At 57.2% G+C, this 142,007-nt stretch overlaps 1 protein-coding gene and 1 long non-coding RNA gene across 11 annotated transcripts; one reads left to right on the top strand and one right to left on the bottom strand.

The window, feature by feature from the left end:
- Positions 1-20,840: 20,840 nt before the first annotated feature.
- Positions 20,841-134,466, bottom strand: Tsnare1 (t-SNARE domain containing 1). 10 transcript variants are annotated; one of them, XM_078016606.1, is made up of 14 exons: positions 134,319-134,340; positions 119,340-119,466; positions 91,299-91,442; positions 82,834-83,340; positions 66,525-66,602; positions 65,849-65,918; positions 52,625-52,715; positions 50,298-50,372; positions 49,900-49,956; positions 42,094-42,255; positions 36,434-36,541; positions 30,841-30,913; positions 28,342-28,791; positions 20,841-21,949 (listed from the first exon to the last, which is right to left on the bottom strand). In XM_078016606.1, the coding sequence occupies exons 3-14, from the start codon at positions 91,384-91,386 to the stop codon at positions 21,330-21,332; spliced, it is 2,379 nt and encodes a 792-aa protein (XP_077872732.1). In that variant the 5' UTR covers positions 91,387-91,442; positions 119,340-119,466; positions 134,319-134,340; the 3' UTR covers positions 20,841-21,329. The 10 variants fall into 10 exon arrangements, with proteins under 10 accessions (XP_077872732.1, XP_077872733.1, XP_077872731.1 ...); XM_078016607.1 differs by having other exon boundaries at positions 119,348-119,466; XM_078016605.1 differs by lacking the exon at positions 119,340-119,466 and having other exon boundaries at positions 134,319-134,466.
- Positions 134,467-134,498: 32 nt separating this feature from the next.
- Positions 134,499-135,363, top strand: LOC144365379 (uncharacterized). Its single transcript, XR_013423729.1, has 2 exons — positions 134,499-134,585; positions 135,011-135,363. It is a non-coding gene; the product is annotated as an uncharacterized LOC144365379 (long non-coding RNA).
- Positions 135,364-142,007: the final 6,644 nt, after the last annotated feature.

Here is a 142,007-nt window from a genome sequence, read left to right as displayed (position 1 = left end):
AAACAACTCAAACGGATTAAAGGCTTAAGTGTAAGACCCAAAATTATAAAACTGCTAGAGGAAAACAGGGGAGACGCTTCAAGAAATTGGTCTGGGCAAAGAGTCTGGATGAGACTTCAAAAGGCAACAGACGCAAAAATAGACAGATGGGATTCTATCAGACCAAAAAGTTTCTCACAGCAAGGGAAACAATCCACAGAGTGGAAGACGCCCTGCAGAATGGGAGGAAATATTTGCACCCTACCACCCAGCGAGGGGTCCGTCTCCAGGATATATAGGGAACTAAATCTCAACAGCAAAACAAGGAGTCTGATTTTAAAATGGGCAAGTGATCTAGACATTTCCCCAAAAAAGATGTACAAATGGCCAATAGGTTCATGAAAACATTCTCAGCATCATCAGCAAAATGCAAATCCAGCCTGGGTGCAGCTCCGCAGCGGAGCACGTGGGCCCAGCACGCACGAGGCCCTGGATTCTGGCCCAGCCCTGAGACAGGAGTGCAAGTCAGAAGCACCGTGAGACGTCATCCCCGTTAGATGGCTATTACCCAAAACGCAGAAGCAGCAAGCGCCCTGGGAGGGTACAGAGGGACGCTCCTGCTGGGTGGGCAGGCAGGTTGTCAAGGTCACCTGAGAAGACAGCACAGAGGTTCCTAGAACACTGAGCAGTGCTGCCGGGGGTGGGTGTGGCCCCCCACAATAGGATGCAGCCCACGGGAAGAAGAGCAGGATGCCCACGAGGCTCCCGCACCCACTCCCACTGCAGCTCTGTCCACAGCAGCCCAAAACAGCCACGTGTCCATCAGAGATGAGACAAAGAGCTAGCAGGCATCCATGGAGCAACCCTGCCTGCGGAGGGAAGGAGGCCTGTCACCTGCAGGACAAGCACATGCCCTCAGGGAGATGAGCCAGCACAGAAGGACAAGGGCCCTGGGTCCCCAGGTGGGATCTCAAGAACCCCACATCACAGGAGCACTGAGGGGAACAGTGGTGACTAGGGACCTAGGTGGCTGGGGACAGGGACAGGGTGGGGGATCAGAGGGTACCGGGTTTCAGCTGGGCAGGTGGAGGGGAGCCTGTGGCATTGAACCACAGGGAATGCACAAGACACTTGAGAACTGCTAAAAGTGCACGTTCTGCATGTTCTCCTCACAAACCAAAAGCAGGCAAGGCCAGGTGTCCATCCACAACGTCACAGCACTCTGCTCACTATGAGTATGCACAACGTGGCATCTGTCACTTAAAATGCCTGGCATGTGTGAGGCACTGGGTTCGAGTCACATGTCCTAAAAGTAAACAAATACAGGTCCATTGACAACTAAGAACTATTAAAATAAAAAGAGAAAACCAAGAGTCAAGTGTTTCTTCTCACAGAAGCTACAGCAAGATGGGGGACCCACATAAATAGAAGAAAGGGCAGTGGGCAGAGGAAGGGGAGGGGGACAAGGGGATGGCACAGGGAAAAAGGGAGGATAAGGACGGGACAGGGAGGAGGGGAGGAAAGGGAGGAGACAGGGAGGAGGGGAGGACAAGGAGGGGATAGGGAGGAGGGGAGGACAAGGAGGGGACAGGGAGGAGGGGAGGACAAGGGAGGGGACAGGGAGGAGGGGAGGAAAGGGAGGGGACAGGGAGGAGGGGAGGAAAGGGAGGGGACAGGGAGGAGGGGAGGAAAGGGAGGGGACAGGGAGGAGGGGAGGAAAGGGAGGGGACAGGGAGGAGGGGAGGAAAGGGAGGGGACAGGGAGGAGGGGAGGACAGGGAGGAGACAGGGAGGAGGGGAGGACAAGGAGGGGACAGGGAGGAGGGGAGGACAAGGGAGGGGACAGGGAGGAGGGGAGGAAAGGGAGGAGACAGGGAGGAGGGGAGGACAAGGAGGGGATAGGGAGGAGGGGAGGACAAGGAGGGGACAGGGAGGAGGGGAGGACAAGGGAGGGGACAGGGAGGAGAGGAGGACAAGGAGGGGACAGGGAGGAGGGGAGGAAAGGGAGGAGACAGGGAGGAGGGGAGGACAAGGAGGGGATAGGGAGGAGGGGAGGACAAGGAGGGGACAGGGAGGAGGGGAGGACAAGGGAGGGGACAGGGAGGAGGGGAGGACAAGGAGGGGACAGGGAGGAGGGGAGGAAAGGGAGGGGACAGGGAGGAGGGGAGGAAAGGGAGGGGACAGGGAGGAGGGGAGGAAAGGGAGGGGACAGGGAGGAGGGGAGGACAGGGAGGAGACAGGGAGGAGGGGAGGACAAGGAGGGGACAGGGAGGAGGGGAGGACAAGGGAGGGGACAGGGAGGAGGGGAGGACAAGGAGGGGACAGGGAGGAGGGGAGGACAAGGAGGGGAACAGGGAGGAGGGGAGGACAAGGAGGGGACAGGGAGGAGGGGAGGACAAGGAGGGGACAGGGAGGAGGGGAGGACAAGGAGGGGACAGGGAGGACGGGAGGACAATTGGGGTAGGGGGGAGAAGGGAGGACCAGAGAGGGGATGAGGGATGGAAGACAAGGGAGGAAAGGGGGGGAGGAGGGAGGGCAAGGGAGGGGACGGAGGAGGGAAGACAAGGGAGGGACCGGGGTGGGGGGGGAGGAAGGAGGGGACGGGGACTGAAAGTGGATCCACCCGCGCTCCACACATGTGAGATCACGTCACAGTGAACCCCCGTCTCGTGTGTGAATGAAAACACTGAGAAATGGAAAACAGTGACCCTTCCTGACCCTGCTCTGGGACACGCGGATGACCTTGTTGTGGAAATCTGACACAGAAGGTCAGGAATCACAGGGCCTCCCTAGAAGCACGTCCTTTTGAGCCATGGCCCTGGAACCCATCAGGACGGCAACCGAGAGCCACCAGGACTGCCCAGGTCACGGTGCCCCAGAGGGCAGTCCACACCTGGGGTCACTCACAGCACCAGGGGACGAGCAGGCGACGAGGACTCCTGAAACCGAGCCCCTGCTGTGGGTGGGACCCCATGGTCGGACTGGGTCCCCAAGGCCTGCTCAGCTGCTCTCACTGTAGCAACAGGGCGGCGGAGCCTGTGGGGGTCTCACGTCCCGAAGTGTCTCCTTGCCTGAGTTGTCCTGGGCGCCCCCTCAGGGCCTGGCCCTGGTCTGCTCTTGGCGTCCAGGCTGTGAGGCCCTCGTGCCTCAGACACTCACTTTAGCCTGAGTGCTGCCAGCCAACAGGCCTGCACCGGAGTCCAGGTCCACGGGGACACCTGATCTTAGACTTTCAGGCTCCAAACTGTGAGCAGAATGACCCTCTTTTCTTTATAAAACTACCCAGCCTAAGGGATTTTGATACAGTAATAAAACTAGACTCAGAAAAAGCCCATCCATGATTTTTTTTTAACTTTTAGTAAACTTCCTTGGTCTGATAAGGAGTATCTATAATAATCTAGAATAAATATTCTTAATGGAACCTTGCCTTTTAAAATTAGAAGCACAAGGATGTGCACCAACACTCCTAAGTGACACTAACGTGAAGCCACATGGCAGCAAAGGCGTCCCCATCAGGAGGGAAGAAATAAGAGTGTTACTGCTGATAACGACAGGATTATCTTCAAAGGAAACCCAGAGGATTCTTGGGCAAATTATCAGAAATAATGAGGAATGAGTGTGTGGCTGATGATATGCTCAGTTTAAGAGTGACCATGTGTCCACTCACCAGTGAGAAATGTGATTTTTAAGAGACATCAGTTATAGAAACAAACAAAAAGTACATGTTTAGGAATAAGTCTAAGAAAATAGGAAAGCTCTCTGGGGAGAAAATCACTGTTTAAATGTGTTTACAAACGTCACTGACGAGGAGCCCACTGCTCACAGATAGAAGACTCCATGCTAGGAAGGTCCCGGTTTTACCAAAGGGATTCAATGAGCCGATGCAATTTCGATAGAAGTGCTGTTTCCTGGACGCAGCAAGGTCCTGTGGATGTGTGGGACAGCGAGGGACCCGAGTACCAAGGGACGGTGGAGTCGGCCCTCCAGGCCTCCCCTCTCGGCAGGCACTCCGCTGAGCAGGGTGGCCGTGGCCAAGGAGGCCGCGCAGGCCAGTGGGAGAGGCTCCCCAGGCATAAAACGCCCTCCAAGGGCTGAATGTTCAACCTGTAGAAAAAAATAACAGAGAACATCTTCCCGGCTTCCGACCTGGGAAGACTCCAAACCCACAGGGACCCCCAGACCCACGGGGCAAACAGAAAGGAAGGAGCCCAGGCTCAGGCCTCGGTGGGCCACACGCCACACTGTGGGGGTGCAAAGGCCCAATTCTGAAGACGGGCGAAAGGCACGAACAGACTTCACAGCAAAGGAAACACAAACATAAACATATGGAAAATTCCAGCCTCCTTCGTAATCAGGAAAATGCAAATCAAGACACAAATAGATACTCTTTTACACCCAGCACATTGGCAGAGATTAGGGAGACTGACAATATGGAATATTGAGACAGCAGCAAATCGAAGCCAGCCCATGGGCTGCTGCTGTGCCTTCCAACACTTTGGAAAACATCGGGCCTCTTCTGAGAAAGGCCACCTGAGACCCCTCCTCACCTGGAGGTGCCCTGACCCCCGACCTCTCACGAGCAAGGTTCCCGCAGCAGGACCATTCGTATCACCAAACCCCAGGAAAACTCGGCACGTCGAGTCAGGACCCATTTAATGAGCAGAGACAGGAAGCTCAGCTACACACAGGCACACGGAAGAGTCCCAGAAACAAAGCTGGATTTTAAAAAGTGAGTCTCAGAAGAACACAAATATTATGGCACAAGTTTTGTGAGCTAAAAAATAAGCAAAACTAAACAGTATATTGTTTAGCAGTAAACACAGTCACCAACACATTGTCGGTATGGAACAGACAGGGCTATTTAAAGCTGCATGACAGTGAGAGGATGACAGACGTCGGACTTAGGGACAAGGTTATGCGGAGGGAAAGCAAGGTGTGGGCTGAGTGAGTGTGGACATGCTCCTCCTGGGATCAGGATGCGGAGACAGCACTCCAGGTCATGACGCCCCCATCCTAAATATGGGTGACAAGCACAGGTGTTGGACAGGCACAGAGAGAACTATCCCTGCTGAGGTCCTGCAAGGACTTTACCTTTGACCCCTGCAGTGGCCTTCACACTGTCTGACGCAGTGGCCAGCTTCTCCCTGATTCTCACATACCCAGGGGGGCCACATGAGGCTGTGGAGTAAGGATTCTGAGCTCCAACAGGAGGTTTTGCCCTCTCAGGTTCCAAAGCTTCTGTCCCAGAGGGTCCCAGAATGGTGTGTCCACCTGGTCTCCCCTGGCCAGCCCTAGGATGGTTGGTCACACCTGGCTTCCTGCTAAGCTGGGCCCCCGGAGGGCAGCAGTGCTGGGCTTCTCTGGATAAGGGCCTGGCCAGGGCTTCAGCTGCGCTGATGGCCCAGGCCCCTCTGCCAAGTTACACGAGGTTCTACCTCGTGGGCCAGGCCACACAATCCCAGCCTCGGGCCCCCTGCCCCCCAGCCCAGGCGCTGTCTGGGGAGTCGGGAGGCAACCCCCACCCAGCACCTGCTCTCCTCGTTCATGCACCCTTCCTCAGAGGAGCCCTGGCTCTTCACAAGATGGGGCCGTGGACTTGGGGTCAGGCACGCTGGGTGCAAGCTTGCTTCTGCCTCTCGTGAGCATCGCTACTAGGAGCCCCTTAGCCTCGGGCCGAGTCTGAGCTGAACCCCACAGTCCCCACTTTCCAGCAGCCAAACCCGCTCCTCTTTCCACGCATTTCCAGGCCTGAGAGCGCCTGCTTGCATCCACGTGGCCCTGGGAGTGTGGGGCGGTGGCAAGTACAGGTCCCCGGGAAGTGGCACCAGAAGTGCCCTGAGGTGCTGTCTAGGTGCCCTCCTCACATGACACTTCCTCCGAGTCCTGTGCTTCCAGGACCCGTGCAGACAGCGCCCGTGTGTGGCCGTCTCCTCCTCGGGGTGGCGGAAGGGGGCTGGCCGCTCTAAGGCCAGAGCCCAGTCCCACACCACAGGGAGCGAGCTGGGCGGTGGGAGGGCTGGTCCTCAGGACGCCAGGAAGACCAGGACCCAGAACCTCCCGCAGCCCAGGAGCAGGCCCAGGAGGAGGCAGCTGGCGGGGGCGCAGGCAGGACACCCCGGCGGCCAGCTCCTGGTGCTCTCGTCCACTCTCTCAGTCTGTCTCTGTCTCTGAGAATCTGCCCCTGGACCACCCATCTCTGTCCAGGACGAAGTGCCAACACTGCCCCAGACGCAAGGCTCCCTGCACGTGAGCACAGACACCGGCTCAGGGCGGGCCGCGGAGGCTCGTCAGTCCAGGGAGCAGCAGGGAGGGCCTCCCCGTCCTCGCTGCCCAGAGCCAGGGGTGTCAGAGAGGGCTGCTGCTCTGACCCAGAGGAAGAGGGCAGGGCAGACCACTCCACCCCGCTGTCTGCAACCCACACCTGCCCCAGGACGGCCAGCCGACGCTCGGCAGGACGTGGGAGGCTCCCGGGACCAAGGGATTCTGAGTCCTGCCATCAGCTCCGTGTGACCCCAGGCAGCCCCGAAGCCCTTTCCAGGCTCCTCACTCCCTCACCACGGCCTGCACGGCTCTGGGTGGCCATGGCCTGAGGGGACTGTGGCCCTGAGTCTCGCAGCTCTGTGGGGTGTGCCAAAGTCAGCAGTGCAGGGGGCCCGAGCCACACTCAGCCTCTCAGCCACCCAGTGTGCCCCTGTGTGACCCCACGCCCCTTTCCAAACACATGCTCTGCCTTGGGCAGTGAGACGGGGACAGCCACCAGAGCTGTGGCCTTGTTGGGTGGCAGATGCCGCGTTCCTGGGCAAAACTTCTGCAGCAGGCAAACCCCTGCTGCAGACACCCGCCTCACTCCTCGCTTCCTGCAGAACCTCTTTGATTTGTCGTGTTGTCAGGAGCGTGAATAACCCTCCCTGTACTACCCAAGGCGGGCGCAGGTGCCGGGGGCTGGAGGCGCGGCCCAGAAACATACAGGCTGAGAGGGAGGCCATGCTGACTGAGTGGGCCCCCAGAAGGCCTGGGGAGGTGGCTACAGGGCGCCTGGTCCAGGAGGCTCCGGAGGCTGGCGTGGCTCCCTGCTGAGCATCTCACACACTGGAGACGGTCGGGGAGCGACTGCCCTGCCCTCCAGGGCCTCTGGGGTAGTGGGGGTGAAGCACTGCTCTCTAGGCCTGAGGTGTAACTGGCACCAGGGGCATCAAGGGTCTGAGGACATGCCAGCCCCAAGCACAGCCGACTGTGGCGGGAGCTGTCCATGGTGCTGACACCCAGGCCTCAGACACCCGGCACTGAGGAGAGTGCTGCCCAGGTCCCCTCGCTGCCCCAGGAGAATGCCCAGGCCCTGAGCCCACAGCCCTCACCCTCCTCTGCCAGGCCTCTGGCATCCAACCTGACCCACACTCCCACACCCCCTACCAGGGACTTCTCCCCCCGCTGTGACGCACTGAGCCAGAGCCGGGGCAAAGGAGGGTGGCTCTTGCTGGCATGGAGGTACAAGAAGGCCAAGAGGGAGGCCCCTACTCCCTGCCCCCTGTGGGCCTGCAGGGCCCCGCAGAGGCCCAGGACAGAGACAATGCCTCTGTCCCTAAGGGCATTGCCAAGCCCCCTGCCGTGAGAGCTCTTCGGGAGCCCCCACCCTCCAGGCTGGGCAGGACGCGGTGAGGGGGTTGTCTGATGTCTGGCGCGGGTTCGGTCTGTTTGTTGCTTCCCCTTCTGCTGTCAAGAGGTAACAGACACAGCCAAGTCACCTTCCTAAGCAGGCTCCATTGATACCGTGCTGGCAGTGGTGGGAGGCGGAAGGCCAGCCTGGACACCAGGGCACCCAGGCTCCGTCCTGGCCATGCCACGGCCTGGATGTGTGGCCAGGCCCAGCTGCTGAACTTCTCTGGGCCTCTGCTTCTCACCTGGGGGTAGGGTGGTGCTACTGGGGACAGTACCCAGTGAGGGAAGTGCTGGGAACCTGGCCGCTTCCTGCTGATGGCTTCTTGCTCCCAAACACAGTGAGGGGATGTTTTCCAGATGAAGACAGAGGGCCGGCAGGTGGCCACATGTCACCCAGCAGGACTCTGGCCAGGGCACTCCAGGCCTGGCTTCCTCCTGGAAGCCCTGCAGGACCAGCTGTTCACCTGCTGCCCTCACTGCTGGGCGCATTCCCCTGGGCAGCAGTGCCTTGGGCATGGCCGAGTCCCCTGAATCCCCACCTCTTCCACTCTAAGCAGCAGTGACAGTGGCCTGCCCCGGGACTCTCCTGAAGGTCAGGGGTAGCGTGCCCTCCTGTTGCCTGGGGCCTTTCCCTGCCCTGCACAGGCGGGGGCAGCCACATCACCTCTGTCGTGGATGGCAGAGCGCAGGGCAGTGGGCAAGGCGGGTGCTCAGCTTCCCCGGCTGCTCTGCCCGCGCTCACCTCCAGACCCTCCAGGCCCAGGCGGGATGGGACGGTGGGGTCTGGGGGAGATGCCCCACCCTGTCCAGGAGGCAGGGGTCAATTCTGGGCAGAGAGATTCTCTTCATTCAGGGAGCTGTGAAACTGCACTTCCCCTTCACCTTCTCTCTTGGCAGAAAGCAGCAGAGAGCCACCGGCTCTGGCCCAGGGAGCCACCAGCCGGAAGTCTGGCAGGTAACAAGGCTTTTTAATGAGACGATCCTTATCTGTTTGTGGCAGGGGGACCTTGGCCAGCTAAGCTCCGCTGTGTTTTCCAGGCACCAGAGGCTGCTGCAGACTCCTCAGCACCCGGGGGGCTATGCTTCCCGCAGGGCGTCCCCTACCCCCACCCCCCACCCCACCACCTCCTTGCAGCCTGAAGCAGCCACCCATGCACCCGCCCTGGTTGCCCCCACCCGACCAGCAGGCTTCACACACCAGAGCCCCACGCAGAGCCTCGGCCCTCTAGCCCCCTCTGTGCAGCGGGCCAGGGCAGAAGCTGCCTGTTGGACAGCTTGTTTTGTCCTGGATGTCCTCACCTGGGCTGCCCCTTCTCTGCCTCTCCCCTCCCCCCTGCCCTCTTTTTTGGTTTCCTGACTTTGTCAGAAGTGCTGAGGTCTCTGGGGAAGGTGTAGCCATCAGCAAGTCCTGGATTCAAATCCTGACCACGCCACTAGCCAGCGGGGGGATGGGGGCATCCCAAGCCTCTCGGCTTTCACCCTCACATCCACAGAATGGGTGCCAGGCACACCACTGCACACTGCTGGCTGGAACACGGAAGGAACAAGGGAAGAGAGACCCTGGCAGGGCTGTGCCACACCCTGGGGAGTCTTGGTGCTGAAACTGCACCCAGTCCTAATCCAGGGGAAGCCCTGAGAAGGCCAGGAGAGATGGCCCCTCCAGTGGGTCCTGGACACTCCCCCTGAGCTCAGCCCTGTGCTGACTGCCAGGATGGCAGGGACAGGCAGACCTGTGCCCAGCCCTGAGCAGCTCGAAGCCACACTGGGGAGGGAGACTTAACTGAACACAGGATGAGCAATGGGACTCCTGGAGAGGCCTCCGGGCCTGGAGGGTAATGGACAGGCTGGGACACTGCCCCATCTTGGGAGTCCTTTGAATAACACAAGAGCACCTAAAAAAACAGACTTAACATATTATTCCCCATTCACTGGGGGTCTTGCACAGGGCCTAGTATAGAAGGCTAGCTTCCCTCCCCATAATCACTACCACTAACAGCACTTACCACCACTATCACCATCACATCACCAGACCACCACCACCACCATCTACCGCACCTACCACCAACCACCACCACCACCATCTACCAGCACTTACCACCACCACCACCACCACCATCACAACCAGCATCACCACCATCATCACCATCACCACCATCATCACCACCATCATCATCACCATCATCATCATAACCATCACCATCACCACCACCACCACCACCACCATCCTACCACCATCATCACCATCACCATTATAACCATCACCATCACTACCACCACCATCACAACCACCACCACCATCCTACCACCATCATCATCATCATCAGTATAACCATCACCATCACTACCACCACCATCACAACCACCATCATCACCACCACCACCATCACAACCACCATCACCACCATCATCACCACCACCACCACCATCACCACCATCATAATCATTACCATCACCATCACCGCCACCATAAGCAGCACTATCATCATCATTACTATCACCACAACCTAACCCTAACTACTACCATCATTATAACCAATACTACCACTACCAGGACCACCTTCACTGTCAACAGGTCAACACTACCTGTTTCACCACCATTGCTACCACAAGCAGCAGAAGTCACTGTGTTCAGTACATTTCATGAAAGGTTGAAAGGTATTATATTTTACAGAAGAGGAAAATGAGATGCAGAGAGATTCAGCAATGTGCTCGAAGTCATTCACAGCTAGTCCTTGGCAGAGCTGGGATTCGGACCAGGAACAGTCTTCATTTGCTAAATAAACAGCAGCAGTAGCCCCTCCTCAGCAGTTTCTGAAAAGGGCTGTCCCCGGTAAGGAGGACAAGATGCTGAGGCTGCCCCATGGTCCTCTCTGTTGCTCTGGGCCACAGGTACTAGAGGGAAAACAGGCTCATTTGCATGCAATTTGCATACAGCTGCTGAAAATGAGCATGATTCCCCATCACTTCAAAACTGCATTGTTTCTGCCTTGAAAGGGACCTTCCCACGCAGCACACCCATCCCCCAGTTGCCCTGACACAGACAGGCTGACTCGGGCGGTATCCCCATGTCACCTCTCTGCAGGAGGCAGTCTCCTTCCCAGCTCAGCGCCACATCCGGGGTGACCTTGGACAGGGAGCCTCCTCCCCTGGCTGCAGCCTCCTGGCCTGGAGCAGCCCTTGGCTGGAGCACACCAAGATGGGTGGCAGCGTGGGCAGGAGTCTTCCTGCAGGAGTGACACTCAGGAGCCACCACGGTGGATGGGGCTATCTACAGGCAGGGTTTCCAGAACAGCTGGCCCTGGAGGGCCTGAGCACCTGGGCTGGGCAGGTGGCCAGGAGCTTCCTTGCCCAGGCACGGACCCTGGCGAGCCCTCTCCTCTCCAGGTCCCCATCCTGCAGCAGGTTCCTCCAGCCCCACTCCCACCATCTGCCTGCCCCTTCACCCTTCTCACGACACTGGACGGGACCCTGCAGCTTCAGCAGTCAGACTGTCAGCCCAGAAAGCCGGGCTGGGAAGGCATCGGAGGCTAGCCCCCATACTAGAAAAGCCCATGGCCCCTCAGGAGGCCCTGACCCTGGAGGGGCCTATCTGGTGAGCTCCCAAGTTGTTCGGGGCTGGAGGCCTGGCCCAGGAGAATGCCGCCCTTCCTCTGCCCACCAAGCCCCTGTCCACCCTTTTATCCACTCTCCACTTCCTAAAGACCCAGCCACCTCCTAGGGAAGCTGCCCTCTTATTGTGGCCCCAGCCACTGCCCCACAGGCAAGAGCAAGGATTCACACACATGTGCGCACAGGCGCACGTTCGCCGTGCCTTGAGTGCAGGGCCAGGCCTGCCCCCTGCAGATGGTGACAGGAAGCTTAGTGTGCTCACTGTCCTCCGGCCTCAGGCTCCTCTGCAAATAGGCTGCTGGGAGGACAGCGGCAGGGTGGATAGGCTGCTGGGAGGACAGCGGCAGGGTGGATAGGCTGCTGGGAGGACAGCGGCAGGGTGGATAGGCTGCTGGGAGGACTGCGGCAGGGTGGATAGGCTGCTGGGAGGACTGCGGCAGGGTGGATAGGCTGCTGGGAGGACTGCGGCAGGGTGGATAGGCTGCTGGGAGGACTGCGGCAGGGTGGTGGCTGCCCACTCTGGCGAAGGGCACAGCTCTTCCTGCTCTGAGGGATGATCTGATCCTACTGGTCCCCTGAGTCTGCCTCTGGCTAGGAGGCCCTCCCAAGCCACCTGGGCCACCCTGACGGTCCCCCTCTGGCTCACAGTGCTGGCACTCGTTAGCCATTCTCTGTGGCAGCTTCCAGTGGGCCTCAAGGAATCCCAGGCCCAGTCCACAAAGCAGAGCTGTGGGTCAGGCCCCAGACCCCTCACCGGCCTGGGCTGGGAGTGGCCATTTGTCTGCAGGCCCAGCAGGTCGAGCCCAGGGCCAACAGGCAGGCCCGCCCAGCTGCCTCGCAAGAGCCTGCACTCCCTCGGGGCTCAGGAACCGCGGTGGCCTCTGCCTGGGCAGACTGAGGGCCTGGGCATTTTCTCCCCCTTTCCCTCCCTCAGCCGTGGGCCACCCCATGCACTACCCTTGCTCAGGTCCTAGAAGGGCCCGGACCCAGCACAGGGCCGGTGTCTCACAGTGGCTGCAGGCCCAGCACATTCGGACCAAGGCCCAGGGAACGGCCAGGCCACCCACAGCACCCCAGGACAGTGGTACAGCCTGCTCGGGGAGTGCTCTGACGCTCTGGCCCAGGGAAGCGGAGCCACAGCACAGGCAGCTGGAAGCCAGGTCTGCCTGAGTCTGAAGGGCTCCGGTAACCAAGGACGCACTGGGGTGACGTGGGCGGGACTGAGCTCAGGTGCAGGGCCTCCTTCCGCCATCTGAATTTAGGGCCCCTGGGGCAGTGGAGGCACAGCCACACTGACCCCCGCGCCCCAGCTCACTCTCCTCCAGGGGCAGCCAGCCTGGTACCTATTAAACACAGGCAGATGATTTAAATCTTGGCCTGGGGTTATTTTTCTGCTGGGCATTCTCCCAGAGGAGGGCGGGTCAAGTGGGTTGTGCGGGGATCTCTGTAGACACGAAAGGGCACAGCTCCGGGGGCCTAGCCTAAGAGGACAGTTAAGACAGGACCAAATCCCTGTCTCCCATGTCCCCACAAACCGTCCTTCACAGCGCCTGGAAACACAATTCACATTTACATTTCTCAGCAGTGTGGGGAGAGAATCTGTAACAATCTGATCATGAAAATGAGATTCTCCTGTTCTCTGCACCAGGCTCTCACACAGCCCAAGGCTCAGCAAAATTCAAGTGCTGTTTATTGAACCTGTTCAGCCTCCAAGTGAGAGGTACCATCTCCTCCGGGCAGGCTCCCATGGGACCGCAAGCCCCTTCTCCCAGGGTCCTGCCTGTGTCCTGCCTGGCACTTGGCAATCCTGACCCTCAGGATTACCGGCTGGAAGAGCTGAGAAGGTCATCGAGGGCTCTGAAAGAAGACCTGGCCAGCCTCCCCTGGGGCTCAGGGTGAGGCACAGCACGGCAGCAGGGCACTGTGGGAATGGACTGGCCTTGAGGAACGCGGGGCCATGGGGTCCTGGCGCCCTCCCTGCAGAGGCCAGGGCTCCTCGACGCCCAGCTCTGCGCTGTCTCCCTGGGCCCAGGTCTCTGTCCCCAGCCTGGTGCAGCTCAAGGCCCTCCCTTCTCCGGGAAGCCTTCTTTGATATCCTGGAGCCCTGGAGAGCTTCCTCCTTGGGCCTCTGCAGCCCTGAACCTAGAGCCTGACACCTGGCAGGCTCCCAACGGGGCGGGGACACTGGGCCTGGTTCAAACCCCAATCTCACAAGGAAGAAGAGAAGGCAGGTGGGACTGTAGGACAGTAGCCGAGCCTGAGAGGAAGAGCTCGGGGAGAGAGGGGGAAGAGGTCTGTGCAGCTCGCTTTCTGCAGGGCGAGGAAGACGGTCAGCTGACGGGGGCAGTCCATGATGAAAGGCACTGACTGACGCCAGGAGCCTGGGCTGGACCAGGCCTGGCAGACTAACTGGCCAGCGGATGTGCTGACGTGATCCCCTGGAGAGAAGTGGGGGGACCACGATTTCCCTTCAGAGCCCCCTGAGCTCCAAAGAGGCGAGTCCCATGCATACTGTGGCTTCCACCGAACCCCTGGTGGGCACCTCACAGAGCCCCCCAAGGGTACCCAGCTCTTCGCACACCACAGAGCCCCTCTTGTCCTTCAGAGCTGCCCTGGAGAGCACAGGGTCTCCAGGACCAGAATGCAAGAGTCTTTTAATTGCTATGCTCCTCCTGGACAGAGCTCCAGAGGCTGGTGTGCCTCTAGGGAGCCGCGGACCATCTCCTGACGGCTGCGTCTCCATCCCCACCATGCCAGGGCCAGCCAGCTCCCACACCCGCAGCCCTCAGCAGTCAGCACATCTCCTAGAACGTGAGGCTGCTCACCTCGCCAACCTGCTCATCTCCTAGAACGTGAGGCTGCTCACCTCGCCAACCTGCTCATCTCCTAGAACGTGAGGCTGCTCACCTCGCCAACCTGCTCATCTCCTAGAACGTGAGGCTGCTCACCTCGCCAACCTGCTCATCTCCTAGAACGTGAGGCTGCTCACCTCGCCAACCTGCTCATCTCCTAGAACGTGAGGCTGCTCACCTCGCCAACCTGCTCATCTCCTAGAACGTGAGGCTGCTCACCTCGCCAACCTGCTCAGGACTGTGGGCTCCTCCTTTTCCTCCAGGACAGGTCCCAGCCCTGCTTCTGGCATCGTTCAGATGAACATTCTCTCAATGTGAAAAGGGCATGTTCTCCACCTTACTTCCAGTTTTTAGGACTTCGTTCTCATTTTATAATCAGCTTGCCAAATCCTCTGAATACACTGTTGGCATTTTGAATCTCTAAATGGATCTGGGGAGCACTGACAGCTTCTTCCTGTCCATGAACATGGTATGTGTGCCAGGTTTTTAAAAAGTTTTTAAATAAATCTTCTTAATTTTCTCCATAAATATTTTCCTCATATTCTTATGTGTTATCTTTTTGTTGCTATTATATCTGTATTATTTAAAATATAACTTATTTGTTGACTACATTTGATTCTCACCTCTTGATTTTAGAATATGCCACTTTACCAAACTCATTATGATTTCTACTAATTTGCCCAGGACTTCTATGATTAAAGATACATTTTTTTTTCTTTTCCAATCTTCATTCGATATTTCATTTTGTTTTTTACTGAGCTAGCCATGACCCTCAGCTTGCCCCTTCTTTGAAAGTGTGCTTTTAATGTTTCACCATTGATACTTGCACTAGGGTTTTGGCAGATGATCCTTGTTAAGGAAATTCTTTTTATGTGGCCAAGTTTCCTTTTTAATCTTAATGGGTGTTCAATTAAACAAATATTTTCTTGGAGATTCTTGCAGTGATCTCCATGTTCACCCTGTGAATGTGGTACATCATGTCGACAAGTTTGTACTCATGAAGTCACTGAATGGCATTCGCGTTAAGTGGCCTTGGTAGGGATCCAGCCCTAGCACCCCCAGGATGCTTTGGTGAGCATGTGCACATTCACGCTCCTGGGACAGGCCTGTGCCTTCCCTTTCGCATGTGCTTGTCTCTTAATTCTGACCTCATGCTATGCATTTGGGAATTTCCCCTTTTCCTATTCAATCCTTATAAAGGTTGTATAAGACTGGGCCTCTAGCTGAAAGCGAGGCAAAGCACACTTTTAAAACCATCTGGGCTTAATGTTTCCTCATGGGGAAACACCTTTCCTGATTTGATGACTGTAGTGGGTACACAAGTATTGAGAATATTTAGTCTTCAGTCCATGCTGGCAGTTTCCAAATTTCTTGGCATGATTCATAGAATTCGCTTCTTATCGTATTTTATATTTCTGCTTCTTTTTTCTTCTCATCTTCCTAGTTGTCTGTCTCTTGTAATGACCTTTCAAAGAGTGAGTTTTGCCGGGTACAGGCTCTCAATGGCACCTTGTGTAAATACATGTTGCATTAGATTCCGCTCATCTTTTCAGGATTTTTCCAATTTCTTTGAGTTTATTCTGTAGTTTTTACATTTTTCTTAACAAAGTCTTCTTAATAATCTTCCATTTCCTTTTTCTGTTGTTGTTTTTAGTTGTCAGTGGATCTTTTATTTATTTTTATGAGGCGCTGAGGATCGAACCCAGGGCCTCGCACATGCCAGGCGAGCGCTCTACCACTTTACCACGACTCCAGCCCTTCTGCTGCCTTTGGCACTCAAGCATATGGTGCTATCACCTTACTTTGAAGTGTCCCACAAATTGTGCTTTGTTTAATGCCAGACGCTAGGATTTTCTTATCTGATGATGAGGGAACCAAAATGGAGTCAAGTGAGCAGACCCACCAGCAAGTTCTCACTGGGGCTTTCTCTTAGAAAGGGAGACAGAGCTCCGACAGGAAGTCGCTGAGCTGGCCACTGGGCCCAGGGGAGCTTCCTTGGGTCACTTGCAGGGCTTGGGGAGTTACCTGGCACTCAGCTCAGCATTATGCCCTGTGCTAGATAAGTCACGGCAGCTCTTCAGGACACACACAGGGCAGCCTGACCTCAACGCAGCCGGGCTGACGCCGGTCGAGGGTAATGCACACCAAGCCTCCTGGGGCTGATGACAGGCTGTGAGCCAAAGTGCACTTGCCTGTTGTCCCTGCAACAGTCCCTGTATCAGGTGAACCATCCCTAACTCAAGAGTCCCAAATCCCAAATGCTGCAAAATCTGTGACTTTTTGAGTGCTGACATGATGTGTAACAAATTCAGATTTTGAAGAATTTCAAATTTTGGATTTCAGATTATGGGTTAGGGATGTTCAACTTGCAAAGTTTCTGAGTTCACTCATTTGGACTCTATGTCGCATTCATGATTTGCATCTTTTTGGATGGGCCTGTCTTTATACTTTCAACTTTCCCTGTTCTTAAAGTTTTAGTGTCTCTCCTGAGAGCAGGGGTGTCATCTCCCTCCCGTGACACCCCTGGAGTTTTGAGGGCTCCCTGACCCAACTGTGCTCACCTGGTCTGCTGGGCATTTCCAGATGCCTGCCCATCAGGAGGCCTTGTGTGGCAGTGCCCTACTGTCCTGTGTACCGATCTCCTTTCCTTTGGTTACCATTCTTCCCTGGTCCTTTTTGAATTCAGCCAGGATGTCGGTTTAATTGTTCTTCTTTCATTTCTGCCAGCACGGAAATCGTGTGCTCAGGTATTATTGTTTTAGAGATCTCTTTGACCTTAAGTTTTATTTTACTGTATTTCTTTTTCACTTTTGGGGGGATGTGTTCAGTTCTATGAAATCATATCACACATGTAGGCTCCTGTGACCACCACAGCCACCGAGATTCAGAAGAGGCCCCTCACCGAAATGAACGCCCCACACGGCCCCTTTCCAGGCCCACCCCACCTATCACCTGGCAGCCAGCCACCGGCCTGGTGGCCCTCTGTAGCTTCATCGTACTTGAAGGCTCCCAGTGTGGCCTTTTCAGACTGGCTCCCCACCAAGCCCTGGAGGACTATCTACGTGTCCCATGTAGGATGTCACCCCAGGGATGTCCTGGCTCCCTCACCCACCACTGAAGAGCATCACGGACACTGTGCACACATGTGCACGAGCGTTGGTTCTCATTTCTTTGGGATTAGTGTTCTGGAGGGCACCTGGTGGTGTCTATTGTAAGCATCATATTTTCTTTTTCTTTTTAATTTTTTTAGTTACTGATGGACCTTATTTTATTCATTTATTGATATGCAGTGCTGAGAATCAAACCCAGTTCCTCACACATGCAAGGCAAGGGCTCTACCACTGAGCCACAGCCCAGCCCCAAAGCATCAACTTGTTATTAAAAAAAAAAAAAAAACTTCATACCAAGCAACTTTTTATGAAACGAACCATTTTTCCAAGTAGCTGTCACATCTTACACCCCACCCCAGGGTGTGAGTGACCCCCTTTGTCGGTATCCTTGGTCTCATTTTAGCCATTCCAGCAGGCGTGAAGGGCCACCTCCTGGTGGCTTTAATTCGCATCTCCCTGGTGGATGTGGAACATCTTTCTCTGTGCTTATTTGCCATCTGCATATCTCCTTTGATGGAGTGTCTAATCAAATTCTTTTCCATTTTCTAACTGATTTTGTTGTTGTTGTTTGCTGTTGAATTTAGAGAGCTCTTTATATATTCTGGATGCAAATCCTTTGTCAGACATGTGATTTGCAAGTACTTTCTGCCAGTTAGCTACTTTTCTTTTCATCTTCTTAACAGGCTCTTTGGCAGAGCAGAGCCTTCCGTTTTGAAGAGGGAACTCTTCAGAGTTTTGTTTCTGAATCATGTAGAGTTATTAATGGAGGCGAAAAGTTCCCTGCAAATAACACCAGGAGCTCCAGCTCTCCCATGGTCCAGATATTGTTCTGTCCTTTCAGACCCTCGGCTCTCAGCCTGCCTTGCTCACCTTCCTCCAGGGGCCCTGCTCCCCCATCCTGACATGCACACTTCAGACGTCCCTGCACTGCACCTGGTCTCCCCCTGTGTGGAAAGGCTCTGGAGGAGCGGGCTGGTTGCCGGGTGCTGCAGGTCCTTAGGTGCCGTTTCCTGGGCAGAACTGCCACCCCTCTCCCATCTTTCCTTTCTCCACGGTGCTCGGTAGCTTCCTACAGAGGATGTGCTCCTCACGGTGCCACGGGCCCGATGGTGCTTGTGTGTGTCCTGGGCCCTGTGCAGACACCGTCTTCACAGTGCTTCCTCCCTCGCTGGTCTTCTGGGATGCCCGTGGGGGGTGCGCTGGGTTCCTTGGTACCCTTAACACCTTCCGTGTGCCTCTCACTTGGCTCCAACACCGCGCACACCCACCTGCCCCGGTTTGAGTGTGGACACTGCCTTCCCAAGGCCCAGGTGTTAAAGGCTTGATGCCAGGGCAGTGCTATTGGAGGTGGTGGGGACTAGTAGGGAGTCCTGAAGTCACAGGGGTGTGCCCTTAAGGGAACTATGGCCCTCTCTTCCTCTTCACCTCAGCTGCTGGGCTGTGGTGTGTGGTTCTCCTCGGCCACACACTCTGGCCAAGGTGTGCTGCCTCACCATGAACTGCAAGCTCCAAAACCAAATGGGCCCTCCCTATTTGGAAGTTAAGTTGCCTCAGTTGTTTCATTATAGTGACAGGGGGAAAATGACACATCCATCCAGTCCCTCATGTCTCAAGGGTACCCTGGTTGGTTCTTTCGTACGCCTGACAGCTTCTGACCATCTCATCCCCAGCCCCCCATTTTGTGATTTCGTCATTTTGTTTTGATTCACAAGATCACACCATGTCTGAGCCTCTGGAATGTAACCTGTAATGCAGTCTTGCTGCTGCTTCTCTGGACTGCAGCTCAGGGGCCTGGTCCACGTGGGGTCCTGACCAAGAGATGTCCTCCAGACAGGACCCTGCAGACCCGCCTGTGCCATGCCCTCAGGCCTTGCCTTTCCTCTGCCTCCCATTCCTCTCTCTGATCGGGGATGGAGGGCTGTTGGGGAGACCCTGGTGACGGTGCCTTCTCCTGCGGGCCAGCCAGGCACTTTGAGAGCGAATTTTTCCACATTAAACTGCAGGTAACGGAGTTCTTTGGCTCATCCAACACACTGCCCACTGGGGCAAACCTGCACAATTTCTGGGTCCCCTCCTCTGCAGTCAAATGGACGTGGCACCCTGGGAATGCTCGCATCCACCTGGCAGGGATGGATGGGGGAGGGACACACACTCGGGGCCCAGCAACTTGGTGCGGAGAGCACCCGCCCCCCACCCCCATCCCAATCCTGGACATGCATTGCCATCCGGGCTCTGCTGAGCTGCCAAATGGGGCACTTGGTGAGCGGCCCTAGGTCTCCCTGCTCTGATGGAAGCTGCCCTGGCAGCCCAGCCCACCTCTTTAAGCCATGCTGCAGAAGATCCACCATCAGGCTGTCACAGAAACGTCTCCAGCAGTGGTCACTGGTGCCTCCGAGGCCCCAGACCAGGCCCCTTTCCATCTTTGCCCCAACAGGATCCCGGGGCTCACAGGTCCTCCCCAGCTCCTGTACTGCAGCCTCGGGAGACCACTCCAACCCGAGCCGCTCCTCTACATCCCAGGTGGGGGCCCTGGGAGCCCTGCTCATGCCCTTTACTTCTAGGTCACACAGTCCCTAGAAGACTCGGGTCCGACCAGGGCTTTGTTAAGCACCCGTGGTGGGGGCAGACCTCCCCCTGCAGGATGGACACTCACCTGGGCATCCCTGGCCACACCCCCCGGTCCTTGCTCTAGGACATTAACCCTGAGCTCACTGCCCTCTTTGCCACCTCCCCCTCACTTCCCTTCACAGGTTCGTGTCTCCCGCCATCACTCAGGGTCAATGTGTGGCCTGCTGGGGACACATCATGGAGCCCAGCCTAGGAGGTGGATGATGTCAGCCTGAACATGTCATGTCATCACCTGGATGGGCTCTTCCTGGAAAACTGATCCTCCTTAGTCCCAGTTTAGGCCAAGACCCAGGCTCTCTCCAACGGGTCCCTGGTCAGCCCTGCTGCACACCTGGGGCACCAGCCCCAAGTCTGGGAGCACGGCTGCAGCCACCTGGTGCTCCTCCCACACACGAGGCCAGGCAGGCACCAGCAGTCCTGCCACCTGACTCTCTGCCCCACCCACTATCCCAGCCCTGCTCCCGCCCAGCTTCTCAGTATCTGGCCGGTGGGGGTGGACAGCCCAGGGGCCCCCCACTGTGCCTTACCGGAGCCCTGCAGCTCAGATACAAAGCAGACCTGGGGGGAGCCACTCTCCCCAACCTCCTTCTTCCACAAGCATCAGGCTGGAGGCCCAAGCCACCAAGGCCCCACGGCTAGGCCTGGCTCACACCTGTCCTCTCCTGCTCTCTCCCAAAAGCCACTCAATCTGTGGTGGCAGACTGTGCCCTGGCTGCTAGACACAGGAGAGGGTGTGGCCCAGAGAGGGGGTTCTTGGCCAAGGGAGCTGAAGGGTGAGGAGGTCCTGAAAAGGGATGTGCTTGGACTCACTGCCAAGTGAGAGTGCTTGGACTGAGAATGGAGGCACAGCCACCAGGTCCAGGGCAGGAACAGGTCCCCTTGCTGGCCCCCACCACTACCAGCAGCAGCAGAGGACTGCCCTCTCTGTTGGGATTTGTGCTTATATATGAGAAATACTTTTTGTAATGAAAATCAACAGGTACAAAATAGCACGCCACCCCATGCAGTACCAATTAGCATTCATGTCTGCGTATTTTTATTTATGTATTTATGACATTGATATAAAACTGAAGAGAAATAACTCCAGGCTCATGGACATGGCTCCCCTGAACCAGAACCAAGGAGTCGAGCCCGGGCCCTCTGAGCCCGTGCAGCTGCCAAGTCCCCACTCCCCAGGGCTCCGAAGCCCCGGGCTGAGCGTCTTTTCCCCACCTCCCACTGGTGCAGGCCTGCAGAGGTGACCTGCAGCCAATTGCAGCCACTGGCCCAGTGGGCTCAAGTGGGAGCTGGCAGTGGGAGGTCAGACTCACTGCCACTGTCCTGAGTAGCCCCGGCCTGGCCCAGCAGGTTGGTGCGAGGCCAGACTGGCAGGTTGCCACACCCACCCAAGGCCAGGGACGGAAAGGCACGTGGGGAGATGCCCCACACCTTCTCCAGGCTTCCTGCAGTCCTTGTCCTCTCCCTGGCCTGGTGCCAAAGGGGTCCCTGGGCCAGTCCTACAGCTCTTCCTCCACCTTTAGGATCATCCCTGAGAAGACCTCTGGGCCTGGGTGGGCACCCTGGGGACTGTCCTGGGGGCCTCTGGTGGGTCCACAGGCCCCTCCACCAGCAGGGGTACCTTCTAGGATGGAGGGTGAGCCCTCCTGGGCTGGGCGCACTGCCACCAGCCGCTCCAGGGTCCGGCTGAGGGCCTCGACACCATCAGCCAGCCGCTGGCTCTGCTCCGCCAGCCGCTGCAGCAGCAGGTTCTGCTGGGCCATCAGCGCACCCTGCTGCTGCGACCAGGAGGCCAGCAGGGCACCCTGCCGCAGGTGGGAGTCCAGCAGCTGCTGCTCAAACATGGAGGCCTCAGATGCTGTGGACAGGGTCCTCCCGGAGGGCAGGGGCAGCGTGGATGCTGGTGCTGAGGAAGGTGGGGAGGGCCCAAAGGAACCCATGCCCGCGGTCCCTGGGGGCACAGATGCCAGGGAGGCAGGCAGGGAGGGTGAGGAGGTGGATGCACGGAGAGCTCCTCGGAAGTCCAGGGGGTCAGGTTCAGGTGGACTGGGCCCTTCCGGGGGGGTCCTCAGGGGTCGCCACAGGCAGCTGGCAGTTTCATCCTCGTCTTCCTCGTCGGCTAACAGAGGGAGACAGGGGAGTGTCAGTCTGGGCTGGCCAGCAGTGGGCAGTACCAGGCACAACAGGGGAGCAGGTGGGAGGCAGCAGACACACAAGGCCCCCTGCCTGCAGCCGTTCAGGGCCAGTCCCCTGGCAGCTAGCACGCGCCGTTTCGAGATGCAGAAGGCCAGGTGCGCGAGGCAAAGGCACCTGCTGCAGCAGATGGGCGGGGGGCGGCCGCCCCCCCCCGCCCCTCCCATCTGCCCACCCAGGGGTCCCTCTATCTATTGGCACCCTGGCCATTCCTCTGTCTGTCTCTCCACAGCCATCCTCCTGCCCACCCACCTGCTCACCAGCCACTCAGCCCTCACTTACCCTGTCTGTCATCCACTTTTTGTCACTTCATCGACCCATCCATCCGTCCCTCCCACTGAGCTTTCTATCCGGCCCTGCCCCCCCCCCCCCCCCGCCTGTCTTGAGTTCCCACAGTGACATCTCAGAAGGAAGGGGGGGGGGGCTGTGCTTCCCAGGGTCCAAAGGACTTGAGCTTCCAGACCAGCTGGGCCTGGTCTCCACGGCTGGGGGGCACTAGGACCTCCCCTGCTTCTCTAGGCTGCTGATTCCTAACCTGGAAAGGGAAGGCCTGGGGCCTCTGGGCGGGGACAGGCCAGCAAACATCCCTTCCTGATGTGCTTGTGGAAGAGCCGTGCCAGTGGGGGCAGGGCATTGGGCTGGTGGCTTTTGGCAGACCACCTGCTGTGTCCACTCACCCCATCTACAGTGGGGGAAGTTCTGGGCCCCATACCCACCAGGAGGTGCCCATTGGGAGGAGCTGTTCGGTGCGGCTACCTCCTTTCCTGCTTCCTCCTCCTCCCCATGGTCACATTTTTCCTCTGTTGCCCCAGGCATCTGTGCATCCTTCCTGACTAGCTGGTCCTGGGCACTCAAGTCCTCTTGTCACTCAGGACAAGGTTCTCTGTGTGTGTGCCTCCTGATGCACTGGCCTGCAAGTCTCACCCCAGGAAGCTTCTGGAAGGGCACAGAGTGGAGACCTGTCCATGCCACAAAGTGGCTGGGACTGAGGGTTGGACAGGAGCCTGAGTGGCCATCCCCAGGAGGACCTTCCACAAGCTGCCCCAGTCCCACTCACCAGCCATCACAAAGAGCCACCGCTGGCCACACTGACCTTGAATCTGATAGCCACGATGGAAAATGGGGGAAGGCAGCTGTAGCCAGGCCCTGACCATCATTCCGTCACACATTCCTGCTGAATGCCAGCTGAGGCCTGCAGCCACCCACCCCAGCGTGGAGGTCAGCCTCAGCCTGGGGGCAGCAAGCCCAGGGCTGCTCTTCCCCACCTCGCCTCTACCTTCTCCCCACCAAGGCTCTGCTTTCCCTGCTCTCCAAGGCCACCGAGGGCTTTTGCCAGGCACACTGCATTCCCCAGACCCCCAGGAAAGCAAGGGCACTGTGGCTGCCCCTCCCTCGTCAGCCCTCACACGACCGCCGTCCTCACTGGAGCGGGTGCAGCGGCCTCTCCTTGGACTCAGCAGACCGCCCCTCAGCTCAGTCGCCAGCAGGTGTGTGCTCTCCGGGGAGCCCTCCCACCCCACCCGACCCGGGGGTCTCTGAACTCCCAGGGTGCCCACCACCCCCATGTCCAGACCGAATGCCCACCTGTCTGCTCCTTAGGACACAAACTCAAGGGACAGGATCTGCTCGTAGGAGCCAGCAGGGACCCAAGGAACACAGTGAACAAGTGAGCCAGGGGACACGGCTGCTGGGCCCTCCTTCCTGCTGGACTAAGGTCTCCAGCCTGCCTGGCGCCATCAGGCCCTCCTCATGGTGGCGGGCACAAGGCGATGGTGGCCCTCAGGTCTGCTCCGGGTCCTGCTGGTGTGCCACAGGGGAGGTTTGTCTCCCACCCACACCTCCAAGCAGCAGCCCCAGGCAGCTGCAGAGCCCCAGGCTAGCACCCAACAGTGAGGCCTGGAGAGCGCTCAGGAAGGGCAGACAGGCAGAGCGGCCAGCCTTCCTGGGACAGGGGGTCAGGGCTACCTAGGGCAGCCTGCCAGTGAGGGCCACAGTGCCCTGGCCTCCCTGGAAGCACAGCCACGCTATGCCCACACCCCGCTGGCCAGCTCCTAACCACCACCTTGTAGGCCAGGCGGATGAGGAAGCCGAGGGGTCAGGTGGTGGGGAGTCCAAGTGAGAGAAGATGGCGCTGACCACTGCGGGAGCCACACAGACCGTGGCTCTGCCCCTCCTCCCCTCCCAGTGCCCACACGTAAGCAGTGGCCTGACTCAAAGAAGACCATGGCTTTCCCTTCCAGGCACAGGCAGGGCCTGGCTTCCCAGACAGATGGGTGAGGGGCAAAGGGACCAAGGCTGGGTCAGCCAGCGCTCCTACCCTCGGACCCACTTCCTTGGTATGGCAGCCCAGCCCGGGGCTCCCCGGCCCCTCCACACGTGCTGCTGCAGTACTGTCTGCAGGTCACCACAGCAGACGGCCACCAGGTGGAGGCCCACGTTCTGACCAGCCTACATCACCTGAGCTAGCCCGGGAGCACGAGCCCAGGCTGCCTGGACGTGCATCTGCCCCTGGAGCCCCTGAGCTCCTTCCCATGTGGGCTGCACACTCAAGAAAGGAGCTCCAGCCTCTACAGGGTCAGAGGCTGCAGGGATGCGGCTCAGGGCCCACTCCAGGATCACCCTGGTGTGGACGGTGTTCAGCCTTGAGAGAAGGACCAGGGCCTGCAAGTGTCCTTGGGGAAGCAGACTTTGGAGGGGGCAGGGGAAAGCCCCTCAGGAAAGAGTGAAGAGGAAAGCCAGAACCGCGGCGGCTGCCTTGGGCGGCCTCCCATCTGGCCATGGCCCCCCTCAGGGACCTGTCCTGCAGTGCTGCTGAGAGGACAGGGCTGTGAACGTGGGACTCTGTGGTGACTGGGTTCCAATAGGCCATTCAGAGAGCACGGGGCTGGCTGGGGACCAGTGGCTTTGGGAAGGCAGGGCCTGGGCCCAGAGGTGTCACCGCTGTGGAGACAGTTGAATCCTGGGTCCTGTCGCGGCCAAGAAGTAGCACCACGTGGCAGAAGGCACGTCCCGTTGTCCTGACTCCACTGGGCAAACTCAGGCCACACAGGGGCAGTGGCAGTCAACAGCCAGGCCTCCCACTCCCTGGGAGCTGGGTCTGAGGCCAGGAGGGTGACCCGGGCCAGGCTCCATTTCCTCCTCTACCAGTGGGTAAAGAAGAGGCAGCACCCAGTGCGGCAGGCCCGAGGCCAGCAGAGGCAGGCACTCGCCTGAGACACGGGAAGTCCTTGTGGGAGGGGCAGCGGTCGGAAGGCCTGCCTCGGGAATCAGGCAGTGGACACCCACTGCAAAGGGCCCACCTGTAGCCCAGGAGGCCGAGGGCCATTGAGCTGCTGCAGCGTGTGCCTCCAGCCCCATGGGGCCTGCAGAGGGAGCGGCGACTCCCAGCCTTCCAGCAGGGGCGGCTGCTCTATGAGAGAAGGCGGCCTCATCCCTGGAGCCCTACCTTTGAGAAGCCCCACCTTTGAGAAGCCCCTAGGCCTCAGGCAGACCCTGAGCCCCCAGTCTCTACTTTGCTCCACCCTCCCACCCCAGTCAAGGCCAGGCTGCAGGGCAACAGCTCTCCAGGACACAGCCAGCACAGGGAGGGAAGGGGCAACAAGGGTTGCAGCACACCTCTTCCTCTTCTGGGCAGGCTGCAGCTGCCCCAAACTCAAGGTGTCCTGTCACATCAGAGGGCAGCCAGAGAAGGAAGTAGGAAGGAAGCCAGAGGCGCCCCTGGGCAAGTGCCCCTGTCAGCAGCCTGGAGCAGAGAAACTGTGGAAACCAAGCGCTCTGCAGCTCACTTCCCCAGGCCCCCAGGCCCGGCCCTGCCTAAGCCCCAGGCTGTATGGGGCATGACCAGGTGGCTCTGACAGCTCACAAGCCTGGGCCACAACCTTCCCTTGCCTTGAAGCTCCAGGTCCACAGGGGGAGCCCAGCAGTCAGGGCACCCTCCTGTCTCCTGGCACAGAGTGCTGCAGGTGGGAGTTGCCCTGCCTCAGACAGCCTCTGAAAAGCCCAAGGGCTGTGCAGATCTCTAGGGGCTAAAGAAGATGGCACTGGTCACCAACTACCCCCCAAGACAAATGCAGACAGCCGGAGGCGCCCCTGGGCAAGTGCCCCTGTCAGCAGCTCGAAGCACAGAAACTGGAAACCCGTGTGCTCTGCAGCTCACTTCCCCAGGCCCCCAGGCCCGGCCCTGCCTAAGCCCCAGAGGCTACCCTTGGACAGGCCTGCTGAAGAGAGGACGAGTCCTGCTTCCCCAGGCTGGCACTGATTTGGGGCACTCCCACCCCATTGCCGACCCTGCAGCTACTTCACTGCTTCTGGCCTCAGTGCCTATCAGGGCAAGTCTGCTCCTCCCACACAGTCATTCAACAAACATCAGAGGCATGCAGGGCTTCTCACAAGAGAAGCTTCAGTTGGGTTCTCCTAATGGAGGTAAACCTAGGGCTACAAGGCCATAGGGGCTGCGGCTGATCTATCAGGGATGAAGGAAGCTGGGCTGGGCCTCACCCAGGGCAGGGAATGCAGGGTATACTCCAGAGTTCCTGCTGCCCTCCAGGTTGGGGACTTGCAGAAAGTACCTGAACACCCAGGCCCCACCGTGCCCACCCTTTCCTGAAGCACCCAAGCCTGCCTCAGGACACAGCTGCAGGCCTCTGCCTTAAAGGAGAGGGCACGGGGCCTCCCTGGGGATGGTAATAGTCCCACACCCCTGGCCTACCCAGGCCTATCAGGACCTGTACCTCCTGAGGCCCAGCACAAGGCCTATCCTGGACCTACACATCTCCCACCCAGCCCAGGCCTGGCCTTGTCCACATGTCCCAGCAACAGGCACCACAGAAGAGAAGGAGCAGAGCAGGTACGGGGCTCCGAGTCCCCCCAGGACCACCAGCTGGTCTGTCTGAGGTGGAGTCCTGCTGTCTGCTCCCCCCTGAGAAGGCTCATCTTACTCCTGGGGCTTCACCCCCACGTCCTTCCAGAGCTTCCCAGGAGGAGAGTCCAGCAGGCCTGGCTGTGAGGCAGGGTGGTGAGGAGGAGGGGCAGCAGAGGAGGCAGAGTGGTGACAGCACCCGAGCCCGCATCATGGGAGGGCTCAGAGGCAGTGTGGGCTGCAGGACAGGCCCAGCCAAGAACAGAGACTTCTGGAAAAGGTGGTTCCTGGAGCAGCCCCGCAGAAGAAGTGTTCTGGGAGGTCAAGAGCACCAGAGTGATTCTGAAGGGCCTGCTGAGGAGGGCACGCAGTCCTGCTCCCCCAGGCCCGGAACAAGGCAGGCTGAGGCGGGAAGGCACTGGGCCTGGGCTCCTCCTGGCTCTGGCCCTATTCTCCAGCAGCATTCACCAATACGGAGGCCACCTCTTACACCAAAAGGCACAGCAAAGGTTAGTGGCTGGACGTGGCTCCGGCCAGGCAGCCTCCACCTGCTGGTGGCTTGCCATCTGATGGCATCAACCCTGGGCACTCCAAGCCTGTGGCCACCTAAGCTTGCTGCCTTGCTTGGTTCCTCTGGTATTAAAACTTGGTGGCCTAAGGACAGTCACTGCCTTGACCTTTGTCATGAGCACTCATGAGAAGACAGAGTGGACAATGGCCTGGGGCAAAAGAGGCCTCCCAGCCACACCACACCAGACGCAGCAGACATGGCAGAGAGAAGCGGGGCCTTGGAAATTGCCTGGGCTTTGGGCCTGGGCTGCTCAGCCAGGCCCCTGGACCTCAGTCTCTGCACCCCCCTTAGATATACAGGGTAGGGCTATTAGGCCCCGTCAACCATGCCTTCACCATCCGGGGACTTGTCTCTCTAGAGTGACGGGGAAACGGGGCCCCATTGTCCTCTCTAGATGCCAGGGAAGGGACGGAGGCACTCAGCTCCCTGCTGTGGCCATGGCTCAAGGTGGCAGCTGCCGTGGAGCCCTGAGCTCAGTAGCAGGTCTAAGCTCCCCAAGCTGCTGTCGCCAGTGGTGGTGGCAAAGGCACTGACCCCCAGGCCACATGAGACCCAGGGGCTTTGAGTGATTTCAGTTTTTGAGATAGATTTGAGGGTCCCCTTGCTGTACTGTGCCAAGGCTGGGGAAAGTCCCAGTGGACCGTGAGCTCAGGGCCAGCATGAACCTGCCCCCTCCTCCCAAAATGGGCAGGCCTCTGCCTGGGCCTGGGCCTTGGGTTTCCTACCCAGGAGCCGAGGGGCCGGGAGGGGGATGAGCCGTCTCCTCAGGCCCCCAGCACTCCCCTGGAGTCTCGTTCTTTGGGGGCTGTGCACGGGAAGCCAGCCAGTTCACTGCCCAGGCCAGGCCAGGCCAGGCCAGGGTGTGGGCCGTGGGGAGGGGCCCACTTACTTGTTGCCTGGCTCTTGCCCTGGGAGGCTGGGGTCGAGAAGGTCTCAGCCACCATGCGTTCCACAGGTGTGAGGACGAATCCAGGAGCCGGACTCTCTGCCAGTTTCTTGCGCACGGCCCCTCGTAGGTCCCTCCATTTGTGCTTGAGGTCACCCAGGTCACGGCGGCAGTAGCCCAGCGCATTCACAGCCTGTAGGATCCTGCTCCACACGTGGTGCTTCCGAGCAGGTGTGCTCCGCAGTGCCCCGAACAGCAGTGGGTAGTGGCGTGCCACCCTCCGCACCAGCACCTCTGTCTCCTGGGGACTGAAGTTGGGTTTGCGTGTCTTGGTGCGGGAGTGGCTGCTGGGCCGCAGAGGTGTGGTGCCCAGCCCCACCCCTGGTAGCAGGGCTGCCTCTGCTGGCTCGGGGCTGGAGGTCTGCCGGCTGGTGGCCTTCCTGCTGCTGGACCCTGGAAAGGCACCAGAGGCTGAGCACTAGGCAGAGACTGTGGACAGCGTGCCACCAGGCCTGTGGTCCTGGTCCTCACAGGTCTCCACATCAGTGTCCTACATACAGGTGACCCGAACCCACCAGTTGGGGATCTGGCGACTCTTGAAGCTCCTGCCTGCCAGCTATCTAGGGGACTCCCCTGCCCATGTGCAGGTCAGCCCTGGCTTGTTCCGCTCCCCACAGCTCTCCCATGGGTCCATTACGGGGACTGGGTGGCCTTAGGGTGGACAAGCCGTTGTGCACACTCTGACATTACAGCCCAGCCAGCCAGCCCCAGGGGGCAGTGGGCGGTGGCCACTTTAGAGGCAGACAGAAGGCAAGGAGATAGGAAGATGGATGGGGTGGGTCCTGGGAGCAGTGACGAGGCAGCTCAGTAAGTGCCATGCCCAGAGCAGGCCCTGCTGGAAGCCTAGGCTCTGAAGGGGTGCAGGGTGAGTCCAGGAGCAACAGGGAGGGCAGCTGCCAGGCATGGGCTCCTGACTCAGGCCTCCACCGACCTGGGAGCAGCAGAGCTCCAGAAGGGTGCCAGGGCCCACCCAGCTCAGGGCACTTGCTCCTCGTTAGAGGCACAGGCCTGGGTGAGGGGACGGCTGTCAGGGATGGAAGAAGCAGATGAGTAAGTGCAGGGGTCTGGGTCCTGGAGGGCAACTAAGCCGAGGGGACCATTGCCCTGGCCAGGGCGTCTCCACCTTGCAGCTGGGGCCAGAACTCTGGGTGGCAGAAGCTACGGAGCAGGCTGGCACCCCAGGGGCAACAGGATGGCCCACATGTGAGCAAGCCCCTAAAGTCCCCACCTGTGCACCCCAGCCCCAAAGCAGGTGGGCATAGGGCCTCTACCACACTGGGTAATGACACCAGTGTCCCTGTGCCCCCAGGGCTCTGCACAAGCAAGGAGGCCACCCATGGAGCCAGAACCTCGCTCAGTCCAGAAGGAAAGTGATCAGAGTGACCACTTGATGTTCAAAATGCCCTAGACCTAACTAGGCAGGCACAGAGCCCAGCGGAGAGGAAGGTCTGCACACTTAAAATTGTCCAGTGTCCAGGTGCAGTGGTGCACACCTGTAATCCAAGCGGCTCATGAGGCTGAAGCAGGAAGATGGCAAGTTCAAAGCCAGCCTCAGCAACGGCGAGGCACTAAGCAACTCAGTGAGACTCTGTCTCTAAATAAAATACAAAATGGGGCTGGGGATGTGGCTCAGTAGTTGAGGGCCCTAAGTTCATCTGTGGCAACCCCCCCCCAAAAAAATTGTCCAAATATAAATGGCCAGTTGCTGGGGCCAGAACTTGTGGAGCACAGAGGAAGATAGGGAGGTCCTCTCTGGGGAGGTCAGAGGTGACCCCACAGCAAGGCAGAGCAGAAGGGCTGGGACAGCAGAGGGCCTGGGCGGACGCCACCAGGCCTCTCTGGTCTGTGCCCCTTCTATTGGAGAAGGCCCCTCTCTCACAGTGGGTGAGGTCACTGTGACGTGACCCTCAAGCCTCCCTGCTCCACACTACCCCAGCAACCCTCACCAGCAAGGGACAGGCCTGGACCTCAGCCTTGGCCTTGCTTCTTATTTCCTCCTGAGAAGCAGGGCAGCTCCAGGGACAAGGGCCTCTGAGGTGATGTAAGAGGTGTCCCCATTGGCAGAGCTGGCCCAGTTCCTTTGGGGTGAGGGGTTTGGGGGATACCATGCCCTGGCCAGGCCCGCAGGCCCAGCCACTGCCCCTGTTCCACCCGGCTCAGGCACACCCATTTCCCAGAGGCACACATGGCTCCTGACAGTCACTGGAGACAGCACCAGACCCTAAGGGGCTCTAGGCCCCCACCCTCCGTATCCTCAGGGCCATGCTGCAGTCACCTGTCCCAGGGAGTCCCTGGTCAGTGCAAGGCCCAGGGTAGAGGTGGACCAGGAGGAAAGCCAGGCAGAAGCCATTCTGGGCCTCCGTCACCTCCAGGCAGCTGTGCCCACACCTGGGGGAAGAGGCAGCTGGGGCGACGTGGCCTGAGGGTAGAGTGGGTACCCACCAGTGGCATCTCCTTGCTCCGACGCCATGGACGCCAAGTCCTTGATGATCTGGTTCACGTCCAGCAAATTGCTCTAAGGAAACAAGATGGAGCTGCGTTAGGGGCAGCGTGCTACAGGCCCAGAGACTAAGGACACCGTATATGGAGAGCCCTGGGCCAGATGGGAACTAGTGGTCAGTTGGTCTGTACTCTTCCTGTCAGAGGAGCAATCTGGGCCCAGAATGGGCAGGGTCAGGCCCAGAAAAGGTGAGTTCAGGCCAAAGCTGCCCCAGGTCAGAGGTGGGGCAGAGCCTGAATGCTCCGCTATCTTGCTCTCAGGCCAAGCCCCAAGCTCTCCAAGCACCCCGGTGCCACGAGCTTCTCAACGCATGCACGAGCACCAGGGTCTGCCTGGGCACGTGTGGCCCAGTGCAGGACATCATGTCCCCAACACTGGTGGAAGCCTGATAGGAGCAGGCCAGAAAGTGTCCGGCACAGAGCACTTTGGCCACACCACCCACAGAGCTGCACTCCTATGGATACCCCATCCCCACTCACCTGGGACAGAGCACACCTGCCCCTCTGTGTATCAAGAAGGGGCCAACACACAGGTGCTGCTCAGCAAATTGGCAGAGTGGGATAGATGAACAGGGTGGGTGGGCAGGTGGGCAGTTGGTGGATGAAAGTCGAGTAGGCCATGGGCGGCAGCCCCACTGACATCCAAGCACTGAGGCTCTGGGAAGCTGGAGAACCGGGCAAGGGAGCGGACACCAGGGCCAGAGGACTTGGTCCCTCCATGTTGCATGTTACGTTGGTCCTTTGCCTCCTTTACACTGCCCAGCTTTACCCTGACTTCTGCCCAGCAAAGTGGCCATGAGGGTTGTAAGGGACATGGCCATACCTCCATGACCTTTTACATCAGGCTGTGTCAAGAGAAGGGTGCACACTGCCACCTTTGAGCTGGCAGCAACCAAAAGGGAAGTCCTAGCCCCAATGAACAGGAAGGGAAGGGGGACTCAAGAGGCCCCAGGATCACCCTGGCCTTTCTGGGTAGGAATTCTGTCCCCTGTGCCCACTCCCGGACACCCCACCATTCCTGAATGACATTCACACAGGGACAGTTTCTCCTCTAGCCAGTGCTGAGACCCTGGGAGACCAGTCTCCTCCGAGCCAGGCCAGCTCACAGAGCCTATCAGGCACAGCCCTGCTAAGCCTCACACAGTGCCTGGCATGAGGCTGGGTTTACTCTCAGGCCGGGAAAGCTCCTCATGCCTGCTGAGGCTGCAGGAGGGGTGCCACAGCCCCGCCCCAGCACGCCCACTCACTCTGCAGCTTATTCTAGAGCCAGGATTGATTTCCACAAGGGTCATTTCACCCCACTGAAAATATTACAGGGAAATTCATTTTCTTTTTAGGAGTGTTCTGGGAAATGAAGCAATTAGCATGATCTTAAACCGACATGTACTATCAATTGCAATTCAATTACTGGGCTTAAATATGGAGCAGGGTGTGTGGCTGCTCTGTGGGAATGGCCACGGCCCGGAGGGTGCTGAGGAGCACGGGGCTGGGCTCTCGGCTCAGCTAGTGTCTGTGGCACCCAGAGGGTCCAGCAGCCGTCAGGAGGATGGTGCTGGCTAGCCCCAGACCCAGCCAGTGTCTAGGCTTCTCCTTACAACCACATGCTCTGGAAATGGGGTTCCTGGCTGTGAGTGCAGCCTAGGATGGAGATGTCAATGTCAAGCTAAGGGCTCCTGTTCAGCCGGGCCGCAGACTGATCCCACCTCCGCAGACTTCCAGGTTACTGACACAGCTCTTTCAAAGAGCAGGCGCTGACCCTGCCAAGCACCAAGCCTGGCTCTGGTCACTGCCCATGCCAAGGCCCGCGCCCCAAGCCCGGCCTTGGCTACATTGGGTGGCAGACACCTAAGGCCTTCCTATGGGCTCCACAGGCTGCAAGTCATGCATCTCCCCAGCAGGCAGTTCACTCACTAATATCTACTCCACAGACAGGGCAGAGGAGCAAGCTGTCGCACAGAGGGCACCTTACATAGGACACACAGCTAGGAAAGGCTAGAGCCAGCACCCAAACCCACGGCCAACCCAAGCCCAGTCACTACCTACACATCAGTCACACCACAGGGAGGTGGCGGTGCCCAGGACTTCCCACGGTGCAGGGGCCAGAATGGACAGGCTTAACATGTGCACGCATGAGCGGTTGTTTCCACGAGCAGGAGCAGCAGAGGGTGCTGGGGTGTCCTGCAGGAGGTATGGCTCAGAGCCCCTGCCCAGCCTATAGACCCCAGCCTTGGTGAGAGGACATGGAGAAAATCAGGGGGCAGGGAGGAGAATCAACGGCAGGACCACAGGCCTAGGGACCCCGTGGCCCAGGAGTCCCAGGCTGCTGGCAGGTGAAGCAGAGCAGCTGTCCTTCCCACAGCACAGCCTGTTTCTCCTCACAGCTCCACAGGGTCACTGCACTAGCTGTTCTCTGCCTGGGAGCATCAACTCCTACAGCGGGGGGGACGAGCTTGGGTTTCCCCAGGTCCCACCCCTGACGCACCAACAGGGCACCACGGCTTTCGTTCTGGGTCTTGGAGAGCTCACTGGAGGTGGGTGGCTGAGGCTGCTGTCCAGTTTACAGTGGGTGTGCTGTGGCTGCTGCAGGCCTTGCACAGCCTGGGGTGCCCTCAGCTGTGGCTAATGCTGGCTGCATGTTGGCTGCCACTGCCTGGCCATCTCTGTCCATCATGGGCTGTGGGTGCCCCAGCCAGGTCCCCACGGGCCCAACTAACCACACCCGCAACACTTGTCAGGGCCCCAGCAAGCTCTGTCACAGAGGACAGAGAACAGGCACAGCAAAGGACTCAGTCTATTCCTGCTGAACTCAGCAGAAAAGGACATGGGAACAGTGACAACTGTCCACTGGCATGAGCTTGGACACATGGGAAGTTAATTTGTTCCACAGTAGTGCGGGGACACACACAGACACCCAGGGCTGGTGCGGGGGACACACACAGACTGCAAGAAGGCAGTGGCTTCCAGGAGAGTGACTAAGACTGCCCCCAGCAAGGGCTCTGACCCCTGCCGTCAGGGCCACACCAGATGTTCTACTGGCCGGCCTGGAGTCCCACGCGAGCTTTCACAGGAAGAGCCCCTTCCTCCCGGGCTCCCTTCTCCTCACCATGCTGCTCAGCAGGCAGGGCGGAGGCGGTGCAGGAGCAAGGCCAGTCCCACGTCCCCGCCCTTTCTATGGGACACAGAAAGCCTGCTACACTGCTCAGACCCGTCATCTCTCCTTCCGTGGGGCTCCCTGATCACTGCACACCAACCATCTTGGACAAAAGGCTGCCTTGGAAACGCCCTGCCCTGGGGCCAGCAGAGCAGCCAGGGCACCGCATGGTGAGCCTGAGGCCACAGACCCCTCCTTGTCCCTTGTCCCCACAACCCAGGCCACCTCCAGGAGGCCAGGACAGCAGCGTGGCTGTGGGGATCTCCTGGTGCTGTCAGAGCACAGGTGGACCCAGCCACACGAGCTCGCGGAGGAGCCCCGTCTGGCCTCCAGGACGATCAGGAATGGGCACCTGTGCCCTGAAGACAGCCCCTGTGGCCCTGGGTGCCCCGAGGCCCCAGGCCCTCTGCAGGAGCTCCCTCAGGAAGGTGAGCATTTGCTTTCATCCCCTTCTTCAGGAATAAGGCATGGCTTCCCAGCTACGCCTCCCCCTCCAGCACCCAATGCCATGTGCGAGACAGAGGGATGAGGGGCCCCAAATGGACCTGCAGTGATAGCAGAACCAGGCAGGTGGGACCTAGACCGTGCGTCTATAGTGGGCCCATGGTGCCAGGGCGATCTGAGGTGGGCAGCTGGCCCAGAAGGGATCCCTCTGGTTGCCATCACCACATGGGCGCTGGGCACTGGGCAGATCCCAGTGAGGCCCAACCCCCACATACACCTGGAGACAGGGTGGGAGCCATTCCCAGGCAGAAGTCTGCCTTGTGGTCTGGAGTGACACAGGTCAATCCTGGGCCTAAGGACAAGGGACCTGCAAGCCCTAACACTCTCCCACCTGGATCAGGGGCTGCCCAGGAGGGAGCCCTCTGGGGCATCAAGCAGGCCCAGAGCAGCATTAGAGGCCAGGCACTGTAGCTGCACAGGTGGGCACGGGCAGCCGGAGGCAGGAGGCCGTGGGAAACTGGCCGACACCAGCACTTGGTAAAGGCTGGAATCGTGCAGTCGTTTTCTGATTCCTCTACACCCAGAACTCCTGAGTGCTCCCACAGAATCTCCCCTCACTGCTACCACAGAGCCACCTCACACGGACATAATAAAACCTCGGCGTGTGTGTGTGCTCATGCACACACGTGTGGTATGTTTCCTCTGCTTTTATGGACAAGAAAACACCACTGCACTTGTCTCAATCACACACTCTCTCCTGGCACCATCTACCTACAATTGCAATTAACGGAATAGCCAAATTCTGTTTACTTATTTTATTCACCTACCCATAGCTGACAGTAGCCACACCAATCACACCCCTGCCACCAGCTGTGTGCGCCCAGTGCAGGGAGGGCGGCTGGGGCTCTAGGCAGCCTCCTCATCTGGCCCTCCGCCCTCCTGGGCCTGCCAGGTAGCCATACATGCAGCTGGTATGCTCAGCGCCTGCACCTGAGCTGGGTGACAGGACAGCTAGGACGCTCCAGCAGGTGAGATGGGCAAGGTGAGGGGACGCAGCACATGCAGCATCTGGCCAGTAGGCAGAGTAGGCTGGGCAGAGGCCAGGGAGCTGGACAGTGCCACAGGGCTGTAACAGATGGGCAGTGGCCCAGGGCCACGTGTCCATCTCTTCAACCTCATGGCCCAGGGACAAGTCAGAGTCTGCTATCCTGCAGACTGGTGCAGCACCTGTGGCCAGGGGTCAAGTCACATCATAGGGGTGGCTGGCCTCGTGGGCTGGCTCTTTCCTCCTCTGAAATGGGGCTAACCACGAGGCAGCTGTGAGAGCATTGCAGCGGCACAGCCCTGTTCTGAAGCCAGGCCAACTGGCCGCGAGTCCCGTGAGCTCGTCCACACATGAGCTGTGACCCCTGAGCCTCTGCTCCTCCTTTGCTAACCTCAGCCCCTGCACACCCACCCCCAGGGGTCTTGTGTGGGCCCAAGTTGTGCCCACAGCAGCAGCAGCACCCACTCCCAGAGTTCCCACAGACCCTCTCACCTACCTACCTGGCCCTCAGACCTCCACCCACCTGCATGTTTCCTCACAAATGGTCACTGGGCACCCCTGGTGTTAGGATCCTCTGCCATGCCAGGAAAACAATAACCAGAAAGAGCCAACTGCAGACTCCATGGGGCTTATGCTCCAACAAAAGGCAGTAAATAGCACCCAGGCAATCAAAGAGCGTCCCACAGAGCTCCAGAGGGTGGGCTTCGAAGGCGGGCAGCACTCTAGTCTGAGCCCACCGGTGAAGGGAGCTGCTCCAGTGTACGGAGCAAGGCTTCAGGCCAAGGGTCAAGTGCAAAGGGTGGAAGCAGGTCCAGCAGGTCCCGGGGCCAGGAGGAGGCCAGGCTGCTGGGGGACAAGCACAGAGGGCTGCATCTCCTAGAGACAGCGATACGAACCACCCACTCACTCGTCCTGCAAAGTGACACCGGCATGGCTTGACAACTGGGGGTGATGGTCCATCTCCTGGTCTGGACAGACAGAACCTGGCAGAGATGCTGCACAATCTGCAAGGCCAGAAAACAAAACAGGGCTGGCTCCTGGTCAAGATGTGATCCCAAAACACGACACTAGAGGAGACTGGAATAGAGTCCTGCCAAGACCCCAGGTCAACCTCCACCAACAGGCAGCAGGGCCAGGATGCTGGAGGGGCTAGAACCAGTTGCCATGGGCTCAAGCCTTACCCCAAGGCTTCAAGGTGCAGAGAAGCTGTGGCTTGGCCCTGCTGCAATCCTGACTCACTGAGCCTACAAGCACAGTAACCAGATTTCATCCCTAAACTTCGAGGCAAGCAATTTTGACCACTGTAACCAGCTCAGGGACCAGATTATTCTAAGGTCCTTGGGGGGCTTAAACCATGGCCTTGGATCCCTGGATGCTTCTGTCACTGGTGGTGGGACCCAGGTCCCTCTCCTTGAACCAGGCAGGTTTTGATCACTTAACTACAAAGCACCAAGGGAAGTGACACTGTGTACCTTCCATGACTGCAACACACACAAGAAGAACTGAAGAGCCACACGAGAAATCCGAGCACGTGGGGCGGCCATGTTGTGGGAAAGCCCAAGCTGTGCAAAGTGGCCAGATGGAGACAATCCAATGAACAGTGCAGCTGAGCCTGGCCTGAGACATCCCAGCCCACGTTATCAGAGGCAGAGTGGAAGAGTCTTCAACCTCCAGCTGTCCAAGTCACCCTTGGCCACTCAAGTCTCCCCACTGGAGGCTCTAGACAGCAGAGTAGATACTACCCAGCCTCACTGAGCTGTGTCTACATCCTGATGTTGAACTCCATGGTGGCTTTTTCATGCCACTGAGTTTTAGCACAACTCCGTTCCATGGGGCTCCTCAGCAGGTGGGAGGCTGGACTAAAGGGCAAGGAATGCGCATGTTGGCTGAGTCCTGGCACTGGGTTTCCTTTGCAGTGACAGCCACCCTATCACATCTTGGCCAAACAAGGAAAGGTCATTCAGGGCCCACCATTCTCTGGCCGCCCACCCAGAGAAGCCACAGGAGGGGACAGGAGGGAGGACTGAATGACTCCAGGGACCAGACAGGACTGAGAGCTACACAGGTTCTCAGAGAACTGAGGGGATGGCCAGAGAGCCAGAGACGAGGCAAGGCCCGACAGGAAGGAGACACAAGAGCCGGGTGCTGGGAGCCCCACCAGGGCTGAGAAGGGCAGTGCTTCAGGGACCAACCAGGGTTCACCATCAGCAACTGGGACAACAGAGAGGTTCCCAAGTGCCATTCATCCCTGCCACAGGGATGTCCATTTGCAGAACGCCTCACAGCCCGTTGTATCCACGGTCTCATCCAGCCCAACTAGGAAGCCAGGACTCAGAGAAGGACAAGGTAGGAGTGGCATGAGGATGTCTGGGTCTTGATTTGCCACCACTTGTCAGGGGCCTTACTGTGTGGCTGCAGGCCCCCCACCTCCTCTTGGGGTCTTCAGGCTAGGCCTCAGAGGATGGAGATGGCCACCCTGGGCACAAACTCCCTTCTGGCTGAGCAAAAAGAGGTGGGCTGGTCAGCAGCATGCACACAGTCCCTCAGCTGTGGAGCTCTTGGACAGGCCTGGGTAGACAGACAGAATCCAGAATGCCAGGGCAGAAGACAACCCTGGGGACAAGGCTGCCGCCCTGGAGAGGGACAGCAAATCCTGGACGTGACCTAATTGGGTACTCAGACACCTCTGGCCATGGTCCATCGATCTTGCTTCCTCTTCATCCACACCTGGCCTCGTGCTGCTCCAACACAATTAAAGCTCATGCTCTTGATAATGAGATGGACAGCTTCTCCATCTTCACAGTTCAGCTGCTGACAGCACCAACACCCTAGGTCCTGGGAGGGCGGAGCTCCCTCCTGGGACCAAATCCAGAGAGGCACCCTAGAGTAGGAGACCAGAGACAGGCAAGCAGTGGGAGTGGTACAGGGCCCTGGGCATGCCTGGCACAACACCAGGTGCCTAGGCCTTGCCCAGGAAAAGGCAGACAGCCTGGGGTAGAGGTTCCTTCAGAGACAGGCCTCCAGGTCAGGGGTCACACTGGGTCCACCTCGTAGCCTCCATCATGGGAAGTGGATGACCCTCTCTCTCAAGGAGCTGCATGCAGGGTGGACACGTGGTGCCCTAGCCTACTCCTGCTTACCAGCTGGACAGGGGCCTGTTTAGAAGAGGCCTCAGTCACAAGGAGAAGGCCTGGCACAGCTCGAAGGCCAAGCAGGTGAGCAGGCTGTGAACACCCAGGTGCGGCAGGCTCTTGCCTGGGTCTGAGTCTCTTCCTGCACTGGGTGGACTCTGCCTGAGTCCAGCTCTGTTTTAATGTTTTTCTTAAGTCCACTGTTGTACAAGGAGAGAAAGGCTCTTGCAAAGAATGTGTCGTCTCCAAGAGGGACAGCCTACGACACTACTCATCAGCACCATCAAGAGCGTCAGTCACGAAGGACAGACCCAGGAACTGTCATGGACTGGAGGAGACCAGAGACGGGACAAGTCAATGTAACAGGAACCCCTGGACTGGGTCCTGGAGCAGGAGACAACCCTAAGTGGGAGAACCAGGGGACCTGGAGCCAGTCTGGAGAGTAGCTAGACCACGGTGGCAACGCTAACCGGCTGGTTTTGATAGCTATACTACAGTACAACACTAAGAAAAAGCTAAGTCCAGGTCCTTTCTGTGCTATTTTGCAGCTTTTCTTTAAATATAAACTTTTTTTTAAAGTTAAATACTATTAAACAAACAAATGAAAACAAAGAGGCTCCCTGGCTTCCTGGGAGGATCTAGCCTGAGGCCAGGCATACACGCCAAGCCAGGTCATCCAACTTGCCCTGCAGGACGATTCTGGGGAGGAGGACGAGAGGAAGGATAAAAGGTGGGCCTCCAATTGCCTGAAAGGGGGCTCCCAGCACAGACAGCTCTGCACACCCCCTCACAGTGCCCGGCGCCAGGCCCAAACCAGGCCTTCTCATCAACCACTCACCCAGAACCCTCACACATCCCCGAGGGGCTTTGCATTTGCATGACGACCTTCAGATCTCTAGAGGTGGGACTTGGGGTTCAGGCATCCCTTAGTGGCCTGCCCTCGAGGACTTACCTTAAAGCAAGGTGGTGGCATGAGGGTATCTGACACAGTAACTCACTGCTGCGACATCAGTCATCCACCCTAGCCTCAGTCTCCCCATCCACACCCCCATGTTTACCCAAAAAGGCCAGTTCTGGAGGGAAGACCACAAAGGGGCTCCTGGACTCAAGTCTCACCCAGTGATTCCAAAATGTTCCAAAACCCCCAGGGGATGTGAGCAGGGGGAGTCCCAACTCCAGTGGAAGTACGCTGTGCAGGGAGAGGAAGGCACCACTCTGCCCTCCTGAGGCTGCTCCCAGGCACGCCCCTGCGCCCACAGGCCTTGCTTTGCCATAACTCCAGAGCAACTGGCCCATGGGGCCCTCAAGGTGTGGGCCATCTGCTACAGTCACATTACTCCCTAGAGGCTAGCTGGCTCCCACCCTCCCTGATCCCAGCAAGCTGCGGTCACAGGACCCACTGGAACCCGGGGGAAGGTTTTTCAAAGGCTAATGACAACAGGTGTTGTGCTCTCTGTGAGTGACCGTGGTCCGCATGACACATGCCACCCACTGCCCTTCTGCCCGGCACTTGGGACTAGCTGTGTGCTGGCCCAGGCTCCTAGGCATTGCCAAGGAAACTGAGGCTGAAAGGCGAGGTCTGTGCTGAGCCCCAGCTCGCTGTTGAGCTGAGAGAGGCAATGGGCTCATACCAGCCCCAGCCACCCGCGAGGGCCTCTGGTCTGCACACAGGCCCAGACCCTCCTATTAATCCTGCATTAACCATTGTTCTAGAACAGTCCAGAGCCCCAGCTCAGAGCCCTAGGCTGGGTCCCTCCACCTCTCAGCTGGGCCCGTCACCCCTGGGAAAGCCCCATTCTGCACACACCCTACAAAACCAGAAAGCACATCCCCTCCCACAGAGAAGGGCCTGGCACATGGGCCGCCAAGGCCTCTGATTTTGAACCCGACCCTGGGGTTACCTCAGTGGCATGAGCCACTTGACTGTCACTGTCCACCCAGAGCAATCAAAAAGGTCACATAGGTCCCAGGTGGCCCTTAGGCCTCTGCTCGGGCTCTGGGAGCAGGACCTGCAGGCTTGGGATGAGGCCTCCCAGTGAAAGGGCAACAGCAGCTCCCACGACCCGCCTCTTCGCCTCTGTTGTCAGGTCCAGGAGGCCCACTGCCCAGGGCCACCCTGCCCTGAGCTCAGCTTCAGCTGCCTGGTATGGCTCCACACCCCAGGGGTCTCCATGTGGGGCCGTGGAACCTGTGGCAACACATGTGCTCCTTCCGGCTCTGCTCCCTGGACTCAGCAGCTGGAGGTGTCTCCCTGCTCCCTCTCCTTCTGAGACCACTCTGCTCAAGGGACAAGCTAAGCCAGTGGTTCCCAAGGGCTGTCCTCGGATAGGTGTGGGGTTTTAGAGCTGCCGGGGGCAGGCCCACACCCCTCCCAGACTTTCTGGGATCCCGCATCCCTATCTTAGCTTCTCCAGGGTAAGAGGCCCTTGCGGTTCCAGCAGAGACAAAACCCCTGCGGATGTTCAGTGTTCTCTGGACATCTCCATCTAGCCAGAGATAAGCCCAGCTATCTCCCACCAGGGCCAGGCTGGGGCAGGCAGCGACCCTCTCTGAGAAGCTGGAGTGGGGGACGGCTTCTGCAGGCAGGAACACATTCAGCAGAGGTCCTGGGACATAGCTCTCCTCCACCAGCCTGGGGAGTAGGGTGCAGCAGAGGCAGGGAGGAATAGCCCTGAAGTGAGGGCCCAAGAAGAAAGGGGAACAAGCCAGGGCCACTTGGGGTGTCTCTGGAAGGAGAGAGAAAGCCCTGCTAACCGTCAGGGAAACAGAGGCGGAGACAGGCCTGGGCCAGTGACTTGGCTTACTAACTCGCCCAGGTCCCTGTTCTACCACCTGCTCTCAGGGGTCTTGAGCTTCAGAAGCTCAGCCCCTGGGAGCTGCAGGCCCCAGAGCCCTTGCAGACAAGGTGGTCCCGGGAGAGGGAGAAGAGCACACTGGGCACAGACCTAGGCCCAGCGGAGCCACAGCCTGCCAAGCTGCATTCTGCACACACTTCAGCATCGAGTAGGCCAGCCAAGAGTCCTTGGTCTTCAAAAACCGAGGGCAAGCAGCAGCTGCCCCACCCCTCGTGGGCCCTGGGCTCCCCTGCCACCTGGGGCAGCATCCTCAGTCATAGGCTATTCTGGACAGGGGGCTAGAGCTCTCAAAATCTGCCATTGGGAGCCCCAGGCAGCAAGGTTCCTTCCACAGTGCTAGTGACCTCCTGGAAGCCTGAGTGGGCAGGCCAGCAAGCAGTGGGTGGTGCATTCACAGCCCCAGGGTAGGGCTGGCTCTCTACCAAGGCCAGGAGGAGGAAGTGGGCTGGGCTGTCTGGACTCTGGCCCCACCTCCCACCCAGGCTACCAGGGACTGCAGTCCCAGCCACCTCTGTGGGCAGGGAACCTGGGGTGAGCCTGGACACCCACACTACCCTCGCAGAGACCCACCTCCACCTGCAGGATGGCTTCCTCTCGCAGCCGGATGGCCTCCAAGTCCTCCTCGGTGACGTCGGGAAGCAGAGCCTGCTCCTGGCCCTGCCACGTGTGCTCACCGCCGTTAAAGATCTTCTCATCATCAGCCAGCTCCACAAAGGGGGACTGGGGACTCTGCTGATGACAGACACAGTCCCTGTTGTCACTCACGGACTCTTGCTTACCCCATGCCCAGGACCTGGGCTCCTCCCCACAGCCCCTGGCCCCTGTAGGCTGCCTCAGCTCAAGACCAGAAGGGGCTGCAGGCAGCAGGCCTCGGCTCCACGACCCCAGAGCCCCTGGAGTCAGACTCTCTGACGGAGCCAGGGCCAGGACTGAGGGAGTCTCCGCGAGGCCCCACTCCACAGCCACACCACAGCCAGGAGGGCCGCATCCCAGGCCCAGATGCAGGGCTTGGGACAGAGTCCCAAACCCAAGGACACAAAACACTGTGACTTCCCAGCTTCTGGGGCCACCACCATCGTGGCCAGAGAAAATATGCCCTGTGCACACGAACACTAAGTCCACCCTCTTGTCTGGGGCTGTGGAGCCCATGCAGACCCAGTGTCCAGCTGCAGGACAGGGCCACTGAAGACTGAGGCTCAGAGAGGAATTGCCAGGACACCACACAAATAGGGCACAAAAACCAAGGGCAAGCAGCAACCACCCCAGGACCCCAGCTGAGGGACCAGGGGGAGGGCTTCAGGGGTTTTCTCAACTTGCCTTTATTCTCTATTGATTTCTTTAATCCACCAAATTTTGAAATCAAGAAAATGGTGCTTTTCCCTTCAACTAACCACATTTTCTCTGCTGGAACAATCTAGGAACACTTCCGGGCTTTCCGTGGGAGAGGGGTGGGAAGGGCAGTCGCCAGGCCTCCATCTGAGCCTCTGCACTGATCAGGATGAGAAAGAGTTCCCCAGCTACAGAGTCCAGCCCCTCTGTCCCCAAGGACTTGGACTTGGTCTCCCTGAGCTTCTGTGGAGGGCACAAAGTCCTCTCCCACCCTGGGAAAGGTCCCCTTCTGACAAGCCTAGCCAGCATGGTGCTTCTGCCTTTGCTGCAGGGCCCAAGGGCAACAGTGTGGGCAGAGTGTTGGCCAGCTTCTCTGGGACCTGGCCCTGAACAATGGCTGGTCCCTGTCCCTGGCTGTTGTCCTGGGACAGGACATAGGGTAGCCAGTGTGGAAATGACTGGGGGTGGGCCTCTGCCTCCTCCTCATTTCCCCTGGGATGGACCCACTCGGAGCATGCACTGTCCTGCCAAAGGCAGCTCTTCAGACACCAACCAGCATAGGACACAGGGACAACACATGGCAGGGCTGCAATCCCAGCCCAGAACTCTTGCTGGGCTCTCCAGGAGTGTCGGCAGCTGGCGAATCCATGCCTGGACCTGCCTCCCCCACTTCCACTGTGACAGGCTCTAGTACCCTCCCCTCTGTCGCCTGCAAAGCCACGCTCACTCACGTTCTGTGACCCTGTAGGATTCTGATATCTGTCTGAAACAAAGACCACCATGCTGAAGGTCAAGGTGGTCACACGCAGGTTCTGGTCAGCTCACACCAGGGGGAGTAGCTATTGGACTCCATGGAAGTTACATGGTGACCTGCACCTCCTGTGTAGCAGTCACTACTGTACCCCTCTGGCCTCTGGCCTCCCCAGCAACACTTCTCTGAGAGCAGTGTCTGAGGTCTAGAAGACACAGTAGGAAGGACTGCTATGGCCACCTGCGGGATGCCCAGTGTGCTGAGCCATGGAGGAGGGCCCCTGTCAGCAGGTGGGGACAGGACCACGGCTCAGGGCTAGAAGACAGGCCCCAGAACCCAGTGTGAAGGGAGTTCCACCCTGCCCTGTGTCTTCTCCTGGCACTCTTCTGGGGGGATGGGGTAGGGCCCAGCGCGCCCTGGGGAGGAGCCCCTGGCAGGTCTCTGACCACTGTGCACTCGTGCAGCTGGACCAGGGCTGGGCATCAGGGTGGCCCCTGCACCAGCGCCTAAGGCCTCTGGAAATGACAGAGCTGCAGGAAGGACAATGGCCACCCCAGGCCTTCGGAAGGCCAAGGCACTCTTTCTCCCACCTCCTCACAACCCACAGGTGAGTGTGGTGACTCTCCTGAAGAGTGGGGTGGGGTGGAGCACCTGGCCTGTCCTCCTTCCCATGCGCCACACCGACACGGGGGAGTCAGCAGAGGCCTTTAAATAAATAAATACGCAGATAGATGAATATAAAATAAAAGATAAAAAAAATCTGTCGACAAGCGCTACTCGTCCAGGGCAATAATTATCGCCTCCCCTTCCCGTGTGGGTGGGAGGAAGTGAGCAGTGCCTGGCAGCGGGTGCGGGAGGGGTGCTGGCCCTGCGCCAGAGCCTGCGCCGCGCCTCCTCCTGCGGCCACAGCCCCCTCAAGAGCTTCCAGGGTGCTCTCAGAAAACCCTGGCCCACGACCTGTGTGGCACTGGCACCTACTGTGAGGTCCAGCAAGTCACAGACATTGTCTGGGCCCTGGGGCTCCCATTTGTCCAGTGGGAACAACCACGCTCCCCCACCCCACCAGCCCACAATCTGTGCTCACCAGGCACTGGCCGTGTGGCCATCCTGCCTGCCGAGCACAAGACTCATGCCCATAGGGATCCACGGACATCGGAGTCTCCTGACTAACAGGAGGCCTCTTGGCTCTGCCAGCCTGGGCAAGGGCCTCACTTCTCTGAGCCCTGGTCTCCACTTCTAGGACACAAAGCCGACAGAACTGCACCCAGAAGCACCTTGAGAGAAAAGACCCATGAGCAAGGGCCGGAGCACAGGAAAGGCCAGGACCAGGAGGTGACACTTCTGACTCTCCTTGGGAGACAAGGAAGACCCGTGCCATTCCTGGTGCCGTGTCAGGGACGTTAGCCACTCAGGCCCCTGGAGCAACAGGCCCTAAAGCAGAGCCCAGCTGGGGCCTGGCCCACTCAACACTTCCAAAAGCTCCCAGCACACAGAGGACTCCAGAGGCGCACCCAGCACACCTCCAGCCCTCCACGGCGACCTGGCCCGGAAGGGCTGGAAGGGAACGCCCACTTCCTTGGCAAAGCTCTAGGAAGCAGGCCACATGACCGCCTCAGACACACTGGGTGCCCCGGGCCTCTCGGGATATTTGGTTTTCCAAGTCTGGGTTTCAGGGAAAGCCCCCACAAGCTGAGAACAGAGTGGGGTATGGGCCACCCCCGCAGGCCACCAGGAATGGTGCCTTGGCTGGCTGCCCCACTGCGTGAAGGAGGTGGCGCTAGGAGATGTGGAGGGCTGTGGTGGGGCAGAGCTCGGCGCCAAGCCTCCCAGCACGACACAGGACAGGACACAGGACAGGGAGGGGCTGGGCGGACTGCTCAGCACACCTGCAAGTCTGGCAAAGCTCCTCTATGCTGCCCACAGAGGCCCGATTTGGGTCTGTAGCTCAAAGCCAGCCGAAAATGGATTAGGGGTTTGGGAGCAGGTGCTGGGGGTATAGAGCACACAGGCCACTGCAGTGACTCCAGCTCAGAGACCAACAACGGTGGCCCCACTCGCCTCCAGGCCCGGGGCCAACCCATGCTGGGCAGGAGGAGGTGCTACAAAGTGCCACTGGAAAAGGGACTACACAGTTTCTCACGAAGGAGACCAAGCTCAAGGGGCATTTGTTTGGGGACGATGATGCTTGTAGGGGCCCTGCCTACCCTCCCTTGGGGAAAAGGAGCATGATGGTGCAGACCCAGGGCAGCATCCAGGGCTTAGTTTCTGGGAAATGAGGCTCTTTCTCAATCCTCCAATCCTCCAGTCACAGAGGGAAGGAGACCCTGCACATGCCGCTCCTGTGGGAAGGGCCCCCACAACTGGTCAGCAGTTCCTCCAAATGGAAGTCTCTGGAGGCTATCAAAACTGTAGCAATCCTGCCCCCAATCCCATATTAAACAAAAGGGGGGCCAGGGCAGCAAGACACAGCAACTCTGCCTGGTGCCAGACCTCAGACGGAAGCCAAGGGACTCCTGCAAGCATGGAAACGAAGCGTTTTGACCATCTGGCCTGGGGACCATGTTCGGGCAGACAGCAAGGCCGAGCAGGCCCATGGTCTCAAGAAAGATGACCCTCCACTGTGGCTTGCCCCCCACCCTCAACAGTCTCAGCTCTGCTCACTGGAACTGACCCAGTTAGAGCCCACATCCGACCAGGCTGAGGTGGCCCACTCCAGCCAGGCTGAGTGGCTCCCCACAGGAAGCTCGCTGCTCAGGTGCCCCAAGTCCACAGCACCAACCTGGCAACACCCCTGCTTGAACAGGGTCACATGTCATCTCACTATTTATGGTTTGCAAAATTCCTGGAAATAATCTAAGCCTCCACAATTTCTCAGAAGTGCTGCTGCCCATTCCTTCCTCATTAACAGAAATTGCCATCAAGCAGTGAATCTGCAGTCCAGGGCACACGTGCCAAGTGTCCAGTCCAGAAACACCTGAGGGAGACACTGCCCAGCCAGGGCTCAGCCGGCACCAAGACATCCTCCTCGTGACGGCTACCCAGGCCCCTGGTGCTTGGTGCCAGCCATTCCTCTGGCCAGACCTTAACTCCACAGCACGTGAGTCTCCTCCTGTGTGAGCCCAGCACAGACCCCTCGTCTCCTCTGGGCACCAGGTTCGGGGTCCTGCAGGGGTGTTGCTATGAGTGTTCTTACACGTGCCTTTCAGGGAACACACATATGCACCTCCTTTGGGTAGAACTACAAGATCACAGGGAGGAAAATGCTGGACTTCACAGACATTCTATGTTCCTGAGCAGGAACAAACAATCCACAGTCACCAGCAGTGCACAGAGCTCCAGCTGCCCCACGGGCCTGCCAACACCAGGCCCTCTCAGGTATGCTTATTACACTCTTGCTTTGGTGGATGAGAGTTTGTGTGTAACAATACACTGTTATGGTTTGCTTTCCATTTTTCTGCTGAGTAGTGTGTTGAGTGTACATTCACATGCTTATCTGTCATTTGGAAATCCTCTTTAGGGGATGTACCTAAGGCTGCCTTTTTCTTGATTTGGAAGAGGTCTTTACATAGCGTGGACATAAGTCCTCTCAGATGTGTTGTGCAAATGCCCTCTCTCTCAATGTCATATTCATCTTAACCAAGTCAAGTCTGCCACTCTCATTCTTGAGTTAGTGCTTCTGCATTGTGGAAGAACATCCTGCCCTCAAAGCGGGGTGAAGGGCCTGCTCCGGATGTCGGAGGAATGCTCCTGCCTGGCTCTTGCATGGGGCTGTGCCCTGCCAGAAACATCTCTGTGCACAGGTGAGCTCAAGTCTGCAAAGGGTCCTTTTCTCTAGATCAAACACCCACGTGTCCATAGGCAGTCCACCTAGGCAGGCCACGAACTCTGACCAGCATGTGTGTGAGGGTCTGTATCCACCTGCACATGCCGCAGGGGCTTCACACCAGGTCCTCATGTCTGCTGGTGGGAATCCTGCGCTGTGTTCTTAGGCAGGACTGGCTCCCTGCTTTGGTCTGCTCTGTTCCCAGGCACACGTCAGGGTCTGTATGACCACATACACAGCATGCGCTCTCAAGCCATGGAGTCTCCCTCTGGATGGGGAGCTGCAGACCGTCTACTAAAAGCCAGCACCTCTGTCCGCCTGGTGTTGCCCTCCCGTCTCAGGCCCTTCCACCATCTCTCTCAGCAACGATGCAGTTTCCACAGTGGCCTCAGGCAGCTCTTCACAGGCTTCTCCCCACCCTCGATGCTACTGAGTTGGTGTTGCTTTCTCTTCTCCTTCGAGATGGTGTCTGCCATGTGCCCGGCCCATCCTGAGCTCCTGGGCTCAATGGTCCTTCCCACCTCAGCCCCTCCACTAGCTGGGGCTATGGGCACTAACTGTGAAGAATGACTGAAGTACCATCACGTTTTCAATGTGATTTCTGTCTTCCCAGATGCTGAGCTAGCATCTCAACTCTCACCAGTTCCAAGTCCCGGCGGGTCCTCGGAAGCAGCCTGCCCCGCTCTGCCTGGTTCTCCCACCTGTCTCTTCATGCCCACCACACTGCACAGGTCCACACAATGCCAATGGAGGGGACAGAACTAGGTGCCCTATCCCCAAGCTCAGGAGACGACGTTTGCCCAGCAGAGTGCAACGAGCTTCGGGTTCTGCAGGCCCCTCTTACAGGTCCAAGTTACCCTGCCAATTCCTGCTCTGCCCGTTTCCCAGCATCCCTGAGTGGGGCTTTTCTGGGTGTGCTGGGACAGCCCTGGCGTTGGCCCATGTGTTCTAGCAGGTGAATCACACCAACTGTTTTTGAATTGACCAGCCTGGTACTCCCAGAGCCGACCCTGCTCTATGAGGACATGTCCCCGACCCACGTGCCCTACCTTCCTCTGCAACTGTGCTTCCAGCTGAGGCCACACTCCTGTCTCCACTCAGAAATGGAGCTGCCACTCAGGAGCGCTCAGCTCTGCTTCTCTGAAAATGCTTCCACTTTACCTAAAGACCCCATCTGAAGACTCCCAGCAGCTGCAGGGTAAAGGCCAGGACTGTCGGAGCTGCCCTGGATGCAGACGCCTGTAAGTCCTGACGCTCGGGGTTCTGAACAGTCACTGCCTTCCTCTGGCACAGCCGGGCCGGGTCACAGTAACTTGGGCGTTACCCCAGCTCGGATAACACAGTGTGGCTCCAGGAGTAGATGACACCTGCTGGGTTGAGTCCACTCACCTGTTCGTTTGTAGTCCTAGCCCTTTGCCCTTTGGGGGTAGAATATTCCATGGAACAGCCTCCCCCAATAACACCCGGGTTCGAGGAGCACGCTCTCTCTTGCCTGCCTTGCCTCGTGTGGGAGCTGGGTTGGAGGAGCCGACACAGAACCAGAGAAAAAGGTATTTCTCTGTCTCTGTGTGTTTACTTGGTGCAGCCTAGTTCACCTGGGGTGACCCTGACTAGGTTAGTCACGTGTCACAACCCAGCACAGGGGCGCTTCCACCATCTCCTGGCCCTTACCTCTTCTGTGAGCTGTGGTTCCTGTGCCTTCAAACATAGTGTGGCCTTCTCCTCTGGCGTAATGTGTTTTTAAGATTTTCTGTGGTTTCGAAATCTTTTAAGATTGATTTCTGCCTTTGGTTTTCAAATTTTTATTACTATTTAACCAAGGATTTTATTTAAATCAGGGTCAAACTTACTCTACTTACCATAAAGTCTCTTGGATCTGTGCCTGCAGTATTTGGACAGTCTGGGGAAATTTTTAGCCATTACTCTTCAGACATTAGTTCTATCCATTCTTCCCCTCTGCTCATCTAGGCCTCCAACTACTACATTCTTCTGTGGATCTTTTTGGGGACGTTGTGCCACCAAGCTACACCCCCAGCCCTTGTTCTTTATTTTTCATTTTGAGACAGGGCCTCACCAAGTCGCTTAGACTGGGCTTGAACTTGGCATTCTCCTCCTCAGCCTCCCAAGTTGCTGGGCATTGCCGTGGCACTGGACACCTCCCCACCCCTTGCACTTGCTGGGAGCTCAATAAACCTTTTCTTTATAAAGTACTCGGTCTCAAGTATTTTGTTATAGAAAGTAAGAAAGTGTGATGCTACACGCAACAATCAGCAGTCACTTGGGAGCTTCCTAGGGTCGGCACCATGCCATAGCCCAAAGGTCAGAACGCCAGAGCTCTACAAGCTGGACACTGAGGCAGACCCTTGAATGGGCCTGTCCCCAGCTTCCCACCCTCTCCTGGAGCACAGACGGCAATGGAGTCGGTACTGACCCCACAGCCACTGCCTGACCACAGTACCCACGTGGCACCCACCTGTTTGATGCCCCTCTGAGCTGTGGGAAGCAGTGCTCTGGACTTTTCTGCAATTTTCTGTTGGAAAAAGTAAAAGAGGAGAAAGAAATGAAGAACATTAAAGGTGGAAAGAGAAGGGTCAGATAAACCACAGGCCCTGAGAGCAAAGCACACCGGGGGAGCCAGGCCCTGGGCAGGCTCGCAGGACTGGCTGGACAGCCTCAGAGGGCCTCGTTTCCCTGTCTGTCAGAATGGGGTGAGGCCTGCCCTGCCTGTCCCCAAGAGGCTATTGTAAGATACCCTTGGGGCAGCACTTCTGGAGGAGGAAGGCCACCCCACGCCACCCAGAGACAGCCAGCCGAGGTACACTCTAGGGCCCACAGCCCCCACTGGCCTGCACCCCGCCCGCAGCACCTCACCTTTTGGACCACTCCGTACCGCTGAATGGCATCTGCTAGCTGGATCTTCAGCCGGTCCAGCTGAAGGCGCTCCTGCTGCAGACAGAGGGCAGGTTACGGGGCGCTGAGGCCTCCTGCCCTGCCGCCCCTGTCATGGTGCTCTCTGCGCCCCTCTCTGCCCAGCAGGGCCACAGCCCAGCTTCTCCATGCATCGTCACACCCCCACCCTGAGGACGTGGCTCATTGCCACTGCCGTCATCAGCCAGAGTCCCAGTGACACCAGCACCATAGGACCCACGGAGCTCGACCAGCACTGTCAGGAGCCCGGAGCTACTGTGGCCCAGTGTGTGGCTTGGCCCCTCAGCAGCCCAAGCACTGTGGTCGCCCCACAGCCCAGGAGATCATGACCTGAGTCCTGACTGGCCCAGTCCAGGCCTCAGGTACTGGAGCCCGGTCCAAGGGACCCATGCCTTGTCCTACTGCTGTTCCCCTCCCCTGCAACACTGCCTCTCAGCCTGCTCCCCTGCTGTTCAGCACCACACCCCGCCACCAAGACATGAACCGCCACTGAGCTGGTGCTCCAGAAGCATTTATCAGGTGAGGGGCTGGACAGGACAGGCCTGGAGTGTCCCTGCTCAGGTTGGCCACGGACCCCACTGACTGATAGGGCCTCCCCTCCCGCCTCCAGCCCTGTGGAACTGGCACCAAGGAAACCACAGCAGCTCTAGTGCCCTGCCCAGCCTGGGTGCTTCAGTGTGGTCCCAGCAGACCTGGCTGTCCACAGCCACCACACACCGCCACCCACTGCCACTAACGCCCATGGCGAGAGGTGCTGGTGTGGCCAGATGAGCTGTGGCCTGTGCTTGAGGGACAGGCTTTCCAACGCTGAGCCTACACGCCCACTCAGCAGTTGGTGGAGCCTGTTTCCGTGACCTGGGAGGGTGGCCTCTGGTCATTGATATCATACGTGAACCCCAAGACAGAGCAAGTAGCCTGGGGGAGCACAGCACTGTCCCCGCTGCTGCCCATGGTATCTTCTACTGCTCGAGCATTCCTCCAGAGAGCCGCCTGGCACCCACCCCAGCATGCACCTCTGGGAGGCTGCACTGATGTCCTCCTGTGCCTACTCACCAGACCAGCTCAGGAAGGAGAAAGGGGACCTGGGCATGCTTCTTAGAGCTACCAGGCCACGGAGCCCCCAAATCAAGGGGCTCCACACCCACCTTGCGAGGGAGCAATGAGCACCACACAGAAGGCAGCCAGGTTGCCAGGGTCCCTCCCTCGGCAGTGGAGGTGGCTACGGTGACCCAAACCATCTCATTCCCTAAAGCTGAGGCCAGGTGAGGGAGGCACCGAGAGCCACATGGCGGGTGCTTCCCCACAGACTCTTGTTAGAGCTAGGAGAAGCCCAGTCCTCAACCCCTGCCCACATGGGCAGCCGAACCCTCAGGCCCGTCTGCTGCAACCTCGACCTCCCTCCACCCAGCATCCCCCGCACACTGGGCAGATGCTCCCCATGCCTCCCAACACCAGGGGCCAACAGCAGTGCCCCCTCCTTCAGGCCACGGCATGTGGTGAGTCCTCCTCCTGTGAGGCCCTGTCGTGTCCTGCACTTGCCCAGGGCCAGTGGACACTGCGTGGTCCAGAGTCCTCCCACGGCACTGTGGGAGCCACCAAGGAAGGCTCCCAGCCCATATGTGCCTCCTCGCCGCAATTTCACAAGCAAGTCTGTGGGGTCTCAGGTGGAGTAGGACAGACGGACACCCAGTGGGCTGTCATTTAGAACACTGCCACACCGGGGTCCACCAACAGCACAGAGGACTCAGACCACCGTGCCTGGCGCAGCTCACCCCTGCTCTCGCCATCACCCCCATCAGTGCGCCTACCACTGGCCACAGTCTTCGCACCATGCTGGTACCCCAGGAGCTCAGGTGACCTGAAGCACACATGGGAGGGCGTGCACGAGTCACCTCCACATGATACACCACTCTATGCAAGGGACTTGGCTGAACACGGACTTTGGTATCCAGGGGTGACACTGACCCTGGGGTCGTCAGTCTCCATTCAGGAAGGCCCAGCCAAGACTCGGACACCCTCACCACAACCACAAAGCAGGTGCCAGGAGAGCAGTCGCAGCAGCCACCCCTGGCCCCTGCTGCTCAAAGGGCCCACACACCCAGTTCTGGCCCCTGAGCCACATGTGGCCGAACCCAGGGCAGCCTGAGTATCCATCTGTGCACGCGGATCCTCGTACCCCTCCAGGGCCACATCACCCCGCCACAGACTCCGGCCGCCCTCCCCTCCCTCAGGGGCCTCCCTGGTCTGGCCCAGCCCTCAGGGAAACATACCAGACAGGAGCCCCGCAGGAGCTCTGACGTCTGCTTCAAGGCACCCGCACTGGCCGACACGGCTCTGTTGGTCTCCTGCTGCATCGTGTGCCTGGGGCAGGGAAGGGGCGGGGAGAGAAGGGGACACAGCAGGCAGAAGGGAGAGCAAGGCACAGCAGAGGGACAGGCAGAGCCCAGCGAGCAAATGGAGAGGAGCAGAGAGAAGGGAGAGAAGCAGCAGGCAGGGCCGGAGGGGCAGGACAGGCAGAGGGCGGGAGGGGCAGGGACAGCAGGCAGAGGGGTGGGGGGCATCAAGGTGAGCTGCGTGGGAGGCAGAGGCCACCTCCAGGACCACCCCAAACATAGTCGTGCGGCTCAGAGCCGTCCAGCCCGCCACGGGCAGCCTGGGCACCAGTGAGGAGGCCCGGCCAACCTCCCTGCAAAGGGGTCTCAATGCTGAGCAGAGTGTGGCTCTGGGGCCCAGGGTGAGCCTGTTGCCACCCCCAGAGCAGTGGCATGAGAGGGCCTAGGCAACCCTGGCCACAGTCCAGCTGCAGCTTTGAATGTGGCCCCAGCAGCAAATGAGACCAGGGCTCTTTGCAGGCGCTGACCCTCCCCAGTGGAGTGACACCTGGGTATACATATCCAAGTCACACCCAAGAGAGGTGGGACCCTGGCCTGGCAGAACCCAGAGAGCCCTCCTGACCCTGCGCAGGGCAGCCCAAGGCGAGGCAGAACTGCACTCCCAGGACCCGCAGTGGTCAGGGCAGTGCAGGTCTCAGGTTCTCAAAGGCCACCCACTGGTGCTGGCACCTGACCAGGTGACACCCAGCAGGCAGTGCACTGTCCGCACCACAGGTCACGGCCACCTGTTGAGGGGTTCACTGCCCCAGCCATGCCTCCCCTCCTCGGCCCTTCAGTGGCAGGGCGAGGCAGTCTGTGCAGGAGAGAGCTGGGGCGGGCTGAGGAGGAGCCAGGAAAGGCTGGTGACAGCAGCAGGGACAGGGGCCTTCCGGCCCCAATGACTCAATGGCATGGCTGCTACCCAGCTAGGTCTTGCCTCCTGGTCCTCCTCCTTCCAGGGGCTGTCCACTCACTGTGCCGACGGCCACGTGACAGAGCCCGACACTCCACCCTGGAGCACCACCTCACTGCCACCCCCACAAGGACCTCTGCAGCCAGCTTGCCAGACCCACAGCCCGAGACCCACCTGAGCGCCCTCCCCCATGGTCCTGCCCCCACCTGGACCTGATCTCCAGAGTGTCCTCCCTAATGACCCTCGGTCCATCCGCCTGGGCATCCCACTGCTCTCACATTCGCCTGCCCAGGATCTCCCAACTTCCCCATCTCCGCCCCGTACCCCAGCCTTCCTGTCTCTTCAGCAAAACTCTCGGCTCCCCTGTCCCCATCCTCCATTTCCCAGTCTGGCATGCGGGGGCAACTGCACAGCCAAGACCCACTCGGCAGCCAGAGACACACTGCCCCTGCTCCTCCGCGCCCCAGGGCTCCTGCAGGCCCCTTGCCCCTCACGGCCACAGCGTCCCAGACACAGTCCCTGAAGCAGAGGTGCTAAAAGCAGGTCATGTCCCAGCCCTCACACTGGCCAGCCATTCCTCGTGTCACTCTCACAAAGCCAAAGTCCCTGCACAGTGCTCCAGCCTCCCCCGGCCCTATCCCTGCCCTTCACGGGCCCTCCCGCCCCACCCCTGCTGATGCCCATCCGGACAACCCCACATTGGTGCTTTGCTCCCCGTGACCCTGCAGCCCCTAGACAGCTGGGGCAACGACCCCGGCTGTGAACTGGCACTGTGGCTACGGGGCAGTGGGCAAGACACTCGGCACAGCCCAGGGCTGGCTCCCCAGCAGGCCAGGCTGTGACTACCCACACATGCCTCTGGCCGGCACTGATGCTCCTCTCCTCAGACTCCATCCCAAAAATGGTGGCCGCCACAACTTCATGGAGTCATCAGCACTAGAGCAAGGGCAGTTGGTTCTGGGCCGGGTCCTGTAGGTCCTCTTCCACGGGCATCTCCTCTCTGTCCCCTCACAAGTATCCCTTACCCAACCCGGCCACCCAAGGCCGTAGGCACAGCAGGTGCTCAGCCAGCAAACCTACGCAGCAGCAGTGAAGCGGCCGGAGGGGGCGCCCCGCAGAGGGAAGGCAGCCGACTGCAGGCCCCCGAGACCAGCCAGCTTCTGGGGACAGAGACTGACTGCAGTTACAGTGCCAGCCACCCTGCCCCCGCGGACTCAGAGAGCAGTCAGAGGAGGCGCAGAGCTATGGGTGCAGCAGAGCAGGGCTCCTCCCAGGCACTCAGAGCTCGGGCATCAGGAACGAGGAGAAGCTCCAGCTCCGGAGCCCTGGGGAGCCAGCCACCTACCTACACACAGAGAGGAGGGGTGCGACCACATGGTCAAGGGCAGACCCAGGTAGACACGGCCAAGGGGGCCAAAGAGCTCTCTCTGAAGGTCAAGACTGCACAACTGTAGCTGGAAATGACAGGAACAGTCACAAACGAGCCATAAGGAGAATGAAAAGGGACGTGACCGCAGACCCAACGTGAAGGGACAAGCCGTGGAGACAAGAAGGACCAACACCACTAAACAGACAGGCCTGAGGACGCCGGCGGTGGCAAGACTGAAACTGCAACTGAAACACCACCAGACAGACCCAGGTGAGCCGGCTCCACCACCAGGGAACAAGCGACCCGGGGGCAGACTGCAGGAGCAGCCCCCACCACGCCAAAGCCGAGCACAGACCCAGAGAAGAGAGACAGCAGGCGCCCCACAGAGCCCAGGACAGACCTCGGACAGACAGTAAGAAAGGAGGCGGGAACTGCCGAGGGGGCGCTGACCCAGGGTTCAGAGGTGGCCTGACACTTCAAAGTCAGGTATGAGCCGGGCACAAGGCCACACAAGTGATTCCAGCAGCTCAGGAGGCCGAGACAGGTGGCACACAGGTTGGAGGCCAGCCGCAGCTACTTAGTGAGACCTGTCTCCAAATAAAAAGGACTGGGGATGTAGCTCAGTGGAAAACTGCCCTGGGGGTCAATCCTCAGAACAAAAGGAAAGGCCACCCACAGACGGCTCACTAAGTTAGGAGCCAGCCTTGATGCAATCCGACACTCAGGACTGAGAGTCTAAGGAAACTAGAGCAAGAGACCCCACATTGCTCTCTCGGAAGGCGAGGGTATCCATGTCCCTGCACACAGGAAATCCCGAGGGTCCGGGAAAAGCTCCTGGAACCAATAATGAACCTGAGGCCCCACAGGACACCAGCAATGCACAAAAACCAGCTGTGGCCAAGAGTGGACAGTGGAATGTGGACAATGCCACCAAAAGCAGTGTTCAGCCTCAAGGTCCCTGAGCCACTTCCAACAGAACAATGATAAACACAAGACCCACCCCTGGAAAGCCTGAGGCACTGCCGAGAGAATCAACAGAAAGGCGCACTCCGGGCACACAGGGCGCCTTTAAGAGGGCCATTCTCACAGAGGTCTGCAGACGCCACGCAACCGAGATGAAACTACAGCAGGATTTTAAAACAAAAATCGACAAGGTGATTCTGAGATGTCCACTGACACACCAAGGACCTGAGGGTCCACAGCACTGCACAGTGGAGCAAGCTGGAGGGCACCAGCCTGCCTGGCCTGAGCAGGATTGCAGCCTGGGGACCCAGCACTGGCCGGGGCCACAGCACAGCACCATAGAGCAATCCAGGAATGTGGGCACACGGTGTTCAGAAAGGCACCCACGCAGCCCATGGGCAAAGATGGCTGTCTCGACAAATGGTGCTAAAAGTGTTTTTAAAAAGTGACCCTCAACCCTTTCTGAGGGCACATGCAGGAGTGAACTCCAAATGCACCACAAGTCTAGCTATGGGCGTGAGCACGGTGGACTCCCTGCAGGTGTCCGCAGGCTCTGCGTGGCTCCCCACAGCGGGCGCTGTGCTTGACTGGCAGCTCTGCAGTCCCAGGCCGTGCAGCACAGGCTCTCATGGGGCCACAACTGGGCCGCCGAGTCGCACCATGGTGGGGTGGCAGGTGCCCCCCAGTGCGCGATCTCTGCTCACAAAGCTGCCAGGATCCAGTCGCAGCTCCACCCCAGGGACCTGGCCCCATCGCCTCTCAAGGGCCTGTCTCTGACACACAGTCAGCAGAGTGCCCACCTTTGAGGGCCGTGAACAAGACCCTGGGTCCAACTGCCACCTCAGGGGACACACCACATTCAGGACATAGCTACGGTGAAGCATTCCTGATCTGCCTAACGCTGAAAGTTCCTGCTCTTCTTAAGAGACTCTTAAAATGAAGAGGCCGCCACGATGCAAGGAAAAGACTCTGCACACTGGCACCGACCAGGGCTGCACAGAGGGCGGCACGGACGCTCGGGTCCAATGCTCGGGACACACAGCCCCAGGAATCAGAGGCACCATGTGAAGAGACGCCCCGTGGGAAGACAGAGAAGGGACTGTGCAGGGAAGACGCCCCACAGCCCTCCTCAAAGAGATGCACACTGAGGCCGCAGTCCAGTGGCACTTACAGCCCCACGGCCTAGGCCCCAGGCTGCACTGGTCTGCCAGGCAGGAGGGAAGGTGGCAGGGCCCTGGGGAGCTCCTTGGCGCCTCGCCAGCTGGGGCATGCTCCACTCCCAGCATCTTGCCCAGGAGGACCAGGCACACAGACCTGGAGATGCGCGCTGGCTGGAGAGGCACCGCGGGCCCTGCGGGCGAGACAAGCAGAGTCTGAGTCAGCCACACCAGAGCACCACTCAGCAATGAGTCGGCTCTTAGCACCCGTGGCCACGTGACACAACTTCAGACACCCCACACAGGAGACGACCCAGGCCCAGGAGGCCACGGACTTCATGGTTCCACATGCACTGAGCTCAGAAGAGGCAAAGCTACTCACAGCATGGAAATCAGGCCAGTGGTCACAGGTAGGAAGGAGCCCACAGCCTCCTCCAAGTGAGGCAAGCACCCTGTACCTGCCTGGTGGAGATGCACACAGACAACACACCCAGGGCTGGCACACCGTGGCACCTGGGAGGCCCACAGAAGACGAGGGGCAAGGGGGCCTCATGGATCCCTGCCTGCCACTGGCCCCAGACCCAGGAGAGGCTGAGTGGGACAGGTGGGACAGGGCCAGTGTCCTGCAGAAGAGGCACAGTATCCCTGGAGAGCTCCAGGCAAGGCCAGGGGGCTCCTGTGTGAGAGGAGGTCCTCAGAATCCCCGTAAGAAGTCCTGGGCGGTTCTAAGAGCCACAGTCCTCTCCTGGGGCTGACGGACCTGCGGGGTGCAAGAGCAGCCGCAGCCCCACCACGGGAACGCGCCCCGCACTTCCCCCCACCTGATGAGAGCCACCACCACACCTGACCGCCCTCAGTCATGAGGCTGAGGACAGAAGCAGTGACCACCAGCAAGAGCTCCTGTGAGGCATGAGGGCAGCGGCCTGGTGCTCGGAGACCACTGAAGGCCTCCTCAGTCCACACACATGCCATGGGAAGGGCAGCGTCGCCCACAGGGAGAGGGTGCTGCAGGGCACAATGGGCCACAGAAGGTGGCCACACACCAACCTCCAGGGTAACAAAGGACACTGCTCACCACATCTGCCTCCACAGGACAACCTAACAATCTCCGGGAGAAGCACAGCACAGCCACTGGGAGCCACGGCTTCCCAAGGCGCAGACCAGGGAACAGAGCTGGCCAGAAGCAGGGTGACCAGCACGCAGGGGAACAGGCAGCAACAGAGGCAGCCCCACAGCGAGGCTGTCAGCGATCACAACATGGCTGGCAGGCCAAAGCGCCCACCACGCACGTGGGCACAGCAAGGGCAAAACGGAAGATGTACAAAGGAGCCAAGGGCAACTTTGAGGGATGAAATATATGACAAATTTCTAAAATAAAATTTCTCTAGAAGGGCTTAATGAGAGTAGATGCTACAAGAGAAAAGATCATCTCTTAAAAAACAGCGACAGACACTGTCCCAACTGGTATCCGGGGAGAGCAAGGGAAAAAGAGGGAGACTGAAGCCTGCGACCCAGGGACAGCGGCAACGTGAAGCAGGGTGTGATCAGTGATCCGCAGGAGGAGGGAGCGCTCAGAAGCCACTGGAAGGAGAGTGACCAGACCCTCCAGATGCAACCAAGAGCACAAACCCACAGAACCAAGACAGGCAACAAACCAGACTAAGAAGAGCACAGAGAAACCACCCGGAAGCAGACCACAGAAAAAGAGCTAGAGAGAGGACCGAGCGGCCAGCCAGGCAGAGGACCCAACTGAAAATCAGACACAGTAGGAAACAAGGGGAACGGACCAGAGCACCAGCTGTGGGACAACAGCAAACGGGCCAGCACGCTCACAGCAGGCTCAGCCCTCGGGGAAAGGAGAGGGAGGGAAAACCTGAAAAGACGCAAATGAGATCCAGCCACAGATTCAAGAATCTTACAGGACCCTAAGCAGATCCTTACCCACAAATAAGAATGATATGACACTCATGTGCACCATGTTCCAATGGTTCAAAATCAAGGAAGAAAAGTACTGAAGGCAGCCAGAGAAAAGGACACACCGACTTCCCATCAGAAACCACAAGCTCCCAAAGGGAACGGGAGACATTTCTAAAGGGGTCGGAGAAAAACCGGGAACCCAGAACTCAATACCGAGAACAGAATGTATTCCAAAATGAAAGTGCAGAGGCGACTTTCTCCAACAGACAAGACCAGAGAGGGTGCACCACCACTGTGCCCTCAGACTGCCTTCAGTAATGGCCAGCAGGGAGGCACAGAAGCTGGGCCCACACTAAACAAGGTGTCTCTGGAGGTGACCAACACCAAGGCTTAACAGAAACTCTGTTACCTGAACCCTCAGGAGGTGGCCAACCGCCAAAAGCAAGAACAGCAGTGAGCACGGTGGCCGCACAGCACTAAGAGCAGGAGCAGGGCAGGACCAGGCACTGCAGGGCTCTTGGGCAGGGAAGCCCAACCACGCTACATGCGAGGAGAGTGCGAGGAGACAGCGGTGAGTGGACACTGAGGCCCGAGGAAGCAGCAGCACGAACACACGATGACACACACAGCAATAAAACCGACTGACCCCTCAAAGACAGCAGGATGGCCTGGCCATGCAGCTCCGTCAAACCCACCCTGAAAAGCAAGCTGGCTTCCTAGTTTTTCAACTTGCAACAAAGAAACCCCAGGGAAACCCCACTGACACCCAGGAAAGAAGTCATACAGTCCCAACAGCCCCTAGAGGGAGGAGCGGGATGAAAACCCTCTGACTGGCCCTGCAGGCCTGCGCTCCTGCAGTGGACACAGACCTTCCAGGAAATGCAAGCACACACCAGCGCACCTGGTGACCACGGCCACGGCAACCAGGTGCGTCCAGCACACACACAGGCAGGGCCTCATGCCCAAGCGGGGCTCTTCCCAGGAATGTACATGGGTCCACACCAAACACCATTTGAATCCACTCAATGTGTGACCAGAGGCCAGTCCTGGACTGAGCCCCTCATCTCTACCTGCCATGGGGCCGTAACAGGCCCCGGCCCTTGGGGACGTGCAATAGGCACTCAAGAGTGAGTGAGCATTAACCCACTCCTGCCCCTGCCCTGTCTTGCCAGGCCACGTCGAGGCACCACGGGCAGAGTAAGGGGCACACAGTGGAAAGGAGGGTGTGACGGGAGACAGCCACACCAATACCTGAGCCCTGGGGCACGTAGCTTCGGGCAAGCGCAAGATACATAGGGACATGACAGGGGGCCACAAACGAGAGCCCAAAGATGACACCAACCATCAATCACCCAGGATGAGAGGCTTGATTTCACTGGTTTATTTACTGATTTTTAATTGCATGCTGGACTACATGCAAATTTACTTTGTTTTTAAAAATAAAGAAGACTCATTACAATCCCTCAATAAATGAGGCGAGTTTAGGAGAATCTGAAAGTGCACCATGGCTGTGGGAGGCTTCTGGGACACGGCAGCCTGCTGCCCTCAAGACATCTGGAGGACCCTGAGGCCACCTGCCGTTCTCAGGCTCACTGCGTTTGGACTTGTCCTGGCAGCCACAAGACGAGCTTCCCCACACAGTCACTCTGCAGCAGGGAACTCCCAACTGTCCAGGCAGGACATCAGGACACAGGCGGGTAGGGACTGTGGCACTAAGGGGTAGGATAGGGAGGGAGAAAGGTGGCCAGGACATCATTCCTGCTGAGCCCTGCATGGTGTTTTGGGCACTAGACCTGAGTACTCGTGTCACAGAAGAGAGACCTCAGATACAGACAGGTCACCACACCAGTCAGCCACCAGGAACAAGCCATGTCTGCTAGCTGGGACCTGCTGGAGCCCTGCGGGAGCTTTAGGAGGGCAGCTGCTGACCTTCCAGCCAGCCCCAACTCCGGGCAGGTGGCTACACCACGCCTTGGGCTGGGCTCCTCATGTCCCACTGTGGCTCCAAGGCACAGCTCCTCCTCCCCAGAGCCCAGAGGTCAAGCAGGGCCTTCCTCCCGTACCCTTGCTCCTAACGTCTGCAGAGCTCCGGCAGGCTCCCCTGGCTACAGGCCCAGGGCTGTGGGAAGGGCTGGGCTCCTCTCCCAGCCCCACCCTCTCCATGGAGGCTGACCTGCCCAGGCACTGCTGCTGGGAACAGTGGCCTGAAGCTCAGCCACAGGAGCAGACACAGCCCATGCTGTGGGTGACACCCAGGCATGGAATGGTCAAGGAGCATGACCGGGCAAGGCCTGCAGTGACCTGCAGGAGCTAGGGAGAGCAGAGGGCAGAGTAGGCATGATGTCTGGGCCCGAGGCTGGGGGCTGGATGCTGCCCCTAGACCCCAGGCTCTGAGCACACATTGCTATGGTCTGACTCATGTTTTTAAAGACCACCTTGACCTCTGCATAGAACCAACTATTAGCACAAGATGAGAGGTGGGAGGACAGGTGGGGGTGGGGAAGGGGTACAGTGCTTGGACCAGATGGTCACATGGTAGTGGGTGAGAAGTGGTCAGGCAGGATTTCTCAAGAGGAGAGTGGATGGACCAGTTGATGGCCTGTGAGAATGGAGGCCTCTGACTGAGAGGTCCCGGTGGACAGGCCAGCCAGGAGACAGGAGGGTGCCGTTGGAGGGCCACCAGTAGAATCTGAGTACCCAAGAGGGATTCCAAGCTGTGAGGCAGGCAAGACAAGGGGAAGGGAGCGGGGGAAGGGAGAGAGAAAAGGGGCCAGAGGAAGGCGAGCCGGCTGGGGCCCAGGGCAGAGCATCCACCAGCAAAGCAGCAGCTCAGGAGGGCAGGGCCGCCGGGCAGAGGAGACATCCAAGGGAGAAAGCGTGGGCCAGGAACCTGAGCAGACATTCCTCCAGAAAGACACATATGGCCAACAGCACAAAGAGGAGCTGGACATCGTGGGTCATCAGGAAAACACTAATCAGGGACAAGGACATGCCACCTCATTCCTACCAGGAGGACAAAATCTGGAGGGCAATGATAAGCGGGGTCAGGAGGTGGAGAGCCCGGAACCCTAGCCTGCCAGGGGCATGCGGACGGAAGCAGGGGGCAGCTCCCTCACCACCCTCCCCTGGCTGGCCGCCGCCCCTGCAGGCACTGCCTTGAGGCTCTTCACAGCTGCACCTCAGGCCACCTTCCTGGGGGGTGCCCAGAGGTGCCAGGTTCGGTCTCACCTGTGAAGTGAGGGAGCAGGGATGCTCCAGCCCCACCTTGGCCTCTGCCCACCCACAGCTCCCTCTACTCATAGGTGGTCCCTGTTCCTCAGCCACCTGAAATTCTCATCCCCAGCACCCAGGGAGAGGGTCCCTATCAGACAGGCCAGGCCATGAGGTCAGCTCCTCACACCCAGCTGGCCATCCACTCACCATAGAGACTTGGCAAAACCTGAGGTCACTCCCTCATCTAGGAATTTTTATGGGGGCTGTGAGCCTGATACGAAGCAAGAGAAGCCCAGACCCCCTCCAGCCAGCTCTGCTGCATGTTCTGGGCCATTTCCCAGATCTGGGGACCAGGCAAACAAGAGGGCCGTTTCTCCAAAAGACCTGCACAGCTCTGACTTGGTCTTCCATGCCATCAGTCGTGTGCCTCCCTTCTAGAACCTTCCACTGGCTTGAAGGGCTGTGGAATTAAAGTCAACAATCTATCCCAGATTCTGGGGTCCTATGTGGTCTGGCCCAAGCCTAACGCCTTCTCCCTGCCAGTCTCCCAGCAGGGCCACCACAGAGTGGCAGTGGCCTCCTCTGGCTCCTCAAACTCACCCTGATTGACGCTGCTTCAGGACCTGTGGTGGTGTGAGGAAATGGCTGCAAAATTCTTTGGCTTGCCTGTCCCCGAGAAGTAGAGTTCTCATCCTTCTCTTGGAACCCAGGTAGGCTTTGACCAACAAAGAATAGGACTGATCCCGGGCAACTTCTAAGAGGGACTATGAAGGACGAGACATCTGCCTTTTTTGCTGGAGTGTTGGCAGGAGGCCTGGGCTAGCAGGAGAGGAGGTGGCCATTAGGCCACCATGCCGGCAGGGAGCCCCACTGCCTAGGGAGACCAGGCAGCTGCTCCAGGGGACAGTCCCAGCAGAGCTCAGACCTGAGACATCCCAGGTGCCAGTCCTAGGCATAAAGGAACCTACAAATGATCTAACCACCCCTGCACACACCCCACCCACCCCAGGGCTATAAACAGTCCCAGTGCGGCCCAGTCAAAGGCCTCCCCACTGCTCATGCCAGACCCTGACCCACCAACTCGGAGGCCTTTCATCCCACTGTCATTGAGGTCCTGCGTGTGGTCCAGCCCCAGGGCTGCTCAACAGCTTCCCCACCCCCCAGCAGACTCCACATCCATGAACTCCCATCCCAGCCTCCATGGCAGCTAGCAAGCCCGAGGACAGCCAAACACAACCCTGCTCGCTCTGCTCCCAGGCAAGGCCCTCCCCTGCCTTCGTTTCCCCGTGAGCCATGAGGAGGCTTAGGTTTGGACAGCCAACCCTGTTCTGAGCGCGTCTCGGGCCCCAGGTCAGCTCTAGAGGGAAGGCCGACAGTTAGCCCAATTGCTCCTGTGCCCATGACCACAGGGCACAGGAGCAATTGGACTAAATCCCATTACAGAAGCCTTCTAGGGGCACAGGGCAGCCTGAGCCGGAGTGTGCCTCCCCTCCTGGCCCTCGAGCAAGTCCTGAGTCCTGCAGGTGTGAGTGCAGGAGTGCTCAGTCACAGGGGGCCAGGGACAAGACACTCTCGCAGCTCTGTGTCCTGCCAATCGGAGCTTGGCTGCCATGTGTGGGGCTGTTAAGACTGAGCCCCTCCGAGAGTCGCCTGCACAGGCCCTGGCACTGGGGTATCTGGATCCCTTCTGGTGCCCATCGGACATGCAAACCCTGGTGGGAGAGTGCTGCTCACACAGAGCTGGGAGCCCTGCCTGCCAGGACCCTATCACTGCCCACTGAGCCACGGACTAGAGGCCCCTGGAGGTCACCGCCACCTCGGCTACCCTGACTGCACACGACAGAACAGGGCTGAGTAGAAGACACCACTGTGAACTCGTGTGGAAATCGGGGAAGCTGGCCCACAGAAAGGAGCTGGAAAGCCTGGGAGCAGGACCCTTTGCCACACACCAGGAGGGTGCTGGCCCACAAGTCCCCTCCACCCTTCTGTGATCCAGGAAGCCCCCTGGTGGACTTTATGAGCAGAATCACCCAAGGTCCACCAACCAGGATGGGCAGGGGATCAGGGCAAGGTCAGCAGAGAGGGAGGAAGGCAGTCCACAGCCAGTGCTGTGCCCATGACAGGCACAGAGCAGTCAGGTCATGGGGGCTTTGGAAGGCAGGTGGACAGGTCTGTGGCAGAGGAGCAGAGACACCAAGGTACACTTCTGGCCCCAGAGCCAAGGTGGGTGCTGCTGCTGGGGCTGAGGTCACTGCGGGCCAGGCCCTGCGTCAGGCCACCTGCCCACTCTGCGGACAGCCCTCTCCTCTCCAAGGCCCACGTTTGGGGATAATCTCTTCACTAATCAGACAGGTAGCCCAAGTTACGTAAGTGAAGGCCACCTGGACACTCCCACCTTCTGGTCCCAGGGATACCCAGGAGACAGGCAGTGACACAGGGTTACACACAATGATGTCACTGGGAATTGTTCCTAGTAACCGGACACATTACGAGTCACACGCATCCAACAGCATCCACAGCCCCCACTACGAGCACATCTTCAAAGTCCCTGATGAGGTGCAGGCACACCACTCACCCCAAGTGCAAAATGCTGCTTCCAGAACACTCGCTACTTAAACCCAACTCTGGTGTTGGCCTGAGGATATGAGGAAAGGCGCCAGAGGCACCACGTGTCACAGTGGCTCCTCAGATACTCTGAAGGTCCACGCTTCCTGGAATGGGCATCCAAAGCCTCTCTCACAACCAGAAACAAGGACTTCATTTTTACAAAGAACAAAAATGGATAGCAGGCAATGTCTGCCAAGGTCCACTGGTGCCAGGAACACAGGGCACCTGCACGCACGGCCGCTCCCGCTGCTCCAGAGTGGAGCTGGAGTGAGGTCGGGGATGTCCCACACCCTCACCCACAGCTCTGTGCAGGAGACACAGCAGGCGCAGACGGACCAAGGACCAGGCCCTCAACGTGGCAGGTCCAGAGAGCAGCTCTGCTGACCGGGGATGAAACACTCGGCATCCCTGCAGGCCAGAACCAGGACAGGTCCAGGCTAGCTGGGGTGGCACTGCTCGTGCTACCTGGAGAGCAGGGTCCCAGCCTGCAGGTCCCCAGAGCCCTGCAGGCCCACAAACCTGCCCAGCGGCCCAGGTGGAAGGAGCCTGCCCTTCTCCTCCCAGCCCACCAGGTCCTGGCTTAGCAGACAGTACCACCTGTGCCTTCTGGGGCTCAGACCTCATCCCAGCCCAGTCCCGCCCAGGGGAGGCTGACAGCGACTCTCTATGAAAGCCCACAGGTGCAGAATCAAAACCAGGGGTCCCCACTCCAGCCCAGCCTGTGTGTCCACAGGTGTGCAAATATGTGCAGGCCTGTCAGTGAGCTTGGGGCACTGCAAAGACCCCCTGGAGCATGCTGGTGACGCGGAGCGTGTGCGAGCTGGCAGGCACACCACCTGAGCACAGGTGTGTGTCTCTGCAGCATCCACTCCATCTAGACGCCCACCAGGGGAGGGTGCTCACGTCTCAGGAGAGGCAGTTTAGGGTGAAGCTGCATGTGTGCGGCACCATGCACAGGCGCAGGGATGGCAGTTACCACTCACAGGCTATCCCGAAGCTCCTGTGTGTCACTCGGTGTCCCCAATGACCGGAGGCTCTTCTCCAAGGAGGTCACTGTCCAATAAAAGATGGGAAAGGCACAAGGATTAGAAGGACACTCCCCAACCCATTGCCCTCTGCGTGGCCATAGTGGAAACTGGGCCCTGCATCAGAGACAGCCAGACCCCTATGTGACCTGACACCAGGGCACAGCAGCCTCCTACAGGCTGGGTCCACCCCTCCTAGCAGAGGCCTACCCAACCCCCACAGGACCTTCTCCCCTATTGTGCCGAAGCAGGCCCAGGCCCATGTACAGTCCACCCAGAGCAAGCCCACCTGGGCCTGGGGAAGGCCTGTCCCTGTCCCAGGGATGTATGGGGTGTGGCTCTTGCTCCCCATCCTAGCCTCAGTGATCTCTGTTCCCCCAGCCCTGCCATCGGGGTTCACTCCTTCCTCCCAGGGACTCCTACAGCCACAGAGCCAGTGAGAAGAGCCAGGGTGGGACAGGATCGAGGAGGAGAAGAGCTGACTGGACATGCAAGCAGTCCCCAGCTGCCCCCAAGAACTGGGACTGTGGAAGGCAGGACATGGGGGCAGGGCAAGGTCAGGTACCAGCTAGCCTCCGATGTCACCTCAGTGACCCAGAGAGCCAGGAGAGAGGGGGCAGGCAGATGAACATACCATTGGAGTGGATTTGGAAGACACTGGCTGAGGTCTCCTGGCACAGCTCCCGGAGGTCACAAGGAACAACCTGTGTGGCTAGAGGAAGACAGGAGAAGAGGAGGCACAAGATGACCATGTATGACCGGCACCACCAGCTTCCCTGCACCCCACCCCTCCTGCCTTCCAGCTCTGCTTCCACAGGCAAAGGGTCAGGACAAACACCACCCCTGCCCTCCCAGTACCCAAGCTGGAGGGAGAGGCGGCTCCTCAAGGAGAGGGGACGTGGAGGCTCCGCACCCCAGCAGTAGCCTCCTGGGCACGCTCATAAGGACTCCCATCCACACAAGACTCGCACAAGAAGGTTCAAAGCAGCGCTGCTGGGTGGGAAGGAGGAGACTTCCCGCATGCTGTCAGGCCACCAGCAAGGACAAAGACGGGGCCCAGCTACACTGCAGAGTACTGCTCCACTGCTCAGCAGTAAGAGGAACGAGTCCCCCAAACACCAGGCTGGGGACAGATGCCACCAAGTGTATGATCCCATTCACACCGCACATGCAGAGGTGGCAGCCCACAGAGATGGAGACGGCAGCTGCCAGTAGTCTGGGAGGGGGCGATGATGCTAGCACAGGCCCATCTGCCCCGGTGGACGGACACGCTCTGCAGTGGGAAGGTGGAGATGGCCACACAACCCTGTGACCACACCAAGGGTCCGTGACTAGCACACTTTAAGAGTTCATCACAGGCTTTGTGCTAAGCACTTTTATCTCAAGTAGCAAAACCACAGAAATCGTCGTGGGGAAACTCCAAGTGCTAGGGAAGACAGTGTCCAGATGCGCACTGCTGGGTGACTGTGCAATGTGCAGCCACGCAACGAAGGTCTCGGCCACAGACACGGGGACACCTGCTGCCCTGCGGCCAGCCATCACACTCTGGACACCTACACAGAGAAACAAAGCCGAGGCCGCAGGAACCCTGGGTAAGAGAGTCCGTGGCAGCTATTCCTAAGAGCCCATCCTGGAAGGTGCAAGTGCAGGGGACGCAGGAAGCCGGATAGGCATATGTGCCCTGCCTGCGGGGCACCCTGGGCGTGACACTGTGCCAGGCATCAGAGTAACGGTCAGATCTCCAACAGAGGAAAGCAGTCTATGGTGGCTGGGGCTACGCTGGGCTGGGCTGGGGCAGGGCAGCAAGGACTTGCTGAATAGGGGAGGCCCCGTGCCTGGACAGGGCTGTGGGCAACACAATGCAGGCATCTGCCAAAAGGCCCAGAATAGTACCATTTGGTCCCCTGCAGTTCACGCACTTAAAGTTCACCTCAAAAGGAAAGGAGAGGCAGTAACAAGGAAGTGAGAGGAGACTCGAGGGTTTCGGCTGCTCCAAAGGGCTCAGAGGCACCAGGAGGGCCAGCTGGGATGGCAGCAGGTGGGATCTAGGCAGTGGTGCACCCGTGGTCACACTGCCACCCTTTCCACCTTCTCTGCGCTCACAAGTCTCCAAGATAAAACACTTAAGACTGAAGGACACGGAGCGAGGTCTGCCAGGGCATGTGGGGCAGGAGACACCAGGATGCCGGTGGGTTGCTGTGGTTCAATGATGAGGTATCCACTCAAGCTCCTGTGTTGACACAGCAGGGGAAATAATGAATCACAAGAGCGATAACCTCATCAGCGGATTAATTCACTTGATGGATTAATAATGGGGCATGGCTGGGAAAAGTAGGCCACCAGGGGGTGTATCCTTGGGGATCATATCTTGTCCTCTGACTACTCCTTCCTTCAGCGACCATGATGTGAGCAATTTTCTTCCACAGTGCACCTTCACATGATGTTCCCCACCTCACCTCGGGATCCGTGCGATGGACTTGGCTAGCCATGGGAACCTCTGAAACTGTAAGCCAAATAAACTTCTCCTCCTCTAAACTGTCCCTGTATTCTGTTCACAGCAATGGAAAGCTGACTAACCCAGAAACTGGTACCAGGAGTAGGGTCACTGCAGTGATTAACATGACCATATGGTTCAGAAGCCTTTGGAACTTGTTCATAGGAGGAGTTTGGAAAAGATTAGAGATGCAGGCTGGAGAAAGATCTGAATGTTGTGAGCAGAGCTTCGAGTGCTTCTGGTGAGAGCCCAGAGGACCAGAACCCTAATAGGAATGCAGACAGAACTACGCTCATGGAGTTTCAGAGGAGAATGAGGATTCCATTGGGAACTGGACTAGAGATGTTCATGTTACATTCTGGCAACAAAGGTTGTCTACGTTTTGTCCTGAGAGTTTGTGTAAGGCTGAACTTAAAGTTGGTGGACTCGCTAATCTGGTGGAAGGAAACTTAAAGGCAACATTAAAATTAAAACCACAGCTTTGAGGCAGTGGCTCGGATGTTGCCAGCAGCTTTTAGCCAGGTTTACTGTAAGAATCAAGAGCACAAGGCAGAAAGAAAAGATGTGAAAAACTTGCAGTTTGGCCAAAGGAACACGTAATATTAGGGCTCAGGAAGATGTGGATGTTGAAGAGATGACTGCCACTAAAGAGAAACTAAGTACTTTGCCTAGAGACAATAGGACAATGCTGTGAGGCCATCTCGGGAACTAGAACACCACGCCCATGGCAGGTTCAAGGGTGTAGAAGTGAAAGAGATCACAAAGGCACCCTGCTTTCACAGGGGACCTAGAACGTTGTTTCCCCAGGATTCATTTCACTGGGCTTAGCTGCCCAGGCACTCCCAGGACACTGTAGCCATGGTCCAAGGGAACCCAGCTACTGCTTAACCTGGCAGCAGACTTTGGCATCACCCATGTGGAGCTGGTTCTGCAGCAATGCACGATGCTGGAGGTAGGGCCCAGAGGCTTCCCCTGGACTTCAAAGGAAAGCCTGAGGACAAGGGCAGCAGGGTCAGAATCCCTGCCACTGGCCCTGAGAGGACCATGTGCAAAGCCAGAACAATGAAGCACAAACTGTGGTGGAGACCCCCAGGAGATGCCCCAGGAGACCCCCCAGGAGACCCCCAGGAGATGCCCCAGGAGACCCCCCAGGAGATGCCCCAGGAGACCCCCCAGGAGATGCCCCAGGAGATGCCCCAGGAGATCCCCAGGAGATGCCCCAGGAGACCCCCAGGAGATGACCCAGGAGATGCCCCAGGAGACCCCCAGGAGATGCCCCAGGAGATGCCCCAGGAGATGCCCCAGGAGACCCCCAGGAGATGCCCCAGGAGACCCCCAGGAGATGACCCAGGAGATGCCCCAGGAGACCCCCAGGAGACCCCCAGGAGATGACCCAGGAGATGCCCCAGGAGACCCCTAGGAGATGCCCCAGGAGATGCCCCAGGAGATGACCCAGGAGATGCCCCAGGAGATGCCCCAGGAGACCCCCAGGAGATGCCCCAGGAGATGACCCAGGAGATACCCCAGGAGATCCCCCAGGAGACCCCCAGGAGATGCCCCAGGAGATGACCCAGGAGATACCCCAGGAGACCCCCCAGGAGACCCCCAGGAGATGCCCCAGGAGATGACCCAGGAGATGCCCCAGGAGACCCCCAGGAGATGCCCCAGGAGATGACCCAGGAGATGCCCCAGGAGACCCCCAGGAGATGCCCCAGGAGATGACCCAGGAGATACCCCAGGAGACCCCCCAGGAGACCCCCAGGAGATGCCCCAGGAGATGACCCAGGAGATGCCCCAGGAGACCCCCAGGAGATGACCCAGGAGATGCCCCAGGAGATGACCCAGGAGATGCCCCAGGAGATGCCCCAGGAGATGCCCCAGGATACCCCCAGGAGATGACCCAGGAGATGCCCCAGGAGATGACCCAGGAGATGACCCAGGAGACCCCCCAGGAGACCCCCCAGGAGATGCCCCAGGAGATGACCCAGGAGATGCCCCAGGAGATGACCCAGGAGACCCCCAGGAGACCCCCCAGGAGATGCCCCAGGAGATGACCCAGGAGATGCCCCAGGAGATGACCCAGGAGACCCCCAGGAGATGCCCCAGGAGACCCCCAGGAGATGACCCAGGAGATGACCCAGGAGACCCCCAGGAGATGACCCAGGAGACCCCCAGGAGATGACCCAGGAGATGCCCCAGGAGATGACCCAGGAGACCCCCAGGAGATGCCCCAGGAGATGACCCAGGAGATGCCCCAGGAGACCCCCAGGAGATGCCCCAGGAGACCCCCAGGAGATGACCCAGGAGATGACCCAGGAGATGCCCCAGGAGATGCCCCAGGAGATGACCCAGGAGATGCCCCAGGAGACCCCCAGGAGATGACCCAGGAGATGCCCCAGGAGATGACCCAGGAGATGCCCCAGGAGATGCCCCAGGAGATGCCCCAGGAGACCCCCAGGAGATGACCCAGGAGACCCCCAGGAGATGCCCCAGGAGATGCCCCAGGAGACCCCCAGGAGATGACCCAGGAGATGCCCCAGGAGACCCCCCAGGAGACCCCCCAGGAGATGCCCCAGGAGATGACCCAGGAGACCCCCAGGAGATGCCCTAGGAGATGCCCCAGGAGACCCCCAGGAGACCCCCAGGAGATGCCCCAGGAGACCCCCAGGAGATGCCCCAGGAGACCCCCAGGAGATGCCCCAGGAGACCCCCAGGAGATGACCCAGAAGACCCCCAGGGGATGACCCAGGAGATGACCCAGGAGATGCCCCAGGAGACCCCCAGGAGATGACCCAGGAGATGCCCCAGGAGATGACCCAGGAGATGCCCCAGGAGATGCCCCAGGAGATGCCCCAGGAGACCCCCAGGAGATGACCCAGGAGACCCCCAGGAGATGCCCCAGGAGATGCCCCAGGAGACCCCCAGGAGATGACCCAGGAGATGCCCCAGGAGACCCCCAGGAGATGACCCAGGAGATGCCCCAGGAGATGACCCAGGAGACCCCCAGGAGATGCCCCAGGAGATGACCCAGGAGATGCCCCAGGAGACCCCCAGGAGATGCCCCAGGAGACCCCCAGGAGATGACCCAGGAGATGCCCCAGGAGATGCCCCAGGAGACCCCCAGGAGATGACCCAGGAGATGCCCCAGGAGACCCCCAGGAGATGCCCCAGGAGATGACCCAGGAGATGACCCAGGAGACCCCCCAGGAGACCCCCCAGGAGATGCCCCAGGAGATGACCCAGGAGACCCCCAGGAGATGCCCTAGGAGATGCCCCAGGAGACCCCCAGGAGACCCCCAGGAGATGCCCCAGGAGACCCCCAGGAGATGCCCCAGGAGACCCCCAGGAGATGCCCCAGGAGACCCCCAGGAGATGACCCAGAAGACCCCCAGGGGATGACCCAGGAGATGACCCAGGAGATGCCCCAGGAGACCCCCAGGAGATGACCCAGGAGACCCCCAGGAGACCCCCAGGAGATGACCCAGGAGACCCCCAGGAGATGCCCCAGGAGATGCCCCAGGAGACCCCCAGGAGATGACCCAGGAGACCCCCAGGGGATGACCCAGGAGACCCCCCAGGAGATCCCCCAGGAGACCCCCAGGAGATGACCCAGGAGATGACCCAGGAGACCCCCCAGGAGACCCCCCAGGAGATGCCCCAGGAGACCCCCAGGAGATGCCCTAGGAGACCCCCAGGAGACCCCCAGGAGATGCCCCAGGAGACCCCCAGGAGATCCCCAGGAGATCCCCCAGGAGACCCCCAGGAGATGCCCCAGGAGACCCCCAGGAGACCCCCAGGAGATGCCCTAGGAGACCCCCAGGAGACCCCCAGGAGATGCCCCAGGAGATCCCCCAGGAGATCCCCAGGAGACCCCCAGGAGACCCCCAGGAGACCCCCAGGAGATGCCCCAGGAGTCCCCAGGAGACCCCCAGGAGATGCCCCAGGAGATGCCAATACATGCGACACCAGCCAAGGAAGGCTCTGGCTGTGGTCGGAACAGGCCTAGAGAAGCCACGTGGGTAAGAAAGGCCAACGAGGCAGGCTGCCCAACCCTCAGAGAGGAGATCTCACCACTGGGTGCTCCAGAAGTCAGACAGGAAGCTACAGCACTTTTTTGCCTAACTGGGTTTCAATCTTCTTTCGGTCCCAGCCTTCTGTGTAGGCCTCTAAGCCTTCCTTTTGGAACTGGAATATTTATCCTAGGCCAGTGTATAGTGGATATATATAATTTGCTTTTGATTTTTACACTGGCTCACAGGCAAGAGTTTACCCTGAGTCTCAGAGGAGACCTTGGACTTTTGCTGGAAATACAGACTATGGGGACTCTTGGAGATGGACTAAGTGCACTTTGCATTATGAGATGGACATGAGCTTTTGGGGGCCAGGGTGGAATGCTATGGTTTGGATGTGAGATGTCCCCCTGAAGCTCCTGTATTAATTCAGGAAATAAAATGGTGAGATTAAATTAGCGCTGTAACTTAGTGGACTAATAATGTGAATGGATGACTGGGTGTTGACCATAGGCAGGTGGAGTGTGCCTGGAAGAGGATGTGCCTTAGAGGGGCATACATTGTCCTCCTGGCTCCTCTTCTCTCTCTGCTTCCCAGCCACCAAGAGTGAGCAGCTTCCCTTTGACACTCCCTTCTGCCATAATGTCCTGCCTCACCTCAGGCCCAGAGCAATGCAGTTGGCTGACTTTGGAATCCCAGAGCCAAAGTAAACTGTTCCTCCTCTAAGTTGTTCTTGATAGCTGTTCTTCTTGGTTACAGCAATGAAAAGCTGGTTAACACAGGGAACACCCAAAGGTTTGTGCTCTCTGAGCCAGCCTACGAGCCTAGAACAAAGTACCACCTCCTGGGCTTGACGAGGTTTCTTGCTAGAACACAGGCCCAAGCCCACTCCACAGAGTCACAGGGCTGGCTGGACAAAGGCAGGGTCGGCCCTGCCTCTCTAGAATGAGCAGACCCTGTTGATGCACCAGCTCATAGGCTCACAGGCCTGCCATGTCCCTCCCCTGCCAAGCCCCCAGGTCCAGCTGCTATACCCACAGCACAGCCTGGAAGCACAGCTGAGCTGTCTGCAAGAGAGGCTGCTTCGGCTCATGTCGCTGGCCGGAGAAACAGCATCTGACAACCCTGCACACACCTCTGTTGCACCTGCAAGGCTCTGGAGCCCCGAGATGCCTTCACCAAGCCCAGGCTCAGGATGGACACAGCCAGGGCAGCAAAGAAAGGGACAGGACAGGATGAGCTGTGCCCATGGTGGAGGAGTGACCACCACTCTCCAGCAGAAGCACACAGAAGGAGCCCAACGACCAGAGTGCCACTCTCCCCACTTACAGATAAAGAGACCAAGGGCAGAGGCAGGAGACCCACCCAAGGCCACACCACACACCCAAGGTCACACCATCAGAAAGGAAAATGTCAACCATCCAGTCCTGGGGCGCTGCCCTTGCCCCTTCCAAATTACCTGTTGGAGGCTTTCAGCCAAATTATTGTGCATGAACTACCATAGTCACGTGGGCAGGCTCCAAGGCCCAAGGTGGCTGTCCATTCTGCAGGATTCAATTCAGGGCTGCAGGAGGAGGGGTGGCCAGAGCTGCTGTACACAGAGCACCTGCCTGGGAGGAGGCAGGACCCCATGCGATCAGGCATCCTCCTCACTGCCACCCCTCAGCCAACTCATGAGGCAACACTGCAGGGCACTGTTCACTGCTAAGGAACCTCTGGTGTTATGGTTCGGATGTGAGACATCCCTCAAAAGTTCATGTGTGAGAAAACGCAAGAAAGTTTAGAGGATACATAATTAGGTTATGACAGCCTTAACAGATCAGTAAATTCATCCCCGGGGGATTAATTGATTGGTAACTAAAAGCAGGTGGGACATGGCTAGAGGAGGTGGACATTGGGGTGTGGCTTTGGGGTATATATTTGGTACCTGGCAAGTGAAGAACTCTCTCTTTGCTTCCTGATCATCATGTGAGCTGCTTCCCTCTGTCATATTCTTCCACCATGATGTTCTGCCTCACCTCAAGCCCAAGGAATAAAGCCGGCTATCCATGGACTGAGACCTCTGAATGAGCCCCCCAAATAAACCTTCCCTCTTCTATAATAGTTCTGGTCAGATCTGTTAATCATAGCAGTGAAAAAGCTGAGTAGAACAGAAATTGATACCGAGAAGTAGGGTCGTTGCTGTGACTAACCTGACCATATGGCTCAGAAACTTTTGGAGCTTTTTGGAATTGGTGGGAGGAATTTTGAGATGCTTAACAGTACACGGTGGAAATGGTTTAGAAGTTGTAAGTGGAACTTAATGGCCAATTGTGGGGGGAGCTCAGAAGACCAGAACAGCAAGAGGACCATGGATAATGAAGATAGGACTCAAAGAGGGGTTGGAGGAAAAGAAGGACACTACTTATGTTACATTCTGGCTGGGAAGTTGTCTGCATTTTGCCTGTGTCTTGAGACATTCTGTGAGACTGATTTTAAAAACAGTGGACTTTTTAATCTGGCAGAAGAAATTTCTAGAGAACATAGCATTCAGGAAGTAGCATAGATATTGTTGCAGGCTTTTAGCCAAATTATTGTGATAATTAGGACACTTGAAAAAAACTTGAAGGTGAGGGTAAAACTGGGACTAAGTAAGTTGCAGTTTTTAAAACATTACTACCACTAAAGAAATGCTAAAGACTTTGCCCAGAGACAAGGAGAAAGATGGCCTGAGGGCAGCTCAGGAGCTGGCAAGACCATACACTTCTCAGATTCAAGGAGGTAAAACTAAAAATTCTCTTGAGAAGTGACCAGTGGGGTACCCTTGAGAAAATGCAAGAAGGTTTAGAGGACAAATAATTGGGTTATGAGAGCCTTAAACCAATCAGTGAATTAATCCCCTGGAGGGGATAATTGAGTGTGACCGAAGGCAGCCAGGGTACGGCTGGAAGAGGTGGGCACTGGGGCATGGCTCTGGGTATCTATTTTGTTATCTGGTGAGTGGAGTCTCTCTTTGCTTCCTGATCATCATGTGAGCTGCTTCCCTCTGCCATATTCTTGCTCTGTGATGTTCTGCCTCACCTCAAGCCCCAAGGAATGGAGCCAGCTGTTCATGAACTGTGACCTCTGAGACCATGAAATCATTTCCTCCTCTATAATTGTTCAGATCAGATCTGTTAGTCACAGCAGCAAAAAAAAAAAAAAAAAAAAGCTGACTAAAACACCAGGGATCAGAGCAGGGACGCACGAGTCGCCAGGGCCACCCCACTCCCCCTGATCTGGGAGCCCTCCAGGCCGCCTCACCCTGCCTGCCAGCAGGCCCAGTGCAGGACACCCACACCACTCATGCTGCACACCTGCAGGCCTGGACAGATCTTTGCAGGCGATGGATAAATGTCCATTACAACTAGAGTGGCCATGCTGGCCACAGGTCCAACCTGCATCAGAAGTAGAGTCAGACACAGGAAGAGCCACAGCAGGGCCGAAGGCGAGGCGGGCTGCTCCCCAGCTGAGCCAGCAGTCCCAGGTGGCAGTCCTAGCAGGGTCCAACGCCCCAGCCCAGTTTCCTCCCAGGCAGGGCGAGAGAGGTAACAACGCTTCCACACCACAAAGCCAGGGAGATTACCTGGTAGCCCTGACACTTCCTTCCCATGTATCCCTGGGCTGTGCCACTCTGCCTGGGTCTCCTCAAACCCCACCTTCACTGTGCCCCAGGCCAAAGTCCACACAGCCCTTCTGGTCAAGGCTGACCGTGCCTTCTCCTGGTGGTCAAAGTCAGCTCCAGGCCCTGTGCTGTGGTCAGCCTCCTGGAGATGAGGACTTACTATGGAGGACAGGGAGCCTGAGAAGCCTTCCAGATGGGCCAGTTCTCACTAGCACCTGCTGGTTGAGGACAGTTCCTTGTGCCCCTACCCTCACACGCCCTCCTGAGCCCCCTCGTCCAGAGGCGCCTGCCGCCTTCCCCTCATGACTGCCTGCCCCTGCTGCCTCAAGGAAGCCTCACTCCTCTGTACTGGTCCACTGCGGCTCCAGCTCCCTCATACCCAGCCTGGTCAGTCCTGGCCACCCCTGTGACCGACATGGCACCAACACGTGCAGGTGGCAGCTGAGGCAGAACAGGGGGCAGGTGAAGAGTGCAGTAGGAGGAGCTGGCCGCTGACCAGTAAGGAAACATGGAGAGGAAACCCTCACGTCCCCATCTGCCAAGGCAGGGCACTTGGGGCAGAACTGCAGCAAGACCACTGGGGCACAGGAGCTGCCTGCTGGCCTCCAAGACAAGCCCTCAGTGGCTGTGAGTGTGGTGTGGTGAGGCGTGCGGGGGCGGCCCCACAGCCGAGGGCAGGACTCCACCACACGCCACTGCCAAACGCACCCCCTTGGGGAGGCCCCTCCGAGCCTGAGATCTCCTCCCAAACCCAGCCTGCCATCCACAGGCTTGGGTTCTGGGACCTGTCACGGGGGCTCTCACAGCCTCAAGTTCTCCGCTGTGGAAGGGGGATCAGGGCAGTTTTCCCACACAAAGACATGGAGCAAAAGCGCAGACAAGAGCCACTCCCATTTTTTATTGTCGGCAAAAAGAAACCAAGGAGCTCTTTGGCTCCAAGCACCCTTGCTCTCCACAAGACCCAAGTTTAGGTGACATGGCTGTTTATGCCGGAGGGGACAGACCCTCCCCAGGCTACAGGGCAACATCCACCCCCACCCTTTTCTTTTTCTGAAGGCCATGGCTGGGACAGCCTCTTCCGGCAAGTGCTGTGGCTCACTAGCTCGGCCCTGGCTCACACGAGTCCTGCCCGTCCTGCCCGGGACACAGTACCTGGTGCTGGCACTGCTGCTCCCACAGGAACACATCTCCCAGGCACACAGCCCTGCATGCAGTGGCTGGGAGGGCTGCAGATGCTGCCTCTAGGCAACCAGGGAGACAGCAACAAGGCTCCACAGGCCACAGGGCTGGATCAGCACTCCCCACATGGGCCGGAGGCCGGCCTTCATAGGGCAGAGCTTGGCCCCGAGGGCAGACACCACCTGCCTCGTTAACAGAGGTGTCCATGTGGTGGAAGGACACTGAGCCCAGGGCTGGGGGTGGCGGGTAGCTACGCCCAGGAGCACACGGCTCTTGGGGCTCTCTAAGTTCTGTGCAGCCGCCCGGTCACTGCAGAGCCCTGGGGCCCAGCAAGCTGGAGGTCATGGACCCGTCCAGTGTGTCCCGGCTGGCATGGGAGAGGTGTGCAACCCAGCTCTGGTCCAGGGCCCAAGATGCCAGGCCTGATGCAGAACACAGGTGTGGGCAGCCCAGGAGGCCCTGCCCCCAGAGGGGAGCACAGGCATCTGGGCACACAGCAGAAGCACTGGGTCACTTCTGACCCTGCTGGGGGACCCGGAGAATGAGATCACAGGGAAAACAGGAGGGCAGGCTGCAGAGCCAAGGCAGGGTTGCCAGCTGGCACCCCGGGGTGCAGTCATCACAGGAGGGGAGAGATGTGTGTTGATGAAGATGGAGGCCCGAAGGCTGAGACACAGAGCAAAGACAGCTACAGCGTCCATCCCAGGACTGGCTCTTTGCCCTCCACCAAAATCTGGGGAGGGCACCTGTGCAGAGTCCCCATCTCAGCAGACAAGAGCAACACCACAGGGAACACTGGCAGAGACCGCCTGGCCATGCCAGCTAGGGCACTGTGGGCCATCTCTCTGAAATCCTGGGCATGTAGCCACATAGCTGTGGGCATTTCCCAGCCTCCCTTGCAATCAAAGAGGTTGACTCTCGCTCCCCATGCCCCACCACCGCAGAATTTGACAAGTGAAGTGTGCGAGCTCCCTCTCACACACCTAAAAGAAACAGCCACCCGACGGCTGCCTCTCACTCAGTCCTCCTGTCCTGGCTGGGATGCCGTGGGTGCAACTCTGCTGTGACCACGCAGATGAAGGACAGCACCCTCGGGGAGAGGGCGCACACTGCCCACTTGGCCTGGCTGGACTGCAGTACAGGAGCGACACGTGCCCCATCTCCTGTGGGTCTCCGCCTCAACAGCACAGATGCCCTTCACCCAACACACGCACGTCAGCATTCACTAAGAGAGGACAAGCTGTGGACTTACCTCCTCAGCACACAAAGTGTGGAAGGGCAGAGGAAAACATGCTAGTCCTCCTCTCTGCCTCTTGCCCTCCCAGGTCACACAGCCACAGGTAGCCACTCTCTGATGTGACAAAGGAGCCACATAATTCCCTAAGCCGCTCTCATTCGGGGCAGAGGACAGTTTAGGGCTGATGGAGAAAAGGGGGCCAGCCCAGACCCCCCCAGACTGAAGCCACTGCAGACTGCAGAGCACAGGGAGGCAGGGAAGCTGCAGTGCGTCAGAGAAGTGACACCAACCTAAGCAGCACTCACTACTCCAGGACAGGGGCAGGGGAGAGAGACAAAAGGCAATGCAGGGAGCAAACACCAAGGCGGCAGATTCAAACAGAAACACAGAGCATCACACTAAAGATAAAGGAGCCAACCTGCCCGGCCAGGCCGGAGTCGCCAGCCGGGGCAGAGAGCTGGCATGAACTATATTGCAATTGAATACCATTATAAATCCAGTTCCTCGGCCGCCACAGCCACGTGTGCACAGAGCACAACACTCCCGCTATCTCCAGAGGCTCTGGCAGACAGCACATCTCAACCACTGCAATCAGAAAACAGAGACTGTCCAATCAGAGGAAGGGAAGATTCCACTGTACAACTACTCCAAAGCCCTGCTGTTGATACACAAGATCACGTCTTCTAAAGCTCTCGCATGGAGCCAGAGCAGCTGCACTCCTCCCAGGTAGAGCCGAAGGCAGGACACCTGCAACCTGAAGAAGAGACAAAACAGACCCAAACACATGGGGACCCGCATCCCGCCCCCACCCCGGAAACACAGGTGCACAAACTGCAAGTAGGAACCTCAACCCACGGCGGAGTCCCGAGTCGACCCCCAACCCTGCACCCCCAGTCAACAGTTGTGGACAGAAAATGGACAAGGACTCAGGTGAGGAGAACACGCCTCTGAGTGCAACCTGAGCACACATGGGGGGTGCCCTGTGGCACAAGTCAGCGCACCTGGAGGACGCGTCGAGGTGGACACACAGACAGCAAGGCCACAGACATATCTGTGAGAGTGGACATCATGAAAAATACTTTCTCTGAAACAACAGAATTAACTAGAGATCAGCAGCAAAAAGAAATCTCCCAGCATGCATCATTACTTCACATTAAACAGCACACATCTAAATGAACGCCACGTAGAATAAATCACAGGGGAAACCAGAAAATATTTTAAATGAATGAAATGAAAATGTGATATATTTATATAAGTAAAGCAAAGCAAAAAAGAAAGTTTATAGCAACATATTAGAAAATAAGAATGGGCCTAAGTCGATTATCTAACAAAAGCAAAATGAACCTAAATAAACAAAAGGAATAAAAAACAAAGATGATCAGACATAATTCAATAGACATTAGAGAAAATCAATATAATCAGGTTCTCTCAAATGATGAATAAAATCAATACATTTACATCAGACTAATTCTAAGACCACAAACTTAAACCAGACTAACCAAGGACAAAAGAGCCAATGCAGAGTAGCCAGCCCCCAGGAGAGGAGGGAAGCACCACTGCAGACCAGCAGAGAGGAGACTTGGGGTCTCTGGCAGTCTCACGGGATTAACCTACAACTTACTCCAACAGACATTCAGATAGACGGAAGCAAGTGGGCAGCCAAGTGAACAGCCATCTGCCTGAGACAGAGACAGCAAAGCAGCCCAGCACCTAAAACCCAACTGACCAAACCCACCACGCACAACGCTGACTCAGCGTGCGTCACAGGTTCAAGTGCAGAAGCCTGACGTCAAGAACTTCTACACTTAGAGCAGCAGGGACTTCTCACAGCCTGGGAGTGGGTAAAGACTTATGAGGCAGTACACAAACAAAGGCACAGAGGGAGAAACTGCTCAAACAGTGAGACTTTTCACCTGCAAAAACACTGTTTAGAAAACAAAGACAAGCCACAGTCTGAAGAAAATATTCAAATTCAGACATGTGACAAGATAACATAATGTTCAGAATGATAAGCTCAGTGACACTGTAACCCAATATCACACTGCGATGGGTTCAAATAGACACTACAAATAGCCAGTACACACCGCAGGACGCTCCACACCAGGGAAAGGCAAACCCAACCAGCAACCAACCAGACACCAGTCCTCACCACCCTCGGTGCCTGGACCCCCGAAGTCCCACGACGCCAACTCTGGCAAGGGTGAAGATCAAGTGCGCTCGCTCCCACTGCTCAGGTACAACCACTGGGAAAAAATTCAGCTCCTAGGTGTCAATCCCCGCCTAAGTGAAGACTGTCCCCAAACACCAACAACACCGACTGCGGAGCACTCAATCCCACTCTCCAGAAGAGAAGGTTGAGGCTGGAAGAGTCACCAGCAACATGAAGGTGCATGGGAGGTGCCACCACAGAAGAGCCAGAGCACACAAGGCCAGGGGCAGGAAGCGGATGCTGGAGAGCATGGGCTGCCTGCGAGTGACAAGATCTGCTCTAGAGTTACATGGAGGTGACAGACGCATGACAGCAAGAACATGCTGAAAACCACTGAACTCCACACCGTAAGAAGGGTGAAATGGCGAATTCTGATGTGTGACTATTATTTCATTTAAGGAATAAAATAATAAAATAAGAGACTGTGGTGCCTGCCAAAGGCCCAGCACCAGCTCAACTTAGCAAGACCCTGGCTGTGTGGCCTCAGGCAGCCCCTCAACCTCACCTCTGCAGGAAGCAAGTGAGGGCCCCACAGTCTGGACCCAGGGACCTTTCCAGACCTTGCCCTCAGAGATCCCAGGGCCCCCACCACCTGACAGCACACAGGCAGGTCCTACAGCTTCCAGGACACCACGTCCTGCAGATAACAAGGAACAGCAGTCAGAAGACTGTCCGGCACAGGGTGGGGACCAGGCAGGTGCTGGTATCGGAGAAGGGGACAGTACACATGCCAGCTGCTAGTCAGATGACACCATCTTCACAAGTCTTAAGTTCTCTACCTGTTTTAAGAACCTGGTTTCAAAGCTCTCCAAGGCCCACCCTCAGGCCAGGGGCCTGGAGCACCTGTTCAAACACTGTGCAGGCCTGCCAGCTCTGCCACAGGCAGCCACACGCGGCACCTCGTCTTCATTGCACATGCCCCTGGGCGGCAGAGCAGATCTGAGCACACACACTAGGTACCGCCATGGTCAACCAGCCATAGCCCTGAGCTCTGGGGATGGGCCTGGGCCCAGTTCCAACCATGACTTGTGCAGAACCGGGCCTCGACCCTCCACAACTGGGATCCTCTGCAGGGCCCACAACTCCTTCCTGGCCTAGTACAGCAGCTGCTGCCATGGCCCAGGGGTCACCCACACCTACACATAACTGGGCCCCACTCAGAGCTCCTGGACTTCAGGCCTAACTGACCTCTCTTGACCTCCCCAACCTGTCATTTGCCCCCAGAGTTACACCCTCTGGGTGCTCCAAGAAAGGCCATGGGCAGCCCTGGGCAAACACTTCCCCCAGGTCTCAACCTGCCCACCATGATGCAGCAGGTTGAATCCACCAGGACTGAGGTCTCTGATGGGCAGGGACATAGCATAGGGTACGGTGGCACTCTCCTGCATCCCAGCCACTTGGAGGCTGAGACTGAAGGTCGGCTTGAGCCCAGGTATTCAGGGCCAACCTGTCAAACACAGCAACAGGCCCCCTCTTAAAAATAAATAAGCAGAAGGATTTCAAGTTCAAGGCCAGCCTCAGCAACTTAGCAAGACCCTAAGCAACTTATAAATAAAAAAACAAAATGGGGTGGGGATATGGTTCAGTGGTTAAGTGCCCCTGGGTATAATCCATGATAATAACTAGATAAAAAATAAATACCATTACACAGCAGCAGTATCTCACATTACAGCTCTGAAACCAGGTCATTGAACCAACTTAGCAAGTCACAGTGAGCATTTTTTTTTTAAAATGAATAGGACAGGAAAAAGCAGCAAAATATCCAGCTTTGAAATGCCTGTAACTCAGCAGTGGTTACGATCCCAACATCTCTTACTCCCATCACATTGAAGAGACTGCCTAAATGACTGGGAGAAGAGAAGTAGGCTCCGCGTGGCTCCAGGACAGGGCAAGGTGGGCCCTGGCAAGAGCTAGGTGGGCAGACACCACCCACTTCTGAGCACCTTGGCACATTAAAGATGTCTGAACGTCATGAACAGGCATAAGTGAACGAGGGAGTGGGGCAAAGAACAATGAATGAGGACATTCTGAATGACAACAGTGGGGACAGAGGAAGACATGGACAGGGAGGAGACCACTGTGGAGGAAGGTGTAGCAGTGCGGCCAAGGTGCAGCCACCCTCCCTCTGGCCACGGCACACGTCTGGAGGGCGAGCTGGCCCAGGAACTCACCTTTGGGCAGCTCGAGGCCAATGCCCTCGGCAGGCAGGGCTGGGCAGGAGAAGGTCTTGGCCACTGCCTGCTCCACAGGTGTGAGGGCCAAGGCCTGTGGCTTGCCGGAGCCCAGGCCAGGATCAGGCGTGGCCTTCTGGAGGTCGCCCAGCTTGCGCCGCACAACAGCACGCAGGTCCCGCCACTTGTGCTTCAAGTCAACGACGTCACGGCGGCAGTAGCCCAGGGCATTCACGGCCTGCAGGATGCGGCTCCACACACGGTACCTACGGGTGGCCTCGGCCTTCATCAGCCCCGTGCCAAACAGCAGCTGGTGGTGCTTGCTGACCTTGGACACCAGCACCTCCGTCTCCTGCAGGCAGAAGTTGGGCTTCCTCTTCTTGGCCCGGCTGGCACTGGGTCCCGCCCTCCGGCCAGGGGGCCCCACAGCAGGGTCCTTCCTCGGACCAGAGGCAGGGGGTGAGGCGGGCTCCAGGGTCCGGCGGCCCTTGGAGGTAGCGCCTAGTCCTGGAAAGGCACCAAAGCGGGTGTTTAGGTCCCTGGACCTGGCGGGGGTGGCAGCTCGGCAGAGCTCCCAGGGCGCCTCCTCTGTGGTTGCTGCTTCAGGACACAGCTGCCTGCTCCTGACTACCTCCCTGCTGGGCACCCAGAGTCCTGGGCTCAAGACCCCCTAGCTTCCACTGGACTGCCTGTCTTCCCTTCTTCTTCACCACCACGGCAGAAAGGCAGGGACAGCCACCCCTGGGCCCTGTCCATCCTGCTGGGGCTACCCGTAGGACAAACTCTGCCTGAGAACAGCCCTTGTCAGCAAAAGGCCAGAGTGCCATCTATACCTGGCCGCCTGCCAAAGCACAGCCTCATGAGCCCAGTGGGCACTGGCCTAGGTCTCCATGCCCACGCTGGAGCCACGGCAACAGCAGGAGAGAAAGCCCAATTTGCAGCACGCTCCCCTGCCACCCAGTGTGCCACAGCCCTCCGGCCCCAGCCCACCAGGGCCCCGGCCAGGCCAGCAAGTAGCACCAGAGCCTCCCTGTCTTTCCCTACCCATGAGCTTTGTCTCCAAGCTGTGGCTTCCTGGAGGCAAGGGCCCGGTCTGCTGCCAAAAAAATACCCAGCTCTGTAGGAGCAAGGGTGGGCTTCCCACAGGCAGGGGCACAGCCCCCAATGCTGGAAGACTTTCGGGGCAGATTTTTTTAGGGTACCTAAGCCCCCTCAAGAGAAGCATGCAAGACCAACAGCTCTGCCCTGCCCCCCTGGCCAGTTCCCCTAGAAGCACCAAGAAGAGGCCTCTCTGGCAGGAGGAAAGTCCACTCAGGCCCTTCTGCAGAAGCCACCATCCCTGTGCCTCCTCCACCATACACCTGCCTGAGGGCTGCACTGCCCCAAACTACCCTGGTCTTACAGACTCTGCGAGGGGGCCCATGCCTCCTGGCTCACAGTCCAGAAATGGCCCACACATACTCCAGTTCTGGCCCTTGGGACAAGGAGACCAGCCAGGAGGGGAGTATTATGGTTTGGATGTGAAGTTTCCCCCAAAAGCTTATGTGTGAGACAATGCAAGAAGGTTCAGAGGAGAAATGAAAACGATTGGATTGTGAGTCTTGACCCAATCAGTGAATTAATCCCTTAATGAGGATTATCTGAGTGGTAACTGGAGTGGTAGGGAATGGGTGGAGGAGGTGGGACTTGGGGGCGTGGCCTTGGGGTACATATTTTGTATCTGGGGGATAGAAACTCTCTCTGCTTCCTGATCAACATGTGAGCTACTTCCTTCTGCCAACTCTTCCACCATGCTGTTCCGCCTCCCCTCAAGCCCTGAGGAATGGAGCCGGCCTTCTATGGACTAAGACCTCTGTGAGCCTCTACAGTTGTTCTGGTCAGATCCTTTAGCCATAGCAGAGAAACAGCTAAGACAGGGAGGAGAGAGGGAAGGGTGCAATCTAGCTGCTCTAGGGGTGGAGGCTCGCACAGGACAAAGAACTGCACCAGGTGATCTTCAGAGACAGAGTAAGAGCAAATGCTCTGGATACCTGGGGAGAAAGGCCACAGATGCAGCCTTGGCCAATCACAGACGGGGGTGATGCCCGGACCTTTGCCAGTGTCTGAGAACCTGCTGGGCCCCCTTCCCACGCTCTCCCTGCAGGAGACACAGTCTCCACCCAGCAGTCACTGCCCAGCACGACAGCCTAGGAGGAGGTACAGACCCTCAGTGACTGGGACCACCATTTGCTCAGCAGTGAGGACCCACGCTGCCCTGCCTGAGCCCCCACCATCACGCCGGCACCCGGCCACCCCAGCTAGGCTGCAGGGCCCATTATCTCACAGGGAACCCCAAACACCCCTACAAGGGCTGGTCCAGTCTACTCACCTGAATCACACAAACCTTGAACTTGGGGGTGGACAAGCCTGGGACATTTATTGTTTTAGAGTAGAATAATACAAATTACATGCAGACAATTAGGGCTGGGGCTGTAGCTCAGTGGCAGAGTGCCCACCTTGCACATGTGAGACACTAGGTTCAATCCTCATCACCACACAAAAATAAATAAAGATAAATACTTTTTAAAAAATGCAGACAATTATGAATTTAAAAATAAATTATTTGCAACCAAGATATCCCTAGATGGGGCTAGGGCTGTATAGCTCAGTAACAGAGGACTTGCCTAGCATGTGTGAGGCACTGGGTTCAACCCTTAGAACCGCATAAAAAAATAAACAATTAAAGGCATGCTGTCCATCTACAACTATAAATTAAAAAAAAAAAAAAGATATCCCCAGATAAATGTTAACCTGTTAAAATACTGTATATGGCTTTGCTTCTTTTATTTACCACATTTGTCACTAATTGTAACACATAGCAAATCACTCAAGGTCCTTCAACACTGTGGTTTATTTTAATTTTTTGCGGGGGAGGGGGTACTAAGAATTGAACCCTCTGCAACTAAGCTACATCCCCAGCCCCTTTTTATTTTCAATTTTGAACTTACAACCCTCTTGCCTTCACTCCCAATTGGCTGGGGCACATCGGCTGTGCCAGTGCCCCACTGCACTAAGATTTTAGTGAGGTGTCAGACTGCATTAAGGACTGCCACTTAGTGGACCGCACCCCTGCACTGGTACGTTCAGTCTTTCTAGTTGGCACTGTGAAACCATGCTATGGTGAGCACCTCTGCCTGCCTCACTGACTGTTCCCTAAGACGGAGTCCGAGAAGAGGCTGAGAGAGGGAACATTCCGGGCGCCCCAAGCTGGCTGCTCTGGAACCAGACAGTTCAACGGAGAACAAGCCCTGAAGCTGCATAATTACGGATGGGGAAACAGGACCTAGGTGCCCAGCACAGACTGGGTAAATGTAGCTGTCCTCACCCTGCAGGCATGTTCCTCCACAGCTGTCTCTGTCTCCCTGCTGTCCTGCCTGGAAGTAACTGGGCCTCTACAGCCAGCCCCACCGAAGCCTTCACAGGCCAACCAGGCCAACCACGGTAGAGGGGACTGCACCAAAGAGTGAGCTAAGTAAGACCCCACCAGCACGCTGACAAAGCCCCAGTGTGAAGAGTCAGCGTGTCAAGACAACACCAAGCTTTTTCTGATGGAAATGAAATTACACTAGAAATCACTTTTAAAAGACATGAAAAAAATACATAAGCTTAGAAATTAGTAAATCTATTTGTAAATAATTCCTGGGTCAAAGAAATCCTAATTCAAATTAGAAAATATTTAGAACTAAAAAATTTTTAAAATACTCTGTTTTTAAATGTGTGGTATTCAACTAAGTGTACCTCTTTGGAAATTTATTCATTTTAAATAATTTTATTAGGAAAGAATAAAAGCTGAGTATTGCCTATGAACAAGAAAAACATCCAATCTGCAAGTCAGAAAAAATAAAATGGCATCAATTTGAGAAAAGGGGAAGAAAATACAAGCAGAAACTAATTAAATTTTGAAGCTAACATGTAGCAGAAACCATGAAGAAAGTCAGAAGTCACATCACAGAGAGATTTGTACACCTATTTCAAAGAGGAAAACGGGAAGACGAACACACTGTCAGGAGTGAAGGGGACATCACTCGGACACTGACAACCTGTGGCCAACAAGGGCGACTGGCCACTGCATGCCTCCTGGGGCCCTGGCTACACAGGAAGCAACTCACTCAACCTGGACCCCAGGTGGCCCAGCGCAGGGGCCAACTTGCCTGCTACTTTCAGATGGTGCTGGGCCCAGAGCAGGCTATTTGGAGTCTGCGCTCCAGCCCACACAGGGTGCTGCCCACGTGGCACCTGGCCAGGACAAGCTCTGTGCACATTCCTTCCACTTCAATACACGGGAACATCTGGATGAAGCAGATGCTTTTCCAGAAATGCCACTTAACAAAATGATCCAAGGAGAAACAAAAACCTGAACAGATTTTTACTACAAGAGAACTTAACAGGAAGTCAGAACTCCTACAAACAAAACCAGTCTCCCAGCAAAATCCCAGAAACACACAGTCCTATGTGCCCACAAATTCACAGGAATACATGAGGGTCGTGACTCGGGACGGTTCAGCCCGACTTTTCACTGTAAGTGGGAAAGCAGTTACTGGAAATCAAGGTCTATTCCTGGGCTGGTGACACACAGGGGACCCTCCCCTGCAATGCTGGGCAGATCCAGGCAATCCCACGATCACCAAGGAAGCTACCACAACTCCACAGGTTGCTGTGCTGCCACAGCCTTCTGGACACCATGCCTCGAGGTCCTGCACCTGGTGTCTGCAGACGCCAGTCTCCGTGCATCAGGAGTCAACACTTCATTAAGACAGCCTTGGTGTGAGGCCATCTGCTCCCAGCTGTAGGTACTGCAGGGTTCTGAGCACCTCAGGGAGACTGGGCACGCCAGGGAGGAACACCAGCACATTCACGCTCATGACGGCTCATGGGGGCACCATCTGCAGTCACCAATTCCATCAAACCTCGGAGAGAGGCTCCAGCTAGCTCAGGAAGGGAAGAAAACAAACAGGATGAAGCCAGGGACAGGAAGAGACAACGACGTCATCTTACAGGAAACTGAGGAGATGCCGCGGACAAGTCACGGCCATTAGGGAGAGGAGTTTAGCAGAAGCTGTGTGCAGAACAGTGGGCAGAGGTCGGCCACACTCCACAGAAGCCTGCTCCCTCCAGCAAACAGACCTTGAGGCAAAAGAAATCGAGATGGAGGCACCCAGGTGATCATGGGCTCAGAAGGCACACAGAAGTGTCACAAGAACAGCCATGGGAGAGCTCAGTGACCCAGCATTGAGGCTGAGACACGCTGCAGCGCTGGAACCCTGTCACTGGAGACAACTAGATGTTCAGGCCAGGTGACCAGAAGCCTGACTCGTCGGGGTTCGGGAGGGTACAGACCAGCTCAGCCGGGCAGGAGTGGGGGGTAGCAACAGAGAACACAGAAGGCTGCCCTGGGGGTAGACACATCACCATGTCTACTTTTGTAGGTTTGAAAGTATCCATGTTTAAAAAGTTAAAAGAGCAAAACATTTAAATTAAATAAAATCTCTGGACGCTGCTTTTTAAAATAACAACTGTATATATACACCAGCAACAAACATTTGGAGAAGTGTCATACTCTGAAGAGTACCACCGAAAATAGCAGCCAAATAGCAGCAGGTTTTTGTTGTTCTTCTTCTGTTGAAACAAATTTAAAATATGTAAATCTTCATGGAGAAAATGACAAGGCTCTATCAAAAGACGTGAAAGAAGACCACACATCCAAAGACGACACGTCGTGGGCTCAGGGTAGGAGGTCCCCATGCAGGCTCGTGCCTCGGCAGGCGGACCCAGAGCCAGCCAGCCAAACCCAGGAATGTGACACACTGATTCTCAACTTCATGTTCAATAACAGAAAGCCCAAAATACATAAAGCATTTCTATACTGCAACGAGAAGGGCAACCTGCCCTGGAAAACAGAATTACGAGAAAGCTGCAAAAATCAAGACAGATTTAACACCAGAATAGAAAACTGACCGAGAGGCCCCAAGGGACACTGGCTCTCCTTGGCCAGTGCTGCAGGTCTGCAGAAAAAGGCAGAATACACGGTCTGGACCATTTGCTGCTCAAATCGTGGAAAAAACGTTAGAGTCCCTCTCCCTGCTCACACGACCTCACGCCATCAACGAGGTCACTTTCCTGGAGAACACAAAAGCACATCATTAAACCAACTGACAGGAGAGTGGTGTGGGCGAGAGGAGTGGGAATTCCTGCCCACAGCAGGCAGGACCCACGGGGGTGTCCACAGCACGTCATTGAGGGTTTCCGTCCCCAACACAGAGGAAATGTAGAAGAACAAGACAAATCCAAGATAAAAACAAGAGCAATGAACTACAGGAAAGACCTCAGGGCCCAGTAAACACCAAAGGTCACCCACCTGAGCTAGGAAAACAGACTGAGGCCAGACAGACCGCCTCACACCCACATGCATGAACTGGCAACAGCCTGGCAACATCCCTGTCCAACACCATTTGGTGCTAACAAAGACATGGAGTGGGGCCGGAGGAAGAGGGTGGGCGGCATGAGAAGAGCAGGCGCACAGGAACCCCGCAGGACTGCGACCCTCGTTCCATCCCAAAGACTCTGGCCACTGTCTGTGCTGGCATGGAAAGGGAAGCAACCTGGGCATCCCTCAGACATGGAGCTGGCAGAGATGCCACAGTGCACTGTGGAGCTGCATGCAGAGCACCAGGAGAATGAGCCCAAGGAGCCCTGGCCGTGCCTTTGGCCTCAGGAACAAAATGCAGAGGAGAAGTAAGTCCCAGAACTACACAGTCCCACTCGATAAGGCCCAAAGCCATTTAGAAACCAGCACTAAGGAAACAGAGCAACACGCACAGGCCTCGGGCTGGAGGGAGGGAGGCGAGCTGAAAGGGCACGTGCTGATCTGTAGCCCAGGATCCACGAATTCTGCACCTGAACCACGAGCGTGCACCGCACACAGGGCCCTGAGAACACATGCAAACCGAGGGCTGAGAAAGGCGCTCGCCCTGCACCCTGCCGAGAACTCTGAGGGGTACCCCTGCCCCGAGGAAGGAGGCATGTGACGGGACACTGTCCTGCTGCCCTTCCACCCACATCTCTCACTGCCACCCCTCCCAGGCTCCAGTTGATGGCTCATAGACTGTCCCCATTCCAAGGCTCCCTCACCTCCTCGGCTCAAGCAGCCCTGGCTAGCCAGCCCAGTCTTGGCCTTCACACAGTTCACGGCACCCACGTGAGGTGATCTCAGAAACTCTCCCAGGCAGATGTGACCCTAGGGCGTGGGGCTCACCTGCTTCCTCTCCCCCATGCCTCCAGCTCCTAGAACACAGCCTGGCACACAACACCCGGCAGTGGAGAAGAGGAGGCTGAGGGTGGAGGAGCCTGGGCAGCTGCTGTTCTGTGGGAAGAGGAAGGGGAGGTCCTGTAGGACAGTGGCCCCATGAGGAAGAGGGAGGTGGCCACTTCTGATGAGGTCTGGGACCCTCACCCTTCCTGCACCATCCACTTCCCACCACAAGTGAGAAAAACACCAGCCCCACTCTTTGCTAGAGACGCAGAGCTAAAAGTCAATGACAAGCCCAGTGGTGGCCCATGCCTGGCCTCCTCCTCTGAACAGGCAGCCTGGGGAACTGAGCCCTGGCCAGGAGCCTGGAGGGCCACAGGGAAGAGAGTCCCCAACCCACAGAGAAGCCCCCACCTGGAGCTCAGTGGAGTCAGGCCCAACACATGTAGGCTTGCAGTAGCCGCTAGGCTGAACCCATGGCCTGGCCCAGAGCTGGGAGAGGTGAGCAGAGAGCTCAGGCCCCCAAATTCCATGTCTTTCCTCACCTCAAGATGGCAGCTCATGAGGCTGCCCCACACCAGAGACTGCAGCCGGACGAGCCTGGCAGCCAGGGCGTGCCTAACCAGGGAGCCGGGCTGCCTTACAGGTCACACCCACATGTGTAAAACTGGCCACAGCCTGGCAAACAGCCAGCTCTACAGGGGGCTGAACAGGGAGGTGGCCATGAGGCCCAAGGCGAGCCCGAGAGCTCAGTGACGCACACAGGCAGGGTCAGGGTAGATCTCAGTCCTGCCCTGCACCAGCCGCACAGCCCCAGGAGCTGTCATCCCCCGAGTGAGGGCTCAGTTTTCTTCTCCACGTGCTACACAAATGGTCACCTGCTCCGCAGCAGCATCAAGAAGGCTGGATGTCGTCATTCATGCACTCAGCCACGACCAGACACCCGGGCACCATCGACAGTTCAGCACTGAGCGCCAGCTCCTCACCCCACAGGAAGGCTGACCCCACAGTCTGCCCCCACACAGGACAGCCCTCAGTCCGTACACTCCCCTGCATCTGGAGCTCAGCAGCCACAGCAGTCTCTGGTCACGGGTCACACTCCTCAGGGAACATGACATGGAGAAGACCTGCCCACTGTCACCATGCCCACCCATCCTAGGTGCCAGCTGTGTGTCTTTACCTGGAGGCTGACAGCCTTGCCTTGAGGATCCCCTAAAAGGGCCACGGGTCCCCAGGCCACCTCCGCTGGTGATGGACCCATACGACATCTTCTCACAGCAGAAAGGGCAGGCAGCGTCCTCAAGAGCTGGAAGAAACACAAAAACTGGGGAGGGAAAGAAGAAAAAAAGAAGGGGTTAAATCCAGACCCAAGGTGGAGAGGGGCTTCATGCCCATCGTGAGCCTGGGTCCTCGGTGTCTTTTTCCAGCTGAACCCTTGGGTTCACGCAGCCTCCAGGGAGTGGCTCCACCAAGCCCCTTACAGCAGCCACTTACTCCATGGAAACACGGCCCTGAGGAAGACACGCCCGAGCTCTCCCTGCAGAAGTCCCATGGGAGCCCTACTCCCCTATTCCCACTCCACCAAGTTTCTGGCTGGCTTTCCCCTGGCTTGCCCGCATTGATTGGTGCTGCCCAGGAGCTGAGGCCGCCGGCCGCATCTCTGCCTCCAGCACCATCTGCCTGAGCGGCCCCTAGTGGATGGCAAAGCAGGGTCAGGCTGCAGAGGGGATCTTACCAGCCATTTGTTAACCTGTGCCACTCTCCATAAGCCACTGATCCCTCTGGGCCTCAGTTTCTTCCTCTCTAAAATTAGGGCAGTGAAAGTACCTACTCCCCAGGTTTGTTAGGAGCCATGGCACACATGACATGCTCAGGGCACCCAGCTCTCAACTCCACAGTGACACCAGCCACCCAGTGGCTTGGCACCCTTCCTCCAAACCAAGCCATGACCAGGGGCCATGAGATACTCTCTGGCTGGACGCGGGCAGAGCAGCGCCTCCAGGCTCCCAGACCCTAAGGTGGTCCCTGTGCATGCCTCCCCGGGGGACGCCCCAGCCCTCCAGATCCAGCTTGTCACTTGTCACGCCTGCAGTCTGGCCAGCCTCAGTTCTGAAGACCCTACAGTGACCACCCACAAACCATGCAGCCCTGCAGGAAGAGGGGGTCTGGAGCAGAGGGAGCTAGATGCACAGAGGGTCAGAAGCAAGCCTGAGTCCCAGCACCTGAGGATCCCCAAGGAGTCCACCTGGGATCAGCTCCTGGGCATGGTCGCACTGTCATCCACCAAAGCAGTGGCAGCAGGGACTCCAAGCATCCTGGTCTCAGGCCCCCAGGACACTGCTAAGAATCACTGAGGCCCAAAGAGCTTTAGTGCATGTGGAGTCTATCCACAGATATTTACTCGTCTGAAATTAAACAGACTTTTCAGTTGTTTGTTGATTCATTTTGAAATAACATTGGTTAACCAATTACCCTAACCTAAATATTTTTATGGAAAATGACTAGTTTTCAAAGCACAGCACCTCAGTGAGAGCTACCTGGGCTCATGTCAGTCTCTGGGCAGGCTCGGCCCCGCACCTGGGTCTGGGGCCAGCCGCATCCTCATTCTGATCGGGTGGCTGGGTACAAAGAAATCTAGCTATGCAGGAGATACAGTTGGCAGAGGGACCCTGCAAGCCCCAGGGAACCCTGGGGACCTGCCTGAGGCCTTGTGCCCTGTGGGCGGGGAGCAGGGCTCAGGGACTGGCTGGGGAAGAGGCTGTGGAGGTCTGCTGCCCAGAGGGGCTCAGGGAGCCCAGGGGCTCCATGTTAGATCAGGTCATGTGAGGCAGACCTCAGCCCTCGAGGAGCCCTCCACAGCAGGGCCTCCTAGGGGGACCTAGTGGGTACAGCAAGGACACACGGGGACCCAACTTGAAGAGGAGAGAAACTCTTCAGAAAAGAAACAGTGGAGAGCTGACAGTTCACGGACAGCACTCCCACACACAGCACCAGCACTCATCTGAGTCCACCACCTTCACAGGCTCCAGCCCTGTGAGATGGCAAGGTCACCTTCGCCTTGCAGGGTGCGGGAACGAAGGCCCAGAGACAGGGGATAACTTGCCCAAGGTCACACAGCTGGTAACTGGAGGAGACAGGCTTCAGAGCCAGGCAGTCTGGCTGCAGTGCCCAGACACAACTGCACTGTCCCCCACACCCCGAGGAAGAAGCCCAGATAACAAAGGCCCCACAGTCCCATGGAGACTTGAGGACTTCAGGATGTACTCTATAAAAACCAGGGGTCATCTAAGGAAGGAAGTCAGCTAGGACTGCCTAAACCAGAGGCAGGAAAGGGAACCAGGACTGCGGCTGAACAAGGTGGGCAACCCACTGACCATGCCCCATAGAAGGTTCTGGACAGACTTCCTCATGAAGATGAGACAACAAACCACTGATATGAAGAAACATGAGACAGTGGAAGAGGGTTCTCTGTCTAGGACCCAAGCACAGAAGGCAATCAGGAACCCAGGGAAACCAGAAAGGCAGGCAGGAGATGAGAAGTGGCGTGGCATGTGCACAGTATGCTTGGATGCCACCAGCGTAACATGTGCAAGTGTGTGCGTGTGTACACACACGTGTGCATGAGTGCCTGAGGGGGTGTGCGTGCCTGTAACTGTACACACGGGTGTGAAAAGAGACTTCAATCTCCACATCTTGCAAGTCAATATAATGCCTAAATGCTTTAAAAAAATCAAATAGCAATGCAGCATTTAGAGAAAAGATAAACATCAAAAGAATCTACTCTCAGAATCAGACGTACTCGGCTCTGGGGAGGGCAAAAGAGGAGCACCAGGGATTGCTGTTTTTCTTAATTAATCTTGTAGAATGCATTTACTCTCTAAACTATATGCATGTACAACTTTAGAGTACTAAAGATCATTTGCAAGATTCCAGTGAAACATCATGCAGACAAATTTGCCTGGAGATGAGGTGGAGGGCTGCTGGGGGCTCCCTTAGCATACAGGAGTCAGGCAGAACCCAATGCTGTGTTCCAGCCCTTGGAAGATGCCCCAGAGCCCCTCACTTTGCCATGCACACCCTCCCACAGATATGCCCCGCATGCCCCCTGGGCTCCGGGCACTGTCACGATACATGCAGTGCAGGCCTGCCTGGCCCAGGAACACACGTCCTGGCATCAGCCCAACCAGCCTGAGAACTCCAAAAGGGCCTGCCGCAAGCTTGGGGAGCTACAGCCCCAGGCAGGGAAGTCCAGCAGCTCGGGAGTTTCTGAGCTCAAAGGGCACTCTCGCCTATGAGGGCATCTGGACACTCCTAAGAATGACAGACAGCAGTAGCCAGAAGTGACGGACATGAGGAGAGCTGGTGGGGAGTGGGTCTCCTGCTGCTCCGGTACCAAGAATGGACTGCTGGCGGGACACCAGTGGGACTGCTGCTGGGGCTGGGCTCCGAGGAGCAGAGCAGTGGAGCTAGCAAAGGGCTGGCAGAACCCAGGGAGGGAGGAAAGAGGACCAGCCCCGGGTTCCTTCCCGCTGAGAAAGCAAGTGGGCTGTGCTGTGCCCTTCCCACTCCAGAAAAGAAGGGAGCTGTTTATGCTCGAAGGACCCCAAGGAGCTCAGCAGATGACTGAAGCCCTGGGTGGGCTGGACAGAGGCGGGGTCTGCTGTGTGAATTCCTATGGAGACATCCTGGAAGAGAAGCTGCCGCAAGGTCAACACAGGAGGGCTAGGCAAGGCGGGCAGGGGACGAGAGGCCCAGATAGCCTCTGAGGGTGGGTGCAGTTACCGTGAGTTGCTGCCAAGGGCAGAGGGTCTGCTGGATTTCATGAGAAGGGGGCCAAGAAAACTTGATGAGGGTCTGAGAGAGGTGGGAGATTCCTTAGACAGAAGTGGGAAGGGATTCAGAACTCCAGGCACAACTGCAGAGGGTTAGCTGGAAAGGGGCTGAGCAGCCCCAGCACCAGGACCCGCCAGGTGCAAGAGAAGCCCTGGGCGGCCTGCTCTCCAGCAGGCCGCGACGGTAGGCCCCACCTCATCCAGCTTGCAAGTCCATTCTGCTGAGTGATGGAAGGTGTTGACACCTCTGTGTCTGCTCAGCCCAGCCTGCTGGAGAAGCACAGCGAGCCACAGCAGCAGAGGAGGCTGGCCTGAGTACACAAATGCCTCCTGGCCAGCACCCTGGGCCCCAGGGGACACCTGAAATCCACAGGGGCATGTCCCATTTCTGAGAGACAAGAACACATGGGGTACTCAGCCCCACCAACCCAAACTGGGAGTTTGGCACCCCTGTCTCCAGCATCCCACCTGCCCCCTCCCCCAGGCCCCAGAGCCAACAGGGCGATCTAGGAGCAGTTTTGAGTGGCCCAGGAAGCACAGCCAATGCACATCCCAGCACCTAACGCCCCGCACTTTGAAACCACCAGGCAGGCACCTGTGCCCTCACAGACTTCAGGAAGCTGGCCATGCCTCAGCTCATGCTGAACCTAGCCCTGCCATCTGGGGACCCTGTCCCCCCATGCCCAGGCTGTCCCCTACCTCAGGGCCTCCACCCAGGCTGTGTCCTTGACTTCCTCCCTGCAGTTTCTACCCATCAACCCCACAGGCCAGCCAGGGGCTCCCACCCCACTTCCTGCCCATGCCTGTCCTCAGGGTCCCATGCTTACCCCCCACCATGCCAGGCATCTCTCTTCTCCATAAAACACACATTTCTACTTGGCAGGATACTGCCTGCCACCCTTCCTGAGGGAGCCAGGCACCCTCAGAAGCCACACCTGCCTGTGCCCAGCCCCAGTGCAGTCCTCATCCATCCACTTGTTGTGACAATCAGCCAAATCCTAGCAAGCCAAGACACCAGGGCCCAGAGCAAGGTGGCCTCCAGGCTCTGTCCCTGGCCCTTTACTGAGAGGCAGAAGAACAAGATTCCTGGCCCTCACTAGGGACCAAAGTGTGACCTTAGGAACTGGGCACAGCTCACATCCCTGAGCAACCCCACGACTCTGAGATTGGCACTCACAGGGGTCTCATGTACAAAGCAACCAAAGACACACCAGGAGATGACATGACGGGCCCCAGGCTGCCCACCTCTCCTGCACCCTGCCCAGGTGCCTTGCTCACGTGAGTGTCTTTAATCCTCATGGCTCCCTGCAGCGCTAAGTATAACCCCATTTTAAAAAGAGGAAAACCAGGCTCAACCCGCCCAAGGTCACTCCCAAGTGCCAAAGCAGACTTTGAACAAGCAGGAAGGCAATCAGACCGTCTCACTGCAACACACAGCTTCAGTTCCATCTAGACCACGCTGCCCACATCACCGGCCACCTGGAAGACAGGCAGTGCCCTCCCGTTGGCAAGGTTGAGCAAGGCTTTACCCAGGACTCGAGAGCCTCCAGGACGGGACCAGCACAAGGAAGCGCGTCTGTGCCTAAGCACAAGAGGCAGGGGCACTGCAGGGCACAGAAAGAGGGGACGAGCCGTGAGTGGGCCAGGCAGTCGGGGCTCCAGGCTGGCTGGCATGGCTCTTTCCACAATGCTCCAACTCCTCGGGTGGCTCAGGGTGCTAAGAGTTTCGGACTCTGTGATGCACCAGAGGCTTCCAGGAGGCGGCGGGCCAGGACAGAGCGAGGGATCCAGCAAGAGCCAGCACTCAGAAAGGCGGGGCTGGGCAGCAAGAGGAAGGGCTAGGAGGCCAGGAGAGAGGTGGGGCAAGGCCTGGGGTATCTGAGAGGTCCTCCGCAGAGCGTGGAGGCCAGAGTGGGCAATGATGAGCTAGACAAAGAGAGAGGGAGGGAGGGAGGGCTGGACAAAGGCTGCAGAGGCCGTGTGCAGCCCAAGCAGGCGGAAGCTGGCAGCAGGGCCAGGCAGGAGGGGTAGGCAGGAGGGGTGGGCGGAAGCTGCCAGGCTGTTGTACCCAAAAATGGCCCCAAACCCGGGGCTCCCTGACTAAGGTTGAACAGAGGCCAGAGACAATGCCCACTTGCTCCTGAGGAGGCCTCCTACCACGCTGCTTCCGTGATCACCGGCCAAAGCCTGCCACCAGTTCCTCCAGCCTCAAGGCCTCAGGCTGGCGCCAGACTCCTCCCAGGGACCCCAGCTCCCTGCCAGCCTGAAGGGAGCTGTCTGTCCTCATACTGCGCAGATCCTGTTTACAAGGTGCCAGAGGAAGTGGGGGTGCCAGGGAACGCCCCCCTCAGCCCTGCTCCCAGGTCCAGGAGCAGAGTGACGCCAGTCAGCAGACTGCCAGTCAGCCCTCCCGGCCCAGCGCAGGCTAGGGTCCCAGCACTCAGACCCCTGAACCAGCACCCAGGGCTCAGGCCCCTTGGCCAGGCTCCCAAGACAGCGTCCCAGAAAGGACCCCAGCCTCTGGCAGAGGGATGACTGGGCCCCCTCAGACAAAGAATCCCCCAGGCTGGGGCTACCCTTCCTAGCAGCAGACAAGGAACCACGTTCTCTGGAACAGAATGCCCCCTGCCTCCCCATGGCTGAGGGGTCTCCCAGCTAGGGAGCAGGTCTTCATGGGGTCACACAGGAGACGTGGCAGCTACAATCCTGTTTTCCCTGCCAGATGGGCAGTAGTGCTCCCTCCAGAGCTAGGCAAGGGGTTAGTCAGCTCACGTCACAGAACCCAATCCCTGCTGCCCAGACCCCAAGCCCCGTGAGACACAGAGCAGAACTGGATAGGCCTGGCCTGCCTGAGAGGGTCTCATGCTACAGTTGACAGACACGGAAGTGATGACGCTTGTCACATGGGGGAGGAAAAGATGAACTGCACAGCCAGGGACAGACACCCTGATAACTCAAGCCACTGCTTCTCAGGTGATCTCAGGGCTGAGCTATTGCCAGGATATGCAGTGGCAGAGGTGACAGGAGGGAGCACTACTGTGTCCCCAGGAGCACAGGGCAAAGACACGAGCCAGGGCCCTACATCAACTAGGAGCCAGACCCTTACAGATGCAACCTCTGACCTCCTGTGGGGTCAGAGACCCGTGAGGAATTAAAGACACTCACATGAGCAAGGCACTGGACAGGGTGCAGGTGAGGTGGGCAGATCATGAGGACATGAAATCCCTGGGGCCGATTCTGGCCCCAGGTGGGCTGGGCTCACATCTGTGTTCTCCCCATCTCTCCAGAGAACAAATGGTGGCACAGGATGGCATTTAACTCCTCCCCAAGAATCTCAACTCCAGCCTGCCCAGTGCATAGAGGGAAGGATGCTGCCTTCGTGTTCATCCCAACTGCACCTGTGCAGAGCTCCACGGAGAAAAAGAGAGTCAGCATCAAACAATGGGGTTGAGAGCGGGTGAGGTCCAGGTCAAGGGCAGCCCTCACTGCAGAGCACTGAGAACCCCTGGCCCTGTCACACACAGGGCAGGCACAGGCTGCACCAGAGCCACAAAAACTTGCTCGTGAAGCCTGCCTGCGGGGAAAACCACTTCCAGAGCAAAGTTGAAGAGGAGAAGTTGAGGGCTGAGGCTGGGGCTCAGTGGTAGAGAACCTGTCTAGCATGTGTGAGGCACTGGGTTCGAGTCTCAGCACCACATAAAAATAAATAAAGGTCCATCAACAACTAAAAAAATTAAAACAAAAAGAGAGAGAGAGAAGATGAAGGAGGCGGCTGGGAGCCCGGGCGCTAGTTTCTGGAGGGGTGTGCTCTGCAGGGGCCCCTCCAGCCAAGGTCCCTCAAGGGCAGCTCCTGCAGGCAGGAACAGGCACCGCACAGTGAGGGCAGCAGCAGGCAGCACTGGGGCCTCACCCACGGCCTGGCTCAGCCTAATGAGCCCCTGTTTAAGCAGCTGGCACTCTCACGGCCTAACACACAGCCAGCCTCTCTGGGTCTTGGCTCAGTCTGAGGCAGAGAACACAGTCCCAGCACAGGAGCAGAACCTAGGGCCAGGTCACACGGCTCACCCAGCCCTGTGGCTTCCAACCTCAGTGTCCTCACCTCTAAGGTGGAGTCAGAAGGACGACCCCAGGAGGTGAGCATGCAGACCAGTGTGGCAGCCATGCGGCCCCAGGAAGGAGCCACAGGCACTGACGGCCCCTAACACCTGGAAGGGAGAAGGCCTCCGAGTCCCAGCAGCCAGCACACCAGGCTGACAGAGGCCATGCAGCAGCCGCCACCTGGAACCATGCTGCTGTCTCCCACCTGCTGCTTCAAGCTGCGGGCGTGAGGCTCCCCGTGTCTGCCAGGGAGTAGGGAGGCTGCCTGCCCTGCTCCACCCTGAGCCCCATGGCCAGCGCCAGCCCTGGCCGCACTGCTCAGAGCTCAGCAGCTCCCCGGGGAAGGCGGCACTGGGGGCCACGACTCCACACTGCTCCCACCCACAGGAGTCCAGGATGGTGCGCTGCCCGGCTGCTGCCCTGCCCAGGGCCAGGCAGACAGCCCGAATCAGCCCACACAGGAGCCTTCAAGCTGACTAACGCCATCTGCACCCCCACCTCCCTCCACTGGCCACTACCTCCCCAGGATGGCGTCAGCTACACAAATGTGTCCTCAGGACACGAAGCCGGAAGGCACACAGAGACCTCAGAGTGAAAACCACCACCTCACAGGAGCCAGGGGTCATCCGGCAGCAAGCCCTGACTCACCACAGCCCGAGCCCCGAGTCTGGCTACACCTGGTCCCGAAACTACCATGTTGTATAGACCTGTTTAGGGGACCACGGGCCAGGTGAGGGAACACAAGCACCGGTACCGGGAATTCCAGATGTAAAGCAAGCCCAGTTTTTAAGACAACAAAAGGGAACTCGAGAGGGAAAGTGCTGAGCAGAGTGAGGCAGCCAGGAGCTGGACAGGGTTGCCGACCCCGAACGGCAGTGCCTCCTGCCACCCAGCTTACGTGCCACAACCTCTGCACCAGGCACGAGGGTCTCAGGTGTGTCCTTACGTGGGTTCCCCTCTGAAGGAGCGATGGAGGAAGGGTCCATAGCACCCCTGGCCATACCCCGAGGCCAAGCATTCCTTCACAAGTTCCCCAAGCAGGGGCACTTGATTAGAACTTGAGGTGTCCGTATGAATCTGCTATATTTTTTTTATTTTTATTTTTTATTTAAAGTGGATACAATATCTTTATTTTATTTTTATGTGGTGCTGAGCATCGAACCCAGTGCCTCTCGCATGGTAGGGAAGTATTCTACCTCTGAGCCACAGCCCCAGCCCTGAATCTGCTATTTTTAATATGCAGAAAAATACAGATACAGATGTGCGCGGGTTTATGTATCACCTGCTCATACACATTTGCATAGTTCTATAATGGCAGCTAGCCTCTTCCTAGTTTAGTCCAATGACAGGGCAGAGATGCCAGCGCACCCCATGACAATGAGCATACCCAGCATATAAATCTTGGCTACTAAACACTCTTCTTCATCAAAAAAGAATCTCAAGGAATTAAGACCCCTTGGAGAAGTATTGGATTCTAGAGCTGCAGGGGAAAAGTAATAGACAGGCCGGGAGCACCTAGGTCCACAAATGCACACGGAGGTGCCCAGGTAAGGCAGGGCCATCTTAGAAACACACAGCATCAGCCTGGAAAAGCCTCCCTGGCCATGTCTGGAACAATCTGAGCATGAAAAAGGCAGTGACAAGGAGAAGTACAACTCGCTGAATAAAGACCCACGAGCCCACATCAGCAAGCAGGAAAGAGGAGAGCTCTCCCTCACAGCGCAGGCGGCTGCGACCAACGAGGAAGGTGGTTCCCACCATCACGATGAGAAGGTCCTGCGGACGGACAGAAGCCAGCCAGTGGAGAGTGGACATCAGGACACAGGACAGGATATTCACGTGGCCTCAAAGTGTCTTATTAATTAAAAATGGAAAAAGTAACTACATAGGAGAAGCCCAGCAGACCCCATGTAACCACCCCCCCCAAGGGGACAAGCCAGCCCCACACAATGCTCCTGCCTAAAGTATACATCCAGGGAAAGAGCGGGAACACCACTGAGAAGGAAGGAAGCAGCTCTCAGAGGAGTCTTGTCAGGACACCAGCCAGACCAAGAGCTGTCCTGCATGAAGGGTGTCCAAGAGGCAGGGTCCCAGAGGCCACACGCCTGGGCACCCCTTGGCAGCACAGGACCACTCACGACGTCTATCCTTCGAACAGCAGCAAGATCTCAAGGCCACAAGGCCAGTCTGATTAGGACTATGGCACTGGCATCAGCACAGGTGACATCTAAAATGCTTTCTAAAACCAAGAAATCCCTTCCACTTAAAAACAACCTGCTAAACAACTCCTGGAAGAAAAGGAAAAATACAAACTAAAATGAAGGAATTTTCAAAAAATAATAATGAAAATACAACATAGGGAAATCAATAAGATAAATTTAAAGCAGGAATCAGAGTGAATTTGTAACTCTAAATATTTCTATGAAAAAAGAAAAACAAATTCACTAAATTCTGAGCTCAAAAGGTTAGAAAAAAATAATAATTCAAAACAGCCACAAGGAAGGAAATAATACAAATAAAAGCAAAAACCAATGAAGTAGAAAATGGAAAATAATCAACCTAATTAATAAATCAAAATGCTATTTTCTAAAAAACTACTAACAAAAAAACAACTCAGAGCCAACTTAACCAAGAAAAAAAGGAGCAACACAACTACACAACACACCAAGCTACATGGGAGGAGTAACCACTGAGAGAAAGCGCTGAGGAACAGAGGCTCTGCTCTGCACAGGGCCTCTCTCCAAGGGGACTGTGAGCGGCACTGTCGCAGGTCAGAGAAGTCAGCCAAAAGTGGCTCTGGACACAAAGGCTGTTCCAACAGAAAAAACTCAAGTTATCAAATCTGCCCCAACGAAAGAGCCGCAGGACCTGAAGGTTTTGCAGAAGAATTTGGCCAAGTCTGTCCACTGACAACAAAAGGAAAGTTCCCTATTCTTTTTTATGATACCAGTAAGACAGGTGCATAACATTGACACATTGATTCCAAAAGCTGGCACAAGACAGTTCAAGAAAGAAAGTGGGGGGAGGGGAGACTGTAAGACAATGTCATAAAGAACAATGTCAAAATACTAAATAAAACACTAAGAAATCCCAACTGCCAGTTTTTCCAGGAACGCAAGGCTGGTTCAGCACGGGGATGCCCATTACTGTAACACACCTTAACAATAAACCTGCAGGAAAACCCTCATGAGGTTCTCCGTGGGTGCTACCAACCGTATCCATGAAACTCAACACTCCTGCCTGATGAAATACATACCATTCATCCTGAGTGGGTGCCTCATTCAGTAGGAAAACACCCGGAGCCATTCGCAAGGATCAGGAGATGGAGAAGCCACCACATCTAGTACCTCTCAGCACCCTTCTGGTAGGCTAGCCAGTGCCACCAAGGAGACAGCAGCAAGAAGCATGAGAACCAGGAATAAGACATGCCGCACCTCCTGCAGACCCCACGGCAATGCACACCCTAGAGACAGTACTGGGGCCAAACCGCAGCAGGCTCTGGGAGCAAACCAGGAGCCTTTGCACACACAAGTAACCAGCTAAAGGACTGGACGGTGGTGGGCAATACCTGAGAGGACACTGGGCCTGGGGAGAGTGAATCGGGACACAGGAAACCTTGAAAGGGGACCCTGAAACATTGCATCCCGCAGGAAGACACCCCTTGGTTTTGGCTAAACACCACCATTTCATGAACCGTCGATTCTCCCCTCCCACTAAATACCAACAAGTACCAAGCATCTGCATGGAGCCACAGAAAGTGACCGGAAGTTCACAGGGATATACACAAACACAGGGAAGCATCAAACAGGAAGAGAGGACTGAGTGAGCAGACGCTCAAAGGTTCCCAGAGAAGGGGAAGCTGGCACAGGCCGCAGTGCAGGGGCTGGGAACAGCGGCACAGTGGAAGAGGCCAGGCACAAACGGCCACCTACAAGAGTCCCCTACACGAGATGGCCAGAATGTACACATTCAAGAGACAGAAGGAGACCAGCAGGACGAGGAGTGGGAGCTGGGGAGCAGGAAGTGACTTCCAACAGCAAGGTGCTCTTTTTAGGGGGACTTGAGAGTGCCCCCACTTGACAGTGGCGATGAGCACTCAACACTACTAACGACCAAAACCACCAAACAGCACAATGCCACGTTAGAACTATTATTACAAACGCTAGAACGTCTCCATAGTTCAAAAGCTGCACAAGAAAACAAGAAAACACAAACAGCAGCAGAATAAGAGGGGTCTACGAACAGAGCCGGTGACATGGAAATCCCATACACAGGGGGTGCGGCATCGTGAAGGGCTCTCACCCATGGTGCAGTGACATCTGGTTAGCCATGCAGAAAGACAGAATGCAGCCTGAGCCTCACAGGATAAAATAACATACTCCAGTGGCCACAGCCCTCGACACAGAAAACAAAACCAGGAAGCAAGGCAAAAGAGCAGCCACCCATGGGCAAACCTCCCAGGTAGGATTCAAAGTCAGGATGTGGCAAGGAAGGCCATGCCCAGCAACAGAAGTGAACACAGATTACTGGCAAAACGCTGTGAGCCAAGCAGTAAGAAAACATGGCTGCACGTAAAGAGCTCAAAAAACTGCAAGGAAAATGGGCAAAAGACACAAAATTCTCACACACAGAGTGTAAAACCGGGGCTTAAACACATGAGAAGAGGTTCAAACTTGCTTCAAACAAGAAAACGCAGCTCCCACAGTTACGGCCCTGCCGCCACCTGCCCTGCAGGAAGCTCCAAGGGAGCTGCCCTGAAACAACAGTAAGAAAAGACTACAAAACTACAAACTCATCGTTTTCTTGACTCATCAGAGCTGAAGTCTCAGGGCAACAGTCAGTAGATACTTACAGACAGGGGAGACAAGACAGAGCCCAAGGGCAGGCAGCCCAGAAATGGCAGGGCCATGGGGTACGCAAGCAGGTAAGCACTCTGCCAAGGGCGGAAATCTCCTCTCCTGGATCCAGGTGTTGACCAGGAAGCCTGGAGCGGGACAGGCAGTATATCAGGGTGCAGGGGCAAGAAGAGTGGAAGCCCAGCAGCCCTGTAGGAATGCCCTCTCCCCTGATAAACACTGGGGGGTCGAGGACAGCAACTGCTGACCCATAGCTCCAGGGCAAACAAGGCACCCACAAATTCTAGAGAATAAAGAAATAGCCCTCCATCCCTGGAAATGCAGGAGGAGGCCCTTCCAGGCCCACCAGGAAGGGGCAGGAGATGCTCCCATGCAGGATGAGTAAGGGAATCAAGGCAAAGGAAGAGCACAGGGCCCCTGAGAAAGCCACAGGCACAAGCCCACACCTGCCCAAGCCCAAGGCTGCCGCAGGGCACCACCAGGCCCCTGAGCACCCACACCAGGTCACCCAGTTCCCCACATGGGGCAGGGATGGAGAGAGGCTGCCCCTGCATGTGCAGTTGGGGAGCAAACACAGGCCCACCCCACCCACCCAAGGTAACTCCAGAGGAAGGTGAGGCTGCATCTTCAGGGCAGTTGTAGCTGCAGCAAAGCCCAAAGCCAGCCACATCTGGCCAGCTGAACCACCCCCGTGAAGGGCCCAGAAAACAGGGCACACCATTGCTGAGCATGTTAGGTACCTCACCTGACACCCCACACAGGAAGTCAAAATCAGTTGAAACCAACCCAAAACAGGAGACACACAGGAGCACAAGGAGAAGTACCCAAGAGTCAGCAGAAGCAGACCTCAACGTCAGAACTCCTGGGAATTCACAGTAACCATGACTGCGACATCAAAGCCCGTGGAAAAGATGGCCCATAGGCGGGAAGTGGAAGTACCAGAGTGCCAAATGGAAACGCTGGCAGTCGTACACATGGTGACAGAAGTGAAGCGCACGTTCAAGGCACCTGTCAGCAGGGTCCCTGCAGCCAGGGTGCAGTGAGCAGAAGAGCCACGGCCAGAAATCCCCAGGCCGATGCATCAAGAAGGGAGTGAACAGGAAAGGGAAAGCCAGCCCCTGGGAGCTCCTAGACACCATGGATGCCCCGGAAGGTGAGGAGAAGAGACAGGCAAGGAGGCATCCAAGAGGACAGCAAAGAGCTCTCCACAGCTGCTCCTCGAGGGACTCTGCTGCAGGCTTAACATGTTTCCCCCAAAAGTCGTGTGCCAAGTCTTTGCCCTCCAAGCAATGGTACTGAGCAGAGGGAGGGGCCTCTGGGAGGTGACTAGGTCACAGGGCAAAGCTCTCGTGAAGGGGAGAGAGGCCCCCAGGGGCCCCTCGGCCTCCCAGTGGAGGACACAGCAAGAGGGTCCTGTCTATGACCCAGGAAACGGGATGCTGCAAACACCAAACCAGCTGCCCCCTTGGCCCGGGCCTCCCAGCCAGGAGCAAGGTCTGCGGCACTGTGGCGACAGCCTGGGCAGACTGAGAGCACCACACCACAGGCCCGAGCCCGGGGGACACCGCAGCGACAAATGCCAAGCCAAACAGAAAGGAAAAAGAGAATATCATTAACCTGCTGGAAAGGAAAACTAAAACCCTGGAACCTGGCAGGGAAAAGACAGACACCAAGAATGGAGAGGAGAATTACAGCCGACACACCATGGCCTCCTCAAGGGGGCGTGAGAGGGCACCTGCCAGAATTCACGCCCCCGCCCCCACCCCCACCCCAGCAGGGTGAAGTCGGGTGGCCGGGAGACCAGCACTGACCCTGCGCCTCCAGACAGCAGCGCTGGGAAAGCCAGAGGAGCCGCACACAAACTCCATCCTGAGTGGGCACCACTGCCTCACCCCACACAGGGACATCACTGCCATGAGGACCCTACCGGCATCGAAAGGAGAGTGAGGGAATGTCACCAACAGTCACTATTCTGTAACTCACAGTCCCGCCCAAAAGTGCAGCAACTCGAGGACTCCACACAAGACACAAACCAATATCATCTCGCAGACACTCAACAGGCAGCTGCCCTCCCCCAAGAAGCCTCCCGGGCGGGCGACACAGCGCTCCTACAGACCTCGAGGGGAAAGGACACGAACCCCACACAGCGCGTCAACGCAGGGGCCTACAGAGCAGAAGTCACATCAGGCTGCCGCCGGAGGGGTAGGATCAGGGACAGACCATCAGGCAGGAGAAAGGCACAATGCTCCAACTTGACTGGAGCTCTCCTGGAGCTCACTGGACACTGCCGCGAGTGGCACTATGCATCTGTCCCCTGTCAACAGACCTGGCATCACAGGAAGATCAGGCAGCGCTTACTTGTGAAGACAGACACTCACTGGCGGCACCCTCTGAGGGGCACAAAGGTACCAGGTGGGCGCTAGGCAAGCCGCTTCCCTATGGGGCACCTGGGTGGACACAGCTGCAGTCTGGAGCTGCAAGGGCAAGGCCCATGTGGTCCCCAGAGGCCCTGAGCCAAGGGCAGGCGCATGGGGCTGAGGTCTGAGTAAGCAGGGCCAGGCCCACTCACCTAGCACTGCCTAGTGCCATCTCCTCAGCACCCCACAGCCAGAGTCAGGGGAGGCCTGGGAACCCAGATGCTAGAGTCTGGCCCTTGCAGGGACAAGCCTGTCGACCCCTGGCCAAAGCAAGCAGAAGAATGGGACCGCGGTCCGGGTGACTCACCCAGATGGGGAAGGCTGTGGAAGGAGGGCTCGGAAACTCAGAGCACTGGGCCAGCCACTGAAGAGAGCAACAGGGTTCAGGGCTAGGGCTTGGAAGAGAGGTCCAGACTGAAGCACAGAGGACACACCAAGGCCTCCACCACGCAGTTGCTGGAGAGCTGGGCAGAAGGCGGCAAGAGACAGAGAGCCCCTCACTGTGGCCTCTGCTGCGGGCTTCAGTCAACAGTCCCAGAGCCTGGGGCTCCTCCAGAGGACTTGTTGAAGGAGGAGGAGAACAGTGACGGGAGGGGGACAGGGAGGGCTGGGGCACCACAGACACCTGCCACCTGCAGATGACAGTGCTCAGTGCAGCCCTGCAGGTGGCCTAGAGAGTAAGAACCATCCAGCAGGGCGGCGAGAGGGGAAGGCTGCAGGTCCCAGGGAAGGGAGTGCTCTCTGACCTCCTAGCCCTCTTTCCCGAGAGAGGTGGGCCACGAGTGGCCTCTGGCACTTTCCACCTCCCTGCTCCTAGGCCCCTCCTCCAGGCCAAGCCTCCTCAGCAGTCCCCCAGGGCAGTTGGAGGGAGCAGTGAGCTCACGCTGCACTCCCTGACATCGGGTGCTCAGGTGGCTCCTGCCAGAGCCCCAGACTGCTGTGCAGGACTCCACAAGTCCCCTGGCCTCTCCAGTGCTGAGACCTTCCTCTCTGCTGCTCCACAGGCTGCTTCCCACCCTGCCCCCATCAGTCTCTCCCAGGACAGGGTCTTCTCCCTCAGGAAGGCGAAGGGGCAGGAAGGTCCAGGTCTGGAAGAAAGCACATGACCCTAGCCCAGAGCTGGGCACAGCTCCCTTGGGAAGCAGACCATCTGGTCTTTGAAGGGGCCGCAGGATATAGACCTGGGCCAGGGCCATGGGAGCTGGCTCAGGCCCAGCCAGCTTCAAAGCCCAGCTGGGGTGGTCCTAAAGGCCCTGTGAGGCCACGGCCTGGCCCAGCAGGACCTCACCCAGCATTGTGGTTGGGAAAACATCCACCTAGGAGGGAGGCAATACGATGGTCATGACAAGCTGTACTCCCCCAGGCCCACCCCCACCTGACCCAGAAACCAGAACGCAGGCACTAAACACCCCTGGGTAGAACTAGGAAGGGCTTGCTGCTGTCCTCCAGGGAGGGCCCCGCCTATGGGCTCAACAGAGGCCTCATCCCATGCCCAGCTCATGGCCAGAGCCAGGGCATGTCTGGTGGGGCCTGAGAGCAGGAGCCAGGTATAGCTCTCTCCCTGTGACCACCACCCATCAGCAGAGCAACACTGGCCCTACTCTCTGGGATGACCACCAGCAGGCATCTCCCACAGACGGTGCAGGATCAGGCTGCAGGCTGGGTGGGAGAAAGCATGTCAGGTCAAGGAGGGGACCTGACACCAAAACCTTGCCCAGAACTCCAGCCACCTGTGAGGCCAGAGATCAAAGATGAAGGCCTGGGCGGTGGCAGGAGGAACAGAGCAGTAACTCGACGACCTCTAGGATCCAAGACAACAGCTGCACCCCTCCAGGCTGGCCCTGGGAAGGAAGGAAGGGGAGCAAGACTCCAAGCACCAGTGCCTCGGGGAGGTGCCCCAAAGGCCTCCACCCCTCACGCAGTACATGCGGGCACACACACACGCACGCAGACTGCTGCTGCTAGACTAATACACATGCTACAAGATCCATGGGACACAAGGCCAGGCCCGCACCCAACACCAGTAGCTCCTGTCCCCTTTCCCCAGGGAGGCCACAGGCTGGCTAAAAAGAACACGCCTAAATTTAGGAGGGCCACGCCTCATGGCCACCAATACAAGGTAGCCCTCCCACCAGGGCATCCTTGTGGCCAATGCCCAGGGAAGGAGAGGAAGAACACATAATCACATGGGAAGGGCAGAGAGAATGTGGCCCTTAGGAGAGGAGGGCCAGGCTGGCAGAGGAAGAGCAAGCCCTGGCAGGATAGGCCCTGGGCCAGGATCAGCTGCATTGACCCTGCAGACATCTGCCTGGTGGGCCTGCAGCAACTGGCCCAAGGGCTCAGCCACTGGGTAGCCTCTGGGCACCGGCCGGTTCCATGACAGCGCACTAGCATGGTCTCTTGAAGCCCAACCCTTAAATGAGCAGATCAAGCCATTCCGCGAAAAACTCAAAGCACACCTGACCCTACCAACACTGGGCCACCTGGCCAACCTACACGCCAAGACCCCTGGAGGTGACAGCAGAGACCCAGAAGACACAGCTTCCTCAGAGCAGCAGCCAGCCTCCTCCCACCACCACGGGTCCCTCACGCCCAGCCCAGGCCAGGCTGTGACTGATGGGGATCTGCTGAGGCAAGAGGCTAACGATGGGGGACAGGCCAAGATGGAGAGGGCAGGGAGGAGAAGAGGCATGGCCACCAGCGCAGCCACCCTCCGGGCTGGGAGCATGGACTGCTGCGCAGGCAGATAGCTCACAGAAGCTGTTACACACATGGGCAGTGCCAGGCCCAGCAGCCAGGGAAAACTGGGCTACAGAGACAGCAGGTCTGACTCCTACTCTGTCTTGGCCAGTGCAGGACCTCCAGAAAGGCCCCATCTCTTTCAGCCTGTCCACACACTCAAGAACGGGGAGCAGCCAGTTGCTGATGGAGGAGAAAGGCAGGCAGGACCGGCAGGCCTCACATGGCAGACTCGGGCCCCTGTGTCCCCCCTTAGAGGCAGCCTGGGAGCCTGCTGGGCTCTGCTGTGGTCTGAATGTGTGTCCCCAAACTCATGTGTGAAAACCTAACCCCTAGGGTGACAGGATGGAGGCAGGGCCTCAGGAGGTACCCTTGTGTGGGACGAGCACCCCTGGGAGAGTCCCAGGAGAGCCTGCTTCTCTGCTTCTGCCATGGAAGGACACAGCAAGAAGACACCATATGCAGCCCAGGGCAGGCACTCACCAGACCCTATTCTGCAGGCCCGACCCCAGGCACTCAGCCTCCGGAACCCAAAGAAATAAACGCCTGCAGGTATAAGACACCCAGTTACAAAAGCTCACATGGACTAAGACAGGTCCTGTGCCCGGGAGAAGGTCAGGGCAACAGCAGGCAGTAGCCAAGGGGCTCACCCAAACAGGACTCCAGGGCCTGGCATGAGGCAACAAGCCTGGTGGGAGCACAGGCCTGGGTGCGAAGGCGGGTACACTGCACCCATCTCTGGACACCCACAGAAAGGTCTGTCCCCCAGCTGGACACACAGCAGGCAGATCCACCAGGTCCTGGATAGTGGGAGGGCCAAAATGAGGACCTGGGCTCAGAGCCACCTAGGAAGCAGAGGGCTGCTCCTGGCAGAGCACAGAACCAAACACACCTGGTGCCTAATGCCTGGTGCCCGGCGCCCTGCCGTCCCTCCTCCCCTCCCTGCGCTACACAGAGATTTCCCCACCACCTCAGAGCCTGCCCACCAGGGAGGGGAAGGGCCAGCACCCGCAGTCCCTCCCTCCGAGACCTCCTCCATTATCCCCTCATCTGACACACAGACACACCAGTGAACTAGGAAAATGCCAGCCAGCTCCTCATCTGACACTCACACCAAGACAAATTCCAGATGGACGGAAGGGTTAAATAGTTTTAAAATAAACACAAAACATCCACCAAATACCAAAGTACTGCTAAGCAAGCACGTGCGCACGCAAACACACATACCGGGGAAAATAGATTTGGCAGCACATTTTCAAAGATTCCGTAAATCAAAATGCAATATAAGCAAAATTAAAAGGCAAAAGATAAAAGTGAAAACATGTTTTCAACAAAATGATGAAGGTTACATCCTGAATATATAAGGCACTGCTGAGATTTAGTCTAAAAAAAAAAAAAATTCAAACATATTACAAACTAAAGCAAGAAAGAGAGATGGCAGGGGCCAACCCCCAGCACAGGGACCGTGGGGGCAGCAACCCGCCCCTCAGGACACACAGTGGCCCACCCAGTCAGGGCACAGAGAGGAAGGGGCAGCACCACGAAAGCCTCTGGGCGCACGGGGCTACAACCACCCGGAGTCGACAACGGCGCATCAGTGCACACCACACACACCACGGGCGAGTTTCCACTGCCACAGGTGCCCAGGCAGCACGCCCAGCTCACGTCCAGGCGCAGGACATCACTGGAGTGACAGTAAGCCCACAGCTGCGCACTCAGCTGGGCTACAAGGGCTGCAAGGTGCTCATGTCCTGCCTGTGGGTACACCATGGGGCCGCCAGTCAGCGCCATCTGGCAGCTCTGATAAAGAGACAAGTGCCCTGGCGCAGCCACCCTGCCCTAGGAGAGCAGAAAACACACGTCCCCAAGAGCCCTGCACCCATGGTCAGAGCAGCCCGTCACCCACTCAGAATGTGTGCAGGACGGACGGTGGCCCGTCTGCGCAGCACACAGCCCAACGCAAAGGCAACGTGCGTCACACAATCACACTCAGGGTCAGACGCTGCGCAGCATCAGAACAGAGAGCAGAGCCGAGAGCCCAGGGACACGTGGCGGAGTCACGGGTGTGAATGGCATGCATCAACACACTCCCGCATGACTTGAGCTGCAGGAAATTCCAGGACAGGCCAAACCCTGCAAGATAAACAGAACAGGGAAGGGGTAGGACACGAGGGCTACTCTGGGGCTCGGGGCACTAGGTGGCTACTTGGGGACGTTACACCGCGAGACAGATGTGGAAACTCAAATCGTGAGCCCTCGGCATCTGGGTCTCACTGTGTGCACAGCAAACCTGCCATGGGTAGAAAGAAGCCTGGCAGGAGGTGCCTGCCACACCCACCACAAGGTTCGGAGAGGTGGGATGACAGGCACAGACCCTGACACATGGAGCTCAGTGTGAGAAGCCAGTCATGGAGGACCACATTGTCAGACTCCTTCCAAAGGGAAAAGTTCAGAACCAGCAAAATCCCTAAAGCCAGAAAGCAGGCTGGGTTGCTGGGCAGAGCAGAGCTGGGAACAGGAGTGCCTGCCAGTGGGCATGGGCTCTTTAGGAGCTGGAAGAATTCTGGAACCAGAAGGTGGCGGTGGCCAAGCACCGTTTCAGCACCCAAGAGCCACTGAAGTGTACACTTGGTAAGTGAACCAGGTCTCAAGCTGTGACACATGCCCCAAGTGGCCGCGGCTGCAGGCAGGCTGGGAGGATTGGTCTCACCTCCACCAGACTGCTGGTGGGTGCTCAGGACCCTGCACCTAAGAGGCACCTCAGATGCCACCACTGAGGCTCTCCGAGTCTCTGCCAGGCACACCCATCACTGTCTGCAAAGATGACAAACCGAATGAGCGTCATCACCTAACCAAGAAAGCTGCTGGAGCTCCCAGGTGAACTGAACACAGGATGCAACTCCTTAGAACAAGGGGGCCAGAGCGGGCAGGCTCTGCCAGGGCAGACCCTTACTAAGTCCCAGGGCCCAGATGGACCCATATCATCAGACCTTACACACAGGCCACCAGAAGCCCAACCCTAGTGTGGCGAGCACCCAGGGCAGCATGCATCTGCAGGTCAAATGGCCAGGAGTGACCAACACATCTCGTTCCCATTCCCGGCCACCCGCCTCCGGCCTAGACAAACAAGCTCATCCGGTTTGGCTCAAGATCATTGTGTTCATTTCCACAATTTAGGAAGTGGGATAACAAGGCCAATCCACCACTGGGGGCTTCACCTGGGGAAAAGCTCCCATCCGTCCTGAGCCAGCTCCACCAGCCCTAGAGCACCCAGGACTGGTCATGCCAAGTCAAGCCACCAAAGATAGCCTGCACTCTGGGAAGTCAGGTTCCTGGACTACCAAGCTCTGTTGCCTTGGGTGAAATGAAGGCCCCTGACTCCGTGCATCTGTAACAAAGTACCCCCTTCTGGGGGTGGCCATGGGGAGCGCATGAGCTAGGACCGGAGCTGATCCACGCAGGCCCCATCTGGTCACCCACATGTGAGCTGCTTCTGACCCTGGGTAAGTCAAGTCTCTCTTCCCAAAGCCAAGGCAGGGGCTGCCTGTCAAGCTCCAGGATCTATGATCGCAGAGCCCGGCGCGCCCTGACCATGGTTCTAACACCAGCTTCTCCCAGGCTGGGCTGGCAGCATCCTCTGCAGAAGAAGAGCTTGTAGAAGGAAGGTGCCTTCCACCTCACCATGGCACCTTGCTCCGTGGGCTTCACCCAAGAACCTCCGTCTCCTCAACCACCATGCCTCTGAGGACCACTGCAGCAAGGACGGAACGTGGCACACAGCAAGCCTTGGGAAGCATCAACACAGCGAGAGGTGCCAGTCCCCTCCCCAACCAGCCCCTCCTCCCAGCCCTGTGGCTCAGCCCCAGTATCCAGTGCCCCACCCAACTTCACCCCACGCAGCTCACCAGAGCCACAGCTTCTAAACAGCCACCAAGGCTCCCAACAGGAGCACTCTGCGGAAGGTGACAGGGAAGCCCACTTGTCCCTATGCCCTAGGGAGGAGAGTGAGACCCTTGAAGATTAAAACCCTTGAAAGTCCTACCCCATGGGGAAGTACCAGAAGGCACCAAAGGCCAGGGACCATATGAGACAAAAGAGGGCACCTGGCCAGCCATGGGCAGTGTGAAGCAAGCAAAAGGCTTCCTGACGCAGCAGTCTCCAAGTGCCTCCTCGTGGGGCAGGCTAGTGGCTATGCTCGGCCTCCTGGGCTCCCAGCTACATCTGCTGGGAAGGAAGCCTCCCCAGGTACCAGGCAAGGTCCCGAGGTTCCACCCTGCCCTCCCAAGACTGAGCAGGCTGCCTACGCAGCACCCAGCAGAGCGGAAACTGAGCCCTCCAGCACCTATTCCTAAGAAGCTGTGGTCACAGGACAGCGACGTTGACGAGGAGGGGCAGGAGGAGCAACGGACTTTCTGAGACCTTTGCTGCATACTCACCTGGTGCCAAGTGCTGTCCAGTGCACTTCAAATGCATTCACCCACTTCCACCCCCCTCAAGGTTACAGGTGAGAAACTAAGGCACAGAGAGAACTGAGGAGCCCAAAGTCACAGAACATCCCCCATGGAGCCAGGCCTGGCTCTCGGGCCAGCGACAGCGGAGACACGACAGCCCAGAGCACAGGTTCACAAGGTCACACAGCGGGAGAGGCACTGCTGGCACTCTCTCAGGGGCACTAGGGAGCTGGACAGGATGGCAACATCCAGGAGCCTCCTGCTGGCCAGACTGCCCTGGGAACAGCAGGAGAGAGGACCCCAGGAGGCTGTGTCCCTTTTCCAGGGCACCCCTGCAAACACCCACTGCCCCAAGCTCTTCCCCACCTCCCCCAGCCCAGGCTGATCCCACTTCTCTTGGCAGCCCACCAGATGGTCACCCCTGGCTCAATCCTCTCCTCGCCAGCCACCCTCCCAGCAGATGACCCTAACTCTCAGGTGAAACAGCAGGGGTGCAAGTAAGTCACCTAGTGAGGACACAATTCCATCAAATACCACAGCAGAAAAAAGACAGGAAAGAGCTCGAGGGTCTGAATGATCACCACCAAGCAATGGCTGGTTTCCTTCCTCTGCTGTGAGCTTTCTATGACAACAGGGTCTATTTTTTGGAAACTGAGATAAAGCTTTTCCAGTGCTCTTCATCCCACCCTTACCCACACGCGCGCACACACCCCTTCGCCTTCAGCTGCATTTCCACAGTACCCTGCTGCGCCTCACATCCCAGCACTACAGACTGGTATCCAACCAGGGCCGGGAGCACCAGCCTGGCCCAGCCCACAGGGCTCCAGGTCGTCTTCAGAATTACTGGGGCACTAAGAGGATGTCCACAGAACCAGTTCAGCCCCCGAAGGCCATGGGCAGCCCGAGGCCAAATCAAACCCACTTCTCTCACCAGCTCCTGCCCACTCAACACAGGTCCCCAGGATGAATGACTGAATCCCCAGCGAGGACTGAATGACTCAAGGGCCTCCCATCAGCCCTGAGGACGCTCATGGCCAGACTAACCCCTTCCAGCACCCAGTGTGGCTTCCTCCTTTAAAAACCTGCCAGTCCCCTGAGGCCTTAGAGGATCAGGTGTTGGCTGGAGTCAGAGCTGGGGGCAGAGGCAGGCGGCGTCTTGGAGCAGCCCCAGCCCCACTGGCGAACCTCTGGCCTGTCTCAGAGGAAAGAGGAAGCAGAGGCCAGGGCCAGCCTGGAAATGAGGTGGCGACCGTGGCACCAGGAGCTGCTCACAGCAGACTGCAGTTTCCTGTGGGACAATCAGTGGGATGGTGTGCCCTAGGCTGGCATCCCCTCTCGCTGGGGCCCCAGGAAAGGCCCCCGCCACATGAGTGAGCAGGCAAAACCTGCCTGCCCAGACTCAGAAGCAGCAGGCATTCTGCGGTCCCTTGCTCAAGCTACACGTGGGAGACACTGAGTCACAGAGCATGGTTCGTGCCCACACCCCCCTCAGAAGCTGCCCAGTCCTGCCCCCCAGTAGAGTAGGCTGCAACCCACTCCCCTGACTGTACCTGACACCCCACACGCCAAGGCACACGCTCGGAGGCATCACACCAAGGTGGAGGAGGCCTGGCTGTGCCCAGACCCACTCAGCCCTGCCCGGCACCAGCCCTCGGGGTCTCCACGTAGGTGTGCTCGCGCAAGCACGTGTGTCTGTACATGCCTCAGAGCCAGAGAGAGGCAGGGCCCAGCCAGGGGAGCTGCGACTGCATGAATCAGTGTTGTTATAGCAACTTGGATTCCACGTCAGACAGATTGCCAGCCGGGCACCCCCAGGCACCTTGCAAAATGACGTCCGGAATCAGCCATGGAGAAGCACAATCACTAGCAGCACAAAAGGGCAGTCAGGATGTCCACAGTGCATGCCTCCCCTCCTCCTGCCCGCGTTGCCTCTATGCCAACCTCTTCCCTTCCTGGGAAGGGAAGCATCCAGGTCCAGCTGTGCCCACCACCCAGCTACTACATCTCACCACGTTCCCTCTCCCCAGGACGGCAGAAGCAAAGGAGCAAGAGGATGACGCTCAAGTCAAGCAGCAGAGGCAGGAGAGCCCCCATCGGCACAGTCTCCGAGCAGGCTGTAGGTGCAGGGATGGAGGTCAGTAAGGCAAGGGGAAGACCACAGTGTGCCCCGATTCACTTGGGCACATCCTGCTCTGGAGGGAAGTCACTCCCCTCACCACACAGCACAACTCTGGAGGAGAGAATGGAACAATTGTCTACACTTGTGACTATCAGGCTCACGGCAAGGGAGCTTCTACTGTCAGCACTTCCCAGCCAGAGAGATGAGGCTCAGAGATGTCAGAGCTTGCCCCAGGCTACCCAGTGGGTCAATGGCCTGGGTGGAATCCAGACCCAGGTCCCTTTCCCCTAAAAGCTGTGCTAGCCCTGTCCACCAGGCTTTGGCACCTGCTCTGAACAGCCATCACTCCAAACTGCCATAGCCATAATCCGGGAGTGTGTCTGGGCATTCATAGCCTGGCTCCCTCCCCATGAGGTCACTGAGGATGGGCACAAGCTCAACCTGATGAGCGTGCAGCCAGTGGAAGGGATGTCATGTAGCCACCATACCCAGGGCAGCTCTAGAGGTCCAGGGGAGGACTCCCAAGAGAGGCACTCCATCACCACCACAAGGTTTGGAAGACCCACCCCCCCAGGTACCAGACAGCTGGACCAGGATGGAAGAGGTGGGGCAGATATCCCTCCATCTGCAGCGGCACCGGCTCAATGCCAGAACCTCCTCAGCAGACTCGGCCAGCCAGCTCTTCAACTCAGCTCTGAGCTTCACACTCGGGAGCCACCAGCACAGGCAGCCAGCCTGGCAGTCCCGGGAGGCCCACAGCATGGCCAGAGGCAAGAGCAGGAGAGAATCTGGGTGCTCCACCAGGAGCCCCAAGGGCTGGATGGGGTGGGAGCAGTGATGGAATGCCCAGGAGTTCACAGAGTTTCAGAAGCTCTCAAATAACTTGAGGAGTCACATGTCTCCCTCAGGCTGGGGCAGTGGTCAGTGTAAAGACACGACAGATGACAGTTCACCCACTGGCAAACACTTGAGCAGACTCTGCCTGGGCTGGGGGGCTCGGAGCCAGTGACAGACACACCTCCCCAAACTACACACACTGGGGAAGGATCAACACATCCTCCCTTGTACCTGGGAGGTCCTCACAGGGCCTCAGCCCCCTGGAGGCTTGGAGTCCCCTTGCACACTGACAACAACCAAGCCTGTTCGGTCCCCTCCTCCACCACAAGGCGACACTGATAAGTCTGCTTCATCAATGCAAAGGATGACTGTTCCTCTCGGCCCTAGGGGCTCTCTTCTCTCCATAACTCCTCTCTCCTCCTCTTTTCCTGCCCCCAGCCCCTCCCCAGCTGCCTTCGCACCAGCTGATACTGAGTGGCACTGAGCGGCAGGCCAGACCAGTGGCTGGGATACCAGGGCAACCCTGTGCCTCCTGCCACTTGTCCAAAGGCCTGCAGGCAGGAGGTGCCAGGTGGACAGGACAGCTACAGATGCAGGCTGCAGATGCAGGGCAGGCGTCCATGCAGGTACTGTCCATGGTGCTGAGAGCAGCAGTCCCTGAGCCTCCTGCTGGCCTGGCCCACAACCCCTAGGAACCTCAAGTGGTGCTGTCAGGGTTGGCAGCTCTACTGTCCCGGCAGAGAGGTCAGGGTGTGGGTGAGACCTCCCATTTGCAAGTGCCAGAGAAGGCAGGCTCACACTCTGGGGGGTCATCAAAGGGAGGGCCCTCATGGCAAGCAGACCTGGCGGTATATATTGGCATGTCTTTCCTATTTCTTTCTAGGAAACAACAAGGAGGATGCTCCCCAAACTAACAAAGAGTCTAAGAAGCCAAACTTCCTATTTAGACAAAACAGGAAATGCAATCCAGACCCCTACCTCAGGTGAGGGCTGGCACCCAGGCAGTGAGCAAGTAGGCAGAGTTTTGCCAGGCGGGGAACGGGCGTGGGCATGGCGAGGCTGCAAGGCCTGGGAAGCAGGTCTAGGGAGCACCCACAGAAAGGCGCTCCCCCTGAACCAGCAAGGAAGTGGGCCTCCCGTGAGGACACCAAGACCAAGCAGTGGAGAGGGGACCGGCCACACCCAGAATCAGAAGGACCCAGCAGAGGTCTGCAGGAAGCTGCCTGCCTTTGTGCAGCCCCAGGGAGAGCACAGGACTCGCAGAGCTGCCCAGCTCCCATCCCCCTCACCATCCCATCCTAGACGGGGGCTGGGGGGCTCTCACAAAGAGCCGCCCAGGAAAAAACCAATTCATTCCAAAATGAACGATAAACTTGAACAGCCAACAACAATCTTGAGAAAGAATAGAGTCACAGGTCACACTCTTCATGATTCCAAAACTTGTACAAAGCTGCAATCATCACATTGGTGAGCCTGACTGTGGCACAAAGACACACATGCAGACCCAGAGACTAGGACAGTCAGCCAGACACAACCCCTCATATACGGCCCAGGGATTGTGACGAGCTGCCGAGACCATTTCACAGGGAAAGGAGCGTCCTTTCTGCAAGTAGTGCCAAGTAAACTAGCCACATGCAAAAGAACACCACTGGACCCCAACCCTAAACCCCACACCAAGGTGAACAGGAAGCACACCCCAGAACTGAACGCAACGCGTGGGAAACAGGGACCTCCAAGACAGAGTGGCAGTGGTCTCTAGTCATGACACTCGATAACAAATGACAAAAGAAAAAGGCAGACAAATGACTTCACCGAAATCAGGACTCCTGTGCATCAAGTCCACCATCAACAGCGAGGAGGAGACAGAGACTCGCACAGCCTGCCCCAGGGTGAATTCCTAAAACGTAATCAAAGGACAGTCAAAAGCATCACAAATGACAGAGACTCGGATGGTGGGCAAAAGTGAGGCAAAAAGAAGGAAAGCAAATCACTTGTACAGGGAAGAAAAACCAAGCCGGTCAGGTTTTTCCAAAGCAACCTTCCAAGTCAGGAAACGGGGAGTGACATCAGCTAAAGAGTCAAAGCCCAGCAGTGCTGACCCACAGCCCATGCTGTCCCACACTGCCCTGTGAACCCACAGTGCTGGGGGACAGCAGTTCCCACCAGCCCCCCAAGAAAACACTCTGATCAGGCTGTCAGCAGGCGCTGGATACATCCACCTAGTGCTGGACGACCAGGCCAGGCGGGATTCCGGAGACAGCAGGCCGGGCCGAGGTAGAGCCTGACCCAAGCAGTGACAGCTGCAGGGACCAGAGGGGAGAGAGGAAGCCCGCAAGCACCAGAGCCGAGGACAGCATTTAAAGCTACAATCCAGTCAGAGAAGACAAGAAGATGCCACAGCACAAAGGCCAACACCGACAAAGGACTGCGGGCGACTAAAGCTGGGGACGGGAGCTAGAACACCAAGCACAGTAACTGTACAACTGCCCAGAGAAGTGGATGAGCTTCCTACTGCTGGCACATCAGATGGCCCAAACTTGGCTTCCAGAGCCTGCTCTGTGGCAGCTGCTACAGGTCAGGGTCTCCAGGTGGGCTGTGCCTCCCGGAGCAGGGAAAGCACCTCGAGGTTCAGGCAGACGCAGGTCCAGGTGGCTGCATGACTGAAGTCTGTGTCCCGGCCCATGCCAGGGGGCCGGGGCCTCAATTCCAGACCCCTCTGCACTCCTGAATCTTGGGGCCGGCAGGGGCTGGCCAAATCGTTCCCACTTCTGCAACTCTGCCGGCCCCCACCCATCTCCCTACTGAGGCTACAGAGTTCTCTGTGTTCAGGACCAGGTTGGGGAGCCCTCCCAGGTGACCCAGGACAGCCCACCTGTCTACCTCACAGTTCATAAACATAAGCACATCTGCAACTTCATCTTGCCATTTGACATGGCACACGTTGGGGGAACACGGCACGCTCTCAGGAGTCTTGGGTTAGAGTCCATGGGAGAAGGACACTGAAAGACAACACAGAAACATTATTACAATATCTCATGTAGACAAAGGCACCGACTCCCCCAAATAGCAGAAAAATCGGATAAACTTTAAAAAAAATACAAAAAGAATGGAAAACTGAGTTAAAAGACTTAAAAGTAAATACACACACACATGAAAAGCAGAAGAAAACTAAGATCAAACACATCCGAACTATCAATAAAAATAAATGAGTTTAACTAGCAAAAGAAAAAAGATTCTCAGGTTGAATCACAAAGAAATACAGAGCTTACATGAAACGTAAAACAAGGAGTTAAAAGGGGAAGAGAGGCGAGGAAAGCCACGCAGGGCAGATCCAGGAGTGCCGTCTGCAGGAGCAGTGGGCACACAGACAGTCAAACAGCTACGGCCTGGTAAGCAGCCACCTGCCAGCAGCCCTGAAGAAGGTGGCGAGATGCCCTGCTCTTCGCCACACCAGAGCAGGAGGGCCGAGGCCAGTGCAGACCCACAGGCTGGAGGCACACAGTGAGATGTGAGCCTGGTCAGCCTTTGATGTCCATCCACTCTATAAGCCAGAACAGAGACTCCACCTTCTCCCCCACCGCACTGGAATGGCAAGGCCACAAGCAAACCCCAGGACCAATCGTGCGCAGAGAGCAGAGCTGGAACCGGTGCCCAAGGGCAAGCAACGTGTCAACAAAGTGCCGACGAACACAGGAGTCAGAAGCCTCCACTCCAAATGTTCGCGCTTGCTCCTACAGCTCCTGGACCACAAGAAAAGAGACTCACTGCCGAGCCCCAGAGCAGCAGCAACGCAAGGAAATGATGTTCCCCAGGACAGCAGCAGCAACCCTGAAGGTCAAGACTTTCTAGAAGGAAGGGAACAAATGAACCAACCGCAAACCAAGCATTTAGAAAAAGGGTGATGAAATAAAATAAGGAAAAGCAGAGGGACTAATTATTAGAAAAAAGTAATCAGTTAAAAAGTAGAAAAGTAGTTGGATACAATGGTGTACATCTGTAATCCCAGCAACTCAGGAGGCTGAGGCAAGAGGTTCCCAAGGTGAGGCCAGCCTCAGCAACTTTGCAAGACTTTGACTCAAAGTAAAAAACAGAAAGGATGAGGGACGTGAGTCAGATAGCACCCCTGTGTTCAATCCCCATTACCAGAAAGAAAGAAGAAGATAAGCAGAAATAGGACAATTCTTTAAAAATTCCAAAAACTGAATCTTCAAAGAAAAATTAACACAACAAAATGGAACTACTAGCTAACCCAACCAAGAAAAGGGAGAAAATGAGAGGGAAATAACCACAGAAACTGAAGAAATCAGGAGTCCTAGGGGGTCATTTTACTTAAGCTTTCATGAATAAACATGATGAACTGGAAGAAAGTGATAATTTTCTAGGAAAATGTAAGCTTAAAAACCAATCCCACCCCCAAAAGATTTAAACAGAATCTTTTCCAAAGGGAAATTTCTTTTTTTAATCATAAAAGAACTTACCCCCTCAAAATAGAAAGGCCCCATGTCGACTAGATTCACCAGTAATGCTATTGAGCCATTCCAGAGTATGGCAAAAGAAATAAAAATTTTACATTATTTTTATGAAATAAGCATAACATGGACATCAAAATCAAAAAGTCACACACAAAAATAAAAACTTCAGAGCAACCTTACTTACCAACAGCAATACAAGAACAAACACTGACCACCAGCAGAGCACCCCTCAGCACCTTAAGGAGACCAAGGCCATCACTGTCACTCACCATACTCTCGCATACCAGGAAAGATTGCGTGATTATCCCAACATGACTTTAGAAGGCAACTGACAAAATCCAACAACTCTTTATTTTTTAAAAAAAGACTTTCATAATAAGAAACACAGGTTCTGCCTTTACCACCTACCTCAATCCAAAGCCACCTTCTGCTCAGGAGGTGACACCAGGGACATCTCCAGTGGAGCAACCTGGGAATCACCCTCCTCTGAAGCCCTCAGGTCACAAAATGAGGTAAGAGAAAGAAACCGGGGGTAAAGCTGGGAAGGATGAAGCTGACATGACGAGATGCCTGGAGAACCCCAGATAACCAACCCAGATCAACAGACTTCAGAAAGGTGGCCACAGACAAAGGGACACCCAGAAATTAAGACACTCACACACACAGACGAAAACGCAATCAAAGAAAACTCCTTGCAATTATAACAAAAGGACAAAATCCCTGAGAATAAATAAAACTTGATTCAAAGCACACAAAAACCACAACAACCAAAACAGCATAGTACCAGCAGAAACACACAGAAACCAAAAGAACCGATGGAGAGCCCAGAAAAGCAGAAACACAGAGAAACTAAAAGAACCGAGGGAGGGCCCAGAAACAGAGCCTCGGGTTACAGACAGGGATGTCAGCAGAGTTTCCAAGAACTCCCGGTGGGAGCGCACAGGCCTGGAACACCGCACTCACAGACGAGGTCCAAGGTGCCCTTGAAAAGGACAGCAGACCTGAGACCGTCAGACCTGCTGCAAAGCCACCAGAGGAAAACACAGGGGAGCCATGCTTCAGGACGCCGGCCTGGGCAGCCGCCTGTGGCTGGGACCTCAGAAGCAGACAACAAACGAGAAAGCAGATGACCACATCCAGCTAGGAAGCTGCACAGGGGGACACAGTGAGAACCCGCGGAGCGGACAAGACGTGCAGAGCACACCTCTGACAGGAGGGAAAGCCCAAGCTCGTGAGGAACCCCAGCATGAAGGCACACCACGTCACTGCGACACGGCAACAAGCTCAACAGACGCCTCTCAAGAGACGACGCACTCTCCATCCGAAAACGGAGCTAGGACCCCACCCTGCAGCAAGGACGTGATCAGAGAGAAAGAGAGCAAGTGCCCACCAAGGGGCAGGAAAGGGACCCTGCAGGTGGCGGAGTCGAAGGCTCCTCACACCCCGAGAGGCAGCGCGCAGTCAGAATGTGTCATGCAGCAGGTGCACAGCAGCCAGGAACGGGCAGCTCGAGTGTCCAGGAGTGGAACAGGAAAGTCCCCGGGTGTTTGAGAGAAAGGAAGTCCTGTGGTCTGTGACAGCGGGAAGACTCGAAGACCCTTCATTAAGGGAAACAAGCAGGACCAGGACACCCAGGACTGCGGGGCTCACCCACTCGGCATCGCAAAGCCACCTCCAAAGCAGGGCCAAGGGCTGTTAGCATGGGTGACGGCTGGGGAGGAGGGCAACAGGGACAAAGGACTGAGGGACAAGTAGGTTCAAGAGAGCCAGCACACAGCATGGTGCTGTGCTGCCCGCTCCTGCGGAGGAGAGGAGGGGCGAGGCCCAAATCCCACCAGTCCCACCACCCTCCAGCAGCGCCACACCCCAGGTCGCACACCATGAACACAAGCCATTTTTTGTCAGTTAAATAAATAATTAGTATTTTTAACAAGAATTTTAAGCACTACTGAAGAACAAATGGGACTATACTGAGAAGACATACAGCATGCTTGAAAAGGGAGACTCCGTGGCATGAGTACACCCTCTCCCTGCGCTAGTTTATCAGTTTAACCCAATTCCAAGCCAAAACCCACCAGGCTCGGGGTTAGTGCTGTATGTTGTGTACATGAGTGTCAGCACCTGTGTTTCCAGTGGAAGGCCTGCATGAAGAACAGACAAGCAAATTTAAAGTTCATATGTAAAAATAAATGAACCAGATAGGCTCAAAAAATCTGACAAAAAAGCAATGAATTTGGGGGCTGGGGCTGGGGCTCAGTGGTACAGCGCACACCTACCATGGGTGAGGCACTGGGTTCCATCCTCAGCATCACATAAAAATAAATAAATAAAAATAAAGCATTGTGTCCACTTACAACTAACAAAAAAAAATTTAAAAAGCAATGAATTCTTTGGTGTATTAAAACAGCACAAAGCTGGGCTGGGGATGTGGCTCAAGTGGTAATGTGCTCACCTGGCATGCGTGAGGCGCTGGGTTCGATCCTCAGCACCACATAAAAATAAAATAAAGATGTTGTGTCCACGGAAAACTGAAAAATATAAAAAAAAAAACTCTCTCTCTCTCTCTCTCTTTAAAAAAAAAGTAGCACAAAGCTTTAATAATCACAATACCGGCTAGGATGCACATCAGCCAACGGAACAGCCTGCAAGAAACCCACCTAAACCGAAATGGAAATTCAGCATGTGACTCTGCCGGAGGAGAGAATCAGCAGGAGATGTGAGATACCCGTGGTCTGGAGGAGACAACCGGGAAGTCATCCAGAAAGAGTCAAAGTCAGAGCTACAGCTCACTCTGCACACCAGGACACAGACAAATCAGTCGAAACTTTAAAAGTGGAACAACAGAAACTAGAAGAAAATGCAAGACTCCTTTATAAACTCGAAGCTCCTTCCAATAACTATAACTCAAAAGCCAAAGCTTCAGCTTGAAAACCCACAACCTGACTCCTTCCAAGCTTCTGCAGTGACAAAACAACAGGTCAGGAGGTGTCCCAAGGCAGGGAAATCAGCTGAGCTCAGACCTCCCGGGGCCAAGCTGCAGCACAGACCAACCACCAGCATTCACAAACACACCCCGGAGGAAAGGCCACAGAGGAAACATGAATGGTTTCCACTCCTGAAATGATGCCCAACTCACAACAAAAGGCAGGTGTACTCCAAGACGCAGAACCCAGCCTGGCAAACCCACTGGCCAGGCTGGGCAGCACAGCATCAACACCTGAGAGCTACGTGACATGCACCTGTGACCCAGCACCTGCTCCTCCCCTGTGTGCTGGGCCAAGACAGGTGCAGCAGAGCAGAGAAGGCTACTATGTCCTACATGCCCATCATAGAGGGCAAGACGCATAGTATGAGCACATCCACACCAAGGACCACAGCAGCCGGCACAAGGAAAGGGAGTTTGGGGTCAGATGCGAAGAACTCTCTCCCCAGCAGGACCGAGTGTGTGGGAGGTAGGGGCAGCAGTCCACCAGGGGATGGCCTGTGGAAGGCAGAAGGAAACTTGAAGATTCACAGCAGCGTTTTCCTGACTGCATCGTGAGGCATTGTGGAAGGAAGTGTGGGAAAGCCACCACACAGTCACAGTGGAGACCAAGGCTAACCAGTGGGGATGTGGAGACCTGAACTTCCCGCTGCGTGCTTCTTCCCATGTTCTTACTGTTGAATTACCTGAACAATTCAAAACACTAAAATAAGAGGCCGCCACATATTTCAGCTGTGGACCACCCACGCTGCAGAACAGGACCCAGCAACATACAAACCACCACGGCCCAGGCAGGAGCTCCAGAAAATGAAGCAGTGAGTTCCTGGAGGTGGCTCATTGCTCGGCTCCACCCGGCAACACTCGGAAGTGACGTGGCAGACGTGGGGAAAGGACAGTGGCTCCTGGGCACCAAGTAGCAGTGGGTGGAAACAAAGCAGGTACGGCCCAGAGGGCATACGCCCCAGTGAGGCTTCTGGTGACAGAGCCAGGGACCCCTCCTGGGTACACTGTTGTGCTAGTTCTCCAAGATGCTATACAGGAGACGCTGGGCAAGGGTGCTCGGGAAGGCAGTGCCTCCTTACAACTGGGCATGAAGCGACAACTGCCGCACAGAAGGTTTCCTTCCTTTTAAAATGGCTCTGCAGGGTTCCAGGCTAACAAAGAGCAGAGGCAGGCTGCCTGATCTGTTCCCTCCACCTCCCTGCATCCTGGTGGTCACAGCAGAAGATCCATAAGCCCTCACATAGTCTAAATGCTCCTGAGGCAGAGGGGGTGCCAGAGGACTCGCAGGGGGATTATCCAGGGAGGAGGGTGGCCTGTCCAAACCACAACACCACATGGCCAGATGGCTCACATGGGCATTGCTTGATTCAGTCACCCACGATTTCCAGTCCTCCTGTCAAGGGAGCATGGTGGCACTGTGCTTCCCATCCTAGTGAGGGTACAGCCGTTTGGCTCCTCTGGCCACAAATTCCAAATTACAAACGGACGTGGACCTTTGCCTCCAGGCTACTGAAAGCTGGGGCTGTCTGCCAGTGAGCATGACCTGGCCTGTGCCCGTCCACCCACATGTACGCCACCCCTCACAGCAACATCCACCAGCTGCCTGGTCTCACCTGCACACTCAGGCCTCTGGCACCAAATAAAGACAGCCCCATGAGCTTCAGTGGGACCACACTGCTGGCCCTGACATTCCCCAGCCTCCACAGCCCACACACACAGGTGAGGTGTCAAAGCAGCAGGCTCAGGTGGGCAGAGACCCAGAAGTTCTGTTGGGATAATGGAGGCAAAACACGGCTGCAGCCCACAGCAGCAGGCCACTGGGACAGACGGCTCTGGCCCTAGCCACTCACTGTCTCCAGCTCTCAGTCCACCCTACCAACAGCACTCAGAAGACACCAGGCCTACTACAAGAGTCTCTGCAGCCCTCCTGGACCAGCCATCTCCTGACCACACAGACAAGCAAACCAAATCAGAGTTGCTCTGGTAAACAGGAGGGGCTGGTGCTCAAAGAGAGGTGACTAGAGCCCTGACCGTCCTGAGAAGCAGCTAACCCCATGCTCCCATCCAGAACCTGGACCCCTGCAGAGAGCAAAGCAAGGTAGACCAGAAGGCCCAACTGGATTTGACACCCAGTGCTATCTGCATGTTTTTTTGGGTTTCAGTTCTTTTGCAATACTAGAGATTGAGCCCAGGGACACCCTACCACTGAGCAACAATCCCTAGCCCTTTTTATTTTTGGAGAGGGTCCTGCTAAGTTGCCCAAGCTAAACTCAATCAGTCTCTGGAATTCCAGGCCAACACCACCACACATCTCTGCACCTAATATAAGGTCTTTGGAAATCACATCACCTCTCAGGCCAGAGAGAAAAGGACTCCACTTCCTTCTGAGCAGTGGCAACAAGACCACCAGCCCACTCAGCTCTGAGCCATGAGACATTCCTCAGGGCCACTGCAGCACTGACCGCTTCCTGCCCACCAGCATGGCCTGGCCACATCCCCTGCCAGACACCCCTCCACTCACAGCATCTGGGCTGTGTCCACACAGCAAGGTGCACAGAGAAGCCAGGCCTGGAGACAAGTCTCCACAGGGTGAGACCAGGACAGGATTCGCAAGCCAGGCTCCCTTCTGCAAAAGGGGGGTGAGGGTGTGGCCTCGGGGACGGCTGTGCAGGCAGTATTGCCCTCGTCAAGCACCTACTGTTATCAGGTCCCCAACACTCCCTATCATTTTGAGGGGTGAAGAGCCCAGGCACTCAGAGGCTGAGGCCAAAAGCTGAAGCTGAAAAGACAGTGTTCCTCCAGCTGTGTACCGAGAGCCTACTATGTGCACTTTCTTATATTGGGGATGCAAAAAAAAAAAAAACCCTGCCCAGCCCTATAGGCAGCATCCAGCACAGGAACAAACACCCGGAGTCCACACGGAAGGAGCCAGGCCAGACATTTTATTGATACCTTGAGCCTTCTCTCTGCCTTGCCTTTCCCAGAGGAGACAGATGCCAGTCAAGGTGCCAGGCCCTCAGGCATGGGCAGGCTTCCTCGTGCTTTAACAAGTATGGTGACTTCCTCAGGGAAGTCACCAGCTGGGGCCATTCCAGGTAGAGGACAGCCCCACCAGACACCCAAGGACAGGCTGGAGGCAGCTTTGGGAAGTCAGTCCAACCGATTTCTAAGGCTGGAAGGAAAAAGTGCAATGCCAAGTGAGAGTCTGACTTTATGTGGCAAGGACAGGGCACCCTTAAGGACTTTCAGCCAGGGTAACAGGGCCAGACAGCCACCAGGCCAGAGGAGCCAGAACATTAAGAGCGAATTAAAGAGCTCAGGCTGGAGGCTGAGGACCAGCTGGGAGCCCCCTGCCACTGAGACGCACTGGATCCTGTACCAGGAAGAAACAGAACCAGCGTCCTCCCAGCCTTGCCCCCGTGCCATGCTCATTAGCACCCTCACTGGGGGTGACAAGCAGGGGAAGGAGGCCAGACTCCAAGAAATGAATCCAGCCACTCATTAGCACTGCCACTAAGAGCCTTTGCCGAAAGGGCAGCCAGGCCCAGGAAGGGGCTGTTGTGTTGTGTGCTTTTTAATGTTGGAAGAAATGGTTCTGGGATTCAGCTTTAAAATTATGTTCCTTTCCAAAGACATGGCCTAAAAGGATTGTGGATCTGGGCAGAGGGCAGTCAAAGATGGTCAGGTGGGACAGGGTGGGAGCTGCACCCCTTTTCCTCCTCACCAGCTCTGCCCAGGGCAAGTTCCTTGTGCTCCCTGTGGCTATGATTCCCTGACCAGACCTCAATGCCTGGGGACCCCCAGGGACGCCTGGCCCTCATGTTCCCCAGACCACATCCCACTCTAAGAGCCCAGCATTCCTTGGGTACAGGCCTATCTGCACTCCTCAGACCACACCCAGGGTCAGACTCAGGCAATAAAAGGCCAGGCAACAGACATGGACAGACAGATTCCCTGAGTATGGCACCTGTCCCACAGCCCTGGAGCTGGAACTTCCCAACTCAATGACTTATCACCTCCACCGCCAGGGGCCAGCCACAGCCACCATGAGTTTCTTCTACCTACCTCACAGCAAGATCTCCTGGGAAAAGGAATCCCGAGTTCTGCCCCATTCTCTCCATCAAGAACGCCAACCTGCACACCAGGACTCCTCAAGCCCTCAAACCTGTACCACATTCTCAAGAACATCACCTGGCCAGGGAAGGCAGGCCAGGACAAAGACCTCAACCACACAACAGCCACCATGGCCAACAACATCTCCAGCTCCCAGCACACCTTCCAGTTTGAAAAGCTTCTCCCAACCTAGCCATCCCAGAAGCAGAGGAACAGGAATACAAGGCAGGCAGGTGGCACAGCAATCGGTACACGCAAGGACTCCCACCATGAGTGACAGGGTCAGAGGAGCCAGGCCATCAAGAGCAGGTTAACGTGCCCAGGATGTAGGCTGAGGCTTCAAGTGATGACCTGGCCTTACCTGGGATAAGCTACTCAACCCCAGAAGTCTGCCGACCTGGCTGTAGAAAGCAGCAGCAGGTGCCAGCAGATACCTGATGATAAACAGTAGTACCAACTACTGACAGTCCAATGATGGTCAGTTCTACCCCAATCCAGGAAAAGCAGACCGCGCCCTGGAGGACTGTGCAGAGTGACTTGCACCCCTGGGGGGTGAAGAAAGGCAGACCCTCCGGGCTTGGGGCTGCACTCCCTAACCTCCCCCAGCCCCCTTTTGCCTTGGGAGTTCTTCCCAAATCAGACAGGCCTGTTACCAGTAAGGACTCCTGCTTCCCCAAAGGCTGAAGTACAACACCAGAGAAGCACGCGAGGCAGGGTAGAGTGGAAAGTAAGGCTTTATTAAGGACAGCAGAAAGTCCCCCAGCTCCCAGGGAGAAGGGGATCCAGAGAAGGAAAGGTCTTCCTTTTGTATCTTTTTTTTTTTTGTCTTCCTGCATTCCTGATTTTATTTTGCCTATCTCCCTCTATCTGGCAGGTGATGGGGGATGCAGGTGGGAAGGACAGAAGGTTGAAAACGATGTGGGGGAGTGAGCTGGGGAGTGATTTGATTAGCGTCTCCCCATTTTGCTGGGAGCTACTTCACTAACAGGTCTTTGGAATGGACTTGGGCCTTGGGAACATTAACATTCCAATCTCCCAGGTGTTGTTCTGGCTTCCCAGGCTCAGACTGGACTCCATTTTCTTTATTAAACTCAATATTAGACCTAATTTACCTAGCTACACTAACTACCTGTCTTTAAATCTGGCTTCAAATCCCTCAAATGATATCTCAAAAGGCCCTGAGCATCCATGACTCTGAGATGGCCATTCTGCCACCCACCCCATGGAGGCTACTGGGAGCAGGGCTCAGGAAGGACTTCGGATCAGCAAGCTTTTCTTTATTCAAACACCTGGCCTACTGGGCAGAAAATGGCAGAGGGCTGAAACAAGGGTCTGGGTTTCAGGCTTTGTTCAGGGTGAGATGGGGGGTACTTTAGGGGGTCAATGCATTGGGGTTGGCTGGTTAATTAGGGTAGGACAGTAGTGTGAATAGGGAATTTCCTGGGGCTTATGGTATCGGGGTCAGCTGACCCATTTGGGAGGGGGTCAGGTGCCAGTGAGTTCCTTTTGGGTTTGTTCACTCTGGCCAAGGCCTGGGGTTTAAAATGTCAAAAGCTTAGGGAAATGTCCTTGAACTTATTCTCCATATCCTTCAATACACTGATCCTTCACCAATTTTTCCCAATGACAAGACAGGCCTCAGGAAGAGATATCCCTAAACTTTCCCAGATATTGACCACGGACCCCACACCCTCCATCTGGCCCAAACTGACAAGCCCATTAACGGAGTCACCTCTCAGTATAACCTATATAAGCCTAAACTCCCTCTTTGGCCAGTGGTTCATTTTCCACCAAGAAAGTGGGTCCATCAGACGCGTCACTCTGTCCTGAACAAAGGTGTGCTGATCCATGAAGTCTGTCTGGCCCAGTCCTTCTGTGCTAACAAAATCAGAGGCAGAAAACAAGACAATCTTCTATCAATCCAGCAGAAAAAAAATAATAAAGGTTTACTGGGCCAGAACACCTGGCCAGGGTCTCACAGGGCCCACAGAACCACCTACCCCTGCTCACTCATTTCCAGTCAGGGGAGGCCACTCTCCCATAGCCCAGAACCCAGGGACCCAGTGAAGGACATGCAGACTAGTCCAAGGACATTTCCCTTCTGGCCAGTTCCCCCACCAGTCTTATCTGGGGTAAAAATCGGTGCTTTTGTCATTTAAAAGCCCAGGCTCAGCCACAGTAAAGGAACAAAAAGGAACTTGCACCTGAAATTCCCCATTCAAACTACTATCCCACCTATACCCAGGAGCTACCTTGCAGTCCCACCCTAAAGGAAGCCTATACAACCCAGACTCTTGCTTCAGCCTGCTGCCATTTTCTGCCCCATTTTCTGCTGCCACATCACTGACTGACTCCAGCAGGGCCTCCGGCCTTGTCATTGGTGGTTACAACCAGGATAACAAGCAGCCCGGGCTGCCAGCCCAAGAAGGACTCAACTGCCCCCAGCTAGTCCATGGATCCACCAAAGTGGGTATGGTGCTGCTACCACTACAACCCAGCCATACAATGCCAAGCCCCAGGCCCAGACAGGCCTGGACACTGTTAGCGATAGACACAGGCCCTGGGTGGAGTCTGACCCAGACCAGAGAGCCCTCCCCCACTTCTTCCCACAGCTCCACACACGGGGTGGGTGCCCTCTCTGTGCCCCCTCACTGACCACTCTCTATGTCCTTACTCTGTCAGGTGAGCAGCAGTGTCCCCAGTGAGAGCAGGAGAGCCTACAAGGCAGCCCCTTCCTGCTGGCCACTGAGCCCATGCAAGGCAATGATCTGAGACTATCCTCACACAAAACTCTCATCTTTTCAGATAGAGGTCCTGACCACAAGGGCTGTGGCTGGGGCCCTGCCAATGACCCTGTCCAGGTAGGGAGACCACCCTAGCAGACCATCCTTGCTTGCCTGTGGTGACCACAAAACAGGTTCAAGCCCTAACAGAGCCCACTCATGCCAGGAAGGAGTCTACCCAGTGCAATCTGGTGAGCCAAGCAGAGTCATCCTCACCCCACCCTGCACTCGGAGAATCCTATAGTAGGGATAAGGCCTGAGAAACAGCTGCAACGGGCTCTGAGGACAGCCCTGGATGGCAGACCCAGCAGCTCAGCCAAAGCCTCCCCAGAAGCCCCAGCCCAAGTCAGCTCCTCCAGCAAGGGCACCACCTCAACCATCTTCAGGAAACTCCTACAGAACTTTGGACTTATTGGCAAAGTCACACCTCTGTACCAGAGGACTCAGGCCAAGACAACTCTTCCTATAGAAGGTTCTCAATGGCTCCTGAGCAGTATTCACAAAGCATATTGGAGTAAGAATGGTGTCAGTTCAGGGTCAACTGTGCTATGACACCCCCCACCCAGCCACACACATTTCAAATATCCACCAGGGCCAGGTCTCACAGGTCCTGGGCCACAGTGACAGATAGGGAGTCAGAGAATAACTGCAGTCCAACTTCTCACCAAAAATCTTGGGATAATAAACCTTCCCTGCTGGCCTCAGTATACCTCAGTAGGACAGGATACAGATGCTGCAAACCCAAACATCAGAATTAATAGGCAACAACTGAAAATAACCCCTGAAGAAGAGTCTGGCCTTGTGCCCTTCCAATCTGTCCACTCTTTCTCCCCTTTAGTCTTTTGGTCACTCGGTGCCCCATCCACACATCCATCAAATACTCAGGAGCCAGGCGGCATCGGGCATGATGGCAAACAGAGTAGTCAGAAAGCTGGTCACTCTCGGCTGTTAACCAGCCCATTGTTACAGATGTTGCACTAAAGTTTGAGTCTGAGGAACATAATTCATTACAGCTGGACTGAGCCACCCAGGCCGAATTCCATTCATACAACCAAAACAAATCCCACAACCACAGGGACACCATATGCATTAAAAAAAAAAAAAATCGGAATGATAAAATGCCCAACAACCTCAGAAGCAGTACATAACATCCAGGTCTGGTGGACGGTGTCTTAGAACTTCAGTTAAGGGACTCAGCCAGTTCATCTTCCAATGGCCCAGACTCTTCATCAGTAAAATGGGGATGGCAGCAGGCCCTCCCCCAGGGGGACTGCTAAGTGGGTATGAATAGTATAATCAATGTTAACGCCTGCAAAATGACCCTCCTGTCTGCCAACCAGACCTCGGCCACACAGCCTAATTCAAACTCCACAACCTGGGAAGACCCCCTCCAGGGCCACCACCACATACTGAAGTCTTGCTGTGAATGGCCAGGTTCACCTGTGGTCACGGTCTGTGCACCTTTTCTCCCCTCTGGGAACTCCTGCTCGGAGGTTCCCAAATCTTGAACTTCCATACCTGCACTTCTCCTTCTGCCTTCTCCTCTCACAGCTTACTCATTCATCAAAACCTGCCCAGTGCCCACCCTGCTCTGGATGCTAGGCTGGGTGCTCAGGGCACAAAGGCAACCAGGGTGGAAGTGCTTGAGACAAACATGCAAGTACAAGGGCATTCCAAGTGGCAGCTCAGCACACACGCCCACACGCATAAGAAAAGCCATGCAGTGTGCAGAAAACAAGGAACTCTACAGTTGCTGTGACACATGAAGCAAGAACTGAACAATGTGGCTGGAATCCTAGGCAGAAGCCACATCCTGACCTACCCTACCAGCAGCAGGAAGCCATGGAAGGGACTTGAGGAAGCCTGCCTGCCCATGAGTCCCACACCTAGATGCCTGCCCGGGTCTAAGTTGTCACTCCAGTGCCTGCAGAGGACAAGGCCTGAGGTGTGCCCAGAAAAGACAGGCTGGGCAGTCAGGGCAGCCAAGGGTGCTGGATGTGCACAGACCATGTCAGCTGAGGTGAGGGATGGAGGAGACCCAGCCAGCAGGAAGTCTTCTAGGATCCACCAGCCTCCCACAGCCATCTGTAATCACAACCTGGCTCCTGACACTACACTGCCCTGTGTGTGCCGCCATGCGCTGCCCAGGATCTCTACCAAGGACCTACAGTGTACCAGGCTGAACCACATCACAGTGTGGTTTAACCACCTGAGGCTATTAACAAACTTCATTTCTATCTTTCCACCTACTACTGTGCCCACATTGAGGTATGGTAAGGAACAATCCCAATCTCTGCCTCACAGACACTAAAGACAGCAAACAACCAGAAAGGTAGCAATGGTCAAATAAGAAGGGCTAGGAAAGATGCAACAAGATCCGAAATACCAGGAGACAGGGCAGGAAGTTAAGCCAGTGACCAGGAGCCCATACCTGCAGAGGATAGGATCTGCCTGCAGGCTGGACCTAAGGGAAGGACAGTAAGGGGTTCAATCAAGGAAAAGGTACCATGTATGGCTGGAATGGAGCCTGACAGGGTGAGGAGCAGCACCCTAACCTACAGAACTTTCCATGATGTCCCTATTAGCACTCTGCAATCCAGCAGCCACCAGTCAATGTGGTTTCACTTTAAAGTCAATTTAAAAAGCTTTATGTGGCTACTGGCTGCCATCCTGAACAAAATGGTAAGAGTTTCCAGGGCCAAGGGAGGAGATGCCAATCTGAAAATAACAGGTGGCCCCTGGGGTAAGTCCCCAAAGACGGCACAGATCAGAGCCCCCTGGAACTCCCTGGGATGTACCTGGCCCCCAGTACCCACAAGGCACCTTGCATAAGTTCCAGAAGGGGCAGAGGATATGCACAGGCGCTTAAAGTCTCCAGCAGCGACTGGAAGGCAGGGTCCACCGTGGAGCCACGGGAACCACACCTGATAGCAGCCAACAAGTGGACAAGGGGACGCCCCTGGCCCAGAGCGGTCCACAGGGGTACCAGCAAGACGCACAGGTCAGGACCCACCTGAAGCCGCTCTGGAACCGCCCACAAGCCCCGTATGCTGCACTGGAGACCCTGGCCACTGTCCCCGGCGTCCCCATTCCCCTCCCAGAACTCTCTCCCCAGACTCCGCAGACCCCCGGACCCCCTCCCCTGAGTTTTTTTTTTTTTCCCCAGACCCTCAGACTCCCTCGCCGGCCTCCCTGCCAGGCTCTCTCCCAAGACCCTCGACTCTGTCCCCAGACTCCCTCCCCGGACTCCCGGACCTCCTCCCCTTCGACCACGATCCGCCTCCCCGACTCTCCCCAGATCCTCGGACCCCGGGACCGCCTCTCCGGCGGCCCCGGTCCCCCTCCCAGGACTCCGTCCGCGGACTCTCTCCCCAGACCCCCAGATACCCTCCCCGGACCCTCTCCCGGAATCCCGAACTCCCTCCCCGGCGACCCCGGACCCTCGCCCCAGCCCGCTACACCGGGCCCGCCGGAGCCGCCTCCCCGTGCCGCCTCACCTGCCCGGGCACAGGGCGCTGGGCGGCTCAAGGCAGGAGGGCGGCTCGAGGCAGGAGGGCGGCTGGGCGGGCCGCGCACCCAAACATCACGTGACGGCTCCGCCAGCCAATGGCGCGCGCCCGCCCAGGCCCGCAGACTTCAAGCCCCAGCGTGCCCCGCGTGGCCGGAAGCTGCGCGGACGGCGGGCGGCGCGGCCAAAAGACCCGGGCGGGCGGACGCGCGGACCTTGTGCCTGCCGGGGAGGTGGACCTCGGACGTGCCTCAAAGTGAGCGCTCCCGCGGGTGTCGGAAACCGGGAGCCGGGTTGTCACGCTGAGCAGGCTGCGCGGGCCCCTTGTGGGCACTCGGACGAGGAAACCGAAGCCCAAGACAGTTGAAGGGCCCTTGCGAGGACCTTCGCTCAAAGCAGCGTGCGGAGTGGGGCGTCCACGGGGGCGCCCTCCCTCCTCCGCCCTGGCCCCGGGCTCCCTGAAGGCGCCCTCCGCCCGCTGGGTGGTCCACGGGAGGAAGGGACGCACGCGGCCCCTGGAGGAGCTGGGCCAGGGGATATGTGACGGTGGCCCTAGTGCCCGGCATCCTGTCTCCCCACGCCCACAGCCGGGGGGGGGGGGGGGGGGGGGCGATGAGCCAGTCCCTCTCTGACTCATGGTCCTCGCTACTGCTGTCTTTCCATGATGGCCATTCTCCTTAGGCACAGGTCACACCTGGTGGCAGTGCAAGGTGCCAACCTGCAGAGGCCGCTGAGTTCCTATGAACGGCCTGTGCCCTCCACTTCCCTGGTCTGCGTGAGGATGTAACACTGAGCTTGAGGAGTGCACACCAGTGTGTGTGCTAGCATAAGTGTGTCCGTGCACACATGGGAACAGCAGGCCTCTGACCCAGGCAAGCCGCCTCCCCACATTTCAAGATGCAATGTAGTCACAGCGCCAGGCTCAGAAAACAAGCTCCAGCGTGACACCTAGCAAGCAGTCTCCCTGCCAGGGCATTTAATGTCACCTGAGGGGGTGGGCAGTAAAGTAAAAGGAAAGAGCCAGTGGAAGGGTGTCAGTGCTGTCTTTACTGATTACATTACTGGGGAAGGAAGAGTGGGCCTCCCTGGAAACATGGAGCCTCACCCCTGGGGCAAAGGCAGCAGGCCGGGTCTCCACAACCCAAGGGGCACCATTCAGCCTTGCTGCCTGGCACAGTTTCCTGTTCCTTTCTTGCCAAATCTCATCTTTGAAGCCTATCCTCCATCATTTATTCATTCCACTAATCTTTATTCAATGTCAGACAACATGTTAGGCCCTGGGGATACCATACAATTGGATTTGGTTGCTAATGACAGAAAACCCCAAGTAACTGTGGCTTAAACAAGATCAGTGTTTGTTTAGAATTCAAATCCAGAGAAGGCAGCCTCAATCATCAAGACTCTGGGGGCCTTCACTTTTCTTCAGCAATCTCCAGACAGGCCTTACTCATGGTGGGATATGACTGTTGAGGCTCCAGACAGGATGTCTGCTTTCTAGTCAACAGGGAGATGGAGAGGCATGCAGGCATACTCTCCACAGCCTTCTAAGGATGCTCCCTGGGTTTTGCACACTCCATATCTGCTTTCACCCCTTGGCCAGAACTAGGTCCCTGGATACTTCTGGCTGCAGAGAAGCTGGGAGATAACTGCATCCTGGGCCCCTGAGCCCAGTTAACATTTGGACTCTGGTACCCAGTAAGAAGAGGAGGACGGGTTGGCCTAGAATCTCCAGCTGCATCCAGACAGCTCTGTTCACTACTATCAGGCCAGAGTTGACAGTCACTCATGGACTGCAACCTAGCTGAGGCCACACAGGACAGAACCAGGGGATGGGTTACACCAGAGGGCTGGAGGCCAGGGAAGGGACATGCGAGATCAGCACTGAGCCCCTAGTGACATCATCCCACACCCAGCCAAGACAGCCCACAGCACACTGCCTTCCCTCCATGGGCTCAGATTGTGATGGCCTTGAAGCCACAGACCCGTGCAGCCACTGTGTCTGGGACATTGGGGAGGGATTTATGTAGCAGAGGAAGGCACACAGTTTGGCTCTCCTGCATGTTCCTTCCATGCACGCAATAGCCCCATCATCTAAGTGAGAGCTGGACCCCTTAGGGGCAATAAGTGTTCTGGACATGCATACTGGCACGAGGCTCCTTGCGGTCAGCCAGGACCTTCAGGGATTGTGGGGTGGGTCCAGTGAGTTCATGGAGAGCAAAGGCACTACAGACTGTAGGAGCAAATGTGATGGTGGTGATGGCCACAACCTACAGTGACCACACTGCTACTCACCTATCACTCATCCCTCCCCTCAAAGCTCCTCTGTCATTCCGACCACTGGGCCACCCTGATGCAGGAAGGTGCACTGTAACTCCTCTCCTGGCTGGCCACCTGCCCCTGTGGCCTGGAACTCCTGCTGACACTGAACCACAGGAGAGAGGAACCAGGCCCAACCTGTCTTATCCCAGGACAATGAGCTGCAAGAGACAAAGGTTGAGGTAAAAGGGACAGAGGTAAAGGCACCACCCTGAGCCAGCCCTTGGCCTCCATTATTTTAGTCAGCTGTTTCACTGCTATGACCAACGGACCTGATAAGAACAACTTAAAAGAGGAAAAATTTATTTGGAGCTCACAATTTCAGAGGTCTCAGTTCATAGGCAGCCATTGTCATTGCTCTGGGCTCAAGTTGAGGCAGAACATCATAACAGAAGGGTGTGGAGGAGGAAAGCAACTCAGGACGTGGCAGGGTCAGGAAACAGGGTGGTGAAAAGTGTGCAGGGAAGATGTCCACTCCCACAGCACACTCCAATGATCTACCTCCTCCAGGTACTTCCCACTGCCCACAGTTATCACACAGTCAGTCCATTCAAACCAGGATGGAGGTTAGGTTACAGCTCTCACAACCCAATCATTTCACCTCTTAATATTCCTGCATTAACTAGAGCTTTGGGGGAGCATCTCATATTCAGACCATAACATTCTACCCACAAAACTCATGTCCATCTCCATTTAGTCCATCACCAAGAGTCCCATAGTCAGTTCCAGCATGGCTCAAAAGTCAAAGTCCAAAGTCTCTTTTGAGACCCAAGGCAAACTCTTGGCTGTGTGCCCCTATAAAGACAAAAAGCAAGTTATATATACTCAATATACACTGGCACAGAATAAGCCATCCCATTCCAAAGCGGAGGAATAGGGGCAGGGATGGGGCCAAACAAAGACCAAAATTCAGCAGGCAAACAGATCCCATTACGTCGCATACAGCGTCTAGGACGCATGGCCACAGGATGTGCTCTCCAAAGGGACTGGGCAGCCCTGCCCCTTTGGCTTTTCCAGTTGCAGCCAGGGCCTTTCATAGTCTGCTTTTGCAACCAACAGCTTTTTTCTGCAGATGGTCCACATTATTGGCAAGGAACAAATGGGTGAGGCTGAGGGACAGTTTTCCTGATCCCTAAAAGCCTTCACCTTCTGAGCTTGATGGGCCCCCGGCAAGGGAACAGGATATCCTTGGTGCCTGGATGGACAAGCACCTCTGGCCCCTAGGATGTGATGGGAGCCATGATTAGGTCATCTAGACTGGGCAGCAGGGGGCTGCTCCCTTGCCAGTCTGCAGGGAGTCCTCAGAGTAAGAGGGACATGGGGCATTTTGTGGGAAGCTGGCCTGGCATTGGCCATGCAGATGACCACGCACGGCCCTCTATTTTCACCAGGGTGGGAGGAAAAGAGCCCACAGATATTACAAGGGAGAAGGTGCCCCAGTTTAGTAGGGGCAGGCAGTATAGCGGGTCCCTGGGGCAGATGGGCACAGCTCCACCCAGTAGAGCATCTGCTCTGTGCCTGGCCCAGCAGGGCCATGGGAGAAACAAGTCCCTGCCCCAGACTAGGGGACCGAGCCCCAGATGGTATTCAGTGTTGGGAAGGGGGGCCAGGGGGTCCCAACCCAGCCGCACCCAGCAGCCCCGGGTCCTCAGCACCATTGGCATTTCCTAGTCCTCCCCCATCTGCAAAGGGGGGCTTTGGCAGTGGTTCTATTTCTTAATGGTCAGTGTCACCTGCAGGGTGGCAGATCTGGGTCCGCTAGCTGGTGGTCAGGACAGACAGCCCCTGGTCCCCTGGTGAGAGTCCCACTTGGAGAAGCAGAGTGTGACTCAGTGTCCCCTCCCTGCCCCTCAACCATCTGTCTGCACCCTGACCTGGAGCAGCTGGGTCTTGCAGCCAGCATGCACCTGGCCTGCTCCCCAGGTGTGAAGTGGGCAGCTGCGAGAGGGTCCTGAGGAGCCCTGTTCTTTCAAGATGCCCCTGTCACCAGGTGGGACAGGTGCAGGGCCCACTGGCCACAATGCCCTAAGCTGGAGCCAGAGCAGCCCCAGGGAAGCCCAGCAGGGCAGAGCAGGGGCTCGCCCGTCCACCCACCGAGGGTCACAGGGCCTCTTAGCTCCTCTGCACCCTGTGGGGCTGCACAGCAGGGCCTAGAGCCTTCTCTGAGCCGCCGTCTCCTCCCCCTCCCCTTCCATGGCAGCTGTGGGCGGGACTTTCCACCTGGCTAAGACCCGCGTTGGCCAATCAGAAGCTGACCTGACAACCCACCCCAATCATCAGGGTTCCCGCCAGCTGAAGCAATCGCCCTGTCACCTTACATGAGCCCTGACCAAAGCGTGACAGACAATGTCCCTAAACCCGGCTGGGCATTAGCTGCAATTTAGATGTCCCAGACCCCCACCCCCAGTTTCCCTTATTAGCACTCTTCCTGCCTTTCCCACCCGACTTCTCCGCCCCACCCTCTTGCAGGCGGCGCACCTCGCCCAGGAGCACCCCTAGCAAACCTCCTTTTGGTGCCTCCTTCTTGTTCCCTGGCTCCTGACCTCCCACCCTTTCGGCTTTACAAGCGCACCAGCGCACCCCAACCTCCCCTCCGTCCCTCACCTAGGACTTGAGGGTGTGACCCACCTGGAGGTGTTGGCAAGGTGCCATCTTCTATCACAGAGACCTGTGTCTGCTGATTCCCAGGCGGGTAGAGGGCACAAGGGGCCAGAAGGGAGGCTGCCCAGCCTCGTGGGCAGAGGCTCAGGAGCACCCAGCGTGACAGCATCTGGCCTATGCTGAGTGACCGCATTGGCCCTGCAGGCCAGCTGTGGCTTCAGGGGTGCTGGAGCCTTGTCCTCAGGGGGTGGAGGAGGCCTGGGTACAGGGCCCAGCCTCCTCACCATGCAACCTGAGCCAGTGGCTCCATCTCTCAGGGCTCAGCTCCTGGTAGGGGAATTGGCCCCTGAGACTGCACATGTGGGCTTGGCACAGGCACCAGTGCCGCGAGGGCTGGGTCCCACTGCAGGGCCTCTGCCAGCCTCTCCAGGGTCGCCATCCTCCACTTTCCTCCTGTGCCTGACAGGTGTGGGAGGCCTCTGGTCCACAGGTGGCTGGGGACTGTCCCTGCCTTGTCCTGGGGCCAGGCCATGGAGGGCAGGAAGTACTCTGATGAACTGCAGTGCCCCCGCCCCCCGCCGCCCCTCCACCCCAAGCCCTTGGGCTGGTCATCCATGTCATCCACGCAGCTCTGCACTGGGAGCAGCCAGGACACCAGCAAAGCCCGCCCCTTCCGAAGAGGACATGGTGGGGGCTGGACCACACACACCTGGACGCTCCCCTCACTTCTCAGGCAGGAAGACGTGGCATCTCCAGCATGCGGAAACGCGGGACTTGTGCTTTGCTCTGTAACCAAGGGCGCCAAGGGCACCAGGGGCGCAGGTCACCAGTGGGGCCAGGCTGAGGCTGTCTGCCTCCCAGGAGCACCTGGCCTCTGCCTCAGGTCCACCCTGACCTGGCTCCACACCACCCCCTGGCATCGGGCCAGCAGCAGGGGCGGAGACGTGGGGATATTGACAGGATCTGGCCACTGTGGCTGTATTTATAGGGCTCCATGGAGACAAAAATAAAGCTAGGAGGAGCCTGCTGAGTCACTCTGCCCGGCCCTCCAGCGGGAGCAGAGCACGGGAAGGTGGGCGGGGCAGGGCGCCGGCCCAGGATGGAGCTGGGCCCAGGACAGTGTGGGGACCACTGTGGAGGCCCAGGCCGTACCCTGCCACGTGTGAGCCCAGTGGCCACACTGTGGACCTCTGCTTCTCAGAGCCAGGCCCTTGAGGCCAAGGCCTGTGCCAGTGGTGTGTGCAGTGAGGTCAGGGCTCAGAGTGACCAAGATCAGGTCTCAGAGTGTGCCCAGGATCAGGGCTCAGTGTGACCAGGGTCAGGGCTCAGAGTGACCAGGGGTAGGAAGGGCTCCTATGATCCTGAGACCCCAGATGGGGTCCATCCTCAGGTCCTGCCCTGGGGATCTGCCTGGGTGAAGTGTCCCATCCGGGTGCGCCTGGGGTGGCTCTCCTGCATACCTCGGGCTGTTGGGAGGACTCTGCCTCTGCCAAGGGGCTGGGCCCACCTGTGTGACTCTGCCCAGTGCCCCCCAGGGAGCCTACTCACCTCCTGGTTACATCCTGTCCTCCACTTTGCCCTGAGCTCTGCTGCTGCCGGTCCATGCCACAGAGGACACGGCCCTCAGGTGGAGAGACAAGCAGGGCCCTGCTTAGAGAGCTGCGAAGCTTGGGAGCTTGTTCCCTAGCACATGGTCTGCTCCCAGCTGCCTCCGTGTTGGGAGGTGCCAGCCTCTCTGGACATGGCCTTTGGTAAAGGAGCTTCCCCCAGCCCAGGGCAGCCTTGCCCAGGACTGGGTGGTGTCTGGAGCCCCAGCCCCCAGTGGCTCTGGTCTGCAGGGTTGTCCCAGCTCCCTAGACTCCACCCAGTCAGTGGAGGTTTCTGGGGCCACAGGACCTCGTTTGTGTCTCCCTTTGCCTGGGAGCTGTCCAATCAGTTTTCCCAGTAAGCATTCATCAGGACAATGTCCACCTTAGAATCTAAGGTTCTCCCAGCAGAACCGCTCCCCCCCACGGGGACCCCATTCTGTGTAACTTAGGGGGGACTTTCCTGACGCTCCCTCGTCTGGCGAGGGTCCTAGACGTTTTATACCTTCTAATCTGGTGGGGCGACTGCCTCCATGGACTCAAGTCTTGAAGACAGGGGACACTAGCTTGTTTGCTGCCAGGTGGGCACTGAGGGCTGAGGGGTGGGTGAGATGGGACAAGCAACATCCCATGAGCTCCTGGATGGATCCAGGCTTGAAACTGGTTGTTTCGGAGGTTTCCCGGGGCCCCTTGCTCCTTCTGCTGGGACAGGTGTGCGTGGGGTCTTATTCTCTGAATGGACCTCCTCACAGAGGGCAGCTTGGGAAGCTAAGGGTTTCGAGGTACATGTGGGGCCCAACACTGTGCAGGGCCCCATCAACCCCAAGGAATCCGGGGCATGAGCCATGTGTCCCGGGGTGGCCTCAGCGCCTCACAGCTCGCCCCCAGCTTCAGGAAGCAATGCTTGGGCTCTCTGGTTTCTGCCAGCAGAGTGGGTCCCTGAGCTGGCAGGGCGTCGGGGCTGAACAGGGTGCATCCGGGGCATGGGTGGGGCAAAAAGAGCCTGGGGAGCACCAAGCCATCAGCTCCCGGGACCAGCTACTGTGCTGGTGGCGCCGGTGCTCCCCTGATGACACCCAAGCCTGACCCTGCCCTCTGCACTGTCCCTGCAGCCCTGCCTGTGTGGACCTGGCCCCAGGACCTGCTCCACCCCAAGGCTGTTGGGCCAGCCAGCG

The sequence above is a fragment of the Ictidomys tridecemlineatus genome, chromosome 7 (genome assembly GCF_052094955.1).
Source record: "Ictidomys tridecemlineatus isolate mIctTri1 chromosome 7, mIctTri1.hap1, whole genome shotgun sequence".
Classification (NCBI taxonomy): domain Eukaryota; kingdom Metazoa; phylum Chordata; class Mammalia; order Rodentia; family Sciuridae; genus Ictidomys; species Ictidomys tridecemlineatus.
The sequence above is the reverse complement of the archived record's forward strand: the minus strand, read 5'-3'. Positions and strand labels throughout refer to the sequence as shown.

Coding starts and splice junctions, on each gene's coding strand:
- Tsnare1 (XM_078016605.1), bottom strand. CDS start 91,386: ATGTCGTATGGGTCCATCACCAGCGGAGGTGGCCTGGGGACCCGTGGC. Junction 36,542..42,093: donor AAGCCATCCTGCAGGTGGAG/GTGGGTCTCTGC, acceptor CTGGCCTTGCAG/ATTGTGCAGCATCTCTGCCA. Junction 30,914..36,433: donor GCAGGACGAGTGAGTGGGTG/GTTCGTATCGCT, acceptor TTGTTTCCTTAG/AGCAATTTGCTGGACGTGAA.